The sequence below is a fragment of the Rhinopithecus roxellana genome, chromosome 9 (genome assembly GCF_007565055.1).
Source record: "Rhinopithecus roxellana isolate Shanxi Qingling chromosome 9, ASM756505v1, whole genome shotgun sequence".
Taxonomy (NCBI): Eukaryota; Metazoa; Chordata; class Mammalia; order Primates; family Cercopithecidae; genus Rhinopithecus; species Rhinopithecus roxellana.
The window spans coordinates 116,362,469-116,506,647 of NC_044557.1; the positions used below are offsets into that span (position 1 = coordinate 116,362,469).

Here is a 144,179-nt window from a genome sequence, read left to right on the forward strand (position 1 = left end):
CATCTTGAATTGTAGTTCCCATAATCCCCATGTATGGTGGGAGGGACCTGGTGGAACGTGCTTGAATCATGGCGGCAGTTTCTCCCATGCAATTCTCACGATGGTGAGTTAGTTCTCATGAGATCTGATGGTTTTCTAAGGGGCTTCCCCCTTTGCTTGGCTCTCATTCTTCTCTCTCCTGTGGCCCATGTTAAGAAGGACGTGTTTGCCTCCCCTTCTGCCATGATTGTACGTTTCCTGAGGCCTCCCCAGTCATGCTAAACTGAGTCAATTAAACCTTTTTCCTTTATAAATCACCCAGTCTTAGGTATATCTTTATTAGCAGCGTGAAAAATAACTAATACAGTAAATTGGTACTGGGAGTAGTGTGGTGCTGCTGTAAAGATACCCGAAAATGTGAGTGACTTTGGAACTGGGTAACAGGCAGAGGTCGGAATAGTTTGGAGGGCCCAGAAGAAGCCAGGAAAATGTAGGAAAGTTTGGAACTTCCTAGAGACTTGTTTGATGGCTTTCACCAAAATGCTGATAGTGACATGGACAATGAAGTCCAGGCTGTAGGTGGTCTCAGATGGAAATGAGAGACTTTTTGGGACCTGGAGTAAAGGTGACCCTTGCTATGCAAAGAGACTGGCAGCATTTTGCCCCTGCCCTAGAGATCTGTGGAACTTTAAACTTCAGAGAGATGATTTAGGATATCTGGTGGAAGAAATTTGTCAGCAGCAAAGCATTCAAGAAGAAGCTGAGTATAAAAGTTTAGAAAATGTGCAGCCTGATGATGCCACAGAAAGAAAAACCTATTTTCTGGGGAGAAATTCAAGCCAGCTGCAGAAATTTGCATAAGTAACAAGGAGCCAAATGCTGATGAGACAATGGGGAAAATGTCTCCAGGACATGTCAGAGACCTTTACCGTAGCCCTTCCCATCACAGGCTCAGAGGCCTGGGAAGGAAAAATGGTTTCCTGGGTCAGGTCCATGGCTCCCCTGCTCTGTGCAACCTGCAGACTTTGTGCCCTGTATCCTAGTCACTCCAGCTCCAGCTGTGGCTAAAAGAGGCCAAAGTACAGCTCAGACCATTGCTTCAGAGGGTGCAAGCCCCAAGCCTTGGCAGCTTCCATGTGGTGTTGGTCCTGCTTGTGGGCAGAAGACAAGACTTGAGGTCTGGGAACCTTTGCCTAGATTTCAGACGATGCATGGAAACATCTGTATGTCCAGGCAGGAGTCTTCTGCACAGACAGAGCCCTCATGGAGAACCTCTGCTAGGGAAGTACAGAAAGGAAATGTGGGGTTGGAGCTCCCAGAGTCTCCACTGGAGCACTTCCTAGTGGAGCTGTGAGAAGAGGGCCACCATCCTCTAGACCCCAGAATGATAGATCTACCAATAGCTTGCTCTGTGCACCTGGAAAAGCTGCAAACACTCAATGCCAACCCGTGAAAGCAACAGGGAGGGGGGCTGTACCCTGCAAAGCTATAGGGGCAGAGCTGCTCAAGGCTATGGGAGCCCAGCTCTTGCATCAGCATGAGTTGGATGTGAGACATGGAGTCAACAGGGATTATTTTGGAACATTAAGATTTGATGGCCGGGCGCGGTGGCTCAAGCCTGTAATCCCAGCACTTTGGGAGGCCGAGACGGGCGGATCACAAGGTCAGGAGATCGAGACCATCCTGGCTAACACGGTGAAACCCTGTCTCTACTAAAAAATACAAAAAACTAGCCGGGCCTGGTGGCAGCGCCTGTAGTCCCAGCTACTCGGGAGGCTGAGGCAGGAGAATGGTGGGAACCCGGGAGGCGGAGCTTGCAATGAGCTGAGATCTGGCCACTGCACTCCAGCCTGGGTGACAGAGCGAGACTCCGTCTCAAAAAAAAAAAAAAAAAAAAAAAAGATTTGATGACTGCCCTATTGGATTTTGGACTTACCATAACCCCTTTGTTTTGGCCAATTTCTCCCATTTTAGGATAGGTATGTTTACCCAATGCCTGTACCCCCATGGTGTCTAGGAAGTAACTAACTTGCTTTTGATTTTATAGGTTCCTAGGCAAAGGGACTTGCCTTGTCTCAGATGAGACTTTGGACTTGGACTTCTGGATTAATACTGCAATGAGTTAAGACTTTGAGGGACTGTTGGAAAGGCATGATTGTGTTTTGAAATGTGAGGATGTGAGATTTGGGAGGGGCCAGGGGTCCAATGACATGGTTTGGCTGTGTCCCCACCCAAATCTCATATTGAATTGTAGCTCTCATAATCCCCATATGTGGTAGACCCTTCAATTACCAGTGTGAGGTAATTGAATCATGGGGGCAGTTCCCTCAGTACTAATCTTGGGATCATAAGTTCTCATGAGATCTGTTGGTTTTATAAGGGGTTCCACCTTTGCTTGCCTCTCATTCTTCTCTCTTCTGCTGCCATATTAAGAAGGAAGTGTTTGCTTCCCCTTCTACCATGATTGTAAGTTCCCTGAGGCCTCCCTAGCCATGCAAAACTGTGAGTCAATTAAATCTCTTTCCTTTATAAATTACCCAGTCTCAGGTATTTCTTCATAGCAGCATGAGAACAGACTAATACACAGGGTCTCACTCTAGCACCCAGGCTGGAGTGCAGTGGTGTGTTCATGGCTCACTGTAGCCTCAAACTCCTGGGCTCAGGTGATCCTCCCACCTCAGTCACTCAAGTAGCTAGGATTACAAGCATACACCACCACACCCAGCTAACTGTTTTTTTGTTGTTGTTGTTTTTGTTTTTTTTTTTTTTTTTTTTTTTGGAGAAATGGGATCTTGCTGGTCTTGAGCTCCTGGCCTCAACAGATCTTCCTGCTTGGCTTCCCAAAGCACTGAGATTATAGGCATGAGCCATCGTGCCCAGTCAAAAGACAATTCTTATGGAAAGAAAGGATTTTAAAAACTGAAATGTTTAGTCAGAGAGCTATTTTATGGCTATTAGGAGTTCCAGAAAAAGAGAACAGAAAAAAAATGGAGAGAAAGAAATTACCAGAAATAACATAATTTATCGACATATGAGATTGAATAAATAATACGATTTTCCAGATTTAAAATAACCACCAAGGGTCCAGTACAGTAAATAAAAATAAAACCACATGAGAGAACAGTATCATGACATTTCAGATGACTAGAGATAAAGGGAAAATTGTAAAACCTCCCAGACAGGTAAAAAAAAAAAAAAAAAAAAAAAAAAAAAAAAAAAAAAAAAGCTTCCAAGCAAATGATTAAAAACTATAAATGCATCAGATCTCTCTATAGTATTCTGGAAGTTAAAAGACAAAAAGCAGTATCTTCCAGCAATTTCCACTTGTGCATACTGTACTCAAACTATCATTTCAATGGGAAGGGAGAATTATTGCATTTTTAGGCAAGAATAGTTACCTCCCATATGGAGAGTCAGACCCTGGAGAAAAAGGCACTGTTGGTTGCCTTTTTCTGCCTCAGTTCTCCTGCAGGCCAAAGCCTGATATCCACCCCCAGTATCTACAGCCATATGCTTCAGGAGACTCTGAACTCCCCCAGCTCCAGCTCCAGAGGTAAATCATGATTGGTCTCTTTCTTTTCTTTCTTTTTTTTTTTTTTTAAAGACAGGGCTCACTGTGTAATCCCAGCTACTCGGGAGGCTAGGCAGGAGAATTGCTTGAACCCCGGAGGCAGAGGTTGCAGTGAGCCAAGATCACACCACTGCACTCCAGCCTGGGAAACAAGAGCGAAACTCTGTCTCTAAATAAATAAATAAAATAAAAATAAATTAAATTAAATCCCAAAGACAGGGCTCACTATATCGACCAAGCCAGTCTGGAACTCCTGGCCTCAAGCAATCCTCCCACCTCGGCCTCCCAAAGTGCTAGGACTATAGATGTGAGCCACCACACCTAGCCCGTGATTATGCTCTAAGTCAACCTTGGTGATCCCATTCCCCTTGAGGTAGAGTTGGCTAAGGCATAAGCATGTGACCCTCTTCTGGTCAATGAGAGGTAGAGGAAGTTGGCTGGGGTCTCCTGGGAGAATTTCTTTTCAAATTAAAGGTATGTGGCTTAGGTCGGGTTTAACACCAAGATGGGAATTTGTGTGCAAATAATTTATCATGGAAATGGTCCCAGATGTGACAAGAGAGGGAATGTAGGAAGCAGGACAGCAAAGGGGAGGAGACCAAGCAAAGGTGACTCTCCCTGATTCCACAGAAGTCTGAAAGTGTACATTTCACCACAGAACTGTCCCATGAAGGCAAAGGAGCTAGACTTCATACTCCTGCCCCACCGGTCATTGGTCAGGGGCCTCCCGGGGGAAGACAATGCCCAAGCATATCTTCTGTGCTCTTGCTAGCTAAGAAGCTCCAGTAGCCCAAGGGTAGTTCTAATAGCAATAGGAGTTGATTATCAGAAGCAAAAAGGAGGAACAGCTACACAAATAGTTGAAAAGAAGAAAAGAAAGAAAAAGATTCAAGGGGTCCTGGGTGGAATGCCAATATTTTCTTCTACAGCAGTGGTCCCCAGCCTTTTAGCACCAGAGAGTGGTTTCATGGAAGACAATTTTTCCACAGACTGGTGTGGTGGGGAATGGTTTCAGGATGATTCAAGCACATTACATTTATTGTGCACTTTATTTCTGTTATTATTACATTGTAATATATAATGAAATAATTATACAACTCAGCATAATGTAAAATCAGTGGAATCCCTGACCTCTTTTTCCTGCAACTAGATGGTCCCTTCTAGGGGTGATGAGAGACAGTGACAACCATCAGGTATTAGATTCTCATGAGGAGCACAAAACCTAGATGCTCTGCATGTGAAGTTCACAACAGGGTTCACACTTATGATGGTTGAGTGTCAACTTGATTGTATTGAAAGATGCAAACTATTGTTCCTGGGTGTCTATGAGGGTGTTGCCAAAGGAGATTAACATTTGAGTCAGTGGACTGGGAGAGGCAGACTCACCCTCAATGTGAGAGAGCACAATCTAGTCAACTGCCAGCTCAGCTAGAGCAAAGCAGACGTGCTGAGTCTTCCGGCCTTCATTTTTCTCCCATGCTGGATGCTTCTTGCCCTCAAACAACTTCAGCTTTTGGACTCTTGGACTTACACCAGTGATTTGCCAGCATCTCTCGGGCCTTTGGCCACAGACAAAGGCTGCATTTTTTACTTCCTACTTTTGAGGTTTTGGGACTCAGACAGGCTTCCTTGCTCCTCAGCTTGCAGATGGCCTATTGTGGGACTTCATCTTGCGATTGAGTGAGTCAATACTCCTTAATAAACTCCCCTTCATATATACTCTGTGTGTGTGTGTGTGTGTGTGTGTGTGTATGTGTGTGTGTGTGTGTGTGTGTGTGTGTATATCTATCTATCTATCTATCTATCTATCTATCTATCTATCTCGAGTCTATCCTATTAGTTCTGTCCCTCTAGAGGATGCTGACTAATATAGCACTTCTATGAGAATCTAATGCCACACTGATCTGACAGGAGGTGGAGCTCAGGTGGTAATCAAGTGATGGGGAGTGGCTGTAAATACAGATGAAGCTTTGCTCACTCATCTCCTGCTGTTCAGGCCCCATTCCTAATAGGCCACAGACCTGTACTAGTCCATAGCCTGGGGGTTGAGAACTCCTGTTCTATAGGATGCAAGAGGAGTTCTCTCTGGCCAATCTCCTTATACCATGAATGGGGGGCATTCAAAAAGAAGGCAGGAATGCACTGAGTAGGGTAGAGTGGAGAGATGAAAAAACCCTGGGTCTTTGATGATGTTGCTGAGCCAATGATTGACCTACATTGGCGGTGACCCACACCCAGCCTTCTTGTTATACAGTATAATACATTCTCCTTGTGATTTGAGTTATTGTAAATGAGGTTTTCTGCTATTTTCAACCAAAATCATGCTAAATGATCCAAGGAGAGAGGTAAATTATCTATGATAGAAGAGAGAATAGTCATAAGTAAAAATAGAAGCAGTCCTGATGCAGAGTGAGCATTGAAAGGATCCTTCTGGGAGGTGGAGAATACTAGTCGGGTATGGGGTGCCAGTTGGTACCACCTTGGCCTTTTCCACCAAGGCACCCTCTGAAAGGGTGGCTCCGTGCTCCTTAGCTCCCTCTGATAGACTTAGTTCCAACAGATTCCACATTGGTGCTCTGTGGAGAGCAAATAGAGAAAACTGAGAGTTTGAAATTAGCAGAAATTTTTAAGGCCAGAAAAGCAAACATAATATGCCACGGTCACAAATGTTACTTGTATTTTCACAGTAGCTTTCAAATCTTCAGGTTCAAACCTTCAGGCTTCAGGGATCTCAGGCCTCCACCCCGTTTTGTGTTTAGCCCTTTGGCATATTGGGGTTACATGTGGACTTGTAAGAAAGAATTTTACAGATTAAAGAAAAAGAAAGATTGAAAAATCTTTGCATTATACTATGTAGTCTATTGTTTAATGAAATATTTCATTGCATGATGACCTCTACTGGCAGAATAAATGCATCACCACAGCTGACAAAATAAGACAATTTAGTCTGTTTAGTCAAGGAATTGGCTAATATGGAAAGACAATGCTAGCCAAATATGTTACTGAGAATTGTTAAGGCCCAGGTGTACTCTCAATACGTTTATTTTCAAAAAGATTTTGTAAAATATTTCAAACATATGAGATATAGAGGATAATATAATAAATACATACCTGCCACCTAAACTTAACAAGTCTTAACATTCTGTCTTATTTATCCAGAGTTTTAAAATTAGTTAATTATTTATTTATTTTAGAGACAGGGTCTCATTCTGTCACCCAGGCTGGACTGCAGTGGTGTGATCATAACCCACTGTAACCCAGAACTCCTGAGGTCAAGCAATCCTCCTGCCTCAGCCTCCCAAGTAGATAGGACCAACATCTTTTTTATTTTTTATTTATTTATTTATTTATTTTTTGAGACAGAGTCTCACTCTGTCACCCAGGCTGGAGTGCAGTGGTGCGATCTCTGCTCACTGCAACCTCCACCTCCCAGGTTCAAGGGATTCTCCTGTCTCAGCCTCCCGAGTAGCTGGGACTACAGGCACCTGCCACCATGCCCGGCTGCTAATTTTTGTATTTTTAGTAGAAATGGGGTTTCACCATAGTGGCCAGGCTGGTCTCAAACTCCTGACCTTGTGATCTGCCCACCTTGGCCTCTCAAAGTGCTGGTATTACAGGCGTGAGCCACCACGCCCAGCCTCCAACATCTTTTTAAAAAAATAAGACAGTTACATATATGTTAAGCCCTTATACCCTGACTTCCTGAAAAGGGCCCCTTTATCACCTCTCCTAGGTCATTGCTTAGCTGGGTGGGGTGACTCACGCCTGTAATCCCAGCACTTTGGGAGGCTGAGGTTGGAGGATCACTTGAGCTCAGGAGTTCAAGGCCAACCTGGGCAACATAGTAAGAAATCATCTCTACGAAATAATAATAATAATTAGCTGGGCATAGTGGTGTGCATCTATAGTCCCAGCTGCTTGGGAGGCTGAGACAGGAGGATTACTTGAGCCAGGAAGTGGAGGCTGCAGTGAGCTATGATCATGCCACTGCACTCCAGCCTGGGCAACAGAGCAAGACCCTGTCTCAAAAAAAAAAAAAAAGAAAGAAAGAAAAACAAAAAACAAAAAAACAGGCAGCACTGCTTGTTGTTCATCTTTCCCATGAATCTTTTCCCAAGCTTCTCCTTCATATGTATTCATACAGAATATAGGATATTGTGTTGCAAGCTTTAAGTTTTTATATAAATGAAATAACATATATATAATTACAAATTTTACAATTTTTTGCTGGTTGAATAGGCCCATTATTGAGACCATGTTCCCCTTCCCCAGGGCAAAAAACAAAACCCTGAGATTTAAACTGATGGGGAGTGCTGGGCCTGTTGGCTCACACCTGTAATACCAGTCCTTTGGGAGTCAGAACGGGGAGGATTGCTTGAGTCTAGTTCAAGACCAGCACAGGCAACATGACGAGACCCTGTCTCTTAAAATAAATAAATAATAAACAGCTAGGGAAAATATGTCCCTTCATAATAGAGGTAGGGGCCGGGCGCAGTGGCTCATGCCTGTAATCCCAACACTTGGGGAGGCTGAGGCAGGCAGATCACTTGAGGTCAGGAGTTTGAGACCAATCTAGTCAACATGGTGAAACCCTGCCCCTCTACTTAAAAAAATACAAAAATTAGCCAGGCATGATGGCAGGTGCCTGTGATCTCATCTACTCAGGAGGATGAGGCAGGAGAATCACTTGAATCTGGGAGATGGAGGTTGCAGTGAGCCGAGATCGCCAAGACTGTGCCACTGTGCTCCAGCTTGGGTGACAGAGTGAGACTCCGTCTCAAAAAAACAAAACAAAACAAACAAACAAAAAAGCAACAACAACAACAAAAAAACCATAATAGAAGTAAGTAAGATAAAGTTATCAAAAGAGATCAGGTACAAAAATATTTGAAAACCAGGACAATGAAAACTAGCAGTAGCTGATGTTGAGCACTTATAAGTGCTTTCTTTAAATCACTGAATCCTCCCAGCAACTCTATACAATATCTTCTATCATGACCTTCATTTTACAAAGAAGGAAACCAAAGCAAAGAGGATGCTAGCTTGTCTAAGGTCACATATCTGAGTAGCGGGACCTGCGGTCTGACTCCCTCCTCTGAATGTGATGTGATATGTAGATGAAGCCCCGTGAAGAATTCTAAGCACCACAAGAAGCACGCCTATAAACCAATCACTTACTGCTGCTGATGCACTTGAACTCTACAATGCCCCTTCCTTGTGGCTTTCTAAGACCCCTAGCCAGGCTCTTGAGGGGGCTGAGAGTGGTCCTCTTGTCTCTTTTCAGAGATTTAACTGGCAAGAACTTGAGCATTCTCTTACACACAAAACGTCGTTGTCCCTTGGCATCAGAAGCTATTAATAAGATTTGTTCCTGATTCCAACAACTGTGACCTGAGACAAGTTAAAAATATTTTTTCTGGATCGTGAACCTTCTCTAAAATAAGACAAAATATTATCCTTTTCCATCTGAAATAATCTTGTTGTGATGAAGAATAATTTATCATGCTGTGACATCCTAAGTCATTAAATGGGAGGATCTGGCAGCCCTGCTTCATACACCCACGCACTTATCTGCAAAAGTTTATATGCATGAGAGCTTCTGGCTTTAAGACTTTAGCAGAAAGAGGAGATGGATCTCCAGGCCTAAGGAACAGAGATGAGGAACATGAACTCTGGCTAATGTCTACTCCCCTTGGGGAGACCTTACTGGGAGAGAAGAGAATAATGTGGAACATGAGTGTCTGGTTTCAAGTTGTGGGCCCCTAACTTACTAACTAGCTTTCTCACTTTCCAACCTCAGGTGATTTAATAACCTTCTCTGTGCTGCAGGTTCATCCTCTACAAAATTATAAGATAATATTAACATCTACCTAATAAACTTGCTATGAAGATTAAATGAGTTAATACATATGGCACAGTTAGAAAGTTGCTGGCACCTGGCGGGGTGCGGTGGCTCACGCCTGTAATCCCGGCACTTTGGGAGGCCGAGGTGGGAGGATAACCTGAGGTTGGGAGTTTGAGACCAGCCTGACCAACATAGAGAAATCCCATCTTTACTAAAAATACAAAATTAGCCAGGCGTGGTGGCACATGCCTGTAATCCCAGCTACTTGGGAACCTAAGGCAGGAGAATCACTTGAACCTGGGAGGTGGAGATTGTGGTGAGCCAAGAAGGTGCCATTGCACTCCAGCCTGGGTAACAAGAGTGAAACTCTGTCTCAAAAAAAAAAAAAAGAAAAAAGAGAGAGAGAGAAAGTTGCTGGCACCTATTACAAATGCAATAAATGTTAAGTATGTGGTATGGTCTGAATTGTGGTGTCCCCTCAAATTCATATTTTGGAACAGAATATCCAACGTGATATATTAAGAGTTAGGGCCATGGTTCAGGCTTGTAATCTCAGCACTTTGGGAGGCCAAAGCAGGTGGATCACGAGGTCAGGAGATCGAGACCATCCTGGCTAACATGGTGAAATCCCATCCCTACTAAAAATACAAAAATATCAGCCGGGCATGGTGGTGGGCTCCTGTAGTCCCAACAACTCGGGAGGCTGAGGCAGGAGAACGGCGTGAACCTGGGAGGCGGAGCTTGCAGTGAGCCGAGACTGTGCCACTGCGCTCCAGCCTGGGCGACAGAGCAAGACTCCGTCTCAAAAAAAAAAAAAAAAAAAAAAAGAGTTAGGGCCTTTTGGGAACTGATTAAGTTATGAGAACATCACCCCAGTGTATGGAATTAGTGACCTTATAAAAGAGGTTGGGCTGGTTACAGTGGCTTATGCCTATAATCCCAGCTATTGGGAAGGCTGAGGAAGTAGGATTACTTGAGCCCAGGAGTTTGTGACCAGTCTAGGAAACATAGAAAGACCCTGTTCTATTTTTAAAAAAGAAAAAAAAAAAAAAGATTGAAGGGAACTGCCTTGCCCCTTTTGCCAATTAAAAACACAAAAAGAAAGCACCATCTTGGAAAAACAGAACAGGCTGTCACCAGACACCTCAACAATCAGTGCCTTGATCTTAGACTTTCCAGCCTCCAGAACTCTGAACAATACATTTTTGTTGTTTATGAATGGCCTAGTCTGTGGCATTTTGTTATAGCAGTTCAATTAGACTGAAACAGTGTGGTTGATACTATCATTATCATTATCATCATTAGTATCTGGCTCAGGTGACTTGGTCTGCCCTCCTACTGAGAAAGGGGGCAAAGATAGAAACTGAACGGTCTGTTTTTTTGTGGATAAACAGCAAATCTGAGAGTACTGTTGAGTTCTTTTTTTTTTTTTTTTTTTTTTTTTTTTTGAGGCGGAGTCTCACTCTGTCGCCCGGGCTGGAGTGCAGTGGCCGGATCTCAGCTCACTGCAAGCTCCGCCTCCCGGATTTACGCCATTCTCCTGCCTCAGCCTCCCGAGTAGCTGGGACTACAGGCGCCCGCCACCTGGCCCGGCTAGTTTTTGTATTTTTAGTAGAGACAAGGTTTCACCGTGTTAGCCAAGATGGTCTCGATCTCCTGACCTCGTGATCCGCCCTTCTCGGCCTCCCAAAGTGCTGGGATTACAGGCTTGAGCCACCGCGCCCGGTCCTGTTGAGTTCTTAATAGCTGATGTTTTCAAATCTATAAGGAATTTCACTGATAAAAATGTTTTCTACTCTTTGAGTATCAATTTTCTTCTAGTCATGTCTAAGAAGAATGTAACATAGATTCATTCAATATCAACTGAATGTCTACCACATGATAAGCAATATTCTAGCCATGGGGATACAGTAGTGGACAACATAGACAAAATGCCTTCCTTAGCGTATCTTGTTCTTTAATGAGACTGACAAAGAGACAACTAAAATACCATCAGTTAGTGAAACATGCTACATAGAGTACTGCAGATAGAAAATATTTAAACAGAGTAGTCAAAGAAATTATCTCTGAAGATAGGTGATATTTGAATGAAATGGGTTGGCAGGGAGCAATACAAATATTTGAGAAAACAACCAAGTCAAAGCAAGTGCAACAACCCTGGAACAGGAACAAGCTTAACCTATTTAAGGAAGAGCAAGAAGGCCAGAATAGCTATAGCAGTGGTGGCAACAGACAGAATTTTTAATAGATATGGTTAAAAACTAGGTAGGGAAAATATCATGTAAGGCCTTGTAGTCTTTAATAAAGAGTTTGGGTTTTATTCTAAAAATGATCACATATCATGGTAGGTTTCGAGGAGGCGAATGACAAGTTGTGATTTACATTTTAGAAAGGCCATTCAGATTATTGTGTAAAAAATCGCTGGGTACAGTGACTCATGCCTATAATCCTAGCACTTTGGAAGGCTGAGGCAGGTGGATCACCTGAGGTCAGGAGTTCGAGAACAGCCTGGCCAACATGGTTAAATCCCCATCTCTACTAAAAATACAAAAATTAGCCAGGTGTGGTGGCAGGTGCCTGTAATCCCAGCTACTCGGGAGACTGAAGCTGGAGAATTGCTTGAACCCAGGTTGCAGTGAGCCGACATTGTGCCACTGCACTACAGCCTGTGTGACAGAGTGAGACTCTGGCTCAAAAAGAAAATAAAAATCAACCATGGCAGGGCAAGAGTGGAAGCAAGGAGAGCCATTGTGAGGCTACTATGTGGGCCACATGAGACATGAGGGTCACTTGGCTGAGGGTGGAGTTGCAGATCATGGTAAATAGTCAGATTATAGACCTATTTTGAAGGTAGAGCTGACCAAAGCTGTTGAAGGACTAGATCTGATGTGTGAGATTAAAAAAAAAGAATCAAAGATGAAATTTGTGTCTTTGACCCAATTAATTGGCTAAGTGAATGGCGGTGCCATTGACTGAGATGGGAAAGATGAAGTAAGGTCTAGTTCAGTGGTGTCCAATCATTTTGCTTCCCTGGGCCACACTGGAAGAAATGTCTTGGGCCACACATAAAATACAATAACACTAACAATAGCTGATAAGCTTTAAAAAACACAAAATAATCTCATATGTTTTAACAAGGTTTATGAATTTGTGTTGGGCCGCACTCAAAACTGTCCTGGGCTGCATGCCACCCACAGGCTGCGGGTTGGACAAGCTTGGTCTAGTTTGATGCAGTATGGGTTATATCTGGACTTGTCAATTTTAGATGCACAATAATCCAAGCAGTGATGTGGGGGTGCTCAGCAGAAATTTTAGAGAGGGAGGTTTATGTTTGGGACTCAACAGGATCTACCTGATATTAAACACAGACAGTAGATAAGATCAACTAGAGAATGAAGTTCAAAGGCTGAGGTTAAGGACACTACAACATTTAGAGTTTAGCAAGAAGAGGTATAGTCAGCAAGGAATACTAAGAAGTTGCTAGTGAGGTATGAAGAATACCAGCAAAGGATGTTATCCTGTAAGTCAAATAAAGAAAACGCATCCAGGAGGAGGGCATGATCAAATGGGTCAAGTGATCTGAGTCTTCTATAATCTTTAAATATCATGGAATAAACTTAATAACTGTTATCTGCATATATTTGCCTAGTAGTTTACAGCAGCATTTCTCAAAGTGTGTTTGTTGATATTGAAGGAAATCAAAATATTTTACCCCAAAATATATTTCTTTGACATATTTTGAAATGGCTACCACCTGGGCAGCAAATAGAACTGGCCTTGCAAAACTCTTTTGTGGGGAAAATATGCATCTGTAGAGAATTTCCATTAACGACTCCATGCCCCCTCCCCTTTCTATGCCTTTCTTGAATTCAGGAGAGGTTGAGTGTCTGACCCTTTTAAAAGTCTGAAAAGAAACATTTACCATCTATTCTCTCCAAGGGAGGCTTCATCTACATAACAAGGCCACCTTTGCTAGCCAAGCTTGTTACTTTCTCCCTCATCACCCGCTGATTTATCAACATAACCTGTTTCTGGCCACCCTCTGAGTCTGCATTCTTTACTGTGGCTCAGGATGTTGTGTCTTAAGGCTCCCATGTACACACATTAAATAAATTTGTATGCCTTTTCTTCTGTTAATCAATCTGCCTTATGTCAGTTTTTCAGTGAAGCTTTGAGTGATCAAGAACTTATGGTTCCCAGAGTATGATAATTATATAAGACGTTCTGAAAAAAAAAAAAAAAAAAGGAGTGCAGTGATCAATTATGGGACATGTTTCATTCAGAAATTCATGATCCACATTAGTGTATTTAAAGCTCTGAGAAGTCCATAAAAAAGAAAACTTCTACCTTTTAAAAACAGGAATTCCCCAAATTGTTTTTTCCTAAAAATCAGATTGAGGATAACCTACAAGCAGGAAAATCCAAAGATTTTAGGTGTATAATTCTGAGTTTTTACACAATCTGGTTTTTACACAAAAAACCACCACTGCAATCCCAATTGTTTTTAAGTCACAAATCATGTCATCTGTCAATGGCTCTAGTTCCACTTTAAAAATGCTGCCAGTTTACAGAGCACTTTCCGATGTATTTTTCCATTTAACTCTGATGTCAACTCTCTGAGTGTGGAACTATTATTTCCAATAAGACAGATAAAGAAAGAGGCATAGAGAGGTAAAGAATCATTCCCACTGTCATGTGCGTCCATGTGAAGAGACCACCAAACAGGTTTTGTGTGAGCAATAAAGTTTTTTAATCACCTGGGTGCAGGCGGGCTGAGTCCAAAAAGAGAGTCAGCGAAGGGAGATAAGGGTGGGGCTGTTTTATAGGATTTGGGTAGGTAAAGAAAAATTACAGTCAAAGGGGGGTTGTTCTCTGGCGGGCAGGAGTGGGAGTCACAAGGTGCTCAGTGGGGGAGCATTTTGAGCCAGGATGAGCCAGACACAAGATAATGTCATCACTTAAGGCAAAGACTGGCCATTTTCACTTCTTTTGTGGTGGAATGTCATCAGTTAAGGCAGGGCAGGGTATTTTCACTTCTTTTGTGATTCTTCAGTTACTTCAGGCCATCTGGGCATATACGTGCAAGTCACAGGGGATGCGGATGTGCCAAGTCACAGGCGTATATGTGCAAGTCACAGGGGATGCAATGGCTTGGCTTGGGCTCAGAGGCCTGACATCCACAAACACACAAAGCCACGCAGTGAAAGAGGTAGATTAAATGCAAACATTCAGATGAGTTAGATTTTCACTTGGTATAGTGGAAAGACAACACTGGATAAGACTATCAACAACCACAACTATTTATTGAGTCCTTCAACCATCAAACACCTCTTTAAAGTAGGTGTTGTTATTCTTACCTTACAAATGAGAACATAGGGGTAAAGTGTCCAATGAATTTCCTCAAGGATAAAGAGAAATTGGTGGAGAAAGAATTCAAACTTAGGCCAGGCACAGTGGCTCATGCCTGTAATCCCAGCACTTTGGGAGGCTGAGGCAGGAGGATCACTTGAGGTCAGGAGTTCGAGACCAGCTTGGTCAACACGGTGAAACCCCCTCTCTACTAAAAATATAAAAATCAGCTGGGCGTGGTGGGGGGAGCCTATAATCCCAGCTACTTGGGAGGCCAAGGCAGGAGAATCAGTTGAACCGGGAGGTGGAGGTTGCAGTGAGACAAGATGGCATCACTGCACTCCAATCTGGGCAATAGACCAAGACCTAGTCAAGAAAGAAAGAAAAGAGAAGAGAAGAGAAAAGAAGAGAAAAAAAAGAGAGAGGGGGAAGGAAGGAAGGAAGGGAGGGAGGGAGGGAGGGGAGAAAGAAAGAAAGGAAAGAAAGGAAAAAGGAAGGAAAGAGAAAAAAGAAAGAAAGAAAAAGAAAGAAAGAAAAAGAAGAAAGAAAGAAGAAAGAAAGAAAGACCGAAAAGACAAAAGAAAGAAAAACAAGAAAGGAAAAGAAAGAAGAAAACGGAAAGAAAGAGAAATCCCTAAAAACTAATCCCCTCAAGAAAAAAGAAGAAAGCACCCGAAGAAAAAAAAGAAAGAACCAAAAGATAAAAAGAAAGAAAGAAAGAAAGAAAGAAAAGAAAGAAAGAAAGAAAGAAAGAAAGAAAGAAAGAAAGAAAGAAAGAGATTGATTCAAACCTAGAACTCTGACTCCAGAGCCTGAAATCCTAACTGCATGGGACTGTGCTGTCCAGTATGATAGCCACTAGTCATACTTGGCTATTTGAGCACTCCAAATGTGGCTACTCCAATCTGATACATGTGTAAGTGTAAAATACACACAGGATTTTAAAAACTGTTTTTTTAAGTGAAATATCCAAGTTTTAAAATTACATGTTGAAATAATAGTTTGGATATATTTATAATATTAAAATTAATTTCACCTTTTTCTTTCTATGCTTTTTAATGTGGCTCCCAGAAAATTAAAAATTACATATATGTGGCTCGTATGCTGCTTTAAAAAGTAGAGGCTGTTCATGGTTTTCTTTCTTAGTGCTGTCAAGGTCAAGGTGCTTCCTGTTATTTCTCTATTCAAGGGTAGAAAACATCACCAGGGTGCACTGTTTTATTGGGCATTGATTTATTTCCAGGGGGTGGAAACGGGATTCTTCCCCTAGGTCCCCAGCTGTTTGTATTCATATTCTTTTACTCACACACAATGTTATTGCTTTTGCTTTTGGAATATGTGTTTTATTAAAAATATTGGCTAACCAAGGACTTGATAATGGCATACACTGGAAGGTTTTTTGTTTTCTGTTTGTTTGTTTGTTTGCTTTTTGAGATGGAGTTTCGCTCTGGTTACCCAGGCTGGAGAGCAATGGTGCAATCTCAGCTCACCCCAACCTCCGCCTCCCAGATTCAAGAGATTCTCCTGCCTCAGTCTCCCGGGTAGCTGTGATTACAGACAGGCGCCACCACACCCAGCTAATTTTGTAGTTTTAGTAAAGACGGGGTTTCTCCATGTTAGTCAGGCTGGTCTTGAATTCCCGACCTCAGGTGATCTGCCCACCCTGGCCTCCCAAAGCGCTGGGATTATAGGCGTTAGCCATCGCACCTGGCCTTGTTTTTTTTGTTTGTTTGTTTGTTTGTTTGTTTTTTTTACAAAACAACCAAACAAAATGACCATGGAGACTCAGTCCTGGGTTCCAGTTTTCAACGAATTGCATTTTCTTGCAGAGTGAGCCCGCACCACCACAGTGCCTATATTCTGTCAGACTCAGGCTACACGCGGATCCTGTAATGCATGAAACAACTTAAAAAAATCTCAAGGGGTCACAAAGATCTTTTAAATATGTTAAAAGCTCTAAATGATTAGAACTGCCTAAAATAATGTTTCTCTTCCTGAAACCTGCTTTGTTTTAAACTCAAAACATTCCTTCAGTCCTTGGGCATTACTTTATTGATTCCGAAAAGGGAGGAAGTCTTCACGAGTAGGAGTGTGTTTCTTTATCATTATTATTGTATTATGTCCACTACCTCAAAATGGGGTGGTTCATTTTATTTGTATGGTTTGGTAGCTAGCAACCCTGGTTCTATATTGGGATCACCTAGAGATACTTTGAAAAACACATATGCTTGAGCCTTGCCCTTAGAAATTCTGACTTAGTGAATACGAAGTATAACTCAGCCAACTGAGAACATGTAACGTGTGGTCGAGGTTGAGAACTATTTATGAGGATAGCAAAACTAGTGTTTTAGGCCCTGTAAAATTTACTTTAAAAAAATCAGTTTATACCCAGGTATCTCCCCTCTGCATCTCTGTTCAAACCTTTTTAATGAAATCCCTCTGGCTTAGACATTCTCCCTGTGAAACCGCCTTTGCAAAAATCATAACTGAGAAATTACAGTGAAAGAGGTCTGACCTAACCGACACCACCTTGCTTCTAACATTCAAGCTGTTCATTCCTAGGTGTAGGCCAAACTAACTTTGGGAGGAACTTAGTTTATAGTTTAGCTTTGAAACAAAGAATATAACAGCACTTTCCCCCAAATAAACCCCCTTCCTGTCTGGGGACTAGACTGCCTTTGCAGGACTAACAAATTAGCTACAAGATTAGAAGTTATGGTTTAGCAGTGATGCAACTGGAAGCTGCAAGATTCTAAACCTCCCCAAATGGCTCCTGGGAATGAAATCACTATTGTGAAACCCAAGATCAGTGCTTGAGATATTTAGCAGACCCTGCACTCGATGGATCAGCTGGCACCACCCAGATCAATATACAGGCTCATCTAGTCTTATGGCCCCCACCCAGGAAGTGGCTCAGTACTATAGGACAGTTTTGACTCCCTACGATTTCATCTCTGACCTGACCAATTATCACTCCTGACTCACTGGTCCCCTACCCACCAAATTATCCTTAAAAACACCAATCCTCAAGTTTTCGGGGAGATTGATTTGAGTAATAATAAAACTCTGGTCTCCCACACAGCTGGCTCTGCATGAATTACTCTTTCTCTATTGCAATTCCCCTGTCTTGATAAATCAGCCTGTTTGGCAGTGGGCAAGGTGAACCCATTGGTAGGTTGCACCTCCACCAAACTCCTATTAGGGTTACTGTTAGCATCACTCATTAGTCTGATGTTTATGTACAATGTGTGTGTGTTGCTTGTCTTCCCAACTGGTGTATAATTCTTTATGGAGAGAAGTAGTATCTTTATATTAAGGGAGGAGACCACCCCTCATATTGTCTTATGCCCGATTTCTGTCTCTAAAGAAAGAAAAAGTAAAAACTAAAAGGCAGAAATGAAATCCACAAGCAGACAGCCCGGCACCACACCCTGGGCCTGGTAAAGATCGACCCCTGACCTAATCGGTTCTGCTATCTACAGATTACAAACATTATATAGAAAAGCACTGTGAAAATCCCTATCCTGTTTTGTTCTGATCTAATTACTGGTGCATGCAGCCCCAGTCACATACCCCCTGCTTGCTCAATTGATCACGACCCTCTCACGCTCATCTCCTTAGAGTTGTGAGCCCTTAAAAGGAACACGAATTGCTCACACAAGAGCTCAGCTCTTGAGACAGGAGTCTTGCCAATGCCTCTGGCCGAATAACCTCCTTCCTTGTTTAACTCGATGTCTGAGGAGTTTTGTCTGCGGCTCGTCCTGCTACAATATTTACCCTGCATCATCCTAGCGCAGTACATTTCACATAATAGATACTCAATAAAGGATGTTTCATAAGTACATATGTAGTTTGGATATTGATGAGATACTTATAAATGCAAAAATAAAGCAATGTATATAATTCATAATGAGACCATTAGTTTATATTAGCAATGGGATAGACTAAAATATGGGTTAAAACACAATTATTTAATATGGTAGACATAAGAATTTAGGAAACTTACAGATTTCAAAGTGTTGTTTAGGAAATAGTCCAAATCAAAAACAGTCTTGGGAAATGCAACAGCATGGGGAATGTCATCTAGGTTTTATAGGAATCTTCCCACAGTATCTCTGCCTACTGGCATCCAGAATCATAGATGTGTACTTACCTGGCAGGGGAGATACCATGATCACAGGATCATCAATGATTCCAATGGTGAGAAATCAGTACCTGGCAGTAGAAATTGGCACTTGACTGTGGGAAAGCCTGAATGGTTAGGAACCATGTGGGATATGAAGTCAAATCTGCTACCCCAAACCTTCCATCTTTGGTTTCAGGCGGTGCTCTTAGGATCATCACAAAACAGATTGAATCTCTCCCCTCATAACAGTCCCATTAAATGATGTAAAGTCAACTATACTTGTAACTTACTCCATGAACTCAGGTTTGCAAGAAATACAATTTTACTCAAGGGATGACTTTTAAATCACCGAAATCACACAGGATTCTCTTTCCTAATCCACTCCAGCCCAAAGGCACTACCTCCTAATACCATCTCACTGGCGGTTAGGGCTTCAGCATGCAAATCTGGAAGAAAACAAATATGCAGTCCATAATACTAGGTTCATAATGTGCCGTAGCCCTTATTCCCTTAGCCTCTATCCCCATTCCACTGTATTATTTCAAAACAGAACTTACTTCCCATGGGACCATTAGAGCCTGAAGAAGAGATCTCTTCTGATGCATCATCATTTTTCCCGGCAGCACAAATATTCTGCTCTTCCTGCTAACACTAACACTAATTGAGCACTTACTATTTCCCTGGCTCTTTTTTTTTTTCTGGTAGAGATGAGATCTCACTATGTTGCCCAGGCTGGCCTTAAACTCCTGGGCTCCAGTGATCCTCCCACCTTGGCCTCCCAAAGTGCTGGGATTACAAAGTGAGCCACTGCGCCTGGCTGAGGTTTTGTTTTAAACTCTTTACATTTACCAAGCCCTTTAATCGTGCAGGTATTATTATTATTCACATTATACAGACAAGAAAACTGAGACATAATTTACCCAAGGTCACACAGCTAGTAAGTAACTGGTAGGGAATATTCCAACCTAAGCAGTCTTTTTTTTTTTTTTTTTTTTACATTAAAATGTATATTTCTTTTATTACTGCATAGCAAAATAGCTTTAAGACCAAAAACCTAGTTATTTACATAATACTGTCTTGTCTACTTTCTTTCTTTCTTTTTTTTTTTTTTTTATTCTTCTTTAAGTTCTAGGGTACATGTGCATAACGTGCATAGGTTTGTTACATATGTATACTTATGCCATGTTGGTGTGCTGCACCCATCAACTCGTCAGCACCCATCAATTCATCATTCATATCAGGTATAACTCCCCAAAGCAATCCCTCCCTCCTCCCCGCTCCCCATGATAGGCCCCAGTGTGTGATGTTCCCCTTCCCGAGTCCAAGTGATCTCATTGTTCAGTTCCCACCTATGAGTGAGAACTTGCGGTGTTTGGTTTTCTGTTCTTGTGATAGTTTGCTAAGAATGATGGTTTCCAGCTGCATCCATGTCCCTACAAAGGACGCAAACTCATCCTTTTTGATGGCTGCATAGTATTCCATGGTGTATATGTGCCACATTTTCTTAATCCAGACTGTCACAGATGGACATTTGGGTTGATTCCAAGTCTTTGCTATTGTGAATAGTGCCACAATAAACATACGTGTGCATGTGTCTTTGTAGTAGACTAATTTATAATCCTTTGGGTATATACCCAGTAGTGGGATGGCTGGGTCATATGGTACATCTAGTTCTAGATCCTTGAGGAATTGCCATACTGTTTTCCATAATGGTTGAACTAGTTTACAATCCCACCAACAGTGTAAAAGTGTTCCTATTTCTCCACATCCTCTCAGCAGTCTTAATACTAGAATACAGTGCCTTAGTTACTCAACACTTAAAGTGTACCACCTTAAAGACAACAACAAGAAGTGTGTGAAAATGTGGAAAGGCTTTGATGATGTTGGATGTGTTATAAACAGAAAAGCTTTTAAATTAAACTTTTTAGTCAGTTATGACACACATACTGAAAAGTGCATAAACGATGTTCAGTGAATTTTCATAATGTGAACACACTGATGTAACCATTATCCACATCAAGGAACAGAAAACGGAGCCGGGTGTGGTGGCTCAGGCCTGTAAACCCAGCACTTTGCCAGGAGGATAACTTGAGGCCAGGAGTTGGAGATCAGCCTGAGCAACAGAACGAAATCCTGTCTCAAAGGAAAAAACAACAACAACAACAATAACCAGACCACCCATCCCCACTTAGAATTTCCTTTTGTGCTGTTTCAAAATTCAAAATAAGCATTCGCTTATTATTTTCTACAAACTGCATTCTATAGTCGTCTCAAACCTTGATTCAGATACATTTCCATTAGTAGTATAGTCTTTCTAAAGCAGTGATTTCAAAATGTGGTGCCCAGACAAGTAGCATTAGACTTTCAAATTCAAGGACCCCAAGCTAGACCAGCAGAACAGGAATTCTGGGAGTGGAGCCCAGCAATTTGTGTTTTAGCAAGCCCCCAGGCTGATTCTGATGCAGCTTGAGGTTGGAGAAGCACAGATGTTAGTCAGTTGGAATAGCTGTGGCTCGTTGATCAAGTAGTAACAGATGAATACTAAGGTTTAAAAGTGTTATGCTTGGCCGGGCACGGTGGCTCAAGCCTGTAATCCCAGCACTTTGGGAGGCCGAGACGGGCGGATCACGAGGTCAGGAGATCCAGACCATCCTGGCTAACATGGTGAAACCCCGTCTCTACTAAAAAAAAATACAAAAATCTAGCCGGGCGAGGTGGCGGGCGCCTGTAGTCCCAGCTACTCAGGAGGCTGAGGCAGGAGAATGGTGGGTACCCGGGAGGCTGAGCTTGCAGTGAGCTGAGATCCGGCCACTGCACTCCAGCCTGGGCGATAGAGCGAGACTCCGTCTCAAAAAAAAAAAAAAAGTGTTATACTTGACTAACAGTGACAAGTTCTCATTACCCATCTCTTTCTGAAATAGGCTACAGGCAAATGCGTTTTCATTTTAAATAACCGTGTTGTTGCTCCAGTCAAGGTTGCATTTTACAAGGAATAAGGAAGATAAAGCTGCCTCCCCCTATCCTAGTCTCACTCCTCGCTTAGCACGGAGTCCACCAGTTTACTTACAAAGCCCTTCCCTAGACTGGCGGAAAATTCAACGCACAGAGGCAGGAACAGGTCTCGGCCAATCAGAAGCCAGGCTTGAGCCTCTCGCCCATCTCCCGCCGGCGGAAGAGACTCTCCGCGGCCACGCCCCGTGCCCTCGAGTGCGAGCCAATCGTTGCTCGGCGCCCGAAGGGGCAGTAGCCGCGCGAGCCATTGAACATGGCGGAGGACGCCTCCTCAGCGGCACCAAGCCCGCGGGGCTGTGCGGATGGTAGGGATGCCGACACTACCGAGGAGCAGATGGCAGAAACGGAGACAAACGACGAGGAGCAGTTCGAGTGTCAGGAACTGCTCGAGTGCCAGGTGCAGGTGGGGGCCCCCGAGGAGGAGGAGGAGGACGCGGGCCTGGTGACCGAGGCCGAGGCCGTGGCTGCCGGCTGGATGCTCGATTTCCTCTGCCTCTCTCTTTGCCGAGCTTTCCGCGACGGCCGGTCAGAGGACTTCCGCCGGACCCGCAACAGCGCCGAGGGTGAGGACGGATCGCGTCTGGGCTGGGGACTATGCGGGGGCCGGATGCGGGCCCCGTGGCGCGCGGTAGAGGCCTGGTTCCCAACGTCGCCGAGGGAGGTCGGGAGAGGGGCTGCTGCGGCCGATTAGCTGAGAGTCCGAGGCTCCGGCCTGAACTTTGTTCGATTCCCGGTTCCGCCCCTTGTCAGCATCTGAGTTTTTCTCAGATTGTTTTCCTATTCGATAAAATGAAAATAAGACCCTGTTTAGGTTTGATGCAAGCATTAAATGATTTAAAATGTATACAGATCCACTCAACCCAGTACCTTTGTCTCTTTTGGCGCTTTCTCAGCCAAAATACTCAGGTATTCCTGTGGTAATATTCAGCAGTCACTGTGGCCTCCAGTGACCGCCCCCCCCCCCCCCCCCCCGCATCAGTGTTATATGTTAATTTGTGAGCTGTTAAACCTCATTTGGCCTGCTGGCTGTACAGCAGTTACTTTGTGTATAGTCTCCAAATTAAATGCTGGCCACATGCCTGTAAGTCCCAGCTACTTGGGAGGCTGAGCGGGGAGGATCGCTTGAACCCAAAAAGCAGAGGTTGCAGATCGTGCCACTACAGTCCTGCCTGGGTGACAGAGTGAGACCCCGTATCAATAAATAAATGAATGAATGAAACCGTTCATGATATCTGCTGCTTAGACAGCCTATAAGTGATGGACAAAGACATAGATCCATAGAAAAAACCAGCATAGTTTTTTCAGTCTAAGGTTCTCCCAACTCAGATGTTTGAGTTGGTTAGCGGGGCCTCCCCGATCCCACGCCTGTCCCAAGATGGGGTTTCACTGTCTCCCAGGCTGGAGTGTAGTGGCGCCATCACAGCTCACTGCAGCCTCAGCCTCCTCAGGCTCAGGTATCCTCCCGCTTCAGCTTCTGGAGTAGCTGGGTCTGCAGGCGTGCACCACCACCCGCAGGTGTAAGATTACAGGCGTGAGCCACCGCGCTTGGCCTAGTGTAGCTTTTTGAAAAATAACAGAAAGGGCCGGGCGCGGTGGCTCAAGCCTGTAATCCTAGCACTTTGGGAGGCCGAGACGGACGGATCACGAAGTCAGGAGTTCGAGACCATCCTGGCTAATACGGTGAAACCCCGTCTCTACTAAAAAATACAAAAATCTAGCCGGGCGAGGTGGTGGGCGCCTGTAGTCCCAGCTACTTGGGAGGCCGAGGCGGGAGAATGGCGTAAACCCGGGGGACGGAGCTTGCAGTGAGCTGAGATCCGGCCACTGCACTCCAGCCTGGGCTACAGGGCGAGACTCCGTCTCAAAAAAAAAAAAGAAAAATAACAGAAAGATGTTCTGGTACTTCATTCATAGTTGGTGCTAAAATTACTGTGCAAGTATATGTTTATAATACTATAATTATGCTATTTAATAGAATTCTCAGAAAGACATATTGACATTTCATCTTCACCATAATCCTGTGAGTCAGGCAAATAATCTTAGTTTTAAGGTACTGATAGGTTAAAAGGGAGTGTTTCAGCTCCATGCTTTACTTCCAGTTCAAGGATCTTTCCTCTATATTGCAGTTAACTCTGGAGCCAAGGATACTTAACATTAAGTAGAAAATTAAATCCTGGAATGAAGCTAGTTCCTCAGAATTATTAAAAAGTTCTCTTAGAGTTGGAGACATCAGTATGAACTGGTTAGTTCATGTAGGTATAGATGACTTAGAAATATTTACATATGCATGTGTAGACATAGGTTACTATACACACATGTATTTCCTTGCTCTGTCAGATAAAAGGGCACAGAAGCAACCTAACTTTGAGTACACCTAGCATCCCAATCTTGGTTTCTACTACCATTCTCCAATAAAAGGAACCAGGGCTGTTTGGAGAAGTGACTGATTCTGGAACTAGGACAGGAAATATACAAAGTAAACCTGGAGCATCTTGTAGTGCCAGAAAGTAAGGAAGTGCAAAAAAAAACCAAACAGACAAACACCTCAGTGGTGGGGTTAGAAAGGGACACAGAAGCCATCTGCAAGACCTCCCAGTGGCCACAGCTGAACCACTAGTGCAAGAATGTAAAGTGGTATTAGTGTATAAGCTTAAAGTATAAAATAAATATCCATGAGTCCATACTGATGTGAATAAATAATTGAATAAATGGGAGAAGAGGCAAATCTTGCATGCAGTATTCCAAGTATTAATAATTTGATGTCGCTACTTCATCCTCAGGGAGGTGGAACATAACTCCTTGAGTGTGGTTTGCACACAGTGACTTTCTTCCAAAGAGTACGGTATGGAAAGGGGGCAAGAGAGAGTTAAGTTCACAGTGGAGAAACCTGACAAACACTACCTCATCTAGGTGAACAGGGCCAACATCAGCAGTAATAGTTAGTCACTTGTAATGAAAATAGAACTTTATCATTATGGTCTTATTCCCAAAAACCCATCACTTCAGTCTTATTGTGAGAAAAGCATCAGACAAATCCCAGAAGGACATTCTACAAAATGCCTGACCAGTACTCAAAATGTCATCATCAGAACCAAGGAAAGTCTGAGAAACTCTTATAGACAACAGGCTCCTAAAGAGATAAGACTAAAACTAATATAGTGTCCTGAATGGGATCCTGCCACAGAAAAAGGACATTAAGTAATAAAAACTAAGGAAATCTGAATAAAGCATGGATTTAGTTAATAATAATGTGTCAACACTGATTCATTAATGTAACACAACATACTAATGTAAAATGTTAAAAAAAAAAAAAGGAGAAATTGCTTCAGGGTATATGGAACCTATCTACCATTTTTACCGTAATTATGTGAGTTTAAAACTGTTCTAGAAAATAGTTGATTTTTTTTAAAGAAAAAAAAAAAACCCTGTTCATAAAAACATCCCAGAGCCAAGGTTAAAAACAAATTAACAACAAAAACCCAACTTCAGAGTTGTAGCTCAAGACTGGAGGAATAATCTAGGCTACTCTCATTATTTTAAAGTTAAGGACACAGAAACCAAAGAGAATCAGCTATTTTTCAAGTTGCACTGCTAATCAGTGGCCAATAAGCAAATTGTGAACAGTGTTATTTTTGGGTTCCCATTTTTAATATTTAAGGACTTTTAATTTCTTATTTTATTGAATCTCAGTTTTCAAAATTGTAAAAATATACAATTCTTGATGCTTTCTAGAAAATTCTTAATTCTTTTATTTAGACTCAGAATTACTCTCATATCTCACAGATCTCAGATAAAACCTTTTATAGACTGTTTTGTTTTTTTTTTTTTTTTTTTTTTTTTTTTTTTTTTTGAGACGGAGTCTCGCTCTGTCCCCCAGGCTGGAGTGCAGTGGCCGGATCTCAGCTCACTGCAAGCTCCGCCTCCCGGGTTTAAGCCATTCTCCTGCCTCAGCCTCCCGAGTAGCTGGGGCTACAGGCGCCCGCCACCTCGCCCGGCTAGTTTTTTGTATTTTTTAGTAGAGACGGGGTTTCACCGTGTTAGCCAGGAGGGTCTCGATCTCCTGACCTCGTGATCCGCCCGTCTCGGCCTCCCAAAGTGCTGGGATTACAGGCTTGAGCCACCGCGCCCGGCCCCTTTATAGACTGTTAACCCTACCGTGGGAAGCAGTGTAGTATAACAATTAAGAACATGCACTCTGGAGTAAACCGTCCCAGTTTGATTCCTGGCCCTGCTACTTTTTAGCTTTAACCCTGTCAAAAGAAAAAAAATTACAACTAAGTTTAGTTTAAAGACCTCACTTGGCTTTATTGTGATTCTGGATTCAGGTAATACTTTATTCCATAAAATAAGTGCTCAATGAATTGAGCAGTTGGGGGTTGACTTTATAGACAGTTAGGACTTAAGGAAGCTGAAACAGAACAAAAAGAAGGTTGGTTGTTTCACAATTACTTGTAAGGCTGGGACAGGGAGACAGAACAATAGATCCGTGGGATGCAGAATGGATGTTGTGTTAACAGGCATGAAAGCAACAGTAATTTGCTTGTACGTATGTCTCCATCAGAGCTCTTGACTGGTTAGGCGCATTATCAATGAGCAATGGTATTTTGAAAGGAATCTTTTCCAAGCAGTAGATCTCAATAATGGGTTTAAAATATTGAGTAAACCATGGTGCAAACAGAGTCACTGTCATCTAATCTTGTTCCATTTCTAGAGCACAAGCTGAGTTGATATAGCATAATTTTTTTTTTTTTTTTTTTTTTTTTTTTTTTTTTTTTTTTTTTTTAGACGGAGTCTCGCTGTGTCGCCCAGGCTGGAGTGCAGTGGCGCGATCTCAGCTCACTGCAAGCTCCGCCTCCCGGGTTTCCGCCATTCTCCCGCCTCAGCCTCCGAGTAGCTGGGACTACAGGCGCCCGCCACCGCGCCCGGCTAGTTTTTTGTATTTTTAGTAGAGACGGGGTTTCACCGTGTTAGCCAGGAGGGTCTCGATCTCCTGACCTCGTGATCCACCCGCCTCGGCCTCCCAAAGTGCTGGGATTACAGGCTTGAGCCACCGCGCCCGGCCGATATAGCATAATTTTTAAGGACCGTTAGATTTTCAGAATAAGAAATGGGCAATCGGTTTAACTTAAAGTCACTAGCAGCATTAATCCCTAACAAGAGAGTCAGCCTGTCCTTTGAAATTTTGAAGTTAGGCATTGACTTCTCTCTGGCTATGAAAGTTCTCTAGAACATCTTCTAATATGAGGCTGTTTCATCTACAATGAAAATCTGTTGTTGGCTGGATGCAGTGGCTCACACCTGTAATCCCAGCACTTTGGGAAGCCAAGGCGGTTGGATCACTTGAGGTCAGGAGTTTGACACCAGCCTGGCCAACATGGCGAAACCCCATCTCTACTAAAAATACAAAAATTAGCTGGGCATCGTGGCATACACCTGTAATACCAGCTACTCAGGAGGCTGAGGCACGAGAATCTATCACTTGAACCTGGGAGGTGGAGGCTGCAGTGAGCCGAGGTCACGCCACTGCACTCCAACCTGGGTGACACAGCGAGACTCTGTCCCAAAAAAAAAAAAAAGAAAAATCAGTTTAGTGTAACCACCTTCATTTGTGATCGTAGCTAGATCTTCTCAATAACTTATAGCTTTTACTTCAGCATTTGCTGCTTCACCTTGAACTTTTATGTCATAGAGATGGCTTCTTAAACTTCATGAACCAACAACCTCTGCTAGCTTCCAACTGTTCTTTTGCAGTTTTCTCACCTCTTTCAGCCGCCTTAGACTTGCTCTGTATTAGGCTGTGGCTTAAAGGAACGTTGTGGCTAGTCTGATTTTTTTCTATCCAAGTCAAACTTTCTCCATATGAGCAATAAGGCTCTTTTACTTTCTTATATTTATGTGTTCAGTGGATTAGAACTTTTAATTTCCTTTGAGAACTTTTCCTTTGTATTAACAACTTGGCTGTTAGGCACAAGAGGCCTATGTTTCAGCCTATTGTGGCATTTGACATCCTTTCCTCACTAAGCTTAATCATTTCTAGCTTTTGATTTAAAGTGAGAGACATGCACTTCCTTTCACTGAAACACTTGGAGGGCACGTAGAATTACTCATTGGTCTAATTTCAATATTGTTGTGTTTCAGTAAATAAGGAGGCCTGAAGAGAGGGAGAAAGGGGAGGAGCTGGTCAGTGGAGCAGTTAGAACACACACAATATTTATGGAATAAGTTTGTGTCTTATATGGCCATGATTTGTGGTACTCCAGAACCTTTACAATAGTAACATCAGAGACTATTGATCACAGACCACCATACAGATACAATAATAGTGAAAAAGTTTGAAATATTGCAAGAATTATCAAAATGTGACAGGTACAGGTACTGTTAGAAAAATGGGCCGGGCACAGTGGCTCACACCTGTAATCCCAGCTACTCGGGAGGCTGAGGCAGCAGAATGGCGTGAACGTGGGAGGCAGAGCTTGCAGTGAGCGGAGATGAGCCCCTGCACTCCAGCCTGGGCAACAGCAAGACTCCGTCTCAAAAAAAAAAAACATGGTGCCATTAGACTTGTCTCAAGCTGGGCTGCTGTAAACTTTCATTTTATAAAAAACATGCTATCTGCAAAGCACAATAAAATGAGGTATGCCTGCACCTATCCTTGGTGGTACTCATTAAAATTTTAATTAGTTACTTAACATAACTTTGTGTTTAATTTGTGTCGTCTCAGATTAAAATCTTCATGGGGGCAGAGACTGGCTGTCTTAAGTCATCACCTCCTAACACAGGCTGGCAGTAGATGTTCAGTAAATATTGAATGGCTTGTGTTTAAATTCTATATAAATTTTGTGCTCTCTTAAAATCCTGTTAAATTCTATTATGACTGTGTATGGTCCAGATAATCTCTGGTATAGCATAAGATTATGTTAGAATTGAGGGAGGAAATTGGGTAAAAATATATTTGTCTTATATGCCTAATTGCTAAAGAACTGCTTTTCAGTTTGCTAGTTTTTTAAGCTTTTTATATACACCAGCCAAGCCCTGAGTTAAGTGTAATGGTAGTAGTGGCACCTTCAGGTCTTAGGTTAGACATTATTTCCTCAGAGAAGCCTTCCCTAACACCTCCTCTGTGCAGAAGATACTTAAACACATAGATTTCTTGTTATATGCTTCCAGAGCATTCTGTACTTGTCTTTTTAAAGTTTTCGCCACATTTTTACTTCAGTAGTTCAATCGCTTGTCTCTCATTGCTACATGGTAAAAAGCTCACTGTGGTCCATGAATATGGCTTACTTGGTATTGTATGTAGTCACTGCCTGACTCAACATCTGGGTGGGCATTCAAGTTTTGGTGAGGTTAATATTAATATGTTTTAAAATACAGCTTTGTAAGCTAAGCAGACTCACTTAATTGAAACATTGATAAAAATAATATAAAATATTTTCTGTTATATGACATGTTTCTAGGTATAAGTTTCCAACCAGTGATTTTACAGATTTTACAATTTGTATCTAAATCTTTTTTGTTAATGTAGACTGCTACTTGTGAAAGAATTTTCAACAATTTTTATTCTGCATGTGAAAGTTATATTTTGTAAGAAATGTCTTCATTGCTATTCTTTTTTTTGTTCTGATTTTTAATCAGAACTTAAATGTACAACTCTATGATAATTTTTACAACATGTTTGTAGCCTATTACTGAACAAACCACACAGTGGCACTACTGGATCAAGTTTGATTTTAATAAAATTTACTTTTTTTCTTTTTTAGCTATTATTCATGGACTATCCAGTCTAACAGCTTACCAGTTGAGAACGATATACATATGTCAGTTTTTGACAAGAATTGCAGCAGGAAAAACCCTTGGTAAATATGTGTTTTTATTTTATATTGGAAATATTTCAATCTGTGTCTAAATGTAAGACAATGAGAAGAAACAGATTTTTGGTGGGGGGGGGAGTTTGCTTACAAGTGTCTGGTGCATAGGAGTGTGAGGTGTGTGTGTGTGTGTGTACACACATACAGTCATATCTAAAGCAAGTAAAAGAAATGTAGTCCCTGTCATCTTAGAACATTGGTTCTCAAACTTCAGCCTGCTCCAGAATTACTTAAAGGACTTATTAAAAAAAAAACATAGTGCTGAGTCTCCCTACCTCCCATGAGTTTCAGATTCAGTAGGATGGGTATGGGGCTCTGCAATGTACATTTCTAATAAATTCCCAGGTGATTCTGATGCTACTATTGGGGAAGTGTGTTTCATTGACTCTATTTGGTAACTTTGTGGTGACTCCAATCATACACACTCTGTTTTTTACTGGCAACTATTATATTTGAAACCTTTTATTTGAACTTGATGCCAGCACTTATTTATATAAGAAGTACAGTTTATAGCTATAATCTCTCTCCCTTGTCTCTGTAGTTCATTTTAGATTGTAATGGGCAAGCCTGATTCAGTTTATCAGCAATGGCTGGTATTTACAACATGGTCATTTTAAAAGGCTATTTGATGCAAATAATTTTATATTTAGATTGGTTTTTATACAAAATACTTTTCCAACAATCCTGAGTAGCGGACAGTACTTACATAAAACTGCTTGCTTATTGAAGTGTTGTCTTACGTAAAATCCCAGTGTATTAGCACCACTGTCAAGGCCCCCACTAAAGTAGCTCTGGCTGATGTAGTCAGCTTTGTTTGGGGCATGAGGGTAGGTCTGGAGTTGGTGCCAGTACCATAAATGGACAGAACTGGATAGAGGCAGAATCTTTGTGAAAGAGACAGAGCTATAGGTAGGCCTGGGCCAGTTGCTGGAGAAGTAGCAGGTTGGAGCAAAATTCCAGACCATGCATACTCTAAGTTGACACTGTTGTTACAGGGTTGTTTTCCAAATTAAGGTGGAAAAGTATTCTAAAGTGCCTGGCAGTGCTTTACACATAGCAGTTGTTCAGCACATCTTAGTTGCTTCCTGGATAACTTTTTCTCCAAAAAAGGCGTGGGGAATCCAGATTTTATGTGTGATCTCATGGTTTAATCTTGGAATTTACCAGGATACTCTTTTGGATATATCCTAGATATAATGGGCAAGGGTCAGCTATCAAGAATCAATGTATTTCACCATAATACACTCAACTGAGGCAGCATTTAAAATTTTATGTGTTGAATTTTCAGCTATACATAACCCTTTTTTTTTGTTCGTTTTGCTCTATAGTGGCACTGCATAATAGAGATATGTGAGCCACATGTCTAATTTAAAATTTTGTAATAGCTATGTTAAGAAAAGTAGGCCAGGCATAGTGACTCACACCTGTAATCCCAGTGCTTTGGGAGACCTAGGCAGGAGGATCGCTTGAGCCCAAGAATTTGACACCAGCCTAGGCAACATAGCGAGACCCTGTCTCTACAAAAAATTTAAAAAATTAACCATGTGTGGTGCTCAGGAGACCGAGGTGGGAGGATCGTTTGAGCCCAGGAGGTTGAGGCTGTGGTGAGCTGAGATTGTGCCACTTCACTTCAGCCTGAGTGACAGAATGAAACTCTGTCATGAAATTTAGAAATTCCCATTCCAGCAGGTGTAGCTAAAAAAAAAATAAAATAGATGGAATTAATTTTGATAATCTTATTTAACTCAATATTTCTCAAACACTATGTCAACAAGTAATCAGTGTAAAAAATGTTGGTAAGGCCAGGCACGTGGCTCACACCTGTAATCCCAGCTCTGGAAGGCTGAGGTGGGTGGATCACTTGAGCCTAGGAGTTTGAGGCTGCAGTGAGCTATGATCACACCACTGTACCCCAACCTGGGCAGCACATCAAGACCCCCATCTCTTAAAAAAAAAAAAGAAATATTTACCTTTTTTGGAGTAAGTCTTTGAAATCTCATGTGTATTTTATACTTAAGGTACATCTCAATTCAAACTAGTCATATTTTAGCTGTTTAGTAATTATGTATGGCTAGTAGCTACCATATTGGGTTTAGTCTCCTACCCCACATAGCTTAGACAAGATTGGACATGTTTGGGGTGGTATGGCCTTAGACCCCCACGTAGCTGCAAAATACAGCAGATATCTTAAAGGGGAAATGCTTGTCATCCTCCTCTCATGGAACTTTAAGCTTTTTTTTTTTTTTTTTTTTTTTTTTAGACAGGGTGTCTCTCTGGCCCAGGCTGGAATGCAGTGGTGCCGTCATAGCTTATTGCAGACTCAAACTCTTGAGCTCGAGTGATCCTCCCACCTCAGTCTCCTGAGTAGCTAGGACTACAGGTGCACCATCAGGCCCAGCTAATTTTTAAATATTTTGTAGAGACGAGGTCTCATGTTGTCCAGGCTGGTCTTGAACTCCTGGCCTCAAGTGACCCTCCCACCTCGGCCTCCCAAAACTCTGGGAGACGTAATGTACCTTTTCACCACAGCCTATTGCATTGCCCTGGAACTCAGCACATGTCCTGTGAAGAAAAACCAATCATGTTTGCAGTTCCTCTAGTTTCCAGTCGACTGTGCCAGTCCCAAGGAAACCACCAAAAGCTCTTCTTTTTGTCTTTCCCCAGTAAAGTCGCTCTGGCTGGAGTACACTGGATCCTCAACCTTATCCAGAATCAGCGAATCAGCATCTCACCTCAGAAGGGATTCTCTCTGGAATTTTAGTTCATCTCATTTTCATTGCTTTCCATGTCTATGCCATGTCTTTAGCAACATGATTTTGGAGTTTAACTGTTTTCTAGTTGTAGTGTGAGTGTTTTGTTTACTGCAGTATACTACATCCCACCTGGAAGTAAATGTCTATACTGTAAATATTTTGAAGCTAAGAGCTAACATACATTTTTCTATATGTCACATTTATAAGAAGGAAGGCAGATAAGTGAGAAGGGTTAAGTAATGTCAGTCAAGAAATACTTATTTGAAAATGTGTGTTGAAATTAGTTTCTGAAAGAAAGCAAGCAGATGAGAAATGAGGAAGAAAAATTAGGCAGTCTACCTTTGCATCTTCATTTTACTACTTTTGAGACACAGTAAGTGATTTTTAAGTGTCTTGGTGGCTGCTTCTACTACTTGCTAGGTGTGTGACCTCTCTAGCTCTCAGATCTTACTGTATAAAACAAGTGCCACAGTGCCTGACACTCAGTGTTAGTTATTAGCATGAATATCTTTTGTATACCTTTCTTACCTTATGCTGCTCCATTTTTCTGAAGTGTTCTCCTTCCCATCCTTGGTACTCTACACTTAGTTTATCTGTTTATCCTTAATGCCCCAATTTGGATGACTTCTGTTTCATGAAGGATTCACTTCTAGTATTCCTACTTAGAATGAATACCCTGTTCCTCAAATACATTAGATTCTGCTTGAGAATTTAATCTCTGGGAGATGGGTGTAGGCATCAATAATTTTTTTTCTTTTTTTTTTTTTTTTTTGAGACGGAGTCTCGCTCCGTCGCCAGGCTGGAGTACAGTGGCACCATCTTGGCTCACTGCAACCTCCACCTCCTGGGTTCAAGCGATTCTCCTGCCTCAGCCTCCTGAGTAGCTGGGACTACAGGTGTGCACCACCATGCCTGGCTAATTTTTCTATTATTAGTAGAGACAGAGTTTTACCATGTTGCCAGGATGGTCTCGGTTTCTTGATCGGTGGATCACAAGATCCGCCTCCCAAAGTGCTGGGATTACAGGCATGAGCCACTGTGCCTGGCCACGCATCAGTATTTTTCAAAAGCTCTTCAGATGTTTCTGAGGTACAGCAAACATGGAGAACCATTGGCATAATGCGCAATTCCATTAAAGTACCAGTTATATTGGTTTGTCTGCATGTCTTCCTCCATAGCTAGGATGTGAATTCCACAAGGTCGGGAACTTTCTTCTTCATGTTTGTATCTTAAGTACCTGACACAACCTGGAATATAAAGAGACTTAGTATGTGAATGAATGTATTTTTATTTTTTTTATTATTTATTTATTTATTTATTTATTTTTTGAGACGGAGTCTCACTCTGTCACCCAGGCTGGAGTGCTGTGGCCAGATCTCAGGTCACTGCAAGCTCCGCGTCCCAGGTTCACACCATTCTCCTGCCTCAGCCTCCCGGGTAGCTGGGACTACAGGCGTTGCCACCTCGCCCGGCTAGTTTTTTGTAGTTTTTAGTAGAGACGGGGTTTCACTGTGTTAGCCAGGATGGTCTCGATCTCCTGACCTTGTGATCTGCCCGTCTCGGCCTCCCAAAGTGCTGGGATTACAGGCTTGAGCCACCACGCCCGGCCGTGAATGAATATATTTTTATATTTAAAATGTTGGAAAAACAATTTGGAGAGGACAACAGGAAATAAAGTAAAAATATTTGAAACTACAAATATTTAAACTGCCTGCTCACTCTGGTTTTTAAAGGAAAAAAGGATGTGCTATTTAAAATTCTCTTTATTCGGTTAGACTCGGTAGCTCACGCCTGTAATCCCAGCACTTTTGGAGGCCGAGGTGGGTGGATCACCTGAGGTCAGGAGTTCGAGACCAGCCTGGCCAACATGGCGAAACCCCATCTCTACTAAAAGTACAAAAATTATCCAGGCGTGGTGGTGGGCACCAGCTACTTGGGAGGCTGAGAGAGGAGAATTGCTTGAACCCAGGGGGCAGAGGTTGCAGTAAGCCGAGATTGCGTCACTTCACTCTAGCCTGGTCAAAAGAACGAAACACCATCTCAAAAAATGAATAAAAATAAAAAATTCTCTTTATTATGCTTATTTGTTGCATACTTGCTATGGGACTACAACTGTGCTAGGATTACAGGGGTTTAGAAAAATACACTAAGTGGCTCCTGCCCCCTAAAATTTGAAATATTATGCATGATAGAGTATGAAGTTTTTGTCTTCAAGACACTTAAAATCTAATAGGGTTGTGGAGGTAAGTATAAAGTACTGCAAGGCATTAAAAAAGGAATAATGATACAAGAGTTTCTTTTTAATTAATGGAACACTTCATGGATTTTTGTGTCATCCTTGTTGAGGGGCCATGCTAATCTCTGCATTCTTCCAATTTTTATATATGTGCTGCCAAAGCAAGCACATACAGGAGATTTAGAGAAAGGACATTTCCTAGTCTCTTAGCTGCTGGGGTAAGGACAGCATTCAATAAAGAGGTGGAGTTTGCACTATGCCTGTAAGAATTGCTAGATTTTGTCAGAAAGAAAGTATAAAAACGGTAGTCTATCCACATCCTCAGATGTGGTGTGGGGGTGGGGGGGAATATAGTCTAGACAAAATGAAAACATTAGCATCATTTTGAAAATAAATTGTAGTTTACCTGGATAGTAGAACTCTTGATTTCCATATACAACTTCATAAACTTGGTCCTCACCCAGGCTTCCTATGATAGTAAATGTTAGCACCATTTATCCAATTATTAAAACCCAAGAATCCTCCATTTTTTCCTCATACTCTACATGCAATCCATTAACAGGTTCTATTCTATATTCAAAATAAGTTCCAGAACTGATTAACTACTTGCCTCTTCCATCATCTTTCTAAGAGCGTGCATCCAGCTTGCCCACTGACCTTCCTCCTGCCCTTTGTGTTTGTTTTTTCAAGACAGGGTCTCACTCTGTCACCCATACTGGAGTGCTGTGGTGTCATCTTCACTCACTGAACCTTAGACTCCTGGCTCAAGCAGTCCTCCCACCTCAGCCTCCCGAGTAACTGAGACTACAGGCACATGCCCCCACCTGGCTCTTCCTGCCCTTTGAACATCAAACTCCTCCTCAGGATCTTTGCACTTGCCATTCCCTCTGGAATGTTTTTCTTCCAGATCTTTGGGTGATTGTTCCTTCTGCTTCACATTATGCTGTTCTCAGCTCCACTGTCACTTCTTCAGAGAGGTCTTTAACCTGTCTGAAAGAGCTTCCCCCTCCCCTACCATTCTTCATTTCCAGTACCTTTTTTATTTTTTCTAGCCCTTACTACTCTGAAACTGTATTTCTCATTAGCATGTGAGCATCATTAAAGTGGGGATTTTGTCTTTTTTTTTTTTTTTTTTTGAGACGGAGTCTCGATCTGCCGCCCAGGCTGGAGTGCAGTGGCCGGATCTCAGCTCACTGCAAGCTCCGCCTCCCGGGTTCCCACCATTCTCCTGCCTCAGCCTCCCGAGTAGCTGGGACTACAGGCGCCCGCCAGGTCGCCCGGCTAGTTTTTTGTATTTTTAGTAGAGACGGGGTTTCACCATGTTAGCCAGGATGGTCTCGATCTCCTGACCTCGTGATCCGCCCGTCTCGGCCTCCCAAAGTGCTGGGATTACAGGCTTGAGCCACCGCGCCCGGCCGGGATTTTGTCTTATTCACTGAGACATTCCAAGTTTTCAGGCAAGTGCCTATATATAGTGAGTGATCAATAAATATTTATTAAATGAATTGTAGACTGTAGATGCTAGACATATAAGACATTATAGTGAAGGCTCTTGAATGTCCGAATGGGTTGTTGCTGTGTAATTTGCTAATTAGTTATCAGTTGTTGTGAGTCTTTGTTCTGAATAACTTGATCACAATTCTTTTAGGAAAGCTTAATAATAGTACAACTATTATCTCATTATATAGTCACATAAATTCTGTGAGATAGTATTTATTGTCACCATTTTATAAGTGAGAAAACTGGCCTGTCTTGAGGTTTGTTATAGTGCATTAGACTTAGGAACCACTTAAGAATTCTGTTGCTATGACATGTTATGTAAAATAGTTTAGTTCTTAAAATTCATATTTTTGTAAAGAAATCTTCAAATGTCTGTAATCTCATCAACCTTTTTCCATTTGAAATTGATCTTAATGAGAAAATTAACTTAGAAAATAAAATCACTTCTCTAAACTGGTATAAATGAGGAGCACCTAGCACATAGTATATACTCAATAAATATTTAAAGGATTGTGTTATTAAAAACTGACAAAGTTCTACTTAGGTTTCTGAGTTACTTATTTGTGTTCTGTTTTTAAAAGATGCACAGTTTGAAAATGATGAACGAATTACACCCTTGGAATCAGCCCTGATGATTTGGGGTTCAATTGAAAAGGAGCATGACAAACTTCACGAAGAAATACAGAATTTAATTAAAATTCAGGTATGAATAAATAACTTATGCTTATAATTATTATATTTCTAGAAAATAAGAACATTTAACATTTAAAAGAAATTAAGAGAAACCTAGTAGAGGTTGAGCAATAGTAAAATTTAATGTGTTTGTTTCTCTTCAGAAATTTGACCTTTGGTTTATAGCCTTAACATGATCACTGGGGGCTGGAACTTAATGTTCCATACTTAAGTATATCTTGCCCCCATGTTGTGGAAAATTTTAAAACCAGGGATTTGTGCTCTTCCAATTGATATTTAAAGATTATGGAAAAAGTAGATAATATTTTTAATTAATGGTAAATTTTAGATTTTCCTAATCAAGAGTATATAAAATTTTAACCATGTAGGGAGAATTTCAGTAGACAGTGAGTAGTCCAAAAAAGTCATTCAAAGATACAGTAGCTAGCATTCAGAGCAAATACTAGGTACTTTCTTTTCTTTTCTTTTTTTTTGAGACGGAGTCTCGCTCTATCACCTGGGCTGGAGTGCAGTGCCCGGATCTCAGCTCACTGCAAGCTCCGCCTTCCGGGTTTACGCCCTTCTCCTGCCTTAGCCTCCGGAGAAGCTGGGACTACAGGCGCCCGCCACCTCGCCCCGGCTAGTTCTTTTGTATTTTTTAGTAGAGACGGGGTTTCACCGCATTAGCCGGTATGGTCTCGATCTCCTGACCTTGTGATCCGCCCGTCTCGGCCTCCCAAAGTGCTGGGATTACAGGCTTGAGCCACCGCGCCCGGCCGGTACTTTCTTAGTTAAATAAACTTTTTCTCTTTTGAGAATTTTAAAAATTTATTTTCAGGTTGAATAGAAAAGAAAAGCCAGGTCATTCCCCACCTTCCCAAGAATTAGTGTGGTGATAGTCAAGTAGAATTAGGACCTGAAGAAAAGAAAATGGGCAGAAAAACGACTGCTTCCTTTATGAATTCAACCCAGAGCAAAGAGATTTGTCATGTTATTGCAATCTTTTAGACTGCTAGAGAAAGCAAGTCTTTCTTTTTTTGAGACGGAGTCTCGCTCTGCCGCCCAGGCTGGAGTGCAGTGGCCGGATCTCAGCTCACTGCAAGCTCCGCCTCCCGGGTTTACGCCATTCTCCTGCCTCAGCCTCCGGAGTAGCTGGGACTACAGGCGCCCGCCACCTCGCCCGGCTAGTTTTTTTTTTGTATTTTTAGTAGAGACGGGGTTTCACCATGTTAGCCAGGATGGTCTCGATCTCCTGACCTCGTGATCCGCCCGTCTCGGCCTCCCAAAGTGCTGGGATTACAGGCTTGAGCCACCGCGCCCGGCCCGAAAGCAAGTCTTTCTTAATACACTACGGTAAAGTCAAATGGATGACAAAGTTTATAGCAGACATTTAATATATTCCCTACTATTTGCCAGGCACTGTTCTAAACTCTTTCACATAAAACTCTTAACGTCCTCATAACAATCTGATGAAATAGGTACTATTGTTTCCACCATTTTACATATAAGGTAACTGGGGCACCAAGAGGCTAAGTAGCTTACCAAGTTTACATAGCTACCCAGATGGTAATAGTGGTCCTGTCGTACCCTGTTACCAAAAATGTCAATTTGTGAAAAAAATGATCATTCAAAAACATCTAGCTTCTTAGGTTTGTGTTAGATATTTTCCAGAGATTCTGACTAGCAAATTTTATGTATCCTAATCATCACAAACATCATCTACCTCCTCTTATTTCCCTTTTACTCAAAATTAATATTTAGGTGGGTCCTAAATGTCCATGGTATGGCTTCTAATTTATTTACTAATACATGCTTTTGATTTGGTCTAAATTAGAGATAGAATGCTGGGCATTTATGAGTAAATGTGCATGGGACCAGTGCAAATTTTTCATGTCATTTCAAGCGACACTTATTTTGTCTTTGAAAAAGTATTTTATATCTTTTATCAAATTAAAATTATTAAACTACATAAAAATGTTTTCAACAGAGGATTTCAGACTTACCTGAGTTATCTTAATAATTAAATAACTATTAGGTATTTTTAAATGCAGTCTAAGGTTGGTATTTTTCATCTTTTAGGCTATAGCTGTTTGTATGGAAAATGGCAACTTTAAAGAAGCAGAAGAAGTCTTTGAAAGAATATTTGGTGATCCAAATTCTTATATGGTAATTATTTAAATTAAAACCATAGAATTTTAGAACTGTTTATGTAGAATGAGGAAAACTGAAAGAAAATTGGAGGAGAAAATAAGTGCTTTATCTTTTAAACAGTATAGAATAATACTGTGCAATAGAAAAACTATGCAAGTCACATATGTGATTTAAAATTTTCTAATAAGCTGGATGCAGTGGCTTACACCTATAATTCCAACACTTTGGGAGACTGAGGTGGGATGATCCCTTGAGCTCAGACATTTGAGACAGCCTGGGCATCATGGGGAGATCCTCATCTCTCCAAAAAAAAGAAATAATAAATAATGAAAAATAAATAAAATGTTCCAGTAGTCATATTAAAAAAGTAAAAAGAGGCTGGGTGCAATATCTCATGCCTATAATACCAGTACTTTAGGAGGCTGAGGCAGTAGGACCATTTGAGGTCAGTAGTTCAAGAGCAGCCTGTGTAAAACAGCGAGACCCTGTTCTCTACGAAAAAATTAAAAATCAGCGAGGTGTGGTGGCGCAATACTATAGTCCTGAGGTGGGTGGATTGCTTCAGCCCAGGAAGTCAAGGCTGCAGTGAGCTATAATGCTGCTGCTGTGCTCCAGCCTAAGCAACAGAGAGAGAGACCCTGTCTCTAAAAGTAAATAAATAATAAAATAGTATAGTATTTGCATATAACATATGTACATCCTCCTGTATACTTTAAATCATCTCTAGATTATAGTAACTAATACAATGTAAATAGTTGTACTGTTTAGGAACAAAAAGATACAAAAAAGTCTGTATGTGTTCAGTACAGGTGCAATTTTTTTCCCCCATACATTTTGTGGAAGAAATATCTGCATTTCTTTTGGGTTTATATGAAGAGTAGAACTGATGAGTCATAAGGTGTGTACATACTCAGTTTTAGTAGATACTGCCAAACTGTTTTCCAAAGTAGTTATGTCAATTCCTGTGTGTAAAAGAATTCTAGTGGCTCCACAGATCTTACATCTGGGTTTTCATTTTAGTCATTCAGGCAAATATGTAGTGCTGTCCCGTTGGATTTTAATTTGTTTCCCTGATGAATAATCAGATTGAGCACCTTTTGATAACGTTAGTAGAAAGAGTTGGAGAGTGACTACCTTAATCCAATAAGGAACCTGGGCCTAGTTGAGAGTAGGTTGGGCAGTTTTGGCAGAGCTTTGTCTATCTCTCATATAACCCTGTCCCTGGGGTATAGTCCTCCAGAAATTTCAGCCAATAGCATGATATGTCTTTTGGGTTTCCTACCCTTTTTTTTTTTTTTTTTTTTTTTTGAGACGGAGTCTTGCTCTGCCACCCAGGCTGGAGTGCAGTGGCCGGATCTCAGCTCACTGCAAGCTCCGCCTCCCGGGTTTACGCCATTCTCCTGCCTCAGCCTCCCGAGTAGCTGGGACTACAGGCGCCCGCCTCGTCGCCCAGCTAGTTTTTTGTATTTTTAAGTAGAGACAGGGTTTCACCGTATTAGCCAGGATGATCTCGATCTCCTGACCTCGTGATCCGCCCGTCTCGGCCTCCCAAAGTGCTGGGATTACAGGCTTGAGCCACCGCGCCCGGCCTGGGTTTCCTACCCTTATATTTTCTCCATAGCACTATGAGACTACTGAAAATTCTACTTGCCTCATACCTCCCAGAAGAGGAAAACTGACGGTCAGGAAATATTAAGAGGTTAAGATAAGTACTTAACCTCACTAGTATTAATGTTGCCTCATTAGAGCAATATTAAGTACTATATTGAAACACTACTTCCCATCCCTTAGACTGGCATCAATTAAAATGTCTTAGAATGCCAATAGTTGTCTCAACAAATTGAGAAATGATTGTACTGCCTGCCATAACTTCTTTTCAAGACTGTATATTGGTACTTCTTTGGGAGATCATTTTAGCAAAATCTTTTAAGCATGCATTCCAGCAATTCCACTTCTAGACAATACCCTAGAATAGCTGGTTTCATTTTTAACTGCATAGTTTAAAAGCCATAAAGCTTTAAAGACAACAAAAAACCAAGGCCTTCCTGAGACAGTTGCTCTGAGATTGAGCCTAAGAATTTTTTTAAAGTTCTACAGCTTTTATTGTGCAGCCAGCATTGAAAGAGCTACTGTCCAAGAAAAACACATACAATGCACAGAAGATAATGTAGAAACATGTTGAAGAGCAATACAGTAATTGCAAGTAGCCTAAATCCCTCAGTAGGTTTGAAGAATGGATGAATAAGTGGTGTTTTTGATCAGTGTAGTACTGATGGCAAAAATAACTACTTCTAGGAATATCAAATCAGCATGGATAAATGTTGTAAACATAGAGTTGACTAAAATGTAGCAAGTTTCAAAAGAATACAGATCTTACAACACCATTTGTAGAGTTAAAACCATGCTAAGCAATGCTACGTGCTATTTGTGGATACATACGTAGTGCAAGTAAAGGAATTCATGGGAATGGTGAATTCTAAATTCAGGGTAATGGTTACAGTGAGGAGAGAAAAGGGGATACAATCAGATTATGGTAGTAAACAGGGATTTTAACCATATCAATTATGTTTTATTTCTTAAACTGGGTAGTGGGTACTCTGGTTTATAATATGTATCTTTTTGCATCTGTCTAAAATATGAAATATTTTTTTAAATGAGGAGAGGCCAGAAGAAGTAAGAAAAAAGTACATTGGCATGCCATTTAAAACTTCATTTTAAAAGTATCTGTGTCTCTGAGTTTATAAAGTGATTTCTTTCCAATTAAATAATATATGACAAAAATCCTTGTATCTGTAACTTTGTGTGATTTATGTTAATTCATTTCTTCTGTTTTCTTTAGCCTTTCAAAAGCAAATTGCTTATGATAATCTCTCAGAAAGATACATTTCATTCCTTTTTTCAACACTTCAGCTACAACCACATGATGGAGAAAATTAAGAGTTATGTGAATTATGTGCTAAGTGAAAAATCGTCAACCTTTCTAATGAAGGTATACATATTATTCAAGAGTGAGTCTAATAATAGACTTAAAGGAAATGTTGTAATAAAGGAGAATACTTGAAATAGAAATCCTTTAAAACTAATGGGAATTTTTTGTTGTGGTCTTGTAGAAAGGTGTGGTAAAATGTTACATTTTGTGGACCTCCTATGAGTGATCTTTGTAGTACTTTTGTAACTTTTCAAAATTAGTTTAGGAAAATTTTCAAAAGAAAAAGTTGAAGGGAAAACTTAGAATTAATTAAAAATAAGAAATAGGCAAAAGCAAATATTCATTGTAATTTAAGTAAATTTTAAAGACTTTTTTTTTTTTTTTTTTTTTTTTTTTTTTTTTGAGACGGAGTCTTGCTCTGTCACCCAGGCTGGAGTGCAGTGGCTGGATCTCCGCTCACTGCAAGCTCCGCCTCCCGGGTTTACGCCATTCTCCTGCCTCAGCCTCCCGAGTAGCTGGGACTACAGGCGCCCACCACCTCGCCCGGCTAGTTTTTTGTATTTTTTAGTAGAGACGGGGTTTCACCGGGTTAGCCAGAATGGTCTCGATCTCCTGACCTTGTGATCCGCCCGTCTCGGCCTCCCAAAGTGCTGGGATTACAGGCTTGAGCCACCGCGCCCGGCTTAAAGACGTTTTTAAACACATTTTTGGGGAAAAGTGGAATTGCATTAAAGAAGGGCCTTTTAAAATTTTTCTAGGCCAGGTGCAGTGGCTCATGCCTATAATCCTAGCACTTTGGGAGGCCAAGTTTCAGGAGTTCGAGACTAGCCTGGGCGACATGGTGAAACCCCTTGTCTACAAAAAAGTTAGCTGGGCCGGCGCGGTGGCTTGCGCCTGTAATCCCAGCACTTTGGGAGGCCTAGGCGGGTGGATCACGTGGTCAGGTGATCGAGACCATCCTGGCTAACACGGTGAAACTCCGTCTCTACTAAAAAAATACAAAAAAATTAGCCGGGCGTAGTGGCAGGCACCTGTAGTCCCAGCTACTCCGGAGGCTGAGGCTCGGAGAATGGCATGAACCTGGGAGGCAGAGCTTGCAGTGAGCCAGAGATGGCGCCTCTGCACTCCAGCCTGGGGGACAGAGCAAGAGTCTGTCTCAAAAAAAAAATAATAATTATAGGTGGGCATGGTGGCATGCACCTATAGTCCCAGCTACTTTGTGGGAGTTGAGGCTGTAGTGACCTGAAATTGAGCCACTGCACTCCAGCCAGGGTGACAAAACGAGACCGTGTCTTTAAAAAAAAGACATTTCTGGTCAGGCACAGCGTCTCATGCCTGTAGTCCCAGCACTTTGGGAGGCTGAAATGGATAGATCGCTTGAGCCCAGGAGTTTGAGACCTTGAGACCAGCCTGGGCAACATGGCAAAACCCCGTCTCTACAAAAAAAATAAAAAATTTAACCAGGCGTAGTGGCGCACGCCTGTAGTTCCAGCTACCTGGGAGGCTGAGGTGGGAGATCACCTGAGCCCAGGAGGTTGAGGCTGCAGTGAGCTGTGATTGTGCCACCGCACTCCAGCCTGGGTGACAAGAGTGAGACCCTGTCTCAAAACAAACAACAATAAAATTTTTCTAATAACATTTTATTCTCTGTCTTGACCTCAGAAGTTTTAAGTTGACAGTGTTATAGTGGAACATCTTGATTGAGATAATTTTTATTTCAAAATATATAGAATTTATATTTTTTTCATGCAGCCTTTTCTCTTAAAATTGCCTAGAGAGCATTTTGTCTGTCAAATATATTTACAAGGAAAGACCACCTTCGTAATGCTGTTAAACCAAGCAGATAGCTAATGTAGCTGCTGGCAGTGTCATAATTATTGGTGAAAATAACAACACAGTGCCCTTTATTGGCCTGTGAACAGATATATTGACTATGACTATCAAAGAATTACAAGGCTTAATTTAATGCTATTTGTTTAAAATGGCTTAATGCATTTCTTCCCATCCTCCTACCTCCACACACACCATTTTTTAAGGCAGCAGCAAAAGTAGTAGAAAGTAAAAGAACAAGAACAATAACTTCTCAAGATAAACCTAATGGTAATGATGTTGAAATGGAAACTGAAGCTAATTTGGATACAAGAAAAAGGTTTGTAATTTAATCAATTTGTATATTCTTTGTTTTATGAATGTTCTGTCTTTATGTAAAATTGATGCGAGTCTTTTTGTTAAAAATAATTATTGAGTAGCATGTTATCTTGCTGATGATTAACATTTAGGTATTTGGAGTACTGTAGAGTTATTTCATGACCTGTGCAAACTACATATGCCAAGCAAAAGTAGAGAATAAGAAAATATTACAGTTTAAATAATGTGGATAGTTTACCATTCTTACTGAGGGTATGCTTAGGAACAAAGGTGAGGTTGGACTCCTGTGCCCCTTAGTTGTTTTTAGATTCTACATGTTCTCATTACGTGATTCATGTTTCACTGTACTAAGAGTCTAGTATATTAAGATATTATTCGTATATCTTCTCTAAGGGTAAGCTCACTGCTTCATCTGGTGCTTGACTGAAGAAATAGTGATTTGCTTTAATACTGGAGGAAAACAAGCTGTGTCAGTCCTGTATATTGAGAGATATGTTAAGTCTCCAAAATTATTTTTTCTTTAGGGATTTTCAGGGGTGATTTTGTCTTTTGTTTTAGAAGCTTAATTATCTTCCCCTATTGAGGAAGCTATAACTCTGATATTATAAAGATCTTCTTTCCTATTGAACCCATGGTCTGTTTTCTCTGTTCTTCTACCTTAAACCAAGGCCAGATAATCAAATTTCTGTGGTCTCTGGATGGGTATATTTGGAAATGGATGTAATATTACTTTCTTCTTGGGACCAAGACTTAAGTGTTGCAGGGACCCCATCTTAACTACTTATTTAGTGGTAGAGATTGGGGTTCAAGTTGGATCTACACTGCACTTGTCATATCTTAGGACTGAGGCTCTGTCATCTTATAGTGGTCCCTCCTATTGTTCCTGCCTGTCAAAGCATGACCTGTTCCTTTCATCTCTCCAAAGGCTGTACTAAAGTCTTATTTCACATTGATGTACTTTTTTCTAAAACCCAGTTTAAGAAGTAGAGATTCCATATTTATTGGCCCAATTACTTCATTTTGTTTCAAAAATCAAAGTTTAATGATACTAATACCCAATACATTCTTGTGGGCAAGCCATCCTGCTCATGATTATACTGCTAATACCATGGTTCTTACAGATAATGACAAGCACACTTCCTATGGACTCTCCTTATATATGGACTCCACTTATTTCAGATGCTTTCCTAGACACAAACACGGTGCAATCCATGTGTACCAAACAGAACTCTTCATGTTCTCATTTGCCTCTCTACACCCTGCCTCTCTTCTTTAACCTCACACATCCAGCTGTCTCTCCAAGTATTAAGAACCCCACCTCAGAAATGCTTCTCCAGTCTATTTTTATCTATATAGCTTTGTACCATTCAAATCCATCCTTGACATAACTTACAGAGTTAGCTTCCAAAAAAATAAAAATAAATCTCTTTAGATCACTCCCAGCTTAAAAACTTTTTGGCTCCTATTTCCTACTAGATGAGTCAGAATTTATTGCCATGGCTTATAAAGCCTTATGTAGACCCATTCTATTTTTTTTATTATTCAGTCTTATCCCTAAGCATGAACCCCTCCCTGTCCACGTACATCGTACTTTCTAGCAGCACAGAACTTCTCCCTGATCTTAAAATGTTAGAAGTTTTCATACCTCTGCCCTTGCTTTGTTCCTTCTATTTCAATTCCTATCATTTTATTTTCTCCAGGGCAAACTCTTACTTGCTATTCAATCTATCTCAGAGATCACCTGGATGAAGTCTTTCCCAGCTCTATAATCAGAGTTGTTACTTCTGTGCTTTCATAGCATACATCTCTATAAAAGGACTTATCTTCGTTAGTAACTTATCTGTTTACCTGATTCTTTCACTAGATTGAGAATTATTTGAAGGTTCTTACTTAGCTTTGAAGCATCTTAATTAGCTTGGTATCCTTGTTGCCTAATTCATTACCAGGCATACATTAGAACTTGCTGTACACTAATTACAGGAAATAAAACTAAAACTAGAAACAGGGTAAAGATCAAGAATTGAGCAAATACCAAAACCATCCTGGAAGCAGAACCAGGGCAAATAAAGCATTAAATCACCAGTGTCAGGACAGTTACCAATAAGGGTTCAAGTAAAGCAAGTATAGAATCAGAAGTGTGATTGTGAGGTCAGACAAGTCCTAGAAAAATTGAAACCCCCATGTTATGAAGACTAGATGAAATAAATATTTTGCTCTGATAAAGCTTATACAGTTGTTCGTTGGTGTTTGAAGGGGATTCGTCCTAGGACATCCACCCTCCGTGAATACCAAAATCCACAGATACTCAAGTGTCTTAAATAGCCAGGAACAGTGGCTCACACCTGTAATCCCAGCACTTTGAAAGGCTGAGGCAGGAGGATCATTTGAGCCCAAGAGTTTGAGACCAGCTTACGCAACATGGCAGAACCTTGTCTTTACAAAAATTAACCAGTCTTGGTGGTGCATGCCTGTAGTGCCAACTACTTGAGAGGCTTAGGTGAGAGGATCGCTTGAGACTGGGAGGTCTGCAGTAAGCTGTGTTTGTGCCACTGCACTCCAGCCTGGCTGACCCTCTGCAAGACCCTGTCTCCAAAAAAAAAAAAAAAAAGTGTAATATTTGCATATTACCTACACACATCCTCCCATATACTTTAAGTCATCTCTAGATTACTTAAAATATCTAACACAGTGCTGAAATAGTTGAGATGGACAGCTTCATGGAGATACTAACCTTGAGCAGGGGCTTTTGTAGGATGGATAAGATTTTTACAGATGGATAGAAGAGGAAATACCATTTTAGGAGAGAGGAATAGTACCAATGAAAGCATGGAGGTGTAAATAGTCATGTTGTGTGTGTGGAAACCATTTTAACTATAGCAAATGGGAACTTAATCAATTCCCAAAAGTTCACTTGGAGACTGGTGGGGAGAACCATAAATTAAAATTGAGCCCATCAAATTGTATACTTTAAACATGTGCCGTGCTTTTTATGTATCAGTTATACCTTAATAAAGCAGTTTTTAAAACTTGAATTCATGGAAATAAAGTGCCATGGAAGAGTTTTTGAAAGAGTGTTATTATAAATGCTTGACTACAGCATTAATTATGCTTATGTCTGGAGAAGCTTGATTTGATACCTCTTATAAGTATAAGCATGTCTGGACAAAAATTAGCCATGTTGTAACGGACTGTGTATGTCCCAATGTTACCGAGGTTTCTTTCCAAAGTTATTTTTTGTAAATTGAAATATGTCTTGACTATGTGGAAAGTACTACCCTTATGAAAAGTTTCTTTTGTTTACATTCTTACAAGTTTTTTCTTCTTTTAAAGTGTTAGTGACAAACAGTCTGCGGTAACTGAATCCTCAGAGGGTACAGTATCCTTATTGAGGTGAAGTAAATTGACATTTTTCTTCTTTGTCTTTCAAATCTTTGATTGAAGCAATTCATGCAGACCTAATATAACTACTACATAAATGGTACAATTGAAAGAATATCTCAGGGTCCTACTTAGCCCAACAGATATTCGACGACTCTGAGACATCTTGCAATTCCAAACTGTAGAGACCTGCTTCTGAGACTGGGTTGTTTCACATTGTTTCTACAAAGCCCTTATTGGAATACACATATAGGGAGTTCTTGAGCTTAAAACAGATGTTTAGTAAGCACTTATCTGTCATAAAAACAAAGATACGATACTGGGGCAGGAAGGGGATGGGGATTACATTTTTAATGAATGCCCCAATGCCAGTATTATCAAAGTTACTTGAAAAACTTTATTCGATCTAATAGAATCACTGTGACAGACAATATAACCTGTCCGGAGGGCAGAAAGTCTGCATGAATGATTTATAAGATAGAGCAGTTGGGATCACAAGTGGAACCGTGGGAGGAGGTGGCTGACTTCATGTGGAAGAGGTGATTGGACATGAGGAATTGAGAGGCCAAGATGGCATATGAATTGTCCGTGAGAATACTGAAATAATTCATAATAGCAGCACTTAGGTGTAGAGAAAGATCTGTGAATGATGAAGAAGTGCTTGGAAGGATGGTGAATGGCTGTGAAGAATGATGGAAGGTGATATATCTCAGTGGCATGAATCCTCAAGGCTGAAGTTTCTATGGAAGCAGGATCTTGAAAGTGGCATTCATTAGGAAGTGGAAACTGCTGTCTGTGGCGTCCTGTAGTTTATGGAGGGTGGAAGATGAAGCCAATCTCTACTTGAGAAGGCTACTAAGGAGAGAAACATTGTCCCCAGGGGAAAGCTAGATTTTTTAGACAAGGCAAAGAGCAGGGAGGGATGGTTGAAGAGATTGAGAATGACATTCCAGAAAGGACAATAGAAAGTCTTGGGAAGGAGGGAGAGAGGGGAAGAGAGAAAGGATAGCTGGTCACATAGAGTATCTATAGGGATAAAAGTATAGCTAAAAGAACCTACATTTTAGGTGTAGGTAATAACAGCTGCCTAAGCTTAAGTGAACTGCTTTTTGAATCTTAGTTTGCTCCTTCATAAAATTGGATTAATATAATACCAATTTGGCAGGGTTTTTTAAAAAAATGATGCCACATCCTGTGTTTCCAAACAGCCTTACCTTTCAAAACTCTTTTTGGAAGCTGTAAAGATAATCAAGTGATACCTGCCATTATGTAAAGCAATTTTGAAATCCATCTTTGGGGAAATAAAAGCCTTAAGAGAGAATGAAAGCTAATACTTTGTAGTTTTAGGATTTTTTTTCCTTGATGTATCTAATTGGAAAGCCAAAAGAGTCTTGTCTTTTTTTCTTTTTTTTTTTTTGCCTGCTTCTTCTGAGACGTCAAAAAACATCTTGATTTCTGCTAAGTAGATGAGATAGAGAAAGATGAGAGAGGCAACAGAAATCTTAAGAGGCCACAGGTTAAGATGGGGCACTAAGCAGGGAGACCACCAAAGGAAGTAGGCCAAAGTATTAATAGAAGATCCTAGAACAGATTAAGGCAAATGCTTTACCTTTTTTCCATTGCTTTACTAATCTTTTTGGAACCAATTACAAACTTCGTGTTTTATTTTAGGTCTCACAAGAATCTTTTCTTATCTAAGTTGCAACATGGAACCCAGCAACAAGACTTTAATAATAAGAAAGAAAGAAGAATAGGAACTCTTCAAAGTGAGTACTGTTATAACAGTTTTAGAGGGGGAGAATTTATGTGTCCTCAGACAACCCAGCTGTTGACTTTACTACTATAACAAAAAAACACACACTTCAGAAAACTGAAGCACAAAGTCTTGACTTCATAGAGTTAATTGAAGTAGTGTTTAATTGCGAAAGTTAGCTATTTTGACTGTCTAGCTTAGAGTTCTTTTGGTACACTGCTTTTCTACCTTGACTGTGTTTAGCAACTTCAAATATACTCATATGCCACATCATGACATTTCAGTCAAAGACAGACTGTATTGCATGTAGGATGGTGACCCTGTAATAATGTAATGGAGCATATATAGAAACTTGATAATGTGGCACTTGATATTGGCATTGCATATCAAGTAGGGGAAATGATTGATAATTAGCAATGGTACTGGGAACCGTGGATTTTCTATATGAATATATATATATGTATGTATGTTTGTGTAAGTGTACTCTTAATGTTCACATAAGGACAAAATAACCCAGCGACCCATTTCTCAGAACATATCCCCCTTGTAAAGCAATGCATGACTGTAGTTACTTTTCAGAAACATTAAGTACAGTTGATTCTTGTTATTCACAGTAGTTATGTTTTATAAAGTCTGAGAGTGTTGAATTAGCAAATTACAAGTTTCTTTTTGGTATGTATTCATTTAACAAATGTTTATTGACCCCACATTAATATTTTAGGTACTGAACTGATACTGAGATTTTTAATATGGATCTAAATATAAATACTTATTGATAAAAATAATAGACATAATGAAATTAGGTTTATTTCTCCATGCTCATAAGGTACCATCTTGATGTCAGGCAAATGATAGGCCTGCAGTAAATATTATAGAATAAATTTGTTTATAACTGATGGCTGATGACATGGCAACCATTAGCAAATATTTGTAAATAGAGCTCTAAAATATTTACATTCATAGATATCATTCCCGTTTTAAAGATGAGAAAATGGAAACTCAGTAGTTATGTGCTTAATGTTGGTGGAGTTCCAAGATTGATTTTCTACACTTAATGCTGCAAGAGAGCTGGGAATCATTTTAAATGAGAATAATATGAGCATTTTCCTAGACACTTAATTTCATAGTGCGAAATTCAAAGAAAAGGAAATGTAGGCCAGCTGCAGTGGCTCACACCTATAATCCTAGCACTTTGGGACGGTGAGGCAGATGGGTTGCCTGAAGAGCTTAGGAGTTTGAGACCAGCCTAGGCAACATGGCGAAACCCCGTTTCTACTAAAAATAGAAAAAATTTGCCAGGCGTGGTGGTGCCTGCCTGTAATCCCAGCTACTCGGGAGGCTGAGGCACAAGAATCTAGTTTGAACCCGGGAGGTGGAGGTTGCACTGCAGCCTGTGTGACAGAGCGAGACTGTCTCAAAAGAGATAAAACATGGTTTATCAGCAAATTTGAAGACTATAAACTCATTGCAGACTGGCTTGACAGTGACTGTGGCTATTGAGTCTATAAGGTCTTTGAGTTTTAGCACATTTTATTAGGTGTCAGTAATGTTTTCTTAAAAAAAATCCGGTGTACTTCAGTGGTACCCAGGTACCCCCTCTTTATAGTTCAAGGATAATAATTTTGTTTGTGCTAAACCTTTTTTTCTCTTCTTTATCTGTTTTTGGAGACAGAGTCTTACTTTGTCGCCTAGGCTGGAATGCAGTGGAGTGGTGAGATCTTGGCTCACTGTAGCGTCTACCTTCCTGGGCTGAGTTGATCCTCCCACCTCAGCTTCCCAAGTAGCTGGGACCACAGGCACATGCCACCCCTGCTATTTTTTGTTTTTTCGTTTGTTTGGTTGTTTGTTTTGAGATGGGGTCTTGCCCTGTCACTCTGGCTGGAGTGCGGTGGCTTGATCTCGGCTCACTGCAACCTCGGTCTCCAGGTTTCAAGCAATTCTCCTGCCTCAGCCTCCTGAGTAGCTAGGATTACAGGAGTGTGCCACCACACCCAGCAGATTTTTGTATTTTTAGTAGAGAGGGGGTTTCGCCATGTTGGCCAGGCTGGTCTGGAACTCCTAACCTCAGGCAATCTGCCCACCTTGGACTCCCAAAGTGCTGGGATTATAGGCGTGAGCCACCACAGCCAGCCTTTTTGTATTTTTTGTAGAGATAGGGTTTTGCCATGTTGCCCTGGCTGGTCTGTAACTCCTGAACTCAAGCAATCTGCTTACTGTAATTGTGCCGAGATTACAGGCAGCCACTGCTCCTAGCCCTAACCTTTTTTTCAAAAACTAAGTTTTGTGTTGTACAGTTGACATGTGCTTAGGGAAAAAAAATCAAGTTAATTCAGAAAAGTTGAAAGAAAAAGCCAAATCATCCAGATTTCATCAGTGCAGAAAAACTCACGAGCATTGAGTGAAATTATTAATATTTGAGTTGAAAACTTTCTATAGGTAAATGCATTCAATCCTCAAAACAACCTTATGAGATTAGTGCTTTTTTTTTTTTATCATCTCCATTATACAGATGAGGAAGCTGAGATTTAAAAAGGTAAATAAAATGCCTTTGGTTTTAGTGTATAAATAGAACAGGAGCCACAATTTGAAATCAGACAGTCTGACTCCAGAGCCCAGGCCTCTAATTGCTTAGATGGACTGCCTCAATAGAAGAATGGATAGATTAAGAGCAAATAAAATTTTAGAAAATTGTGATAAAGTTACATATGTTACTTTAAAATATATTTACATTTAATTTTTAAGATGTAAAACAAGGATTCAGTACTTCAGATGAAGGTGGTTTCACAAGAAATCTATCAGTAACCTTTATGATCTGTATAACATAAAGAATATGAAATGCTTTAATAGGTCAACTTTAGTCTTGTTGATTGACCGTAGCAAAAGTTTCTTCCACCAATCCCCAATTTTTCTTGGTTATATTCTATGTAATCAATATTTGTAGCATTGTTTGCCCATGTTGGATTTTCAGTTCAAAATATTTTTTCATTTTCTTAGAGACTTCTTTACTGACCTATGAGGGAAGTTGTTTAATTTCCAAATATCTTTCTGTTACTGATTTTTAGTTTAATTCTATTTCAGTCTGTGAATATGCTTCATAGTTTTTTGTTTTTGTTTTTTAAGATTTGTTTTATGGCCCACAGTATGGTTTATTTTGGTCTATTTGGATGTGCCCAGAGAAGAACGTGAATTCTGGCATTGTTGTATGAAGTGTTTTAAAATGTCAATTAGGTCAAGTTTTTAATAATGCTGTTCAGGTATCTATATATATACTCATTTCCTCCCTACTTGTTCTGTCAATTAGAAAAGTGATAAAATCTCCCAGCTATAATTATGAATTTGTCTTTACATTTATGTGATTATTTCCTTTTTTCTATTTTAGTCCTCTAACACCTGTTTAAACATTTCTCCTAATGCTAAAATCTCTCCATCAGAGCTAGTGTGGTTTCCATTTTCCTGACTGGAACCCACCCAATATATATGTCAGAATCCCATGTATGTTTAGGTCTCTTGGTCTCCTCTTGCAACAATACCATATTGTTTCAGTTACTGTAGTTTTATAATAGCTCAGTTTGTAGTAGGGTAATCTTATTGTTTTTCAAGAGTATCTTGACTATTCTGGTGTTTTGGTCTTCCATATTTTCAGGGAATAAACCTAGCCATAGGGCTTTATAAGCAGTAAACCTGCTGCTACTTTATAGGTACAAAAGGGAGACAACAAGACTTAGCGACTTAATGAGTTAGAGTAAGACAGATTATTATAGCAAACAACATGGCATTGATGTAGTTGTTCAGATTTCCCTACCCCAAGTCCCGTGGACTATGCAGCAGGCCTAAATGGATGCTGTGAAGGCAGTAAGCTATATTTCAGCTGAGGAAAACTCAGAGCCAAGGGCCCAGTGCTTTTTGAGTAAGCAACAAAACATTGTAACAAATAGCAAACAAGCCAGTACCCTCTCCCAGGAGAGAGCAGTTGGCCTGGTCATCATGTGGTTTCCTTGACCTGCTTAATTGCCTATCTGACTGGCTATAGAAAATGCACTATTTCAGGAGATGAATAAGGCTTTTGTACATGCAACAAGAATTGCAGGGGTGCTCAGAGCCGATGGTGGACTACCTCTCTTAACACATAATTTTAGAATAAACTTGTTAAATTACACAAAGAACCCTGTTGAGATTTTTATGTGAAATTGCATTGTTAACAATAGATGATTTTGCAGAAAACTGACACTATTACATTGTTTTCCTATGCATGAACAAAAAATATTTCTCTAACAGTTTTTATATATACAATCATCCCTTGGTTTTCTTTTTTTTTTTTTTTGAGACGGAGTCTCACTGTATCGCCCAGGCTGGAGTGCAGTGGCTGGATCTCAGCTCACTGCAAGCTCCGCCTCCCGGGTTTACGCCATTCTCCTGCCTCAGCCTCCCGAGTAGCTGGGACTACAGGCGCCTGCCACCTCGCCCGGCTAGTTTTTTGTATTTTTTTTTTTTTTTAGTAGAGACTTGGTTTCACCGTGTTAGCCAGGATGGTTTCGATCTCCTGACCTCGTGATCCGCCCGTCTCGGCCTCCCAAAGTGCTGGGATTACAGGCTTGAGCCACCGCGCATGGCCCATCCTTTGGTTTTCACAGGGGGTTGGTTCCAGGACCCATCCCCCTGCCCGCCCAACAGGGATACCAGAATTCTCAAATGCTCAAGTCCCTTACATAAAATGGCATAGTCTTTGCATATAGACCTGTGCACCCGCCTACCACATGCTTTAACTCATCCCCAAATTACTTATAGTAACTAAAACAATGTAAATGATAAATAACTAAATTGTAGTAAATAATTATTAGACTGTATTTTTTATTTGTATCATTTTTTATTGTATTTATATATATATATTTATATATATAAATATATATATTTATATATATATATATATTGTGTGTGTATATATATATATATATATATATAACTCCCCCCCGAATGTTTTATTCCAAGGTTGGTTCAATCCACAGATGTGGAACCTGCTAATATAGAGGGCCAATAGTAGGTAGGTGGGTAGGTAGGTAGGTAGGTAGGTAAGTAGATAGGTAGGTAGATAGATAAAACTTCTCATAACATGTTTTATATACATAGTAAAGCTTTATAATTTACTACATACAGATGTTGTATCATTTTTGCTAAAGTTATCTAAGGGGCCATGACATGATGGCTCACACCTGTAATTCCAGCACTTTTGGGAGGCCGAGGCAGGAGGATCACTTGAGCCCAGGAATTAAGAGACCAGCCTGAGCAATATAGTGAAACCATGTCTTTACAAAAAAATTTTTAGGCCGGGCGCGGTGGCTCAAGCCTGTAATCCCAGCACTTTGGGAGGCCGAGACGGGTGGATCACGAGGTCAGGAGATCGAGACCATCCTGGCTAATACGGTGAAACCCCGTCTCTACTAAAAAATACAAAAACTAGCCGGGCGAGGTGGCGGGCGCCTGTAGTCCCAGCTACTGGGGAGGCTGAGGCAGGAGAATGGCGTGAACCCGGGAGGCAGAGCTTGCAGTGAGCTGAGATCCGGCCACAGTACTCCAGCCCGGGTGACAGAGCGAGACTCCGCCTCAAAAAAAAAAAAAAAAAAATTTTAAAAATTAGTCGGGCATGGCAGCAGGTGCCTCTAGTCCCAGCTACTCAGGAGGCTGAGGTGAGGGAAGGATAAGGAAGAAGTATCACTTGAGCCCAAGAGCTATGATCATACCACTGCACTTCAGCCTAGGCGAAAAAGAGAGACCCTATCTCTTAAAAAAAAAAAAAAGTGATCTCTAAGAATGTTAGATTTTTTGTGGCTATTGTAAATAGTATCTTTCTATTGTTTTAATTAAATTATTTTAACTCTTTGCTGCTAATGACTAGAAATCCTATTGCTAATGAATGAAATCCTTTTTGTATATTGATCTTACTGATCTTTTAATTCTATTTGTAGATTCTCTTAGATTTTCTGCCCAAACAATTCTTTTTTTTTTTTTTTTTTTTGAGACGGAGTCTCGCTCTGTCGCCCAGGCTGGAGTGCAGTGGCCGGCGGATCTCAGCTCACTGCAAACTCCCCCTCCCGGGTTCACGCCATTCTCCTGCCTCAGCCTCCCGAGTAGCTGGGACTACAGGCGCCCGCCACCTCGCCCGGCTAATTTTTTGTATTTTTTAGTAGAGACGGGGTTTCACCGTGTTAGCCAGGATGGTCTCGATCTCCTGACCTCGTGATCCGCCCGTCTCGGCCTCCCAAAGTGCTGGGATTACAGGCTTGAGCCACCGCGCCCGGCAACAATTCATTTTTCAATAATTACAGTTCTGTTTCTTTTCAGTTAAGTATATTTCTTGTCTTATCAAACTATGAGTAAGAAAGGAGTTAGGAAAGGATTATGCTTCTTAGTACTCCTAAAACATTATCGTAAGAAAATTTCAACGATCCTATGCAATAAATATTTTTCCTTTTTTTTAAACAGATGATGAAAAGACAGGTTCAGGGATGTGAAATGATTTATTTAAAGACATATAAAAGAATCAAGTCTCAAAACACTCCCCATCTGATTTCAAAGACTGATCTTTGTACTATACCATACTGCTTCCAGATTTGAAGGAAAAAAATCAAACATGTAGAGTACTTTTTCTTAGAATAGCTTAAAAGAATTTCATGATAATCGTTAAAAATATAATTGTTCTTTTTTCTTTAATGTGAAACAATATTTATGACATTATTTTTCTACTTTTAGGTACAAAAAAGAAAAAAGAAAGCAGAAGAGCCACTGAAAGCAGAATACCTGTTTCAAAGGGTCAACCGGTAACACCTGAAAAACATCGAGCTAGAAAAAAACAGGTATTTGGTTTTTTTTATATTTGAATAACACTTATGGACATTAAAGTTATAACTTGAATAATTGTGATTATTTCTGTTCAACCTCCCAAAAATTTTGAGTATAAAATATTTACGCTTTGCCATCTTTTATTTTGCCATCTTAGATTAGGTGACTGATCAGCCTATTCAAAATGAAGTACTTCACCCACATTAAAAAGTCTTAAGTTGGGTGTTAGTACTGACATCTATTTGGAATTATTGTGATATATCATAAAATCTGTTTATTAGATGTAAGGGTGGGACTTAACTCCATATTATAAGCTTTGATATTTAAATTTCCTAACAGGGATCCAGTTTAAATAAGATTTTTCTTTACTTAAAAACAAAGAAAAGATACCATTTGATCACAACATTTTATTAAGGTGGATCAATTTAGGGCTTGATTCCTTTGTTTCCACTTTCAGTCACTGTAGTTTTGTGCCATCTGTCCAGTGTCTGAAACCATTATTTTGTATATTTTTTGATTGTCTAGTTGTTCACAGCAGATGGATAAATCTGGTCATTGTTTTTGTGGTTGTGTGTGTGTGTTTTCCCCTTTTTTTGTAGAGATGGTGTCTCACAATGTTGCCTAGGCTGGTCTTGAATTCCTGGGCTCAAGTGATCCTCCCACCTTGCAGTCCAGAAGTGCTGGGACTATAGCATGAGCTACTGCACCCAGTCAGGCCCTTGTTTTCTTTTGTGGCTGGAACCATTTTCTTACTTGAAGGTGTCTTTTTTTTTTGACAAGCTAATTGCAAATAGCTCATACTGAGGTGTTGCGGTTAGTGTCAAGTTGCAGGCTACTAGGAATATCTTCTGTGACTTAAGGTTATGTTACCCTTCATTTCTCCTCCAGTGAACATAGCAAGCAACTTCTACTTTTGATTTGCTTCCTACACATATTACTTGCCTTTGTGATTCCCTTTTTTAGCCTTGCCATCTCTGGCCTTTAGTAGGTTGAGGGGAGCTTCTGCTGTTGCTGACCAGAGATTTAGGGGGTGTACCTCAGGGTATTTTCATTAGAAAAGTATACACCACATGTTTCCTGAGATCTATAGACAAAGTTGCTTTTTCATACACCTAAGTTACACTGATTATGTATACCCTTTCTACCTACATTATGGTTCAGTTTGTAAATGTCTCTTAGTTTTTTCAGAGTTTTATTTCAGGATTTTATTTCTTGTTGCTTTTGGGTGAATTCCCAAAGGAGAAGAGGGAAATGCTAAACTTATGCTACCATGTGCGACCACAGTCATGCATACGTTTTGTACTGAATTTGTTTTGCAGTTTGAATATGATGTACATGTGTATAGTTTGTTTATTTATCCTGCTTGGTGTTTTCTGAGCTTCCTGAATCTGTAGTTTGGTGTCTATCTTTAGTTTTGGAAAATTCTCAGCCATTATTACTTCAAATCTTTCTTTTGTTCCTTTCCTTCTTCTGGTGTTCCCATTATGATTCCAAATGTTACACCTTTTAAAGTTGTCCCACAGTTCTTAGGTATTCCTTTATCTTTTTTCATTCTTTTTTCTCTTTACTTTTCAGTTTGAGAACTTTCTATTAATATATCTTCAAATGTACTGATTCTTTCTTCAGCTGTGTTTAATCTGCTTATGACCCCATCAGAGGCATTGTTCATTTCTGTTACCATGTTGTTGATTTCTGGCATTTCCCTTTGGTTTTTCTTAGAGTTTTCATCTTTCCATTTACATTTACCCATCTGTTCTTGCATGTTGTCCACTTTTTCCATTAAATCCTTTGACATATTGATCATAATCATTTTAAATTCCAAGTCTGACAATTTCAAAATCTGTGCCATATCTGAGTGTGGTCCTGGTGCTTCCTTTGTCTCTTCAGACTGTGTTTTTTGCTTGTTAGCATGCTTATAATATTTTGCTGATAGCTAGATATATCAGGTAAAAGGAAATGAGATAAATGATCCTTTAATATGAGGTGTTTTTTTTTTTTTTTTTGAGACGGAGTCTCGCTCTGTCGCCCAGGCTGGAGTGCAGTGGCCAGATCTCAGGTCACTGCAAGCTCCGCCTCCCAGGTTTATGCCATTCTCCTGCCTCAGCCTCCCGAGTAGCTGGGACTACAAGCGCCCGCCACCTCACCCGGCTAGTTTTTTGTATTTTTTTTTTTTTTTAGTAGAGACGGGGTTTCACCGTGTTAGCCAGGATGGTCTCGATCTCCTGACCTCGTGATCCGCCCGTCTCGGCCTCCCAAAGTGCTGGGATTACAGGCTTGAGCCACCGCGCCCGGCCAACATTCACAAAGCCTATTTGGAGATTTGGAGGATAATAAATACAACTATTAACAATTGTAGAAGAGCATTTTAAGAGACAATGTGGGCTTAAAGTCAGACAAATTGAGTTGACGTGTAGCGCTGTCACTTTCTAGCTATCTGATCTTGGGCAGCTGAGCTTAGATAAAATGAATGGTAATAATAATGACCCCTATAAATGTTATGATAAATGTAAAATCTTATAAAAAATCTAAGAAATGTTTAGAGAAATCTTCCATCTTTAAGAAACTAAGCATTATTTTGATTTTTTTAAACTGGCATTTATAGTAGGTATTTTCTTTTTGAATAATTGTTTCTGTAAATAACTGTTTTGCTTTTTATCAAAAGGCATGGCTTTGGGAAGAAGACAAGAATTTGAGATCTGGCGTGAGGAAATATGGAGAGGGAAACTGGTCTAAAATACTACTGCATTATAAATTCAACAACCGGACAAGTGTCATGTTAAAAGACAGATGGAGGACCATGAAGAAACTAAAACTGATTTGCTCAGACAGTGAAGACTGATTGTGTTTGTAAAAACTTGATGAAAGGACAGTTAAGTATTTTGATCACTGCATTTTGTTTGAAACTTGCGTCATTTATGTATTTTAAAACTTTTGTTTAAAGCATTACAGTATTTTTCTGTGACCAATTATTATGAGGGTTTGTGCTACAAGAGTTAAAGCATATGCTATCATTGTATTCTTTAAGAACCTTATTTTGATAAAATGTAAATTTGTTGAACTCTGCCACATTTAGTATCCCCACCCCCAAATCCTGTTCCAATGAAAAAACTAAAACATGATCCAAAAAAAAAAAAATTTCAGTTAACCTATTTTGTGTCTCTAGGCTGACTTCAGCCCTGTAACATAACCCATTAAAATGAATTTTCTTTTTTTTTTTTTAAGACAGAGTCTCTGTCGCCCAGGCTGGAGTGCAATGGCGTAATTTCAGCTCACTGCAACCTCTGCCTCCCAGATTCAAATGATTCTCCTGCCTCAGCCTCCTGAGTAGCTGGGATTACAGGCACACACCACCACGCCCAGCTAATTTTTGTATTTTTAGTAGAGACAGGGTTTCACCATGCTAGTCAGGATGGTCTTCAACTCCTGACTTCATGATCTGCTCACCTCAGCCTCCCAAAGTGCTGAGATTACAGACGTGAGCCACTGTGTCCTGCCTAAAATGAATTTTCTAGATGATTGAATAACAATAGCCCTTTGATATGAGATAATGACTTGTTTTATGGCCTTAATATACTACTTAATTACTTAAGATGTTTATTAATAGAATGATAAATGTACAAAGTAACCTATAAACATGACATACTTTTGCTTTCAGTAGTTTCATGTAAATAAAAAAACTTGAAAATAGTAATACCTGAGGACCCATGGGAACAGTAGACACTGGAGAGGTAGGGTGGGGAGCGGGAGGAAAAGCTGAAAAACTACCTACTGGGTACTCTGCTCACTACCTGGGTGACAGGATCATCTGTACCCCAAACCTCAGCATTACACAGTATACCCAGCTAACAAACCTGCCCATGTGTTCCCTGAATCTAAAAGAAAAATCGAAATGATTTTTTTAAAAAAGAAAAAGACAATAATATTACCCATGGTACAAAATTTGTACTATTAGCAAGATCATTTTGTGTCGCATTTAGAAACAATTTGACTTTTGCTCAGTGTTTAAACTTTGACAAAAATGGTTTTGAATAGATCTTTATAACCTAATGCCATAAATACAAGAATCTCTGATACCTTCATTTAATATATCAATATTGGGCCTAAAACAGTATTCCGCAAAGCTTAAATTGGTATTAACTATGATCATCTTGATGTCTATGATAGATAATAAACAATGTCATATATACCTAACTAAGCAATTTTAGTTTTTTGCCATTTTATTCTTTAAAAGATTTAGACTAACAGAATTATTTAGCATTTTGAGTTATGTGCTTTATTTAGCAAGTAAGTAAAAATATTGGAATATTGAAGTATTTGCATAAAAAATCAAATGGTAGTGTTTCGTAATCTCTATTGTATTTCCTATTAAGGTTTCATATATTACTTTCCCATTGTTCCTGAATTTGTTATCCTATATATAAACAGAAACATGGATGAGTACCATATGCTTCCTGACTACTTTCTCCTTTATCTTGTTACACCAAGAGATACTGCCACAAGAGATACTGTTTACTGGAGACATTTTGTTGATTAGTGCCAAGGCTGGCATCATGAGTCAAAATAGACTTAAGTCAACCTCATTCCAAACACCTGCCATAAATCATCAAATCTAAGTTGCCATTAATTGTAAGATGCCCTGTTATTTCACATACAACTAGAAGAGAAGATCGGAATCAATTATAGTATGGTGCTTTCTTATTTTGAATTTTACTTATTAGAAGAACTAGTTTAGATTTATTTAAACATAAGATTTTTATCACATAACTTGTGGATACTAAAAAAGAGAAATGATAAGCAAAATAAGTTGGGTAATATATTCCTAAAACCTCATCTTCTCCAGTTTGAATCTTTTTTGAATCCTTGTTTTGGTTTTGAGACAGGGTCTCACTTAATTGCCCAGCCTGGAGTGCAGTGGCACAATCACAGCTCACTGCAGCCTCTATTTCCTAGGCTCAGGTGATTCTCCTACCTCGGCCTCCCAAGTAGCTGGGACTACAGGCATGTGCCGCCACGCCCAGCTAATTTTTGTATTTCTTTGTAGAAATGGGGCTTCTCCATATTGCCCAGGTTGGTCACAAACTCCTGGGCTCAACAGATCGTCCACCTCAACCCGCCGAGGTGCTGGGATCACAGGCATGAGCCCCTGAGCCTGGCCCCTGAATTCTTTTTAGTCAGAATTTTTGTTGAGATCATGTAAATTCACATGCAATTGTAAGACATAATACAGAGATCTCTTGTACACTTGGCCCTGTTTCCCCAAATATTAATATTTTGTAAAACTATAGTGTATCACCACCAGGATATTGATATTGATACAATCCATTCATCTTATTTCCCCAGTTTTGTATTCTGTGTATTTAGATCTAAACAGTATTATCACTTGTGTTCATATATCTATCACCATGAGGATCCCTCACATTGCTCTTTTGTAAGCATACATACCTCTTTCCTGCATCCTTCCCCCAAATCCTGACAGCCACTAACCTATCCTCTATTTATAAAAGTTAATCATTTTAAAATCTTATATAGTGACATCACCAAAAATAGCAAAAGAGGGAGCTCCAAAGATCTGTCCCTCCACTGAAACAACCACTGCTAGCAAAAACTTCAGATCAGTTTTTGGATCTCTACTATCTAATAACAACAACAGCCAGAGGCATGCTTAATGAAGAGGCTATTTAACTTTGGTAAAAGGGTTTTTGTGGTTTTGCTTACGTACCTACCATGCCCTGTCTCCCAGCCAGGCAACAGCTGAGAGGACAGTGTCCTATGTTCCTAGTGCATCTTGATGGTGCCAGAGTAGGCAATACAGATCTTGCTCTCACAGAAATGTGGGTGTGCTTTGACCTGCCTGCCAGTTCCTGAAGGTTCAGCTCAGAGGTTTGCCTTTGTTTTGCCCCCTCCACCCTAGAACAGCCTCACAGTGCTTATCAGAAGCATTACCTGCAGCCATCTGGGGTTGGGGACAGCAAATAGGGCAGGCAGCAAACACCAAAAAGCTCGGGAAGGAAGTAACTGGGAGGAAGATATGTGGGAGAGAGAAGGCTCAGAAAGGCCTTTGTCTGTACTAAGTAGTCTGGAAGGCCACACACATGCCTAGCACTGGGCACAGTTTTGGAAAAGACCTGAGAGGACTCTAGGCCTTCACCTCTGACTGATCGTTAGGCTCCACAGAAGCAGAAGGTGGAAGCTAAAGCAGAATTTAGGTGGCCTGGCTAAGCGCTGAAGGAATGCCCAAGTCAGAACCAATCTGCAAAGCCTGGGAGAATTATCATTTTTAATGTTTTATTTTATTTTATTTTTTTAAATACAGACATGGTCTTGCTTTGTTGCCTGGGCTTGTCTTTAACTCCTGGCCTCAAGAAATCCTCCTGCCTCAACCTTTCAAAGTGAAAGAGTACCTTTTGTTCTTTTGAACTCATGACAGTTAAGGAAATTAAGTGAAATGCTGTACATATTCTTTGCCATCTTTCACTCAGCATGTTTGTACAATTCAAATTGTAGCTGTAGCCTGTTTATTTTTATTTCTACACTAATCCACTACATGATTCTATCAATTTACACCGTTGGTGAGCACTTGAACTAAAAATGAAGACCAAACATGTGAAAAACAGACTTTTTATTCAGAGCTTGCTGTGGCAAAGGAATTAGCCACAATATCTTGTGTTTGGCAGACTCAAAGGCAGGTAGGTTTATAGTGGGGGGAAAAGGGGCAAGGTTCAGGAATGCTCTGCTTGGAGGGTGTTGGCATGAGGAAGCTGGAGGCTGACCAGCTAGCCGCAGCTGTCTTACAGGATTGTTTCAGGGAACCTATTTGGCTTTCTCTGATTGGTCCCAGGTTGGAAGAGGGAGCAAAATGTTGGGATGATGACAGTAACTGAGTAAGTCTTGACCATTCTGAATGGATCACTGTGGAGATTGTGGTTTGGCTTCCAGGACTGGTTGCTGCAGAAGGCGTGGGTGAGAGTTCTATTGTCACAGAAGCTTGTCCATCGTCCTTGTATGTGCCTAGTCTCAGAGTTGTTTCCAGTTTCTGACTGCTAGGCTTTTACATTTCACATGAAGTATGATTTTAGAAATAATATGAACTCTTGCCTGCCAGAACAAGGTCCAGTGAATTTTAAAGGAAGGAAACACAATCTAGAACTCGACAGCAAGGGTCAACTGTGAAAAGTTAGGTATGAATATTATAATTCCTAGAGCAAGCATTTTTTCAAAAATACAGACAGCCAATAGAATACTAAATTACTCTATTTGGAATACTAATGAACCAGAAACAAAAAGTAGTGAAACAAAATCACAGGGACAAACAGAAGAAATAAAATGGTACACCTAAATCCAACCACATCAATAGTTATATCAAATGATAACGGTCTAAGCCAGAAGGCGCATGGCAAACTTTTTCTGTAAAGAGCCAGATATAGGCTTTGCGGGCCATACAGTCTGTGTACTCTGCCTCGAATTAGCCATAGGCAATATATAAATGAGTGAGTATGGCTGTGTTCCAACAAAACCATATTTACAACAACAAACAGGCTGGATTTAGCCACAGGTTATAGTTTCCTGACCTTTGCTGTGGAATTCTAGAGTGTGTTTACTTCCTTTCAAATTCGTTGGACCTTGTTCTGGCAGGCAGTTAAGTTACTTCTGAATCTGGGAACTTCTTTTAATTCTCTTGGTTTTTTTTCTAGTTTTGGAAATTTCCAAGTTTGGAACCACTTATAAATTAACAGGTTGGTTTTCCAAGATCAGCCTGGTGATGAGAATTTGGGCTTCAGATAGATAAGATAGCTGACTGCCAGTGACCTCTTAGTCCCATTCAATGCTCGCACAGTTCCTCGAGCCTTAAGGGAGGGTTTGAAGTGACTTCTGGTTCAATCTCCCCCGAAGAATATAGTCTTTCAGTGTCCTCATTTAATTATTCCCACCTCAATGTATCCTTAAGGCTTTGACTTCTGGCCCCCTTGCTGAGGAAGAGAAGACAATAATGGAAGTAAGAAGTGTAGAAGGACCCCCTTTCCTTGAAGGCTAACAGACCTCTTCAAAGAGGACCTTCCTACCCCTGGACCACAGCCCGCATTGGGGAAGAAACTGGCCAGAGGGCACAGGGGGTGCTAACCTGGAACAACAGCCCATTGAAACTGGAGGGTGTGGCCGGGTGGAAAGGTGGCCTGAGGGTGCAACTGGAACTCATCCATATAGCTCCACCCCCGCCCCACCCCCAATAATAATGACAAGAGGAGGACTAGAAGGGAATGGTTTTCCTGTCACTTTCACTCCAGAGACCCTCCAAAGCCCTCTGTTGGTAAAGCTTAATGGTCATTGTGTCAACAGATGTTTAGAGTCCAGCCCATGTCCATCTATCACAAAGCAGGGCAAAGAAGGGTGGATTTGGAGCTGAGAGCCATTATATTGATAACTGGCACATAAAGTGCTTTAATTTTTTTCAACTTAGTCCCCCCAACACACACACACACACCCCTTCATATGTCAAAATGACACTAAGTTTTCATTGAAATTTATCCTATATTGAAAGAGCAAAAAAAAAAAAAAAAAAAAAATGGCAGTTTTACTCAAGAAATGCAATGGTTTATATGACCTACAACTCTCAAAGGAAAAGTGTAATAATTTTGCAATGTTTTGATGGTATCTACAAGTCATAATTTAAAGAGATACATATTAATTTTTCCCTTTCCATGTAAGTCCTCAAGGAACTCACATCTATTTTAGCCCAGATTTGTATAGTGTTTTGCTTTGCATGGATTATATCATTTAATTCTTGCAAAACCTTGATGAATGGTATTATTAATTAGCAGAATGGTAGTAGTAACAGGGAGAGTGGTATTACTAATTGCATGTAATAGATAAGGAATCAAGCTTCAGTTATTTTGACTTGCCCGAAATTGATTTGGTAAGTGACAGAACTTTATTTGCTGATACTCCACAATTAAAACTTTTCATTATTCAGGTAGATTTATTTTCCCTTTTATTCTATACATGTTGATATGCTTGTTATAAATAAGCCCAGGCCTGTGATCTCGACACCCGTGGAGCTCTGCAGCTGCAGCAGATAGTAGAATGTATGGGAATTCACCCAAATGCACCTACAGTAGAAGTGTATTTTTCATTATTTCAGAGATGCTTTTCCTCTGTGTCTGGTTATAGATCCGTTGGCATGGCATCAAGCAGATTGATGTTCCTCTTATCCCAAGCCCCAAGCCTTTCTTTTCTTTTTTTGTTTTTGTTTTTTTGAGACAGAGTCTCATGCTGTCACCCAGGCTGGAGTGCAGTGGCACAATCTCTGCTCACTGCAACCTCTGACTCCTGGATTCAAGTGATTCTCCTCCTCAGCCTCCCAAGTAATTGAGACCACAGGTGCTTGCCACCACGCCCAGCTAATTTTTTTGTATTTTTGGTGGAGACGGGATCTTGCCATGTTGCCCAGGCTGGTCTTGAACTCCTGGCCTCAAGCCATCGTCTAAGCTCAGCCTCCCAAAGTGCTGGGATTACAGGCATGAGCCACCACACCCAGCCATCCCAGCCCTTTTTACTTCTACCAAGTGGTTACAACAACTTTGATGAGCTGTTATTCAAAGGAATCCTGTGATGAGCAATTTTGAAAATAAAAATGATCTCTGTATTATATATTTGGAATTTTGAATAGGAAGTAGGTTAAACATGTGTTTAACACTTACCACATCCCAGGGGCATCTCTCATGGCACAGTGTGACCCCTATATGCTATATGTGTATGAAGCACAGAAGCACAGAGGCAAAATACACCTCAGTCGACTTCCCTTGACTTCCCTTTTAAAGAGTCTTTTCTATATTTCTGGATTATTTCTTTCTCTTTTTTCTGTTTTTGTTTTTGTTTTGTTTTGTTTTGAGAGAGGGTCTTGCTCTGTCATCCAGGTTGGAGTGCAGTGGTGCAGTGACTCACTGCAACCTCTGTCTCCTGGACTCAAGCAATCCACCCACCTTGACCTCCGTGAGTGCTGGGATTACAGGTGTGAGCCACCATGCCCAGCTTTCTTATTTTTATTTTTATTTTGAAACCTATTACAGTAACTCCCTGAGAAGAAGATGAGACATTTAGCTTCCTCACACTCACTCATTCTCCTTCCCCATGCACCTCCCATGCTTTGTTCAATGCTATTCTCCTTTTACTTGCTTAAGGTACTCTTTCTTATGCCATCGACTTTAGACAGAATTCCTTGGCTTTACTACGTAAGATGGGGAAAAGCAATCCCCAATGTTACACTCACTCATTTTGTTAGCTATGACTATTTCGTTGTCAAGTGGTTGGTTGGTTGGTTTGGTTTTGGTTTCACCATTCAAACAGTCTGTCCACTAATTATAATTAAATATTTTGTACTTTATGTGTGGGTAGATTCTAAAAAATCGGAAACCAATAAACCTGTATTACGATTATGTAGTATATTATTCACATTAGTTCCTAGAAGTGTGGTTGACTCATTAAAAATGTAATCCTGTATCACAAAATTCATACAACTAAAGTGTCAAAATGTTCTCTATTTCCCCCTCAATAGCTCAAAATCATGCCACATTTAAGCTTCATATTTTGATATTTTTATTTGCAATTTCATCCTGAAACTTTTATTTCCAGTTTTATGAAAGTAGTACATGTTCACAATTTTAAAACTGAAATGGTTCTCCATGGCTTAAAATGTAAAACACTCTTCCCTTTCACTACCCTTTGGTACTTCCTATAAGCCACCATTCTCAACTCTTTTAGCTCTTCTCTTAGTTATTGATTTTTATATTCGTTAAAAACGTGCTCTTACTGCTGTTTGTTGTTTTTCAGTTTATTATTATTATTAGAGACAGGGTCTTGCTCTGTTGCCCAGGCTGGAGTGCAGTGGTGCAATCTCAGCTCACTGCAACCTCTGCCTCCCCAACTCAAGCAATTCTCCCACCTCATCCTCCTGAGTAGCTGGGACCACAGTCGTGCATCATCATGACTGGTTTTTTTGTTTTGTTTTGTTTTGTTTTTAAGGAGATAGGGTTTCGCCATGTTGCCCAGACTGGTCTCCAACTCCTGGACTCAAGCGATCCACCTACGTCAGCCTCCCAAAGTGGTGGGATTACAAGTGTGAGTTACCGTGCCTGGCCAGAGATAATATCTTATTGACTTCTTCTATATGGGATGCTGTGGCTGGCCACACCTCACATACACACATTGCACTCACACATGTGCTTCTCCTCCCCAGTTCCTTCAGCACATTTATGCCAGTTTTTGTTGAATCAATTTTAAGTGTTCATATTATATTAACTCTGTAATTGTTCTTTACACCTGAGCTGTGCAGTTTCTATGTACATGTCACTTATTCATCTCCAAATTCTCCAACCAAATTGAAAATCTCAGAACATAATGAAAGATGTAGGCCCTCCTTCGGATTGCATTGTTTTTTTTGGAATAGTCCCTGCCCCTGCTCCCAGGTAGTCTGGCTGCTCTGCAAGCCTGCTGCAAGCTGTCATGCTTACATTGCCCTTCGTCTGCACTCTGGGGATCCTCATTTCTCTCCCAGGTTGTGTTCCTTATTACCTGGACCCTCTTGCTTGGTTTACATTCCTGTTTAGATAGAGCACCTCCTCCCATACCTTCACAGAAAAAGCACAGAGAATGGAAAACTCCTATCTTGCATGTCTGAAAATATCCTTATTCTGCCTTACATTTGAATAATTTATAGGATATAGAATTTTAGTTTGGAAAACACTTTCCTTCTGAATTTTAAAGGCATTGCTCTGTTTTATAGTTTCAAATGTTGCTTTACATAAATATTCTGATACAATTCTAATTACTGATTACCTACTTTTTTCTCTCTGGAATATTTTAGATTCTTGGGTGTCTGATAATCTGGAATTTCATGGTAAGATGCCTTGGGGTGAACCTTTTTTTTTTTTTTTTTTTTTGGGATAAGTTCTTGTGCTGTCACCTAGGCTGGAGTGCAGTGATGTAATCATGGTTCACTGCAGTCTTGACCTCTTGGGCTCAAGTGATCCTCCTGCCTCAGCCTCCAAAGTAGCTGGGACCACAAGCATGCACCACCACACACAGCTAATTTTTTAAACTTTTGGTCCATTCCAAGATGGCCGAATAGAACAGCTCTGGTCTGCAGTTCCCAGCATGAATGACGCAGAAGACGGGTGATTTCTGCATTTCCAACTAAGGTACCTGGTTCATTTCATTGGGACTGGTTGGACAGTGGGTGCAGCCCACAGAGGGTGAGCTGAAGCAGCATGGGGCATCACCTCACCCAGGAAGTGCAAGGGGTTGGGGGATTTCTGTGACAGACTGTGACAGACTGTACCTGGGAAATCAGGACACTGCTGCCCAAGTACTGGGCTTTTCCAAAGGTCTTAGCAAACAGCACACCAAGACATTATATCCCGTACCAGGCTCAGTCAGTCCCACACCCATGGAGCCTTGCATACTGCTAGCACAGCAGTCCCATATCAAACTGCGAGGTGGCAACCTGGCTGGGGGAGGGGCGTCTGCCATTGCTGAGGCTTGAGTAGGTAAACAAAGTGGCTGGGAAGCTCGAACTGGGTGGAGCCCACTGCAGCTCACCAAGGCCTGCCTGCCTATGTAGACTCCACCACTGGGGGCAGGGCATAGCTGAACAAAAGGCAGCAGAAACCTCTGCAGTCTTTTTTTTTTTTTTCTTTTTTTTGAGACAGAGTCTCATTCTGTCACCCAGGCTGGATGCAGTGGAGCAATCTCGACTCACTGCCAGCTCCGCCTCCGGGGTTCACACCATTCTCCTGCATCAGCCTCCCAAGTAGCTGGGACTACAGGTGCCTGCCACCATGCCTGGCTAATTTTTTGCATTTTTACTAGAGACAGGGTTTCTTTTTTTTTTTTTTTTTTTTTTTTTGAGACGGAGTCTCGCTCTGTCGCCCAGGCTGGAGTGCAGTGGCCGGATCTCAGCTCACTGCAAGCTCCGCCTCCCGGGTTTACGCCATTCTCCTGTCTCAGCCTCCTGAGTAGCTGGGACTACAGGCGCCCGCCACCTCGCCCGGCTAGATTTTCGTATTTTTTAGTAGAGACGGGGTTTCACTGTGTTAGCCAGGATGGTCTCGATCTCATGACCTCGTGATCCGCCCGTCTCGGCCTCCCAAAGTGCTGGGATTACAGGCTTGAGCCACTGCGCCCGGCCTAGAGACAGGGTTTCATTGTGTTAGCCAGGATGGTCTCGATCTCCTGACCTCATGATCTGCCCACCTTGACCTAAACCTCTGCAGTCTTAAACATCCCTGTCTGACAGCTCTGAAGAGAGCAGTGGTTCTCTCAGCATGGTGTTTCAGCTCTGAGAACTGGACAGACCGCCTCCTCAAGTGGGTCCCTGACTGCCATGTAGCCTAACTGGGAGACACCTCCCAGTAGGGGCCAACTGACACCTCATACAGGTGGGTGCCTCTCTAGGACAAAGCTTCCAGAGGAAGGATCAGGCAGCAATATCTGCTGTTGTGCAATATTTGCTGTTCTGCAGCCTCTGCTGGTAATACCCAGGCAAACAGAGTCTGGAGTGGACCTCCAGCAAACTCCAGTAGACCTGCAGCTGAGGGACCTGACTGTTAGAAGGAAAACTAACAAACAGAAAGGAATAGCATCAACATCAACAAAAAGGACATCCACACCAAAACCCCATCTGTAGGTCACCAACATCAAAGATCAAAGGCAGATAAAACCATAAAGATGGGGAGAAACCAGAGCAGAAAAGTCAAAAATTCTAAAAACCAGAGCGCTTCATCTCCTCCAAAGGATCACAGCTCCTCACCAGCAATGGAACAAAGCTGGACAGAGAATGACTTTGAAAAGTTGACAGAAGTAGGCTTCAGAAGTTCGGTAATAACAAACTTCTCTGAGCTAAAGGAGGATGTTTGAACCCATCGCAAGGAAGCTAAAAACCTTGAAAAAAAGATGAGACGAATGGCAAGCTAGAATAAACAGCATAGAGAAGACCTTAAATGACCTGATGGAGCTGAAAACCACAGCACAAGAACTACGTGACACATGCACAAGCTTCAATAGCCAATTCGAGCAAGTAGAAGAAAGGGTATCAGTGATTGAAGATCAAACTAATGAAATATAGCAAGAAGTTTAGAGAAAAAATGTAAAAAGAAATGAACAAAGCCTCCAAGAAATATGGGACTATGTGAAAAGACCAAATCTACGTTTGATTGATGTACCTGAAAGTGACAGGGAGAATGGAACCAAGTTGGAAAACACTCTTCAGGATATTATTTAGGAGAACTTCCCCAACCTAGCAAGGCAGGCCAACATTCAAATTTGGAAATACAGAGAACACCATAAAGATACTCCGCGAGAAGAGCAACCCCAAGACACATAATGGTCAGATTCACCAAGATTGAAATGAAGGAAAAAATGTTAAGGGCAGCCAGAGAGAAAGGTTGGGTTACCCAAAAAGGGTAACATCAGACTAATAGCAGATCTTGTGGCAGAAACTCTACAAGCCATAAGAGTGTGGGGGCCAATATTCAACATTCTTAAAAGAATTTTCTTTTTTTTTTTTCTTTTTGAGATGGAGTCTCGCTCTGTCACCAGGGTTGGAGTGCAGTGACACAATCTTGGCTCACTGCAAGCTCCGCCTCTCAGGTTCACGCCATTTTCCTGCCTCAGCCTCCTGAGTAGCTGGGACTACAGGCACCCACCACCACGCCCGGCTAATTTTTTGTATTTTTAGGAGAGACGGGGTTTCACCATGTTAGCCAGGATGGTCTCAATCTCCTGACCTCGTGATCTGCCCACCTTGGCCTCCCAAAGTGCTGGGATTATAGACGTGAGTCACTGCACCCGGCCAGAAAAGAATTTTCAACCCAGAATTTCATATCCAGCCAAACTAAGCTTCAAAAGTGAAGGAGAAATAGAATCCTTTACAGACAAGCAAATGCTGAGAGATTTTGTCACCACCAGATCTGCCTTACAAGAGCTCCTGAAGGAAGCACTAAACATGGAAAGGAACAACTGGTACCAGCCACTGCAAAAAAATGCCAAATTATAAAAACCATCGATGCTAGGAAGAAACTGCATCAACTAATGGGCAAAATAACCAGCTAACATCAAAATGACAGGATCAAATTCACACATAACAATACTAACCTTAAATGTAAATGGGTTAAATGCCCCAATTAAAAGACACAGACTGGCAAATTGGATAAAGAGTCAAGACCCATCAGTGTGCTGTATTCAGGAGACCCATCTCACATGCAAAGACACACATAGGCTCAAAATAAAGGGATGAAGGAAGATCTACCAAGCAAATGGAAAGCAATAAAAAAGCAGGGGTTACAGTCCTACTCTCTGATAAAACAGACTTTAAACCAACAAAGATCAAAAGAGATAAAGAAGGCCATTACATAAAGGTAAAGGGATCAATTCAACAAGAAGAGCTAACTATCCTAAATATATATGCATCCAATACAGGAGCACCCAGATTCATAAAGCAACTTCCCAGAGACCTACAAAGAGACTTAGACTCCCACACAATAATAGGAGACTTTAACACCCCACTGTCAATATTAGATGCACGAGACAGAAAGTTAACAAGGATATCCAGGACTTGAACTCAGCTCTGCACCAAGCAGACCTAATAGACATCTACAGAACTCTCCACCCCAAATCAATAGAACGTACATTCTTCTCGCCACCACATCACACTTATTCCAAAATTGATCACGTAGTTGGAAGTAAAGCACTCCTCAGCAAATGTAAAAGAACAGAAATCACAACAAACTGTCTCTCAGACCACAGTGCAATCAAACTAGAACTCAGGATTAAGAAACTCACTCAAAACTGCACAACTACATGGAAACTGAACAACCTGCTCCTGAATGACAATTGGGTAAATAACTAAATGAAGGCAGAAATAAAGATGTTCTTCGAAACCAATGAGAACAAAGACACAATGTACCAGAATCTCTGGGACACATTTAAAGCAGTGTGTAGAGGGAAATTTATAGCACTAAATGCCCACAAGAGAAAGCTGAAAAGATCTAAAATCGGCACCCTAACATCACAATTAAAAGAACTAGAGAAGCAAGAGCAAATAAATTCAAAAGCTAGGAGAAGGCAAGAAATAACTAAGATCAGAGCAGAACTGAAGGAGATAGAGACACAAAAACCCTTCAAAAAATCAATGAATCCAGGAGCTGGTTTTTTGAAAAGATCAACAAAATTGATAGACCGCTAGCAAGACTAATAAAGAAGAAAAGAGAGAAGAATCAAATAGATGCAATAAAAAATGATAAAGGAGATATCACCACCGAACCCACAGAAACACAAACTACCATTGGAGAATACTATAAACACCTCTACACAAATGAACTAGAAAATCTAGAAGAAATGGATAAATTCCTGGACACATACACCCTCCCAAGACTAAACCAGGAAGAAGTTGAATCCCTGAATAGACCAATAACAGGCTCTGAAATTGAGGCAATAATTAATAGCCTACCAACCAAAAAAAGTCCAGGACCAGATGGATTCACAGCCGAATTCTACCAGAGGTACAAAGAGGAGCTGGTACCATTCCTTCTGAAACTATTCCAATCAACAGAAAAAGAGGGAATGCTCTCTAATTTATTTTATGAGGCTAGCATCATCCTCATACCAAAGCCGAGCAGAGACACAACAAAAAAAGAGAATTTTAGACCAGTATCCCTGATGAACATCAATGCAAAAATCCTCAGTAAAATACTGGCAAAGCGAATCCAGCAGCACATCAAAAAGCTTATCCACCACGATCAAGTGGGCTTCATCCCTGGGATGCAAGACTGGTTCAACATACACAAATCAATAAACATAATCCATTACATAAACAGAACCAAAGACAAAAACCACTTGATTATCTCAATAGATGCAGAAAAGGCCTTCGACAACATTCAACAGCCCTTCATGCCAAAAACTCTCAATAAACTAGGTATTGATGGTAAGTATCTCAAAATAATAAGAGCTCTTTATGACAAATCCACAGCCAATATCATACTGAATGGGCAAAATCTGGAAGCATTCCCTTTGAAAACTGGCACAAGACAGGGATGCCCTCTCTCACCACTCCTATTCAACATACTGTTGGAAGTCCTGGCCAGGGCAATCAGGCAAGAGAAAGAAATAAAGGGTATTCAGTTAGGAATAGAAGAAGTCAAATTGTCCCTGTTTGCAGATGACATGATTGTATATTTAGAAAACCCCATCGTCTCAGGCCAAAATCTCCTTAAGCTAATGAGCAACTTCAGCCAAGTCTCAGGATACGAAATCAATGTGCAAAAATCACAAGCATCCCTATACACCAGGAACAGACAAACAGAGAGCCAAATCATGAGTGAACTCCCATTCACAATCGCAACAAAGAGAATAAAATACCTAGGAATACAACTTACAAGGGATGTGAAGGGCCTCTTCAAGGGGAAACTCAAACTACTGCTCAAGAAATAAAAGAGGACACAAACAAATGGAAGAACATTCCATGCTCATGGATAGAAAGAATCAATATTGTGAAAATGGCCATACTGCCCAAGGTAATTTATAGATTCAGTGCCATCCACATCAAGCTACCAATGGCTTTCTTCACAGAATTGGAAAAAACTAAAGTTCATATGGAACCAAAAAAGAGCCCGCATTGCCAAGAAAATCCTAAGTCAAAAGAACAAAGCTGGAGGCATCAAGCTACCTGACTTCAAACTATACTACAAGGCTACATTAAACAAAACAGCATGGTAGTGGTACCAAAACGGAGATACAGATCAATGGAACAGAACAGAGGCCTCAGAAATAATACCACACATCTACAACCATCTGATCTGTGACAAATCTGACAAAAGCAATGGGGAAAGGATTGCCTATTTAATAAATGGTGCTGGGAAAACTGGCTAGCCATATGTAGAAAGCTGAAACTGGATCCCTTCATTACACCTTATACAAAAATTAATTCAAAATGGATTATGACTTAAATGTTAGATCTAAAACCATAAAAACCCTAGAAGAAAACCTAGGCAATACCATTCAGGTCATAGGCATGAGCAAGGACTTCATGAATAAAACACCAAAAGCAATGGCAACAAGAGCCAAAATAGACAAATGGGATCTAATTAAACTAAAGAGCTTCTGCACAGCAAAAGAAACTACCATCAGAGTGAACAGGCAACCTACAGAATAGGAGAAAATTTTTGCAATCTACCCATCTGACAAAGGGCTAATATCCAGAATCTACAAAGGACTTAAACAAGTTTACCAAAAAAAAAAAAAAAAAAAAAAAAAAATCAAACAACCCATCAAAAAGTGGGCAAAGGATATGAACAGGCACTTCCCAAAAGAAGACATTTTTGCAGCCAACAGACACATGAAAAATGCTCATCATCACTGGTCATCAGAAATGCTAATCAAAACCACAATGAGATAGCATCTCACACCAGTTAGAATGGCAATCATTAAAAAGTCAGGAAACAACAGATGCTGGAGAGGATGTGGAGAAATAGGAACACTTTTGCACTGTTGGTGGGAATGTGAACTAGTTCAACCATTGTGGAAGACAGTGTGGCGATTCCTCAAGGATCTAAAACTAGAAATACCATTTGACCCAGCCATCCCACTACTGGGTATATACCCAAAGGATTACAAATCATGCTACTATAAAGACACATGCACACGTATGTTTATTGCAGCACTATTCACAATAGCAAAGACTTGGAACCAACCCAGATGTCCATCAATGATAGACTGGATTAAAGAAAATGTGGCACATATTCACCATGGAATACTATGCAGCCATAAAAAAGGATGACTTCATGTCCTTTGTAGGAACATGGATGAAGCTGGAAACCATCATTCTGAGCAAACTGTCCCAAGGACAGTAAACCAAACACCACATGTTCTCACTCATAGGTGGGAACTGAACAATGAGAACACTTGTACCCAAGTTGGGGAACATCACACACCAGGGCCTGTTGTGGGGTGAGGTGGTTGGGGAGGGATAGCATTAGGAAAAATACCTAATGTAAATGACGAGTTAATGGGTGCAGCAAATCACCATGGCACATGTATACATATGTAACAAATCTGCGTGTTGTGTACATGTACCCTAGAACTTAAAGTATAATAAAAATGAAAAAATTAAAAAAATATTTTAAGAAACAGGCCTCGCCATGTTGCCCAGGCTGGTCTCAAATTCCTGGACTCAAGTGATCCACCCACTTTGGCCTCCCAATGTGCTGGGATTATAGGTGTGAGCCACTGTACTGGGCCAGCCTTTCTTTGTAAAGTAAGGAGCCTGTCACTCAGTAGACTTTGACATGCTCCCATTATTCAGGTGTTATATCTCTTTGACTGATTCTCAAATGTCCTCATATTTTATCTCCTAATTTCTGTGTCTGTAATTTGTTTGTTTACTTTCTGGGGAAAATGGCATTAAGCTTTATGTTATAAATTTTCATAACATTTATATATGACTATTAAACTTTTTAATCTTCAAGAGCTTTAAATATTCCTTTTTTAGAGCATCCTGTCCTTATTCTATGATTTATCATGTCATCTCTTCGTTCCTGGTAGTGATCAGTGATTTATTTACTCTGAGTTTTGTTATATTGCTTGTTTCTTCATGTTTAATTTTGGTTGCTCTTGTTAGTGGTTTTTCTGAAATGTCTGGTTGTCCTGTGCTGTCCATTTATATTTATGGACAAGAACAAAAAAGTTGATTGAAGCCAGATGAGGTGATTCATGTCTATAATCCAGTGACTCAGGAGGCTGAGGTGGGGGGATCACTTGAGTCCAGGAGTTTCAGACCAGTCTGGACAACATAGCAAGTTACCATCTCTAAATAAATAAATAATACTTTTTAAAAAGTTAAAAAGCTGATTCAAGTTCTGTGAGCACTGATGGGACATGTCAAATGTTATGGACTGCATGGTTGTGTCCCCGCAAAATTCATATGTTCAAACCTTTATCCCAAATATGATGGAACTTGGAGATGGGCATTTGGGAGGTAATGAAGTCATGAGGATAGAGCCCTGATGATAAAATTAGTGCCCTTATAAGAAGGGACATGAAAAAGCTTTCCCCGCTTACTCTCCTCTTTCTCTCTCCTCCTGTCCCATCTCTCTCTCTTCTCTCTCCTCTCTCTTTCTCTTTCTTTTTCTCTCCCTCTGTCTCTCTCCATGCTATCTGAAGACAGCGAGAAGGCATCCATCTCCAAACCAAGGAGAGGGCCCTCACCAGATATCAGATCTACTGGTACCTTCATCTTGGCCTTTCCTGCCTCCAGAGCTGTGAGAAATAAATGTTTGTTGTTTAAACCACCCAATCTATGGTATTTTTTTTTTTTTTTTAATATATAGCAGCCTGAACAAAGACATCCAGGTAGCAATATGCCTGTGTAGTGATTAGACAGGGACATGGCTCCTTCATTAGGGGACCCTCAACTGTCAACACCTGTTGTCATTTCTCTTGGATAATCCACTTCCTCAGAGAGGAATCTAACAAACTGGTGTGTAGGGATGAGAATGGCAGTGAGGGAGTGAAGGAGGGGCATATCTATCCCTGCTTGCAATATTCTCAGACCACATGGAAAAGGGAACCGGGGGTCACCAGTCAGAATAGACTTTCACTCAGGCTTCATTCTCAGTCTTTGTGGCTGGTGTTTCCAATCCAAACTCCTCCATAGACTGAACCTTCTGTCAGGCTGTTGACCTGCAGCATTGGGAAAGGAATCTAAGGCTTTGACTTTTTAGACCAACCATCAGCCATTCATTCCATTGAAGGAAATACCTGGAACCTTCAGTGCTAGAAATTACCTTGCTTACTCAAATTCACCGGTAGATCTAGGTGTTTGGCTTTCTCCTCCAATTTTAATAGCCATCTTTTCTGGTCCTGAAATGTTGTGGCCATCTCTTCTGCTTTTTCTCTCTTGACCTCCTCATTATATATGGGCTTCGTTGTTGTTTTGGTGGGGGGATGGCTTTGAAAATCCCTTAACTGTAATTTTATTGGGAATTGGCACATAAATACATGTGTCCAACCTGCCATGTTTAACCGGAAAAAAGAATGTCCTGCTTAGGACATTTTAATAAAGCTTCCGATCCTTGTGCCTTTAAAAGTCTGCATGTTACTTTCACACTTTATTAGTGATAGCTGCTATCAAATGTTAGTTTCACATTCATTTTCCCTCAGAGCTTGGAGGCTTTCTTCTGTTAGATGTTAAGCATGCACTGATGCTGATGAGAAGAGTGCTGTCTTCATGGGGACTCCTGTTCCTTTACAGGTAATCTGATGTTCTCTCTCTGGAAGGTTTTATGGTCTTTTCTTTATCCTTCATTTTCAGTTTCACAAATTTGTCTCTAGGGCAGAGAGTCTTTTTATTCATCCTTTGGTGCTTAGTGGGACCGCCCCACCAAGGATGGCTCTCACCTCTGATTCCAGCTTCTTGTGTACCCGTGTTAAAGGGTATGGCCCCTTTATTCTGGTTCATCTATTAGTAGGTTCTCATTTGCTTTCAATTTTCAAAAAAATTATTCAAAATCTGTGGGCTGATTCTGCCCACCTCACTTCTCATCTGCTATGGACTTACTCTCTTCTGTGAACCCTGTCTCTTCAGTGGGATCTGAGGAAGGAGAAAGGGTAAACATGTGTCTGCCACCCTGACCTAGAGTGTGACCTTCTCCCTCATGGTGCTCTTTGTCTGATCGCCTGGACCTCAGAAGGCCCAGGGCTTTGTTTTCTAAGCCAACCTGTGGTTGTTTGTATGAACCTTCACTAGAATATTCTTAGAGGGCAGGAACAGAATATCATTTTTGTGCATATCTAGAAAAGATAGCTAACTGAAATGTTTATGCCAGATGAGAACCTAACACTTTAAATTATTGCTGTTATGGTTTATGCTTAATTGTAACATTCTCAAATAAAAACCAAAGCAAAACTCTAAAAAGAATACCATGATTATAGTTCACCTTATTCCTTTTTCTGTTCTTTTTTTCTTTCACTTGTTTTTAACTTTTCAAAAGTGGCCCTTATCCCTTGCTTCTTTCCGCTTCTTTCCTGGTGGCTGTATTTATTTTTGTTCAAATTCTTTTCCACGAGCACTTTTGAAAATCAATCTAATAAGGGATTCTAGAGTTCATAAATCTTTTTAGAGTGCCTGGGGATAGGGCCCTAAGACTAAGGTACTTATTAAAAAAGAGTGCTAAGAGGTCTTATATACTTTGATTTTTAACTTTGAAAATAAAAACTTTTGGTTTTTCATTCATCACTTGGACTGCATGTTTCAGTTCTGAACTATTTCCCTTGGGCTTTGCTAAAATTAATAACAAGCTTTTCAAAACTGTTAGTTAACATTAAGTTAACTCCTCTAGCCCATAAAATTTTCTCAAGAATAGAAATAGGCCGGGCGCGGTGGCTCAAGCCTGTAATCCCAGCACTTTGGGAGGCCGAGACGGGCGGATCACGAGGTCAGGAGATCGAGACCATCCTGGCTAACACGGTGAAACCCCGTCTCTACTAAAACATACAAAAAATTAGCCGGGCGAGATGGCGGGCGCCTGTAGTCCCAGCTACTCGGGAGGCTGAGGCAGGAGAATGGCGTAAACCCGGGAGGCGGAGCTTGCAGTGAGCTGAGATCCGGCCACTGCACTCCAGCCCGGGAGACAGAGCGAGACTCCGTCTCAAAAAAAAAAAAAAAAAAAAAAAAAAAAAAAAAAAGAATAGAAATAACAAAAATTTAACTTCAATAAGAAAGCAATTACTGGTCATCCACCAAAAATTAAAGGCATAAGGTAAAAAATTTATTTTATACAATTCAATTATGTTAAATGTTATAACACATATCGGAACTGTAAATGCACCATTGCTTCATTGCTATTAGTAGTTGCTGTACCTATACCTATCAATTCTGAAGGATTTTTTGTTGTGTTTTTGGTGAAATTTTATCATTCTCTGACTAGTCCAGAAAATTTGGGTTATTTTCTAGTCAAACGAGTATAGAGCTTCTATAAATGTGGACAGACAGTTTATTTACTAGTATAAAAATTTTAAGTAACATTGGAAATTACCTGGACATAGCCTCAAAAATCTAGCTTTATAAATGTTAGAAACAGCATGAAAATGTTAATACTGACTTAAAGTTGCTAGCCTTGATGAGACTCACATATTTTATTATTAATTTCTGAAGAATTTAATTTTCCACAAAAACAACTTTGAGAATTAAATGAAAATATAGTCAGAAATATTGCCACTCTCGGTGTTATTAATTATTGGGGAAATTTCCATCCCTGTTGCTGTTGTCAATCTGTCATTACATGATAAGGACCAAGAAATATGTATTTTAGTAAATCATTTGTTAGTGAATATTATTCCATTGAAACCAAAGGAATTTCATATAGTTTACATCTCAAAACTCAATTATCTAAACCAAATATCTTTTTTTTTTTTTTTTTTTTGAGACGGAGTCTGGCTCTGTCGCCCAGGCTGGAGTGCGGTGGCCGGATCTCAGCTCACTGCAAGCTCCGCCTCCCAGGTTTACTCCATTCTCCTGCCTCCGCCTCCCAAGTAGCTGGGACTACAGGCGCCCGCCTCGTCGCCCGGCTAGTTTTTTGTATTCTTTAGTAGAGACGGGGTTTCACCGTATTAGCCAGGGTGGTCTCGATCTCCTGACCTTGTGATCCGCCCGTCTCGGCCTCCCAAAGTGCTGGGATTACAGGCTTGAGCCACCGCGCCCGGCCTAAACTAAATATCTTGAATTTAAAATTTACTTCAAAAATGAAAGGGGCTTAGCTTTTCCAGTACAGTGTTTGGCAAAGTCAGGCTTTTCATGGAGTCCTGGATGAGGAGTCCAAATTTGGCTCTTTGGCTGACTGCAGAATGACTTGTCATCCCAGATCCTTAAACATGCCATTTTGCCTCTAGGTCATTGATTTCCCAATCATAAAATAAGGAGACTAACATTTCCTTGTGTATGTGTGAGATCATAGCATCTGTAATGACGTCTATGCCTTCCATAACCGACATGCCATCCACCCCAAACATTAGAAAATGCATGCAGTAGGAAAAGAATAGTGAGCTTACATCAACTAAACTTGAAGTTGGACTCTGAAAGATTATTTTATTCAGCTTCAGGCTTTAAGCCTTGGAAATAATCTTAGATGCAAATGGTGGTAGAATTTTCGGAATGAAAGCAATTGTTTCATTCACTGGTACCAACATTTCTCTTCATGAAAATTATAACATTTAAAAGAACTCCCATTGACCTAGAATGAGCGTTTGATCCTTTCACTTACACGAAAAAAAAAATTATTCTTCTTCAAAAAATGTTTTTAGTATAGCTGTTGGTTTTTCATTACAGAATGCTTACTAAAATTTTAAATAATTTGCCCTGTGGAAAAATTATTTGTGATAATTTCCTTGAAATTATTTCAGAATTTATGGAATATTAAATATATGGAAATATATGTGTAGAGTGTGCATTCTTGTATACATTTTTTAAAGGGAGAAGCTTTTAAAAGATTATAAAATAGAAAGAAAGACTGCAAGATTCAAAACATAGATCCCGTTAAATGACACTTCCGTCACCAATAATTGGACTGAGTTACAGTAATTTTACTTCAGCAAACAGACATGTATTCTATGTCTCACAAGCCACCTGCTGAATGAGAGGACTCCAGATGAAAGGTCAAGAACATAAAACCACAGGAGCTTTTTGAGTGGGTCTTCAACTTAGTTAAAATAAAAATAAAGGACCTGTGTTCCTTGAGAACTGGCCCCTAAATTTTCTTTCTCTACTTCAGAGTGTGGCAATGATGTGTTTGGGGACTTTGGCCAAAATTGGAGGTTTAGGAAACATTGAACATGACTTGAGAATATTTAGCACGTTTACAAATGCATTTGGAAATATTTATATCACCATCTATATAAAAATGAAACTGTGAACAGCTGGACAAGAACACTGGTCTACTCGCCGAACTTTTTTCCAAGTTCCTTGACATCGAGGATTACCAATTGCTTGCCAATGGAGAGTCTGATTTCTGAAACGATATTTTGAAAATGTTAGTTATACTAAAAGCATACCAAAGAAAAGTCTAATTTACAAAATTAAAACTCGAAGTTAAAAAACACTGATCACAGTCTGAGCAATACAGTGAGACCCTGTCTCTACAAAAAAACCTATATATATATTTACATATATAATATATATTATATATAATATATATAATAATTATATATATTATTATATATAGTATATAATTTATATATATATATTTTTTAATTAGCCAGACATGGTGGCACATGCCTATGGTCTTGGGAGGCTGGGGTAGGAAGATTGCTTGAGCCCAGGAGTTGGAGGCCATGATCTCACTGCTGCACTTCAGCCTGGGTGACAGAGTGAAACCCTGTCTCAAAAAAGAAAAAAAAAAAAATTATTTGGAATGCACTTGAAAACTCTGTGTTACCTCCTTCCTTCCTTCCTTTTTTTTTTTTTTTTTTTTGAGACAGGGTATCCCTCTGCCACTTAGGCTGCAGTGCAGTGGTACAATCATGGCTCACTGCAGCCTCGAACTCTTGGCCTCAAGCAGTCCTCCCACCCCAGCCTCCAAGGTGACTGGGTCCACAGGTGCATGCCACCACGTCTGGCTAATTTTATAAAGAAAAATTATTTGTAGAGATGGAGTTTAACTGTTGCCAAGCTGGTCCCAAACTCCTGGGTGCAATGGATCCTCCTGCCTTGGCCTCCTGGCTCACGCTGGGATTAGAAACATGACCCACTGCACCCAGTTCCCCAATTTTTTTTTTTAAATGATCACAGAGTTTCCCTTGTTTAGTTTCTCTGAAAGCAAGTTTTAATTAATTGCTACTTTAGGACACCCTTATGTTGACAGTAACTTGGGGTTACTGTATTTGCTTTTCCTGCTCTATTTGAGTACAAGTGCTGCATAAAGGAAAATGGCTGACTGTTCCATGTGTATTTACACTGGGGGGTCTGAACTAAATGATCTCTTTTAATGCTTTCCAACTCTTTGATTTCATAATGAAAAAACAATGAGAGAGCTGAAAAGAGCAAAGCCAGATGATTAAAATTATTATTTTTATTCTTTTTTTTTTTTTTTTTTTTTTTTTTGAGACGGAGTCTCGCTGTGTGGCCCAGGCTGGAGTGCAGTGGCCGGATCTCAGCTCACTGCAAGCTCCACCTCCCGGGTTTATGCCATTCTCCTGCCTCAGCCTCCCGAGTAGCTGGGACTACAGGCACCCGCCACTTCGCCAGGGTAGTTTTTTGTATTTTTTAGTAGAGACAGGGTTTCACCGTGTTAGCCAGGATGGTCTCGATCTCCTGACCTCGTGATCTGCCCGTCTCGGCCTCCCAAAGTGCTGGGATTACAGGCTTGAGCCACTGTGCCCAGCAAAATTATTATTTTTAAAGTCACTGCTACCTCAGCCAGGTGTAAATACTTTATGGGTACAAAATACATTATAAATTCATTTAAAATCAAAACATGGATGAGGTATTCAGAAAAATATTATGTAAATATTTTCTATTTGATATAAATTCCTTGCCCACTTTATTGTTCATATGGTATGCTCAATGGGGGCCATGAGGCTCTAGTGACTAATAAACATAAATACAAGTTATTAAATATGAAAACATTCTACAGGAATAATAATTGACTGGAAAGGCCCATATTTTACATTTTAATCTGTATTTCTACCAGTTTCACCTGACATACTGAAAACCATAATCTGTGTGTGACCTAAATTAGTCTTTGCCCAATAGTTGCCCAGCACGAAGTTGACTCTTCTTTTAGTTTTGAATAGTGTTATCAAATTTAAACACTAAATAAGTGCAGAACTGGGATACAGGTGCATGACGGTAAAACGTTTTTGGAGTCAATTCTTTCAGAGAAACCTACAGATTTATATAAGATTATTATACTGCAGAAATGACCCCACCACTGTCTCAGTCAGGGTTTTATGAAGAAGCCCCACCACGCAACAGTTCTGAAACTTCACCGCGGGTATGAATTACCTGGGCAGGGGTCCCCAAATTAGGACCCTGTAGAGGCCAAAGCCAGCCTACCCCTTCTTTGTGTCTGGCCTGTGAGTTAATAATTTTTATGTTTTAAAGTGTTAAAATCAAAACAATAATGATATTTTGTGACACATGAAAATTATATGAAATTCAAATTTTAGGGTCCATAAATAAAGTTTTGTTAGCACAAATCCAAGGTTCGCATAGTGTCTGTGACTGCTTTCCTGCTACAAAGTCAGTTGAGGAGTTGTCACGGAGACCACACAAAGCCAAAAATATCTACTCTCTGCCCCTTTACAGAAAACATTTTCTGGATCCTGACCTAAGACATTATTAAAAAATCCACCTCCAAAGAGTGATTCAGTTAGTAGGAAATGAGGTTCAGGAATCTGCACATTTTACATCTCCATCTCACGAGATTCTGATTCTAGTGATCTTCAGAACACCACTTTGGAGTTGGAGTGATCAGGTTTTTGGTGATCGTTTGGGAATGTGATCTAAACTCCAATATCCTTTTTTTTTTTTTTTTTGGAGACGGAGTCTGGCTCTATCACCCATGCCAGAGTGCAGTGGTGCGATCTCAAATCGCTGCAATCCCCACCTCCCGGGGCTCATGTGATCCTCCCGGCTCAGCCTCCCCAGTAGCTGAGACTACAGACATGCACCACCATGCCGGGCTAATTTTTAATTTTTTGTAGACATGGGGTTTTACCATGTCGCCCAGGCTGGTCCCAACTCCTGAGCTCAAGCTCGTCCTCCCGAAGTGCTGTCGCCCGCCTCATCCTCCCAAAGTGCTGGGATTACAGGCATGAGCCACCACTCCCAGCCCCCAGTATCCAAATGGATCCATATTCATTGCTGGTGTATAGGGCCTGTGGGTTCCATAGTGGGAACTGGAGCCCTGGCCCCTAGCAGTGCCAGAAAGATGGTCCTCCTCACCTACTGTTTTGACTTCCCAGTCATCCCTTGATATGTTACATACTGGTCAACTGTCCGGACACGGAGAGGACAGGTTTCTCAGAATGAGTGACAAGAAAAGTACTTCAGTTAATTTCCCTCCTTACCCATCAGAGTCCAGGCCATCTCCAGAACAACGAAGGCTCACAGAGTTCATAGCTGGAGGCTGACAATCCACACACACCGTGTATCCCTCTCGGAGATACTGCATCCATCTAGTCAAGGGCCGGTTTTCCAGAGCACAGTGAGGAGTCAAGGACTCTGTCTTAAACTCCATACAGTATCTACAGCAAAAGAAGTAAAAATGACACTTGCTGTAATGAGCAGTGGCCTAACGCTGTAGAAAGTCTTAGGAAGCCTGTCACCTCCGAGGGCATTTGGCCGACTGGAGCAGGTAGTGAGTGCATCTTCACAAGTTACGTGTCAATCACCTTTAAGGTTTCTCATTCCCTGAACCATGGTGAAACACTACTGATAATCACAAAGAACCTTTCTGCCCTTTTTCAGTCCATCACTGAGCTCTCTGCGCAACATAAATGTGCAGAAGTTTGGATATCCTGCACCCTGTCTAATCAGATCACTAAATTGTGCACAGAAGGCCAGGTTTTTGTAGAAACCCAGCCCTTGATAATTTTGCTGATCTTTTTTTTTTGTTTTTTTGTTTTTTTTTTTTTGAGACGGAGTCTCGCTCTGTTACCCAGGCTGGAGTGCGGTGGTGTGATCTTGGCTCACTGCAAGCTCCGCTGCCTCCCAGGTTCACACCATTCTCCTGCCTCAGCCTCCCGAGAAGCTGGGACGACAGGCGCCCGCCACCACGCCTGGCTAAATTTTTTTTTTTTTTGTATTTTTAGTAGAGATGGGGTTTCACTGTGTTTGCCAGGATAGTCTCGATCTCCTGACCTCGTGATCCGCCCGCCTCGGCCTCCCAAAGTGCTGGGATTACAGGCGTGAGCCACCGCGCCTGGCCAATTTTGCTGATCTTAAGGAATTCTATAAATTGAACAAGCACTTGCTTGAGCCTGAGAACCCTAAAACGTGAGCCCAGGAGGGCTAGTCCTTAACACCTAGGCCAGTACCTCTGCTGTTCTGCTCCACGAAAGTACCCGGGATATTCCTCACCCTCTCCACCCACCTCACGTGCATGGTCTGGAGTAATGATGATGAGTTTTGACTTGAAGTCAATCATCACAGTTACATTGGACATCACAGGTGAAAGCAGAAGTGGGAGGCTGAGACATAGTTTTCTGACAGAAGTTAGTGTCACCTTAAACTGAGCTGTGGAAATCTCTAACATTATATGTGACTAGACACTGAATGCCCAGGGGAGCATCCAGATATGTGGAATATTTTAGAAATCTGTACTTCAACACAGTTTTCCAATTCTTCAGGGAAACAAGGCATAGTAAAAACTCTGAGTATTGTAGCAGAAACTTGTTGCATTGTCAGTTCCATGGGCTAATTTCTTACCCTGTGAGTTACAATAGGTTGAATGGGAAGCGTTTGGAGAATCTGTTTTAAAGACCTCTAATAATGATAGGTACAGCTAATTAGTAACTAAAGGTAACAGTATCTTTAGTTATTGAGATAAGAAATTCTACAATGTGGCTTCAATCAATTTCAGACAGCTAACCCGAGACATCTCTTTTTTTTATTATTTATTTTTCATAGAGATGCGGTTTTCACTGTGTTGCCCTGGCTGGTCTCAAACTCCTGGGCTCAAGCAATCCTCCTGCCCCAGCCTCCCAAAGCACTGGGATTATAGGTATGAGCCACCAGGCCCAGCCTCAGGCATCTCTTCAATGCTATTTTCTCATTAAACGCTCATACCAACCTCATGTGGTAGGTTATTAACAGTCATTTTTTAGGAAGAAAAAACTGAGGTGGAAAAAGTTGTTCAAGGTCTTATGCTAGTGAGGGCAGTGTGGGGACCTAAGCATGCAGCTGTCTGGTATTCCTTATCTGATGGCAGAAGAATGGATTTCAGTTGAGCGTGAAGGTGACTTCCAGCCTGTACCAATAGGTTTCCATAAGAAACCTCTGACTTGAAGTGTGTGTCACTTTCAAATTCACCAAACAGAGGTGGTGCTGAAGTCTAAGGTCCCATAAAGACTGCAAGAGAAGCATCCTTAGTAGATTGATAAAATAAGCTCGTAAAATAATCTCATTTGTATACTGTTTGTTTCTTGTTGGAGATTGGACCTGAGAGGTAGATACTTCTTTATAGCCCCACAAAAACCAGGAGGGGACAAGTATTTTCCCAACCCTGATGAAGAGTCCATATTTTAGCCAAAGTCAAAGAGCAAGTAGCAGAAGAAAACATAAACCAAGTTGACCCTCTTGCATTGACTTGACTATATAATTGGAAAAACATGATTAAAAAAAAAAAAAACACGAAATTACCCAGCATCCTCTGTGTGCGTAGACCAGTGTGGAGACGTAGCTTGTCGTGTTCTCTCCTTGTTGAATGCAGAGGTAGTTATAAAGGCAGGAACTGGAAAAGGGAGATTTCTGTTGAATTCAGGGAGCCAAAGTACTCAGAGCATCGTTTCCCAATCTTGGTTTTGTACCTGTCTAAAGGTCTCCACTCCTAAACTCACAGGGCTACAGCACACCATCAAGGTGTGAAATGAGGCCAACTTACAAATTCGATAAAGATGTGTGTGCACACAGATGAGTAGGGAGGGGGCCTGCGGACCTTTGAAAAGCACATTTGTCTGCAGTAATACAACTGTGTGAGGAAGGAGAGGGGCCAGAAGGAAAAACTAAAAGGAAAGGAAAATGGGGGTGAGAAGGGGAACAAGGGAAAAAGTGAGATAATAGAGATTATGAAGAGAAGAGGGGGTTTTTAAAAATGAAAGGAAGAGAAAGAAAGAAAGGGAAAAATAAGATAATAAAAGAATAGAAAGGAAACAAAGAAAGAAGAAATGAGAAAGAGAAGACAAAAGAGAGTAAAGGGGGACAGAAGGAGAGAAAACAGACAACCAAAGGGAGAAAAAAATGAGAAAGGAAAAAAGCAGCCAGCGCCTTGGTTCATGCCTGTAATCCCAGCACTGTGGGAGGCCATGGTGGGTGGATCACCTGAAGTCAGGGGTTCAAGATCAGCCTGGCCAACAGGACAAATCCCTGTGTCTACTAAAAATAAAAAAATTAGTTGGGAGTGGTGGTGAGTGCCTGTAACCCCAGCTACTCGGGAGGCTGAGGCAGGAGAATCACTTGAACCCGGGAGGCGGAGGTTGCAGTGAGCTGAGATTGCGCTCCTGCACTCCAGCCTGAGCAAAAGAGTGAAACTCCCTCTCAAAAAAAAAAAAAAAAGGCAGAAGAAGCAGAGGAGGAAAGAAGGTGAGTCTTCCCCAAGCCTCAGGTAACCACGGTGGGAAAAGTTCGTGGAAGCTCTGCCCACCACATAGTACCAATGTGGCTGCCAGTGCCAGCCTGCACAGCATTGTCCCCACACCAGCTCAGGGAAAGGAAATCTTCAGTGGTCCCCTTCTTCTCCCTCTTCCTCCCCACAACTCTACCCCAACTCTGATGCTCTGGGTCAGAGAAAAAATAAAAGAATCCTTCCTCCTGCCTCTGCTCACTTTTGATTCTATTGTGTTTGTGTGTCTCCTCTCTACCTCATCACTAAGTCTAGGGAGGCATTTGTTGCTATAATAACACCTATAGGTTCCAGTCTCCTGGATTGACTCTGTTGTCATCTTGAGGAAGGAAGAGTTTTGCCTTGTCCATCACTATAGCTTCACACATTTACACACTCGATAAATATTTGTGCAAGGAATAAATGAACCAGTGAGTGAATGAATGAGGTCATGGGCTTGCAGCCAAGACACACAGGCCCTACTTCTCTGTAGTCTTCTGTACCTATACTGAGCCTTGCAGCCAAGAGGGCTCAACAGTCCTCCCTACCTCTGTTTCAGAAACTGGGCAATTCCAGGAAGGGTAGATACAAGCTGATATCAACTTGTGAAATGCCAAAGTCATCATCAACATGAGTTCAACAATGTGAGGATACTGGTTGCAAAACAGATGCTTCAAGCCTACATGTTGATTTTACCTGTCTCTTTACTATCCCAAGATGACAAACCTTAACTCTTCTTGAGCTTTTCTTAATGAGGAGTTATTTTTGTACTACTAGGGAATTTAAGACAAGAGGCCAGGCACAGTGGCTCATGCCTGTAATCCCAGCACTTTGGGAGGCCAAGGCAGGCAGATCACTTGAGGCCAGGAGATCAAGACCAGTCTGGCCAACATGGTGAAACCCGGTCTCTACTAAAAAATTATACAAATTGAGCCAGTCTACTAAAAATTATACAAAAATGAGCCGGATGTTGTGGCATTCGGCCGTAGACCCTTCTGTTCAGGAGGCTGGGAAAATCGCTTGAACCCAGGAGGCGGGGACTGCAGTGAGCCAAGATCACACCACTGCACTGCAGCCTGGGCAACACAGTGAGACTGTCTCAAAAAAAAAAAAAAAAAAAGACAAGAGCAGCTGCCTAATACCAGGTAGCCACTTGCTCCTGTGTAGCTTTTTTTTTTTTGCTGCACTGACATGTTTAATTGTTTTCTAAATGTGACCGTAGCGTTTGCATTTCTAAGATCTGCAGACAGAATTAGAAAGAACAAGTGAGTGCGCGTATATCAGAATCCCTCTCTGTTTCTCTCAGACCTAATTATCAGAAACACAAACAGCTAAAGGATTTTAGTTCTCCCATATATTTGCATTACTGTTCTTCAGACACATGTATATGTTTCTTCACTAAGTGAAGAATAAATTTACTGCTAAATCCATGCAGCATTACACAAGTCCACCTGTAATTTTTGGGGGATTCTTTAGCTCAGATATTTATGTAATCGAGTTTGTGCAGCATATATCATTACAAAAGTTCAAAGGCAAGGTTCTTAATGTATAGCTCAGAAAAAAAGGTTATGAAGTGGAAGGAAAACATAAATATATGACTCTAGTTTCTGATACAAAATTCTTGGAAAAGGTTCTCTAATAATAAAAATAAAAGCTAACAATTACACATTTCTGAGTTTCCAGGGACAACTCTAAGTCGCTTTTCATGTATTAATTCTCACAAGCCTCTTGAGATAGATCCTATTATTTCCCCATTTCACAGATGAGAAAACTGTGGCACAGAGAGGTTAAGAAATCTGTTTAAGGCTCATATCTAAATATAGCCCAGCCAGGCAATGTCTCCGAAATGAAACTCCTCAGGGCGGCACACCACTGCCTCTATAATAACACAGATGACAAAGTTCCAGTACTGTATGCAGCATCTTTCCCATGAATTATTTAAATGTGGCTTTATTTTCCCTTTCTGTCACTAATCATTGTGTTCTATGTGAAGTCAGATTTAAGAACGGAAAAGAGAAACTTTTAGCCCCTTTATCTGGAGTGCCCTCAGGCCATGAGGTAGGGGAGCCAGGGAGGGCACGCAGTGGACGCAGGATCACCCCCTGGGTACCATGGTGCCTGGTATGTGTATGGCCTTCTCATTTACAAAGTAATTTCACATCATATGTTACTAACCTTCACCAAAACTTTGTAAAGTGGTGTTATACCAATTTCATTCATCAGAAAACTGGGGCTCACCGAGGTTAAATGAAGGGAAGATAAATAGTACGTGACTAAGCAAGAACCCAGCACAGAAGTTATCTTCTGAGGACTTGGGGGTTTTCATTTTTGTTTTCTATTTTCTGTTTGTGGTAGAGATAGGGTCTCACTCTGTTGCCCAGGCTGGTCTTCTGGGGCCCAAGCAATCCTTCTGCCTTGGCCTCGCAAAGTGCTAGGATTACAGGCATGTGCCACCAACCTTGGCCCATCTGTTTTTTAGGACTTTCTATCAAGCTTGGTTTCATGCTCTTGGGATTAGGATGCATCCTAAGAGCAAGCCAGGGCTGCTCCCCTCCATGTCCTGCCCCCAGGCCTTGGGCTTGGTGGTGGCACATTCTATTGCCAAGGTCCCTCTCCTCACATGAGCCAGACTGCCTGGAGGTCCCAGAACTAGCACCACTTTTTAATACACCCCCCAGATTCAACTTGCATTACTTAAGTAATGAAATAACTTAGAAATTGTTTTTACCTCCCGCCCCACTTCTGCTAATGTGCGGAAGCACGTAACCCAGCATCCCCGGGACAAAGGCCCCCAATAAATCTAAGTTCCCCTTCCTGGCAACAGTATTCAAGTGCAATATATTCTTTGTTCATAGGCGATTTGCCAATGTTTCTGGCGTTCTATCAGCCTACCATTGTTTGGTTTTACAACAACTTCCACTTCTAAAAGCAGGGCATTGCATATACTTACTTTGAACATGAAAGTAAATTAAATTTGCTTTGAGAATTTCATAACGCCCTCTGACACAATGGGGTGTCACAAAAGCAGGCCTGGGATCACTGGTCTGTAGATATGGTGCAGAAGAGAGTAAAATGAAAAATTAACAAATAATATCTACCTAGAGGCATATGGTTTATCATATTGCACTATTGGTCTCCTTTTAGGAGGAAAACACATATATATAAACAATTGTCATTGATGTGCAACACATTCAGTAACGTGGCTTTTTAAATTTGTTTTTATGATAAAAATATAATCATGGTATGCATTAAATGAAACAGGAAAACGGAAATAGCTACTTGATCATTAATAAGAGAGCTTCGGGGATCATGTTTCCTTCACTGGCTTCACGGGCCTTTATATTTCTACTTAGTTACAAGAATCTGTAATTACAATTTTAGCTGTAATGATGACAGTTAATAGCAAAACACATTGAGGTGGGAAAATCCCACAGGATTTAGAGCCAGGAGATCCAGGTTTAAGTTCCAGTAATCCTTCACACGTGCTGTCACCTCTTGGAACTCCAATGTCCTCAGGTGTAAACCAAGGATAATGACTCTGTCCTACCTCTCTGTGGAGGCAGAACTGTGACCCCTAAGGATGTCCGTGTCCTGATCCCCAGAACCTGTGAATATGTTATATTACATGGGAACAAGGAATTAAGGTTACAGGTGGAATTAAGGTTGCTGATCAGCTGACCTTAAAATAGGAAGCATAGCCTGGGTTTTCCAGGTGGACCCAATGTAATCACAGGAGCCTTAGAAAGAGTTGGTCAGAACCTGGCCAGCATTGCGAAACCCCATTTGTACTAAAAATACAAAAATTTTCCGGGTGTGTTGGCGCACGCCTGTAATCCCAGCTACTTGGGAGGCTGTGGCAGGTGAATCACTTGAACCTGGGAGGCAGAGGTTGCAGTGAGCCATGATTGCACCACTGCACTCCAGCCTGGGCAACAGGGCAAGACTCCATCTTATATGAAAAGAAGAAAAAGAAAAACAAAGATGTGGCAACAGAAGAAAGGGACAGAGAAATGCACTGTTGCTGGCTATGAGGATAGAGGGCGGTGGCAGTGAGGAAAGGATGCGGGCAGCTTCTGGAAGGTGGAAAAAGCAAGGAAGAGGAGTCTCCCCTAGAGCCTCCAGAAAGGTCTGTAGCCCGGCTGACACCTTCATTTTTGCCCAAAGAAACCCATGTCAGACTCTGATCTTCAGAAATGTAAGATAATAAATCTGTTTTGTTTTTTCGATACAGAGTTTCACTCTTGTTGCCCAGGCTGGAGTGAAATGGCTGAATCTTGGCTCACTGCAACCTCCGCCTCCTGGGTTCAAGCAATTCTCCTGCCTCAGCCTCCGAAGTAGCTGAGATTACAGGCATATGCCACCACACCCTGCTAATTTTTTATTTTTAGTGGAGACGGGGTTTCACCATGTTGGTCAGGCTGGTCTTGAACTCCTGACCTCAGGTGATACCTTTGCCTCGGCCTCCCAAAGTGCTGGGATTACAGGCATGAGCCATGACACCCCGCCTAATCTGTGTTGTTTTAAGCCACTAAATTTGGGGTAATTTGTAGCAGCAGCCATAGAAAATAAATACACTCCTTCACGGGGTTGCTACGAAGGCTGAACCAATGATGTCTGTAAGATCTCTCTGCTCTGCAAACATTAGGGATTCATGTGTCGCACCACAAAGGTGCCTGATCTGTGAACAGGAAGTCCGGTGGGGGTGGGAGGCAGTAACAGGGACACAGGTGACCATGCAGCAGGATGAAAGCCTCCAGGTTGAGTGCAGGCTGCTTCTCCACGCTCCCACGCCAACCTGTGTTTCCTTCTATCCCAGAGCTCACCACCGTGAGTTCTATTTAGCTGTGATATGCTTGTTAATCAAGTTTGGATCTCTAAAACCTAGCACAGTACTGGCACACATAGGAGGTGCTCAGTGAGTGTTAAGTTAATGAAACACATAAGTGAATGCATAGTGCCTGGAGTGAAACAGGGCCTGGGGCCCATGGAGAATCCACCAAATTGGATGTTCACGTGATTGCCTCTCATGTCCCTTTTGTTTTCCTCTAGTAAACCACCATTTTCCAAAGAGCATTCCACACCACATGAATGATTTTAGTGGGATGCTCCATAGAAAAGGAGGTCATATAATCAAATTAAGTGGGAAAATACTGCAAATCCCCCCTCTCTCTCTTATAGAATGAAAATGCAGATCCACATAATAAAGGCTCTGAAAAGTTCTTTGGTAGAGAAAACTGTCTGATTTACCCCATATTGTCCTACTAATCCCTTTTCTTGCACAACTATTTTTTTTTTTTTTTTTTGAGACGGAGTCTCGCTCTGTCGCCCAGGCTGGGGTGCAGTGGCCGGATCTCAGCTCACTGCAAGCTCTGCCTCCCGGGTTCACGCCATTCTCCTGCCTCAGCCTCCCGAGTAGCTGGGACTACAGGTGTCTGCCACCTCGCCCGGCTGTTTTTTTTGTATTTTTTATTAGAGACGGGGTTTCACCATGTTAGCCAGGATGGTCTCAATCTCCTGACCTCGTGATCCGCCCGTCTCGGCCTCCCAAAGTGCTGGGATTACAGGCTTGAGCCACCGCGCCCGGCCTTGCACAACTATTCTAATAAAAGAGGATACGCTTTGGGAACTTCCGCCTTCAGGAAAGTGCTACTTAGGTGACCCAGCTATGACAGGGGGGTGTCTGTCACACTTGGGCTACAGCAGTGGCTCTCAAACTCCAGTGAGCATCCGAAGCCCCTGGAAGCCTTGCTAGAATGCAGAGTGCTGGGCCCACATGCAGGGATTATGATCTCATGGGTCTGGGTGGGTGGGGCTGAGGAAGCAGATCCTGATGCTGCTGGTCCAGGACCACCTGTTAGGAATCACCAGACAGGGTTGTTGGAGGGGTCCTGTCTTCCCCAACTAGCTTGTGACAGGAGTAACCATCACCAAGACATCTCCAACAGGAGGGGAATGCTGGGGACCAAAGTCAGGACTGCAAATGCCAGCTGCCCTACCTCAAGTAGAGATTTCTCCTCTCTTCCCAAGCTGACATCTTTTATTTTATGATAGTAGGGAAGGAGGCTGTTCAGTACAGATATGCTAAGACATAGTCGCTAACAACTTCCTGCATTGTCCTGGGTAGAGACCCAGGGCTGGGAAGGGGAGCGCGACAGCCTGGTGTCCCATCGAAGAGCCCGATGTGCTGAAGGAACCCTCTAGCAGTCAGGCGTAGTCAGGAGTAGGTGGGCTGCTTTTCCTGATAAGTTGGCGCTGGCTTTTAAGAACCACCAAAAACATCCATAATGTCCTACAGCATCTTCCTCCCCGAGCCGTTTGTGTAGTGTCTCTGAAAGTGACTGGGCGTATGTCTGTGAGCAACCACGTCTGAAGCGCTCAGTGACCTCCCTGTGACCTTAATATGACCTCCGCATCAATGGGGGACAACACTCTGGCCCCTCCACTTGCCACTCCACTACCAGAGTGATCTTCTCCCCTGCAAAGAACACCCCAATGGCTCTTAAGATAAAGCCCAGAATCCCAAATACGGTGTTCTCTGTGTGCCCCACATGCCAACCTTCCTTTGCCAATCGCATGCGGGCCTTGCACTCCCCCATGTTACATAAAAGAGCCAAAGATGCTTATTCCTGACCCTAGGCTTAGACCCTTTAGCTCACAAACATGCTGGCACAAAATTCAAATCTTTTACACATGCAACTGTTTTTTTTTTTTTTTTTTTTTTTTTTTTTTTTTTTTTTTTTTTTTTTTTTTTTTTTTTTGAGACGGAGTCTCGCTCTGTCACCCAGGCTGGAGTGCAGTGGCCAGATCTCAGCTCACTGCAAGCTCTGCCTCCCGGGTTTACGCCATTCTCCTGCCTCCCGAGTAGCTGGGACTACAGGCGCCACCACCTCGCCCGGCTAGTTTTTTGTATTTTTAGTAGAGACGGGGTTTCACCGTGTTATCCAGATGGTCTCGATCTCCTGACCTCGTGATCCGCCCGTCTCGGCCTCCCAAAGTGCTGGGATTACAGGCTTGAGCCACCGCGCCCGGCCGCAACTGTTTTTAAATAGCCAAATAGGCAGATTTTTAGCCACTTAGGCCTGCCTGCCTGTACACCTGTGAAACTATACCCAGCATCTGTTGGCCACTGATAGGCCTTGTGTTATCAGACCCCAAGATGCTGCTGCCCTTCTGAGGTCTCTGACCAACAGACTCTCCACTGTGCTGCTGGGTGACCTCACCTTGACATTTAAGGCCGCTTTCCAGTCTCCCTCTCCCCCAGGAGTTGCTGTGCCCTTCTCCTCAGCCCACCATAAGCCTCTGAAAAGACTCATGCTGTGAGGGCGGCCCCTCTCATGCAGCCCTGTCCAAGCACTGCCCAGTAAAGCTTGCTGTGCCACTGCCTCTCGTGGATACAGCTTTTCCCTTGATCAGCTTCCAAATCCCTCAAACCCTCTACACCTGGCCATCAGGTTTAACCGCACTAGTCTGCCTGCCTGGGCAGTCTACATACCTCAGCCCCATCTCCAGGGAAGCCCCTCCTCCTCCTTTTCCCTCAAGACCAAGGGGAATCACCTGATTACACCCGCTGAGCGCTCCTTGCACCTCTCACTTGTTTTCTACAAGTTGCACCAATTACTGCAGCTGTAATCCATTAATTCCCTGGATTATCTGATGATTGCACCCCTCTCACTAGGCTATGATCTACCTGACAGCAGGCTCCACATCAACTTCTCTCACCATTGTGACCCCAGCGCCCAGCCCAGCACCTGGCATCAAGTAGACTCTCAATAAATATTCGTGTGTGGAAAAAAAGAAGGAACAAAATGGCTTTACAAGGATTGTGTTGACATGAAATTTCCACGTTCCTATGAGAAACATATGGTTTTTGCTATCCTGAGAAGTCAGTGTTTGCCCTATTGGATTCAATGCAGATCAACACATTAACTTTTTCATTTATTTCTCTGTGAGCCTTGTATAGTCTCTGGCTCATTAATGAGCCGATTCCTGGCCCCTCCATTGGCCACTCCAAAACCAGAGTGATCTTTTCAAATTACTTTAGCCCCAATCCAGTCTTGAGAGGAGAGGCAGGTAAAAGGAATCATTTAAAAACAATAATAAAAGGCCGCGCGCAGTGGCTCATGCCTGTAATCCCAGCACTTTGGGAGGCTGAGGCGGGTGGATCATGAGGTCAGGCGATCGAGACCATCCTAGCTAACACGGTGAAACCCTGTCTCTACTAAAAACTACAAAAAATTAGCCAGGTGTGGTGGCGGGCGCCTGTAGTCCCAGCTACTTGGGAGGCTGAGGGAGAAGAATGGCATGAACCCAGAAGGCAGAAGTTGCAGTGAGTCAAGATAATGCTACTACCCTTCAGCCCAGGTGACAGAGCGAGACTCCATCCCAAAAATAGTAATAAATAATAATAATAATAAAACAATCATTTTATCATTGTTTAGAATTCTGTGATTTTTCCACGATTTTCCCACATGTGTGAGTGTGCATAATGAAACAGGAATTGCAGTGGAAGGTGAAATAGCGTTATCCTTCCTGGACACTTACTGTGCTGTGTGAAATGTCATCTTCCTATCTAAAGTCCTTCATGACTAGCTTGACTGAGTTCACTCAAAACCACAAGCATGCGGTTTATTTCATTACCGAGTCCATGCACAATGAGAATGGGCCATCGGATTATAAAACACACGAAGGGAAGTGAGGGAAAGGCAGGCGTTTGCACAGCTGGCCATAATTCCTTTATTAAGCATTTCCTGAGCTTCCTATCTACTTTGGGCAGCCTGGCCCATCCCACTCCCTGTGGTGGATGGAACTTTCCCTGGCACAGCATATGGCCTTTTATGGGATGAAGTGGTCAAAAAGTCATCACAGATAACAAAGGCAGCAACCATGAAAACATCAGTACCATAGGAGTGCCCGCAGTTCTGGCCCTGCGGGGTGGAGTACTCCAGGCAGCCGGCTCTCTCTTCCAGGGGTGGGCAGGGAGCCCCGCCGTTCTGAGGCTCCTGCTGCACAGAGCGCCTCCGCACACGGGTTGTAGGCTTGCACTGGTCTGCACAACCACTCCAGGCGCTCCATTCCCCCACGAAGCATGGGCGAGCTGAAAAACAGCACAAAAGGACGCTCACCTGAGTAAATCTCGCCAGGTTGTCAGACTGTTCCGCCAACACAAACAGCTGAGTTTAGCCCCATGTAAACTTCGCCTGGCCCCAGGCCCTGTATCAGAAGATGCACACAAAGCCTCAGCAGGTCCCAGTTGACACTGACTCCACCTGCCCACCCTGATGGTGAATTGATAACCTGGTAGCCCTTAGAAGCAGCTGGATACCCCGGGATCCTAAATGTGGGTCTGACCCAGGGAAACACAACCAAGCAGAAGAGACAGATGCTTTCAGGGGAATTTCTCATACTCCCTGGGCCGAGATCGGATATTTGCTTTTGCTTTTCCTTGATATTAACTTTATTTGCCCCTGCCCACAACATTTTTATTATAACAAGACATTCTCATCATAGACAGCAAACCAAAAAAAAGGTATAAAAAAGAAAATGTACTTCACCCACCAACAATCCTATCACCTACCCAGGTCAGTTCTTCTCAGCAAATGTGTCTTCATAAGAAACAGGGCTTAGGGCCATGTATAGGGACCCCTATACTTTAAGTTTCTCCTGTTTACTCTATTTTCTTTCTCCATGGCTTGTAGACTTGTAAACTATGAGGGTTGGAGTTTAGAGATGAGCCACCAGGGCCCAGAGAGGTAAAGAGTATTCACGGTCACGCATGAAGAGGCAGAGTCAGGCCAAGAATCTAGCCCTGGAGTCTTTGTGCTGTTGGTCTATGCTTTTCCACACAATTTGGTCGGCGTGGGGCTCAGCTGGTTTCTCAGCAGCCAGCCATGCACTGGGCTGCTCCCTGGAGTCCAGCAATACGTATTAGGATTCCCCTGATGGACAACTAAAGCCATTCTCCTTCCTTGATTCTGAAGTCCACTTACCAAATCTGTAAGATGTAATGTAAAAATGCCATTTCCTCACCATGACCATAAAATCAATATGGCGTCACATTTAACTTTCTCATTCAAAGTTCTAATGTGTCTCAGACTGTAATCAGCTTTTAAATTGAATTATTTCAGGATTTAAAATTAAATATAAGAAAAGGAAAGAACCAGAAGACAGAAGACGTGCCCGTGACCTAGATGCCAAACCTTTTTTTCCCTTGAAGTGTGATCCACTTTCCTATCATCCTCATACTTTCCAATTCATAGTGTTTCCCACAAGAATTAGCACTCTGACTTCTTTGAAAGCTTGATTTGAACTTCTGCATTTATGGTTTTCGGAGGACATGTGATTTGGCAGCACATAGCTAACCCTGACATAAAAAGGGTCCCAAGCAACACAAACGTGTCAGTATTTTTAAAATTTCCAAACTAGTTTAAAACATGCTTTCATTCATCAACTAAATACCTATAGGTATCACATGTCGACTACCTGAAGAAGCCAGAATGAGCCACATTAGAGTTCATTCCCAATATCCGCCATGCATACCTACATCTTTCAGAAAACCACTAACAGGTCACTTCCTGCTTTTGTTGGCTCTTGTTAGCCCTTCCCTTTTTATTTTCATGATTTCATAATTTCATTGGCCCATCGAAGCAAAAGGCATTTAAAGAGATCCCTTAGGCTGCGAGCTGATTGAGAAGGATTCCTTCTATCCTTCATTATTTCAATACCTCTTTTCTTCCACCTTCAGCCTTGAGTCTAGCTAGTCCTGCTGTGATGTGTTAGGCTTGAACAATACTTAATAAGGCATACAAAAGAATGCACTTGTTTCAAAGATTAACATTTGGACATCACTATAAAATACAATTTTGCCATAGCATTAACTCAGAACTTAGTAATATGGCCTTGAGTTAGACTCAGTTCTTATGGTAAAAGATGACACTGGGGAGGGTTTTCTGACTGAACTTAGCCTCCCAGGATTCCATCATCATATGTGTCTCTTGTCTAGTATTTGTTTCTTGCATTTGGTTTGGTCTCACAGTTGAAGTCCTCAAAATTACAGAATCAATCACTGCATCAAGTTGTTCCTGTTGGTTACAGTTTGTCCTTAGCAAAACGCTATATCCTGTTTTTCCAATCCATGATTTTAAAAGCTCCACAAAAAGAATCAGAAAGTTGTAGGGTCCAGAACAATGACATCTCAATAGCTTCATTATGAGACAAAATAAAAAACACTCACTCAGAATTACAGGAATAAAAAGGTGTTTCACAAAATACTTTGTGTCAGAAGATGAAATAAATTAAGAAGTATTTATTCCTATACTGCCCCAAAGATTCTATTCTTGGTTAGCTTGTGAACTTTTGATTATTTGGATTGCAAGCCATTATAGATCACAAGAGATCTTTGGTCATGGAGGTTAGGGGAAGTACGGAAACTTCTGACAGATTTATTACAAGTCATTTATTACAGCTGCCTGACGCAGATTTCCTTCTGGACGATTCCAATAGTATTCGTGTCCCCTTTCCCACTAGCTTATCTAATTCACATCTGTTCACAGCATATCAAAATATTCTTTTTACAATCTGACCTTCTCAATCTTCACTTGAGTTTCACCAGCTGTTAATGGAGCCGATAGACTGTGGCACCTAGGAGTGGCATGGTGGCCTTTGACTCCAAGTTTGTCATAGCTTCTCAGTTGCTTCAGAGTTAGGATTTGATGACATCACCCACCCCTTTTAGGAGAAGAAAGCCTAGATTTAATGGGTGCCAAGAAGCTCGGTAAGCTTGCTCTTTTCTTCTTTGTTTAAACTCAAGTTAATATTCGGGTTGGGTCTCCCCAGAAGCAGCCTGTGGGACACGGATTTAAATGCAAGCAATTTATTTGTGAGGTGATCTCAAGCACCATACAGGAGTGGAGAACAGAGTCAGAGAAGCAGACAGAAGAGAGCACAGACAGAAAATAGACACCTAAAAGCTCTGCTGAAGGCCTGGCAGGCACCTCTGGCGCTCAGCTCATTGGAGAGTGAGATAATGGATGTAGATTCAGAGTGCAAGGAATTATCAAGTCCTCGCCCATTTACCAACTGGTCCCCCTTTCTCAAGACCTTTCCAGTTATCAGAGATTCCTACCACAGCCAAAGGAGAATAAGTGATATATCTCAGTAATGAATCACACACAAGAGCAGCACATTTTCACAGTCCTAATGGAGATAGCCAGTCACGTCCAAGTACAATTACTTTAAAAGATGGCTCACTAATTTTTTAAAAGAATAAATGACTTGGCCGGGCGCGGTGGCTCAAGCCTGTAATCCCAGCACTTTGGGAGGCCGAGACGGGTGGATCACGAGGTCAGGAGATCGAGACCATCGTGGCTAACATGGTGAAACCCCGTTTCTACTAAAAAATACAAAAGACTACCCGGGCGAGGTGGTGGGCGCCTGTAGTCCCAGCTACTCGGGAGGCTGAGGCAGGAGAATGGCGTGAACCTGGGAGGCGGAGCTTGCAGTGAGCTGAGATCCGACCACTGCACTCCAGCCCGGGAGATAGAGCAAGACTCCGTCTCAAAAAAAAAAAAAAAGAATAAATGACTTAAACTCCCGCATTTCATTTGGATTTCATCTGACATCCGAACTCCCTGCTGTGACCTACAAGCTTCCATTCCTGCGTAACCTGGCCTCTGCCTGACATTCCACTTCCACCTGCACTTCACCGCCCATCTCTGCTCCAAGTTCAGCCACATGGGTCTCTTTACCCCTTGAACACACCAAGCTCTTTCCCACCCTGGGACCCTTGTACACATTTTTACTCTGCTGGGAATATTCTCCCCACACGGCATAGCTGGGTCCCACTCACCCTTTAATTCCCAGACTAACTATTTCCTCTTCAGGGAGTCTTTTTCTGGCCAGCTTTTTCTGCTCTTCGCCCCGCCCCACAACACAGACACACACGCACACACACACACTTATTTCCTCTCAGAGCTTGGTGTTCCTTGCCTTGTAGCATTGCCATAATTCATAATTACATATTCATTTGTTGTGTTTATTGTTGATGCCCCTGAGGATCATGATAGTTTTTTATTTCATTCCTGGCGCTTGGCACATGGTAGGTGCTTAATCACATTCATTGAACGAATGAATGAATGAATGAATGAAATGGCATTGGGCATGTTTCCCCTCCTCCGCAGATAATGTTCTACATTGAAACAGACTCTGATCTGTTCATATCATTTGTTAGAAACCAAAGCACTGATGGAGGCTCCAGCAAAGGAAGGAAGTAGGGTGGAAAGACACAAACAAATCAGAAGCCCCCACAGCCAAACCCATGGGAATTCCTAGTCTGGCCTAGAGTTTGGGCTCTCCTGGCAGCAATGGCCCCAAGGGTGTCCATTGGAAGGAGCACTGTTTTCTGTGCCTAAAGATCAGGTAGGTCCAAGCTTCTCCTGGCAGCTGCGAGTCCTTTAGATCCATTCTGATCTATGTATATCTCCTGCCAGGACCACATTTTGAAAGTAACAAGCTTCTTTACTTTTATTATCTGTGCCATAACATGGCATTTCCTTTCATCTGATCCAAATTTCCCTCACTCAAGAATTTCAGAATATGTTTAAAAAAAGTAATAATCCATGCTTACTTTTTCTGTACCACTCATGGTCTGACGTGGTCTGTGCCACTCATGGTTTGGGGAGGTCTCCTTTCCTCCCAGCCAGACTCTTTAAGGTCATGTCTTCCACTTTTGGACCCATCTTTCTAGGCAATTCTCATCTCAGAGTTACCACTGGACTTTCTCTAGGTCTGTTCACAGCTCAGGAAGTTGTGCCAGCCAGAGCAAGACACCCTATTCTCAGCCTTTAGGTACCAAAGGGTCATTTAAAAATACATATATTTTTTCAAATGCTTTTCTAGGCAATGCCAAATACATGCACACAGAGAGCAACAAAATGAGCCGAGAGCCAGAGCCATTCATTTTATAAAGAGAGTTTGGACTATTTCTTCTTCGATGTGAGGCGTTGTTCTTGTTTTCATGTAACGGTGTCTCCTTGGTTAATCACAGAGACTCAAGCACTCTCCTTTGTAATCTAGCCCTGCCTATTGGCTCTTTGCCATCTAAAAGTTTAAGACCACCCACAAACAAGTGCTTTCTCCCTCACATTGTGAAGTTCAAATAGTCCTAATCATTCCTAAGGAAATGTTCTTACACCATACTCACAGCAGTACCCGTTTATGCATAGCTATTGTTTCTTCACATTCTGTGGAAGAAAAAAATCCCCCAACACCCACACATGCATACCTCATAGTGACAAAAATTTAAATATATGTCATCTCCCTTTTCTTTCTTTCTTTTTTTTTTTTTGTGGAGACAGACTCTTGCTCTGTCACTCAGGCTAGAGTGCAGTGGCGCGATCTCAACTCACTGCAACCTCCGCCTCCTGAGTTCAAGCGATTTTCATGCTTCAGCCTCCCGAGTAGTTGGGATTATAGGAGCGCACCTCCACGCTTGGCTAATTTTTTGTATTTTTAGTAGAGACGGGGTTTTGCCATGTTGGCCAGGCTGGTCTCGAACTCCTGACTTGAGGTGAGCCGCCCACCTCGGCCTCCCAAAGTGCTGGGATTACAGGCATGAGCCATCGTGCCTGGCCATCATCTTCCTTTCTCTTTCTCCATGTGTATTCCTCTTTCTGTAGAACCTTGTCAAAGCTTCTCTGAAAGCCAAATGAGACTGCATTCCCCAAGTGCCTATTACTCCATCAGAAAGCTCAAAAAAATAATCAAGACTTTTTTTCCCTCTTGCCGAAACCATGCTATTTGGCCCCCAAAGGGTGTTTTTTTTTTTTTTTTTTTTTTTTTTTCTCTTGAGACATTTACTGTACTAGTTCCTGAAGTACTAGCAAGATGATATGGGCTGCGTCATTTGATAAATAGAATTTTATACACTATGTAACCCAGGGGAAAAAAAGATATGAATAAAAAGGAAAATAGTACTTTTTTTTTTTTTTTTTCTGGGTAACAGGTTTCCAGGTGAGTTGTTTTCTTGTTTTGTGCTTTTCTGTATTTTCCAAATTTTCTGCAACAAACATATATTTTGTATACAAAATATATATACAAAATATATACAAAGGAAGGAAAATCTTTTATAAAGGAAATGTGGCAACACCCTAGATGGCAGTGTCATCTGAAGCCATGGACAACATCTCCTGGTGGGGATGGGTGGGACGACTGCTCACATTCTTTTGACAAACATTATGAAGTAGCATCTTGATAGCCATTGGGGTTTATGAAGACAAGCAAGATGCACTCTGCCCTCGAGGGGCCCCGAGTAGATGGAGGGAGAAGGCTTGCTCACTCTACTGGTGTTTATGTGGGGCCTACCCCGCAAAGCACACTGCTTCTCATAAGATCTCACTTCTCTGAGGCAGAAAAACATCATGTTTTGATATGTGGGCTCTGGATCCAGAGGACCTGGCTTCAAATCTCACTACACCCCTTATTAGCGCTGTGACTTTGGACAAGTTACCGAACCTGTCCGTGCCTTGTTTACCTCGTATGTCAAATGAGACCAAAACGAGGAATAGCTTCAGTGGGTTGTGGGATCAAGTAAGTTAATAACTGTGAAGTGCTTGGGAGAGTGCCTGGTATGGAGTAAATGTTAAGTGTTAACAACTTGACCCTCCTTCACTGCTCACCCAGGGCTGCAGCCAAATTCTACTAAGTCAAGTCTATTTGAATACTGGCTCCAGGCAGGCCCCGCTCATTTTTTTTCTTTAAAGCCAAAGGCGACGTCTCTCAGACCGTTCTGGCTCCTATAAAGCCTCAACTCTCTAAATCATCGTAGACTCTGGCATCTTTCCTTTGGGTGAGTTTGGAGCCTATATTTTCAAGCATGGTGCCTCTTTCCCTCCAGATATGATGTCATCAGACTTTGGCTAGTGTGTTTCCCAGACTCTCCATAAATCTAGGAGAAGACACCAGCCCGTATAGGCTATTCAATGTTTGTCCTGCTTCACTTGGGTTAATTATTACCCTCTCCTTAAGCTGCCAATCAATGATCTAATGCAACTACTGTTCTATGATCTTAGAAAATGCAAACCCTAGGAACCCAGTTGGAGAATTAGAGATTGGGGGTGTTATCCACCTCATTAGCAAATCTTCCAAGAAGTTATTCCAGGGCAGGATCTGTTCCCCTACTCTACTTTTCTCCATCCCTGGTAAGGCGCAGCCAGTGGAGAATTTTCCATCCCTTTTTTAGTGGAGGTGGGAAGGGAGCTGTGATGCTCCCTTGGTGTTGAAACTCATGCCATTGTCCTAATGAGATTTCCTGAGATCATTCCCGAACAGATGTCTTTGACAGTTTAGTAATTGTATAGATTCAATAACATTTTAGTTTTTACATGAGAAAAAAAGTCTTTTTACTTAGAAAAAGAAATGCCAGTATTCATCTCTTAGCCACATAATAATAATAATAATAATGTATTTAGCAAGATGAAAAAATCAGAAGGAATAGAAGTAAAGCATGCTTAGTTACACTGACTCAGTTACATTTTCCATTCACGTTGAATGTAATATCAGTCAAAAAAGGCTTTAGGTAGCAACAATAGGTAATATAATGGGTAAGCAGGAAAAGAGGGCCAGGCGCCATGGCTCACACCTGTAATCCCAGCATGTTGGGAGGCCAAGGCAGGCAGATTGTTTGAGCCTAGGAATTGGAGACCAGCTTGGGCAGCATGGTGAAACTTCATCTCCACAAAATATAGCCAGGCTTGGCAGCACACATGTCTGTAGTCCCAGCTACTCAGGGAACCGAGGTGGGAAGATGGACTTGAGCTTGTGAAGCAGAGGTGTGGAGGTTGCAATGAGCTGAGATCATGCCACTGCACTCCAGCCTAGGTGACAGAATCAGATCCTGTCTCAAAAAGAAAAAAAGAGAGAGAGAGAGAAGAGATTCTAAGAGGCAGAAGGGTTCTATGGGCATAGAGTAACTGAGGGTTCTGAGATGCTGAAACCTGATTTATCTAGGAATAAATAATAGCCATAAATTGGCATAAATATATGTGGCAACTGGCAGTCTGAAATCAGGCACTTCAGATCTCAGCTCTGCTCATTGGTGTTAACTTGAGTGATGGAAACTCTTGGAAAGCCTTCACTGTTCTGTCTATAAAAATGCTAGTATAGGTCACCAGGTTCTTTTCCCAAATGCTTGAGGCAGTTGAGTCTCAGAACTCAGGACTTCCCGGATCTTAGAAAGGGAATACAGTCTATGTACCTTATTTGGAGTGTCCCCCTCTCCTTAGCAGGGTCTGGAGCAGTTCCTTGAAAAATATATTAATATTTTTGAGGCAAAATATAAACAACGATTATCAATATCCTTCTATCAGTGCAAGTCAGGTGAGATTTTTGCCACCAAATGAGTTATGAAAAAGCTTTAAAATGTTAGCACTTTTTAGATTGGGATTGTCATATGGGTTTGTGGACCTGACCTGTCGTTCTTAAGAATTGTTGGGATGGCTGGGCGTGGTAGCTCACACCTGTAATTCCAGCACTTTGGGAGGCCAAGGCAGGTGGATCACTTGAGGTTAGGAGACTGAAACCAGCCTGGTCAACATGGTGAAACCTTGTTTCCAGTAAAATTACAAAAAAAGTAGCCGGGCATGGTGGCGGGTGCCTGTAATCCCAGCTACTCAGGAAGCTGAGGCAAGAGAATCACTTGAACCTGGAAGGCGGGGGTTACAATGAGCCAAGATCACGCCACTGTACTCCAGGCTGGGTGATAGAGTAAATAAGACTCCTTCTCAAAAAAAAAAAAAATTGTTGGGAGGATTAAATGAGACAAAGTATTAAGTATCTGGCACATGGTGTGAGTTGAATATAATGTATTTATGATTTAATATTAACGAATACAAATTATAGCAATATGTTGTCAGAAAATTACGATGTAAATATTTAATCAAATAAAATATTCTCCACTGTCCACTAGTGCTAAGAGCCAACCAACAGTACATTTGCTACCTAAATGTCTACCACAAGCCAGGTGCAGTGTAGCCTCCTTCTTTCAACTCCACAGTCCCACACAGTGGTTTCATCTCCCCTGCCCTCACTTTTTTTTTGAGACAGAGTTTTACTCTGTGGCCCAGGATAGAGTGCAGTGGCGTGATCGCAACTCACTGCAGTCTCTACCTCCTGGGCTCAGGTGATCCTCCCACCTCAGCCTTCTGGGTGGTCTGTAGTTCACCTGTAGTTCAGACTACAGGTGCACTAACACACCCAGCTAATTTTTATCTTTTTAGAAGAAAGAGGGTTTCTCCATGTTGGCCAGGCTGGTCTCAAACTCCTGAGCTCAGACAATCCATCTGCCTTGGCCTCCCACTGTGCTGGGATTATAGGCATGAGTCACTGCTGCCTGGCAGTATCATTCCCCTTTAATGAGGTGCTTTAGGCCCCATGAGGGTGACTTTTCCAAAGTCACAAAGCCAAACGGCACCAGGGTAAAGGCTGAACCCAGGATTCTGACTTTAGAGGCAAAATTGAGGCATTCAGGTTACTTCTGGGATTAAAAAAAAAAATCACAAATAAAAAACAAATATTTGAGACTTAGACTCTGTGAGAGGGAAGGCTGCATTCCAGGAGTTGCCCCAAACCAGCTTCCGGCTGCCAGATCAGCTCTGGGTCCAGGAGGCCAGGAGCCACGGTCCACATGGTTGTGGCGTGGGTCCAGGGCTAAGCAGGCCGGGCCTCTCGGCTCCTGGCCCTCTGCTCTCACCCTCGAAGGAGCAGACTCAGTCCCACCAAGTGGCCACCTTCCAACCGTCTTTATTTTCCTCCTCCCTTTGCAAGAAACTTCAGACACAGAGAATTTCTCAACACAGAGCTTTTCAGTCCCACACCTGCTTCCTTCTAGGCCTGCAAGGTCCTCTATTGACTCTGCTACAGGGTATTGAGGGCTTCAGAATATGCGCCTTTTAAAATTCAATCTGACACCATCTCCTTTTTCCCAACTCACAGCTATTCTCCGGGGTGCACACTTACAGTGATTTCTGAGAGCTTCAAAAGACAGCAGGCCATCTCACCGCTTCCATACTTAGCCACTAAATCCCCACTCCAAAACCATAAGCTCTTTGTCACACTATTCTACCGCCTAGACCGAAAATAAGCAATTTTTTTTTTTTGACCAAATAAAGACTGAGGGTTTTGAAATTCCTGGGAGCACTGTTAGGTCTCACTAGAAAGCAAGTTCTTCTCGAGACATTCGCCTTGTCTCTCCTCATCCCTCTTATGTGCCTGCATCTCTCCAGATCTGGCTGCCTCCAGCATCTGTCCTGTTCACCATTTTGGCCTCAAGACCTAGCACAGGGCCTGGCATAAGCAGGTGACGTCCGCAGTAACTGCTGGACTGTGACATTGGGCTTCCCTCCTACAGCCTGCCTCGGCCTCTTCCTCATTCTCCTGGTCCAGGCTCACCCATTACTTCCTCATGGGAGTCTTCCTTGAATTCCTTAGGTCTTTTAAGTGCTCCCTTCCAGGTCAGCTCCTGGATCACCTATTTCAGTGCTAAGTCTGTCTAACAGGGGTTTGCACAGGTTTCCCGGCCAGAGTAGAAAGTCCTAGAGAGCAGAGACTGCATCTTCATCACTTCTCTATCCCTGCGCTTACCACAGATCGGGGGACACTAACTGGGCCACAGGAATTCCATCATTACCTTTCAAACATAGGCAAGCCCCTCATGAGAGAGAGGCTTTGCTTGAGTTATACAGGGAAATGAGGCCCACAGTTTAGGATGCTGGGAGCAGGGGCTGGAGACACCTGGCTTAAGGGCGCTGCATTTCCTAAATAGCGGACTCTTCCATCTTACTTTAGTAGTAAAATACTTTGGCCTTGCAGCCAGAAAGGGAAAGAAGCTTATCAAAAAACTTTATCAAAAAGAATATCAATATTCACAGGTAAATCATTAGCTTTCAACCAGGGTCAAAAAATTTTAATGCTTTCAAGTGTGTTCTTTCAGCATCCGGCCTGGCGGTGGGCTGAAGCCCTCTTCAAACAGTGCAGAGGCAGGAGGGGTGCCCCCCGCCACTGGGTATCTGGTTGCCCAGGGAATGGCATAGCCCCAGAAAGTGCTGAGGATCCGACACTCCGGGATCCTTCAGCTCGAACCCTCACATCTGTGTGGCTTTGGGGATGATGTGATTAACAGGAGCAGGGCGACTTCCACTTCCATGGCTGGCTTCTCTCAGGTACACCTTGTTCCTCAGGGCTGTACTCATCATTTGTTCCTTTATCTTTTAATTCAATTAAACCGGTTTTTATTGAGCCCTTACAGGGACAAGGAACTGTGAGATACTGTGGGAAATCTAAAGTTGAAAAAGACTGACCCTAAAGGAAAACCAGCAAGATTACAACATAATAGGGACCTCAAGATACAATCCTTGTCATGCTGTACAGAGAAAATTGCATTCCAAGAACATACTGTACACCTCCTAGGAAAAAGAGCCAGTGCTACATTTTGGGGTCCAGAGATGAGGACACCTTCAGTTTTTTAAGACCTTGCCCTTCAGAAGAAAGTATCAATACCTTCCCAGAGCACGCCCTTGGCACAAAGTGGGAAGATTACACAATCCTGCCCTCATCACCCCTCAGCAGCCCCAAAGATCCCCGAGGGTTAACAGAATGAAGGTGGTGGAGCCTGGCCCGGGGCATGCCGGTTATCTGTCAGTGCCATCTCTGCCGGCCAGAGGTGGCCCTATCCAAATGGAGTTCCTGAGTCGGAGATTTCGTCACCCGGCTCCCCTCCAGGAGAACAGCGGGATCCATCCCTTCCATCCAGGCTCTGCTCTGTCTGGGGTTGTGGGGAGGACACTTCGCTGTCTAGGAGGGGACTGGGAGACTCTAGGATGAATGGAGCCGGGCGTACCTGGATGGCAGTGCTGGGGATGGGGGGGATAGAGGGGCTGGCACGCCAGGAGGGAAGGGGCTGAGGTCCTTGGCACAGCGCCTGCCCTGTGCCCGCTGGTTGCAGGCGAACGACCGGCGCCCCACCCTCGGCCTGGCCACCCACCTGGGCACGCCCTGTCGTAGTCGAAGCAGCAGTCCCCGGTGAGGCGACAGGCTTGGTCGCAGAAACACGTCCCGTAGACCCTGTCCAGCCTCCAGCCGCGGGCGAAGCAGGCGGGGTCCCGGCCGGGACAGCAGCGCCCGGCCTCGGCGCAGCCGGCCTGGGCCCCGGGCCACAGCCGCGCCAACGCGCACAGCGCCATCCACAGGGTCCTCATGGCCAGGGTTCCGGCGGCGCCTGCGACGCGGCAGACCCCCGGGGCAAGCGCTCTGCTCCTCCGCTGGCCGCGGCCCGGGAGTTGCCCGAACGGCCGGCGAGGCACAGCTGGGCCCTGCCCCGCTCCCGGCCCCCGCCCTCCGCGCCGCCCCTCCCCAGCCCTGGCGGTGAGCCAGTCGAGGCCCAGGCGGGTGGCGGGGCTGCCCCTGCCCAGGTGGGGAGGGCGCTGCAGTTCCCGGGACGCGCCCGCAATCGACGGTCCCGGCGCCACCCACTCCCCGCTGCCAGCCCGTACCCCAGCTCCCGCACGGGGACCTACGGGGCGCGGGAGCGGAAAAGCAGGTGCTGGTTGGCGGGGGGGCGGTTGGGGTGGGGTGCCGGGGCGTAGCCAGGAGCCCGGCCGGGGAGGCCACATTTCCTGGCTCTAAACTGTACTTCTAACGCCTGGGGACACATTAGCAAGCGGGTATTTTCACTCTAAAGCCTTGAGACCAAGAGTACTCGAAGTGCACCAAACCCGTCTCTGCAGCACTCTGCGCGGGCCACCCGCCTTCGCCTGGGAAAGCTCATTCAAATACAGAGTGGACAGCAGCTCGCCCACCCTCTCAGTCCTCGCAGGCCGCAGAGAAGCCAGGAGATAAGTCCAAAGAGCATCCTTTCTTTCTGCTGCATTTTATAATGAGACTCTTCTGCACCAGGAAAATGCCACTTCGCTTCACGAGGAGGCAATTCATGAATGGTGGGAAGAATAAATAAAATAACGGGGCTCTGCTTTCTGATAAAGCCAATTTCTCCCCCTGAAAACTGTGTACTGATATTTTAGAACTTGCACTTTAATAAAATGCTTGCCTAACTTTTTATATATATATTTTCTTCTCCCTTTCTCTCCAAATGTGTTACGTTTTCTGCACCACTCTTTTTGTTCACCAAAATTTATTCTGGAATTTTCATTTTATGTTCTTAAATCATTTAATCTAATATGGTTTTTATATGAAGCCAAGAATATAACGTTTTTTGCATCTGTGAACCTAAGAAATCAAATTTATTTCATAGACTTTCTTCCTTTCTCATAAAAGGATTTTTAGAAGAATTTTCTTTACTTATCAGAGAGAAAAGTTGACAAAAGTAGAAATGAAAAGCTTGACTACAAAAGTAGTAAAACAATACAGTAATGAACCATAAAAAACACATTGTGAAATGAAAAAGATTTAATACATTATAAGAATTTTATCTTATAAACTCTAACCGCAAAATTTGACCAGTGGGGACTAATCTTATTTCATCTTCCAAGAAAAACACACTCGAAAGTCAAAAAGAAATTTTTTCTTTGTGAGCTTATACAAATAAATTCTCAACATTGAGATTATTTTTTCTTCTTTAGATAAGTCTCTCTTACTTTTGTAGTCTAAAGAAATAACATATACGTATATACTTACGTGTGTGTGTGAGTGTGGGTGTGGGTGTGTATCTTTAGCTTTTGTAGCTGGAACTAAATAACTTTGCCAGCAAATTATACCCTCTGCTTTTTCCCATGTTATAGGTTTTATTAGCAGTTTTGTATTAACTTATTCATGTAATTTATACCCACGCCTTCTCTAAGACTGTCTGCTTTATAGAACGCCTTTAGGCAGATACTTTTTTTGTAATGCCATAAGAATCTGGAACAATTCCAGAAAGATGTAAAGGAAAATGATTTGCTGACAATTCACTTTCAGGAATAAAACATGAAACGAAGTGATAACAGAAAGGAGAAGAAGAGGTCTAGTTTAAGAGAATTAAAAGTATAATGCCAAAAGCCTGCTCAAATACCATTCTTTTCAGCCCCTTCCCCACCCCCACCAGCCCTTTTCCTTATAGAAAAAAACAAAATTGAAAATCAAAAACAAAAAGTTAGGAGGTCTGTGCTCACAAGATTTAGGTTCCAGAATTACAAAATTTGGGTCTAGTTCTAATTCTGTGATTTCTGACAAATCTCAGTGCCCCTAACTCAAACATAGAACACTAAATCTTTTTTTGTTGTGAGATGCGCATAGAGATGAGGCGATGTTAGTGGGAACTAAATATCTCTATTAATGTCCTAATGTCCACCCCACTCCCACTCCATAATTTAAGGCTAAATCATGTAAAGATGAGTGCAGTTTTGGTTGTGTGCAAAATTGGGGAAAGCAGAAAGGTTTTGTTGCTTAAAAAAAGAAAGAAAGAAAAAGAAAACCACAAATGATTACTATTTAAACAGCATAAAAAGGAGCTTGTCTCTGGTAACATTAAAAGAAACAATTTCAAGTTAAAGCTTGTACTGTCTTGAAAATATCAAGATAAGTCTCCCGTAGCAGGCTCTAGCAAAGGGAGCTGTTCCTGCAGGAGTGGGCAAAGTCAGAGGACCCTGACATTTAAAGCAATGGAGTTGACATCCTTACTGGAAACTGGATGCAGTCAACTGTAACAATTAGTGGCTTTGTTTTCCTTGCCCTGGAGATGTTTGGAGAGCAGAAATCATCCCAGTGATCAGGTGGATGACTACAGGAAGTAATAAAATGTACCTTAGAAGACACTCTTTCTTCTGAAGTGTTGTCTTTGGAAGCTGTCCAGGATTGGTAAAATTATGGAGGCAGGCGGGGGGGGGGGGGGGCGAGGCAGAGGGGAGAATGGAGATCTACCTATTCATCATTCTAGAACATAGTAATTTATTTATTTATTTATTTATTTATTTGAGACAGGGTCTTGCTGTGTCACCCAGGCTGGAGTGCGCTGGCACAGTCATAGCTCACTGCAGCATCAAACTCCTGGACTCAAGCGATCCTCCCACCTCAGCCTCCCAAGTAGCTAGGACTACAGGCACATGCTGCCACACCCAGCTAATTACTTTTTGGAGACACTGGGTCTTGCTATGTTGCCCAGGCTAGTCTCAAACTCTTGATCTCAAGCAGATCACCTGTCTTGGTTTCCCAAAGCACTGAAATCACAGGTGTGAGCCATCACCTGGCCAGAATGTAGTAATTAAAAAAAAAAATCCACGTATATGATTTTATTTGATGCTGCATAATTGTGAGGAAAATATTAGCATCCTCATTTTGCAGATGACAGAGAGATTAGACATGTAGCTAATTAGTGACAAAACAGAACTAGAACTGAAATTATTCTTTCCAAAACACCGCAACATTCTTCCCCTTACATAAAGCTTTTTATGAGGAGTTGGGAAAGATTGGAATAGAAAGTAAAGACAAATAAGATTAAGTACTGTACTAAATTCTGTAACTATAAAAGTATGTGTAAATCAAAATACAAATACTTTCCAGAAAGGTTTGGGTACATTTAAAATGTAAGTTTTACTTTTTTTTTTTTTTTGAGACAGAGTCTCACTCTGTCACCCAGGCTGGAGTGCAGTGGCTGGATCTCAGTGCATCCTCCCCTCCTGGGTTCAAGCTATTCTTGTGCCTTAGCCTCCAGAGTAGCTGGGATTATAGGCACGCACCACCAGGCCCAGCTAATTTTTGTATTTTTAGTAGAGATGGTATTTCACCATGTTGGCCAGGCTGGCCTCTAACACCTGACCTCAGGTGATCTGCCTGCCTCAGCCTCTCAATGTGCTGGGATTACAGGTGTGAGCCACTGCACCTAGCCTATGTTTTACATTTTTATCTGTGTAAGATGAATAAAAAGTTTTTAAAAGCAACCGGAATGCTATGAGGGCTGTAGAGGGAACCTTTTGAGGTTGACAAATAAGGTAGTTGATTGTTACACAGTTTGGGGACATTTGTCAGAGGCAGAATACTGTATGGATAGAGAGAGAGAATATTGGATATTAGCCACTTTTGCTTATAAGATGCACCAGTAGGCCGGGTGCAGTGGCTCACGCCTGTAATCCCAGCACTTTGGGAGGCCGAGGCGGGCGGATCACGAGGTCAGGAGATCGAGACCATCCTGACTAACACGGTGAAACCCCGTCTCTACTAAAATTACAAAAAAAAAAAAAAAAAAAAATTAGCCGGGCGTGGTGGTGGGCGCCTGTAGTCCCAGCTACTCGGGAGGCTGAGGCAGGAGAATGGCGTGAACCCAGGAGGCGGAGCTTGCAGTGAGCTGAGATAGCGCCACTGCACTCCAGCCTGGCAGCCTGGGCGACAGAGTGAGACTCTGTCTCAGAAAAAAAAAAAAAAAAAAAAAAAAAAAAAAAAAAAAAGCCCTGTCTGCCAATTACACTGTGATGCATACTTATAGGTGATTGTAGGACAGATTTCAGTTTCAGAGATGTTTAAATTTGGAAGCATGTGCATCCCTGAACCAATGAAAAAATGGAACAAGATATCATTTTCATTGTTTTACATTTTATAACATGCTTGTTTTGCTGAAGGGGAGGTTAAAAGGAGCTAAATGACCTGGGCAGTGTCCCAAGGGGTCAAGCCCAGCCCTCTCTGGAGAGCTAGCACTGTTCATGTGGTTGCATGCATTCTCTTTCTGAGGGTGTGATGTCATTCCACGTTGAGGCTCAAAGGTGGGTAAAAATGGTTCTTCCCTAAGAAGACCAAAATCCAGTAGAGGAGGTGGACATGTAAGCAGTCACTGCAGCAGGTGGTGGTAAGTGTTACCATTAAAGGGAAGGGGAAGGGATGTCTGAGATACTGACACTGGATCCGGGCAGACAAGGAGGATTTTGAATTTGGGTTATGAAGATCAGGATTCATCCCTTTACGTTCTCCCTGGAAAATGCGGATTCAGCCACCAGGAAAGCTCCAATAACTTTTGGAAAGGTACTGCCTGTGTAGGCTAGTACCTGCATTTATTTAATAATGCCAAAATGTGCAGACTAGTATCCAAAGATGCTTGTTTAAGGTGGTAAGCATAACTCACTTTGAGTAATTCTTCTCCTATCACCTTATAGAAAGCAGTCAAGTACATCACCAGTAAGGTTTATGCTGCCATTTCTATGCCCTTGACCCTGTCAATGAATTTATTTTACCACTTCCATATCCAGTTTACTTTTTTTCATTGACAGAGAAAAGAAGGGAAAAAATGATGACCCTGTCAATGAAAAAAAAAAAATGTAAACTGGATATGGAAGTGGTAAAGATAAAGTCAATCAATTTTTCCCTTCTTTTTCTAACAGACTTTTTAGATTTTCCTTTCTAGAGAAAGCACCTCTTCCCTCCATTACTAGACTGCACCCCTAGTTCTAGGGATGAGCTTTGAGGATTAATCTTATCCTCAGTCTATGAACCCATCACTCAGAGGCTGGTCCAATCAGAGCCCCAGGGATCAGGGACATTTGTTCAATGGATGACTTGGTTTCATCTCTTCACATACTAGGGGAGAATGGGGACGCCTTTGGCCATGTGAAGTCAGCCTGAGATCTTAGGCAACAAGCCAGGGGAGAGAGAGCCAGGAAATCACAGGGGCTTTGCTTGACATTAGAAGTCAAACTTCCCCCTTCTCAGTCCTCTGCCCTATTAAATCCTTTTTATAATTTATGCCATTTCAATTGCAGTTTCCGTGGCTTTAAACAAAAGCACTCAACAGAGGGGATATGGAAAGTGAAAAGAGCTCAAGTTTTAAAGAGAAAAGTGGTGGCCGGGCGCGGTGGCTCAAGCCTGTAATCCCAGCACTTTGGGAGGCCGAGACGGACGGATCACGAAGTCAGGAGTTCGAGACCATCCTGGCTAATACGGTGAAACCCCGTCTCTACTAAAAAATACAAAAAGCTAGCCGGGCGAGGTGGTGGGCGCCTGTAGTCCCAGCTACTCGGGAGGCTGAGGCAGGAGAATGGCGTAAACCCGGGAGGCGGAGCTTGCAGTGAGCTGAGATCCGGCCACTGCACTCCAGCCCCGGCGATAGAGTGAAACTCTGTCTCAAAAAAAAAAAAAAAAGAGAAAAGTGGATTTGAACTGTGGCTTTATCGCTTATTATGCAACATGAAATAAATTATTGTAAACTCAAGTCTCAGCTTCTTGATCTGTAAAAATGGAGATGAATAAGAAAAGCATTTAATTATATAATTTACACATGTCTAGTATACTTCCTGCTTCATAAAAATGAGCTGGTAATTAATAATTATTGTATGTTAGCCCTGGATGTTAACACAAAAGACATGCTTTAATGATGACTAATTTTTGTTTCCATTAACTAGTGTGTCAGGCTACATGGTGCAATCGGAAGAGCTCCGTAGTGGGAGTCTAAAACCCTGGCTTTGATCCTGCCAATGAGTGATCTTGGACAGTTCATTTAGCCTCTCTGGGCCGCAATTTCCCTTATATAATTTGATAATGGGAGCCAAGAAAATCTCCAAGAACCCTGTTAGTTCAAAAATTGTAATATTCAATTTAAGTAACAGTGTAAGCCACAAGGCAGTGGTCTCACGTGTGATCTCTTTGACCTTAATAGTAGGATGCAAGTAACACAACTGCAGAAGTGACTTTGCAAAGTCTCTCCAAGTAGAGCTAATTTGGAGACAGACATTTATGTCGACAGGTTAATTACAAGTTCATCATAGATGATTTCCCGGATGTGCGTAAGTCATGGTGATTATTGAAGCAATTACATGGTAGAAAGAAATTTGGATTTAAGAATCAGTAGATGGATATTGTAGTTTTGTGTCTATAACTCACTAGCTGTATGACCTTAGGGAAAGTATGGAATTTCTCTGTGCTCAGAATCCCAGCTATAAAAAGAAAGGCTTTGAGAGGCTTTATGAGATCTCCTACAAATCCAACATTGATTCTATGAATATAATCTTCTAATTCGGGGTAGGCAAATTATGCCTATTTGTATGGCCTGTAAGCTAATTTTTTTTTACATTTTTTTAAATGATGGGCAAAAATAAAAAAAATATATTATTCTGTGTCATGTGAAATTTAAACGAAATTCAAATTTCAATGTCCATAAGTAAAGTTTTATTGGAACACAACCATGCCCATTTGTTTCCATATTGTCTATGGCTGTTTTTATGCTAGAAGGGCAGAGCTGAGTAGTTGCAGCAGACAGAAACTGTAAGACCTGCAAAGCCTAAAATATTTACTACCTGGCCTTTATAGAAATGTCTGCCAATGCCTACTGAATGTGTCCAGCTCTAAAATTCCATGAACTAAAACATAGAGCTGGGCCGGGCACACTGTCTTACGCCTGTAATCTCAGAACTTCGGGAAGCTGAGGCAGGTGGATCACTTGAGGCCAGGAGTTCGAGACCAGCCCGGCCAACATGGTGAAACTCCGTCTCTTCCACAAATACAAAAATTATCCTCATGCGATGGAGCACACCTGTAATCCCAGGTATTCGGGAGGCTCAGGCAGGAGAACCGCTTGAACCCAGGAGGCGGAGGTCACAGTGAGCTGAGATTACACCACTGCACTCCAGCCTGGGCAACAAAGCGAGACTCTGTCTCAAAAATAAATAAATAAATAATAATAAAATTTAGAACTGAACACCTTCAGTAGGCAAGGTGACATTAAACACTTTGTAAACTACACAGCATTAATCCATATATAAGGGGTTTAGATAAAATGGAATTCTGAAATTAAAAAGGCGCAGCCGGAACACTCACGCCCAGCAAACATTGTTTATGATGGTAAAACTACGGATAATGCCAAGGTTAATCCTGTGCTGCTGGAAAATGCTGTGGAATTATAAGAGGGCTTACAAAAATGAAAAGGAGAAAATCATCTGGATGACATTAAAGAAGTCATCTAATTTTGCTCCTTTTTAGTAAATAGCCTTCTCTGATCCACAGTAGAGATCTTTATGGCAAATTGTTCTTTCTTCCGACATGCAAAACTCTCCTTGTGTCAGCGAAGGGCAGAGAGTCCTAGGAAGCCTGCCACACGACAAATCAGAGAGAAATGTGCCCCTTCAAGGGAAAGGAATGTTCTACCCCATTTAGTTCTAACAAGTAAGTGGGAAGTAAGTGCACTCACTGGCCAGCAGCAGCCCTGTGTGGGTGTGAATGCAGCTCATGGGTGCGTATCATGGTTTTGACCTTGATCCTAGACATTTGCTTGAGGGAAAACATGTTCTTTGCACACTAAGCCTCCAAATACTCTCTTATTCACAATACATTTATTAAGGCCTATTTAGTACCAGGAACTATATTAAATATTTAATGTATTTTATCTTGTTGGAGCTTATAAGGCAGGTGTTACCATTTATCTTTCACAGTTGAAAAAAATTGAAGTTTGAAGATGTAAAATAACGTGCCCAAATTAGAGATATTCAAACCAGTTCTGCAATTTCCAGAGTCACATTTTTTTCTACTTAGAAAATGAATTGTACAGTTAGCAATTGGATTTCTATTAAGATTTCATAGACTTTTTATGATAAATATCTTGAAGACAAAAAAGGCATAGTTAGACTGTTAAAAAAAACCTAAGACCTTAAACCTTGTGGTATTATTTTCTGTTAAGTTTCTTAAATTTTAAAATATTTAATTAATGATAAAGATTATTGAATTGGAGATGGAAAAAACGAGGTTCTAAAGGTTTATTTATTTATTTATTTATTTATTTATTTATTTATGACAGGGTCTCACTCTGTAGCCCAGGCTGAAGTACAGTTGCCCAGGCTGGAGTGCGGTGGCACGATCTCAGCTCACTGCAACCTCCACCTCTCGGGCTCAAGGGATCCTTCCACCTCAGTTTCCCAAGAGGCTGGGACTACATATGTGCACCACCACACCCAGCTAATTTTTGCATTTTTTGTAGAGACAGGGTTTTGCCATGTTGCCCAGGGTGGTTTTGAACTCCTGGGCTCAAGTGATCCTCCAGCCTTGGCCTCCCAAAGTACTGGGATTACAGGCATGAGCCACTGAAACTAGCCAAGGTTCTAGTTTTGTTTTTGCTACTCTCTACCTGTGTGATTACATTTACTTAAACTCTACAAGTCTATTTTCTTCATCTGTAAGGGAGGGACAGCAAGATCTACTTTGACAATCCCACAGGGATCTTGTGAGGATCAAATAAAATAGTATATGTGAAAGTGCTTTGAAAACACTCACTATTATTTCTTGGTTACTGTTGGGTTCCATTTTTTATATTGCAGTTTTTTATATTAAAATGTTTATATTCTAAGAAGTAAACAGAAGCATGTCTCAAAGATTTCAGTAGATGTAAATGCAGACTTTGTACATACTATTGGCTTAAAAATATAACTTTCAAAAGTATTTCTCCTTTCACCAAGCTTAAAAGGATAAAATTATTATCACAAAGAGAAGCTATCTTCTAACTTTGCATAAGATGTTATGCCAAGAGAGTGGTACAGCCACAGTTACAAACCCTCTAGGAGTTTGCATTAAAATGCAATGTCAGATGTGGCAAAAGTTTAAATTCCATGCCCACACACCACGCAGCACACATGTGCACCCACCTAGATTATAGCCACCAGTATTATTTCCCACAAATTCCTGCTTTTACAGCCTTCCAAGAGTCACAGAGGATGCAGGGCCACAGATTAGCAGTAGTCGGCCAGTCCGGCAATTTCCACTCTGTGGCTACATGGCCACTCCACTTTCAAATATCTGACAAATTGGAAAGACCCACCGAGTACAAACATCTCTCCTCCTCCTACAGAGAGGCTGTTCCAATCAGCAGCCCATCTGCAGGCTAGTGCCAGGAACAGAGTCAATATCTTCTCACCTTTTTTCCTCCTCTGAACTGTCTAACACCAGCTGTCCTCCTCAGACCTGCTATTTCACAGCCCACGATTCAATTAATTCTATCTCAGTAAATCATTCTTTGACATGTACACACACATTCTCTGTCATTCCTGCATTAGTTTGCTAGGGCTGCCATAGTGAAGTACCACAAACGGGTGACTTAAACAGAGATTTACTGCCTCACAGTAGCACAGGGAGTCTGAGATCAAGATGTTGGCAGGTCGATTCCTTCCAAGGGCTGTGAGGGAAGAATCTGTTCCATGCTTCTCTCCTTGGCTTATAGAAGGTTGTCTTCATGTTCACACGGCAGTCTTCCTGTGTACGTGTTTCCGTATTCAAATATTCCCTTTTTATGAAGACAATAGTCATATTGGATTGGAGCCCTCCCAAATTTTAACTTAACCGATTACGTCTGCAACAAACTTGTTTCCACATAAGGTCACATGCTGAAATACTGGGCTTAACACCCAGTATTTCAACATATGAATTTGATGGTGGGGAGAGACACAATTCAACGCGTAACTGTTCCCCATCTTCTTTTCTCTTCCAATTTGCTCAGACCCCTCAAGGCAGTCTTTTATTTTCAATCTCTCTTCTATATGCTCTCTACCTACCCTTCAGCCTACAAAGTATCACATATGGAATGGGAACACATAAGAATGGGCATGTCTAGGAAAAAGAAGGCCATGTGCTTTGAAATTTAACTAGACCTGGGTAGAGTGTGAGCAACTCCTAAAATCACTCAGGAGGTGTGGATTATTTTCCGAAGGTCTTTCTTCACCGTCCTTTATTTAAACCAGTTTATTTTCTTTCCCTCCAGCACCATTGTTCTAGATAAATATTTCCCACACAGCATTTTCATGTTTCAATCGTTAATATTCAACTTCTATTGCAATGTGATATATTTACATTGTCAATGTGTAGTATTTTAAGTGGCACAAAATAAATTGAAATAAAATTCCTGGCTAAGAACAGTGGCTTACGCCTATAATCCCAGAACTTTGGGAGGCTGAGGCAGGAGGTTTGCTTGAGCTCAGAAATTCAAGACCAGCCTGGGCAACATAACAAGATCCCGTCTTTACAAAAAATATATATAATAATTTTTAAAAAATTAGCTGGGTCTGGTGGCATGCACCTGTGGTCCCAGCTACTCACGAGGCTGAGCCCAGGAGTTTGAGGCTGTAGTGAGCCGTGATCATGCCACTGCACTCCAGCCTGGTAAAAGAGCAAGACCCTGTCCCTAGGAAAAAAACACTTGAAAACAAAAGTCCTTATGAGATAGTAACTATCTCTTCTCCCCTTCCCACTCGCGTCCCTGCAAGACATCGTTACAATTTTTTCTCTAAGTATTTATTGCGACCCAGTTATGTGCTGGGCACTGTGGTAGATGTGGGAGATACAGAAGTGACGCATGATGTCTGCTGTAACGAGAAGGCAGACAGACATAATCAATGCTCCAAGCCTCGTAATCATGGTATTTGTAAGATGACACGGCAGCACACAAAATGCAGAGATTAAGTAAGCATCAGGTATCAGAAGTCATCAGTCCCTATCTATGCAATAAAGGACAGCATTCTCGGTGAATATAAAATCTGTTAGTAGGTTGAGCCTAAGAAACCAAGCCTAGCCTGCAGAAGAGAGAGGCATTTTAGCACACTGCGGGAAGCCTGGGAGGTGGCTTGGAAGTGCAAGTGGGATATGAGGTGAAAGGGTCTTTGAGCAGTGTTTCATCCAACCACGACCTCAGTCTACTGCTGTGGATTAGTTTGAATTTGTTAAGGACTTGGGTACACTGAAGTGATGGATGCTGTCTTTGACCTCAGGGACACGCACATTGCTCAGTGGAAATGAATGAAGCATTTCTGAACTTGCTTTAAAAATTGCAATTCAAGCCTCTTCATCAATTTACAGGTATCATTATAATCATCCAACCAATGAATTGTTGACACACTATTTCATCTACCCTACAGATGACTATTATGAGCTGCAATGTGGCCAGTCATCCATAGAAACTTTTGATTTTCTCTTGGTAGTTAGTTTCACATCATTTCCACTTGCACCAATTCTTGCAGTTTGTTTAGGATTGAATTATTTCAGCATTTGCTATATACTCAGCAAGCTAAAATCTGGATGCACTAGCAAGTCAGCTTTAGAATTATCCTTTTTGAAAGAATAGTCTCAGAACCACAATTTTCACTTAAATCATTTGATTGTGTCATCAGAAGCCAGAAAAAGTCTGCATGTTTATTGTCTACAAAGCCAAGGTTTGGTTAGGATCTTGTACACAGAGTCCTTCATTACCACTGATTTTTTAGTTTTACATCTCAGTAATTAATAAGAGGTGAATGTATTCATGACCCATGTTGCACCAACCAAATCCTACCTTGCCCTGGAATGGATTTCTTTCCCCCAGATTGTGGCACAGGACCAAGAAATGTCAGAAAGGTAAAGCTGAGATAGTTAGAGATCATCTTATCTGTCTTTGTAAATTATATATATATATATATATATATATTTTTTTTTTTTTTTAAATAGGGTCTTGCTCTGTCAGCCTGGCTGGAGTGCAGTGCAGTGGCGCAATCATAGCTCACTGCAATCTTGAACTCCTGGGCTCAGTTGATCCTCTCACTTCAGCCTCCTGAGTAGCTGGGACTACAGGCATGCACCACCATGCCCAGCTAATTTTTTAAACATTTTGCAGAGACAGGTTGCCCAAGCTGGTCTAGAACTCCTGGGGTTAAGCGATCTTCCTGCCTTGGCCTCCCAAAGTGCTGGAATTATAAGCTTAAGCCACTGTGCTTGGCCCACCTACATACTTTTATAGTGAAGAAACTGAGGCCAGAGAAGTTGCAAGACTGACAAGATTTTGCAGACTCCAAACCATAATTCAGATCTCCAGACTCCAGTTTTGCTTTTAATGTTTCCCATTCTATTTTTTAAATTGTATTTATTTTATTCCTTTTTTTTTTTTTTTTTTTGAAGAGATGGAGTCTCTCTGTGTTGCCCAGGCTGGTCTCAAATTCCTGGCCTCAAGCAATCCTCCTGCCTCGGCCATATTCCCTCCATCCCCGGCTGTATTTTTTAAATGGACAAATAATAATTGTATATATCTGTGGGGTACATGGTGATGTTTTAAAATATATAATGGATAGTGATCAGACCTGGCTAAGTAGCATGTCCATTATCTCAAACATAATTTCTTTGTGTTGGGAACATTCGATATCCTCCCAGCTGTTTGAAACTGTATAGGATATTTTTGTTAACTAGTCATCCTAGAGTGCCACAGAACACTAGAACTTAATTCTTCTATTTAGTTATTTTTTCCCTCTGTTCCTGCCTTCATCTTTCTTTCCCTGTGAACCACATTAAGAATTCTGATCCTTATCTAAGAAGATTGCTAATCAACCAAAGGATTTGAAGCTGGCTGAGCATGATGTGATTTCTACATATTTTTTTTAAACTCCCTAGTGACAAGTAGAGAGTGAATTGAAGGGAGCACTGAAGGGTTTGCCCTGGCCGCAGCCCTAAAGTGGCCCCATGTGTCTCTGGAAGCCCCTCCACCCCAAACATAGTTCAGTGTCCTTGGATGGTCACTTGACCTAAGGGCAACCAACCAGCAGCTATGACAAAGTCTGCCCAGCTGGACCCTAGAAATCTAGATCTTTAGAAATTGCCCCAACTGATGTAAATAACAAGCCAGTCTTGGGAGCCACTACTCTAGTAAATTTGCATTAAAAGATACAGAAACAGTTCTCAACAGTGGTGGGTACTGGAAGAGTGTTGTTGTAATATCAGGGCTTGAGACCATTTTAGGCTAAGTGCCAAGTGAGTGATTAGAAGGTGTTGTTTGGAGGATAGAGGAACTGAAGAGAAAGAGGCAGAAAAGGAAGAGAGGAGCTCTTTCTGAATTTCCAACTGCCAAGGACTGGCTCTACTTTATTTCATGTCCCCACAGCTTCTAAGAATATTGGATCTTTACAGGAATCCTTCCTCCCTCCCTCTCTGTGTGTGTGTATGAGTGTGCACTAAGTCGAGTGGGTTTTTGGTCGTTGCTATTGAACACTTATCAAATTGGAGAAACTGTATAATGTCAGAATCTTTCCTCATCTTTCCTGCCCCTTAACTCTGCATTCTTCTTAATTCTCCTCCAACCCAACCCACACCTTTGTCAAGGTCTTTTTCTCTTCGCAGGAACTGATGATCTAATCCAAGTCAGAGTGTTCTTCAGTGCCATCACACCAATGACAAGGCTTTGGTGTGATATCTACAAGCAAGCACATTTTCATTTGCAAATCCTCCCAGAATTTCTGTAGTACAAAGAACACTGGGTTCTTGGAATGTGTAGGGGCCAGAGTTAGCTGAGGAGGAGGGCAGTTGGTGAGGGACTTGTTGAGGGGCTGCTTTACTTCACACTTTTCAATCACACCTTGTTGGTCAAGATCAGAAAAGCCTACTCAAAGAAAAAGCTCTGATTTCAGCATCTATTCACACCCCTGAAAGTTTAACCCCAAGTCACCATCAGGAACAAAAACTTTAGACTGACCTTCTCAAGTAACTGTGACCTAAAAATCACATTGGATTACATGGTCTAAGAGTTAGCTCTTTGTAGGTAAAACTTAAGTGTCTCTACTGAGGAAAACAAGAAGAAGCTTCTATTTAGAATTGGGTCAAATTGAGAAAAATGAAAGTCGTTACCCTCAAGACACTTTATTTCTAGTACAGTCACCTACACATACACACACACACACAAACACACAAACAGAGTGAAAGAGAAAGAGAGAAAGGAGAGAGAGAGAGAGGTAGATGAAAATCCTGGAAGAAATTTTACTAGAATGTTAACTGAGTAACTTTGGATAAAGCAATTCATGTTTTTATTTTGATTTGTTTTGGTTTTGCTTATTTGTATTTTCTTAATGTTTTATAATAAACATCATATTTACAGTACTATTGCATTAGTATTATAAGAAATTATTTTAAGAAAGGAAGAAAAGAAAATAACCCCCCCCCCCAAAAAAAAGGAAAAAAAGAAAAAGAAAAGAGGAGAGAGGAATGGAGAGAGTAAGGTCGGAAGGGATAAAGAGAGGCTTGGGAAAAGGTATTGTCAATGTTCAGACCCCGCAGTCAGTCCTGGTGTGTGTTTTGTTGTCTTGTTCTGCAGAGTGATGTTTCCAAACTTGATGTGTGAAATGTGGGGGCTAAATGCACCACCAGGAAGAGGAGAACAGAGGGAAACCATCTGCATGCAGAGAATCTCTTCTAACAGAGGATTTACTCAATAGCAAAAACACTTTGTTCCTGTTTCAAGTTTAAATTATAGCCACAGCAATATTGAAAACCCGATGAAAGGATCGTTCAGGTCAACTTCAAAGAGGAGCTGAGATGTAGGATCTGTCAGGGGAGAGCATGCCACACCTCCACCTCCACACTGGGACCCACCCGGGGCTGGGACTACAGATGTGCAGGGCTCGCTTTGTTTACTCTCCAGGGATTTAACTGATGGAATCAGGATGAGGGCACTTTTCACAAGCTGCGTTTTTCTGTTTTTCTTTTCCCCTCTTCTCTCCCTTGCTTATTTCCTTATATCTGTGTACTCTTGAAAGACATTCTTTTTCCTTCCCTCTCTCCCTCTTTCCCTCTCTCCCTCCTTCCCTCACTCCTTTCCCTCCCTTCCCATCTTTCCTCTCCTCTAAGGGCCTTGAATGAGAAGCTCCTAAGACCAGAAGCTGCCTGGTTGTGTGATTCGGTGATTCGCAGCTTCACTCCTGGTTGACTAGTTGGTGATACACCTTCCCTGGCTTCCAGGTCCTGGCTGGGGACTGACCCAGAGCTAACTTCTCACTCACGTGGTCACTGAATCTTTTAGGATTATTAGGAATTCTTTTAATTTTAAGATTACTTCGCCGGGCGCGGTGGCTCAAGCCTGTAATCCCAGCACTTTGGGAGGCCGAGACGGGCGGATCACGAGGACAGGAGATCGAGACCATCCTGGCTAACACGGTGAAACCCCGTCTCTACTAAAAACTACAAAAAAAAACTAGCCGGGCGAGGTGGCGGCGCCTGTAGTCCCAGCTACCCGGGAGGCTGAGGCAGGAGAATGGCGTGAACCCGGGAGGCGGAGCTTGCAGTGAGCTGAGATTCGGCCACAGCACTCCAGCCTGGGTGACAGAGCGAGACTCCGTCTCAAAAAAAAAAAAAAAAAAAAAAAAAGATTACTTCAAGGATGATTAAGATCCTTATGTTTTTCTTTAGAAAAATAAATGTACTTTAATATCTTGGACACAGATAAGGCTAAAGCAATACCAAAGAGGTCAGATTAAACTGCAGTGTAAATTCCAGACCTCTGATGCCAAATTTCAGAAAGAACATTTCCCTCTTACCCAAAACAGTGACTAACAATAGTATTTTTGTTTTTAATGCTTACAAAGCACTTTTGCGTTATATTGAGTGAAGCTTTCTACAACTCTGAGGAAAACAGGGCACATGTTGTATTAACCCCAGTTTACAAGAATAGGAAACAGAGACTAAAAGAAGTCAAGTGGCCTGTGGAAGAAGGTAGCCACCTGGGAAAGAACTGAGGTGCAGCTGTTTGGCCTACATCTGGGGCTCCTCCACACCAGCCACCACTTACTTCCATTCCCAAAGAGAAAGAAGCTGCTTTCCCAGAACTTGCTGCACTGTTCCTGACAGCACCATGGGCGGGACAGGACTGGAGGGAAAAGTTGGAGGCTCCCTAAAATAAACTTCCAACAAACTTTTATTTTTCATGTTTTAATAAATAATTTTTTGTTGGAAAAATTATTTATTAAAAATTTAAATACATATGTGTACATTTTGAGGCAGAGCCTCACTCTGTCGCCAGGCTGGAATGCAGTGGTGTGATCTCAGCTCACTGCAACCTCTGCCTCCCTGGTTCAAGCAATTCTCCTGCCTCAGCTACCCGAGTAGCTGGGATTACAGGCATCCACCATCATGCCCAGCTAATATTTTTATTTTTAGTAGAGACAGGGTTTCCCCATGTTGGCCAGGCTGGTCTCAAACTCCTGACATCAAGTGATCTAACTGCCTTGGCCTCCCAAAGTGCTGGAATTACAGGCATGAGCCACCACACCCGGCCCCAAAAACCCTTTTATTTATTTTTTTTTTTTTAAAGCGACAGGGTCTCTCTCTGTTGCCCAGGCTAGTGCAGTGGCATGATCACAATTCATAGCAGCCTTCAACTCCTGTGCTCAAGCAATCCTCCCACATTAGCCTCCCAAGTAGTTAGGACTGCAGGCACTCACCACCATGCCCAGCTAGTTTAAAAAATTTTTTGTAGTGACAGAGGTCTCACTATATTGCACAGGTTGATCTTACCTCCTGGCCTAAAGTGATCCTCTCACCTCAGCCTCCTAAGTGCTGGGATTACAGGCATAAGCCACTTTACCTGGCCCTAAAAACACTTGATAACTCACTCCAGAATGCATTTTTAAAAAAATACTTACGGTCTTAGAGACATAGGAAATCAAAACATTTACATTTACATGAGGTATTTTTATTGTAGGAAATTATGATAGGGTGGTTAGCAAAAACTTTTAAGCAGAACAAGATAAGGGGATAAAATTCTGTGGGAGAAGTGGAATGGAAATACAAGTCCAAGGAGGCAAAGAAGCACTGCAAACTTTCCCACCATTAGGGGAGAACTTTCCCATGTATTACAAATGCATGACAGTGGTTATAAAATGACTACCATATCTGTAGCATAGTGGGTTTATTTAAGAGTAATTATAGTAGTGTTATTTATAAGTGCCAATATTTACAATACAATAAAAATTACAGCTTTTGCATCAAAATAAAAAAAAACTTAGATGTCACATTTTTTAAAGTATGGGGATACAAAGTTTTTCAACATTCCTTTGGTGGGGAGTATAAACAAATATTTTGCTGACCACTGCATTAGAGAGCTCGTGGCCTCATCTGAGGGTGGGAGGAGCCGTGAAATGTGCTTCTCTTAATAAACTATTTAGTGGGAGAGAGAAAGTTTCAATGAAATAATACAGGTCAATTGCCAAATTGGATATGACTTCATTTTAAATTAGACAGGATCCTACTTTTTAAAAGCCACAAGGGATCAGAAAGCTGTGGATGAGGGATTTGACAGAGTACTTTAAAAAGCAATGATTGAATAAAAAAGATTGGACTATTTTTTATGTGATCAACTAAATTCTGACTTTTCAATAAGCCTTTTATGCAATATCTTTCCACTAAACACAAAGGCCTTTTTCTTTAATTAATTCAGCTGAGCAGTGTCAATGTGCTAAGGAGAACCATAGAAGATTGTCTACACATTGGGGTAGCCCACCAGTCGGTCTGCACGTCCAGGAAAGGGGGCCGGAAGTAAGGGCGTCTCTAAGTTCGTAGAACTGTCAAGAAGGGACCCCGGTAGTGAGAGGCCCTAGGGTGTTGGAGGGGGTGTGTCCTGAAATATGTCTCTTAATGAGTTAGCTGGAATTTAAAAAAAAAATCTTTCATGTATCCATGGACAAATACATATTTATTGCTACAATGAGCTGAAGTTAGTATAAATTTACAAGAATGGAAGGTGTTTTGTCATAGCAAAGCCCCTCAGCCCCTTGAACATCATCTGAGTATTCTATAATCCAAATTATTTTTAATAATCAGCTTACAGCTCAAAAAGGACTTCCTTCAATTGTATTGAGAGCAAATATTTGACAACGAACTGAACTGCAAAAACATGTTACCTGATCATTAGAATCACTCACCTTCTCAAGACCAGTGTCAAAACCATCTGCCAGGCTGAGAACAATGGCTCACGCCTGTAATCCCAGCACTTTGGGAGGCCAAGGTAGGGGGGATCCCTTGAGGTTGGGAGTTTGAGACCAACCTGGCCAATGTTGTGAAACCCTGTCTCTATTAAAAATACAAAAAAAAATTAGCCAGGTGTGGTGGCCCACCCCTGCAGTCCCAGCTACTCAAGGGGCTGAGGCAGGAGAATCACTTGAAATCGGAAGGCAGAGGTTGCAGTGAGCCGAGATCGCACCACTGCACTCCAGCCTGGATGACAGAGCGAGACTCCGTCTCAAAACAAACTAACAAACAAAAAAACCCATTTGCCAAATTGTCCCTTTATTAGGCACCCCAGAGGTTTGTCAGACACAGGACAGTGCAGTATGGTAAGATTAGAGATAGGTTGTATCTTCCTCTTGTAAAATGGAAGTGGAATGATCATAAAAGGACAGGTGGGAAATGAGGGTCTCATAATAATAAAGGTATTCTGCAGTCAATTTTATCCCCATTTTATACAGGAGGAAACAGGGAACACAAGGGATGAGACAGTTTGCCTGAAGACTACTTGCGTAACTGGAAAAGCTTGACTTAAAACCCACACTGTTCTGATTCCCAAATCTGTAGTCTTCACTATTATGTCTCCCAGGAGCAACTACATGGAAAGTGACCATTTGTAGCCCATCTTAATCCCTAGGATGGCTAGCAGGGGTGCTCCCTGAATCTCCGTCCTTTTAGTGCCTTTGCCTTGCTGTGTCCTGCACACCCATCACACTCATCCACTCTCCTTGATCCTCCTCTTTTTGTTCTTCCCATTTTTCTTTAGGTTTAGCAATGTCTTAAGACTTCTCTGAAGGCACCCGCATGCACTGCATCATTCCTCTCGGGGTTAAAATCTCTGTGCAGCCTGTCTTGTGGGAAGAATATTCAGGATTTAGACCTGTTTGTTTTCCAAGGTCACATTCCATTCCTGGACCATATTTTTTCCACTGAAGCCCACACAAAATAATTAATATCAAATAGTAAGACAAGGTCTTCAATAATTAACACCGGGAAAGAAGCCAGCCAACTGACATTAAAGCCAGACTCCATGTAATTTGGTATCATGAGCTGGACAAATAATGAAGAAAAGAACATGTAGTCACCACTCGAGTATTTGGGCTGTAGCAGTGCAATAAAAGCTGGACGACAAGCAGAGATAGGACATAGGAAATTGGAGATGGAGTGGCAGTGTGGACAGGGGTAGCTAAACTGAAGTGACACATGAGTTGGAGATGGGACATCCTGGAAAATATGTGGCCTGCAGGCAGTGGCTGGCTTTATATGGTTAAAACCACAGATTTCACTGAGCTCACCTAGGTTCTAAGCTGGCAGTGAAAAAGCAGCACTTGGTATAGCCACACAATTGTTCTGAATTCAGTTCTATTCCATTTGGGCTGGCTGTAGCCAGGGGCATGAGGAGTGATGGCATACTTGGTATGAAATGGGCAGAAAGCCCCACTTTCATAAATACCATCCCCTGTATCTACTGCCTCGTTACGGGGCTTCAAATTTCCCTGACTAGTCACCCTTCTGGATTAAAGCACTGGACGTGTCTGCTGGAATGTGTACGTTGAGAGCATGTTGGAAAATTCTGACAACAGAGACACTCATTTTTTTTTTAACTGAGGTTAGCAATTTTCCCTTGTCTGGTTAGATTTTCCTCTTCCACCAACCAAGCTGTTTCATGGCACCTGCATTACTGGGGAGCAGGCCATGCCCACCTGCCCGGCGAGCCACAGCGGCCCAGGACATAAACGCAGTGAGGCTTGAACAGCGAGAGGGATACATACTCCACCACAGTGTGGAAGATGCAGCTTCACACGAAAGCAATTTAAAGTTCCGAGTTCATTACCAGTTTTGTTGGGGTTTTGACTTTTCTTTCTCTCTCTCTCCCTTTCTTTTCCTTCTTTCTTTCATTCGTTCATTCGTTCTTTCATTCTTTCTTTCTGTTTTTTCTTTTTCTCTCTTTGTTTTCTTTATTTTCTTCCTTCCTTTCTTTCTTCCTTTTTTCTTTCTTTCTCCTTCCTTTCTCTTTTCTTTTCTTTCTTTCTTCCTCCCTTCCCTCCCTCCCTCCCCCACATCCCTCCCTCCCCCACCTCCCTCCCTCCCCCACCTCCCTCCTTCTTCCTTTATTTCTTCTTTCTTTCTTTCTTTCTTTCTTTCTTTCTTTCTTTCTTTCTTTCTTTCTTTCTTTCTTTCTTTCTTTCTTTTCTTTTTCTTTCTTTCTTTTTCTTTCTTTCTTTCTTTTTTCTTTCTTTCTTTCTTTCTCTCTCTCTCTCTCTTTCTTCATTCGTTCGTTCATGTTTTGAAACAGGTTCTCTCTCTGTTGCCCAGGCTGCAGTACAATTGCTCACTGCAACGTCCACCTGCTGGGTTCAAGTGATTCTCCCACCTCAGCCTCCTGAGTAGCTGGGACTACAGGGTGCATGCCACCACACCTGGCTAATTTTTGTATTTTTTTGTAGAGACGATGTTTCACCATGTGGCTCAGGCTGATCTCAAACTCCTGAGCAGATGATCCACCAGCCTCAGCCTCCCAAAGTGTTGGGATTACAGGCGTGAACCACCATGACTGGCATTTTTTGTTTTCAAAGAAAGTATTTCCTCAGAATTTTCTTAGGTGTACTGAAGTATCCAAGAGAATGCATAGATAATATACCTTCTATTTCAATGAAGTATTAAATTCTCACTGGCAAATGAGTGATTCACTTCTGCTTTGTGTTTTAATTAAGGTGAAATTCACATAACATAAAATTAATCATTTTAATATGAATGATTCAGCCAACTGGCATCAAAGCCAAACTCAGTGCAATTTGGTTTCATTGAGCTGGACAGATAATGAAGAAAATGAACAACACTTAGTTGCCCCTGGAGTACTGTGGGTTGTAGTGGAGTAATAAAAACTGGACAATAGTGCTATTTAGTACATTCACAATGTTGTGCAACCATCACCTTTATCTAGTTCCAAAACATTCTCATCACCTCAAAAGGAAACCCTGTGTCTATTAAGCAGGTATTCCTGATTCTCCCCTTTCCCCAGGCCCTGGCGAACACCAGGCTGTGTTCTGTCTCTATGGATAAACTCATCCTGGTTATTTCATATAAATAGGATCATATGATATGTGACTTGTTGCATCTAGCTTCTTTCACTTAGCATAATTTTTTTCAAGGTTGATCCGTGTTGTAGTATACATCCGTAGTTCATCCCTTTTTTGGCTGAATAATACTCCATTGCATGGATGTACCACATTTTATTTTTCTATCCATCCGTTGATGAACATTTGTGTTGTTTTCACCTTCTGGCTATTGTGACTAGCACTGCTATAAACATGTGTGCACATGTGTGTGTTTGAATACCTGTTTTCAGTTCTTTGGGGTATATACCTAGGTGTGGGATTATACAATCATATAGTAGTTCTATGTTTAAATTTTTGAGGAACTGCCAAACTGTTTTCTACAACAGCTGTACCTTTTTATATTCCCACCAGCAATATGCACTTTTTATTTTTACACCAGGCTGGGGGCACTGCGGGGTGATATGGCCCCAGCTTCCAGGTGGTCAGTGTGCACATTTTTAAAAATGATAGCCATCCTGTTGAGGATGCAGTGGTATCTTATCATGGTCTTGATTTGCATTTCCTTAATGACTAGTGATGTTGAGCATCTTTTCATGCACTCACTGGCCACTTGTATATCTTCTTTAAAGAAATGTCTATTCAAGTCATTTGCCCATTTTTTAATTGAGTGATTCACTTTATCTTTATTTTTTATTTTATTTATTTATTGTTAATTTTTTTTTTGACATGGAGTCCCATTCTGTCGCCAGGCTGGGGTGCAGTGGCATAATCTCGGCTCACTGCAACCTCTACCTCCCAGGTTCAAGCAATTCTCCTGCCTCAGCCTCCTGAGTAGCTGGGATTACAAGCGCCTGCCAGTATGCCCAGCTAATTTTTGTATTTTTAGTAGAGATGGGGTTTCACCATGTTGGCCAGGCTGGTCTCAAACTCCTGACTTCAGGTGATCCACCCACTTTGGCCTCCCAAATTGCTGGGATTGCAGGCATGAGCCACAATGCCAGGCCAGGTAATTCACTTTAAAATTGATGTTTATTGCCTCACAAAACCATTCATAGTTGGTATTTTCTAACTTTTAGAGTAATGATCTGTATCTTGCCTTGTTCCTGTTAGAGCTCTCATTCTGATTCCATTCCAAGAGAAATGTTAAGAACTTTCTTTTGATATTCTTCTCTGATCACAATTTCCATAATAATAGGGCTAACATCTATTGAGTTCTTACTGTGTGCTAGGCACTGTTTGAAGTGCTTTCAGTTATTAATTCATCTAATCTTCATGACAATCCTATGAAATACATTTCACAGAGGAAAAAACTGACACATCTTGCTCCAAACGCACAGTTAGAAAATGGTGAAGTGGGGATTTAAACCCCGTTTGGATAGGCATCAGTGTAGGTAAAATAAGGGTGGATTGAGGTAGTCCTCAGCTAAAATTTCGGCCTTGTTAATAAATTCTAAAGGGTAGTTTTCAGTTCAGTTTATATTTCAGGTTCTATAAAGCTGTTAGGACAGGAAGATGAGCTTCTATGGCAGAACTGAAATGCGGTCAGGAGAGCAACAAGCATGCTGAGAGTCTTAAAAAATTACCTATGCAAATAGAAAAGAAGCGGACAAAAATAAGCACCTGTAGGGATGAAATGGATAAACTTCAGTGAAAAACTATGAGTTTCTACTAATGAATGGGATCAATGATGCAGGAAATGTGAGGAATAGGAGTGCTAGTCTTACCAGTGCTAAGACCAAGATCTCAATCAAGGGAACCCAGAGACTGTACTGTTCATTCTCTCTCTCTCTCTCTCTCTAATAGAGACGGGGTCTTGCTATTTTGCCCAGGCTGGTTTCAAACTCCTGGGTTTAACTGACCCTCCTGCCTTGGTCTCCCAAGATGCTGGGATTACTGATGTGAGTCACTGTGCTGGCCTCTACTTAGTTTCTCGTCAGGAAAATGGGTGAACATGCTCACAGCTTATGAATACATCGCTGGATAAACTTAATGAAAACCAGAACACGAAGAACTGCACAGCAGGGAATTTTTGTAAAACATAAAAGCTCAGTAGTCTATTTTATATTTTAACACAGAAGAAAAAGCCATTCTTATTACACTGATGAAGACATTTCTGGTAACTGGATTCATTAAGCACAGCATATGCCCAAACCTTTCCTGAAAGTATCCTAAGTAGCCTTTGATAATGCTATTGGCTCAATGAAATGCAAGAATAAACATAAAAACATTAATATGTTTTAACATAAATGTGTCCTGAACATGAGATACAGCACAATCCTCAAAGCCTTTATTTCCCTACCCACTGTTATCTCTTTATTCACTTAACTTTAAGTCTTTTTCCCTCACTAAAAATTACTTCTAACTTTACAGCCAGAACTGAAGTATAGGAGAAAGTGTTATAAACTGGAGAGCTAAATGCCAGAAAAAAAGGGGGGGAGTTTGGAAAACAAAATTGATTTGAATCAGAGAGCAAAATCGGCAAGAACAAGACAAGAACGAACTGCCCAAGGGTACAGGCTTGATTGTGTGTTCACGTCTGATAGTCAGTGGACTTTGTAAATAGCCAATCATCTACTGTTTAGGCATTCATTTTTCAACTGTCAGTAGATATAGAACACACAGATGTTTGATCAAGATAAATATGAGAGACAGTTTTGAAATTCACCACAACTGCTGTGTGAAAGCAGCTCAGGAATGGCGGTCGAGAGCAGTGAAGTGTTTCCATGCATTTAATAAAATCCCCTGGGCATGTTATCAAACGATGCTTTTCTCAGAATCTGTCCACCAAGGGGTAGATAGATATCTTCATGGGAAAGTTGTTGGAGGGAAGAGAGATTAACAGACAGAGAGTGTGGAAAGATGTCCCTGTGGAGTAGGGTTTGGAAAAAGTTCTGCTAGGAAAAGATGGGGTGATGGGCAGGAAGGAGGTGGGAGGCTGCTTCAGCTGGGGTGGCAGTGGGGAACACAGACGTCCAGAAGAACAAGAAAGAGGTCAACAGGATGTCCCCTTGGACAAAATGAGAAACAGGAACCCAGCAAGGTGCACGGGATGAGATTGCCACAGTGTCCTGGCACACAAGTGCAGAGGAGGGAGCTGACTTGGGAGGCAGAAAGGAGTTGCGGTGGGTCAGAAAACCTGGAGGGGGAGATTGTTTCGGAAGGAGCATTTTGAACGCAAAAAGCAAGAGAGCTTTGCTGGTAAGAGCAGAAGTGAAAGGCTGCAGATAACATTGGCAAGGTCTGTCCTTAGAAGCAGGTTTTTTTGTGTTTTTTTGTTTACTCTGGTTCGACGGGTCGGGCAAAAGACCACGGTGCTATCTCTACAGAATGTTGGAAACCTTTCATGTAACATTAATCCCCATGGGCTCAGTCATCCCCAACCCCGTGTTTTATTTAGTTGGCAACAAGAGGTGTAAAATGCCAATGTATAGAGCGTGGTTCTCAGATGGGGGTGATTTTGCCCAGGGGACATTTGGCAATGTCTGGAAACATTTTTGGTTGTCACAACTTGGCAGGGGATTGGGGGGTATGGGCACTACTAGCATCTGGTGGGTAGAGGACGGGGTGCTGCCGAGCACCCTTCAATGCTCAGCACTTCTGTTTCTCAAGAGTGTTGGGCAGCCCTTCAAAGTCATAACTCTAAACAAACACTGGGTTTTGGTTACTTCAAGCGTAGTGCTTGGCCAGTGGCTTCAGTAGAGAGGAGGAGAGTTGTGGTATTTGTCAGAAGAGAATTTGATGGAGACACACACTTTCTCTGAATATTTATATATTTTGAATTTTTTTATTCTTAAAATTTAAAATAGACTAAATGTTAAACACTTAACATTTTTTATTATGCATGCTTATATACTATAATTTTAAATGAAAATTAGTTTAAAATCCAATAAAACAGAAGACAGTTGCTCACAACAAAAAATTATCTAGTTCAAAATGTCAATCGCGCTGAGGTTGGTAAACCCTGGTATAGACCAATCCATCGTTTCCCTTTTTTTATACTCCATGCCCAGGACACACACACACACACACACATGAATGCACACACATGTGCGCACCCAAGGGTGAATGCAGGAATCTGGGTCTGGGTCTGAGTCCCAGGTGCCAAGGCTTTGGGCTGTCACTTAGAGGCTAGGGTGACTGAATAACAGCAGTAAGAGCTGCTGATCTTAACTACTTTGTGTCAGGTACCGTGCTTTTCTCACAGCTCATTGAATCCCTGCAGCAGCCCTGGAAGTGAAGCCCTCACAGTCTAACTTCACAGAGGAAGAAACTGAGGCTCAGTTAGGTGATGTATGTGTCCAGCGTCCTACACCCAGCCCCTCCGAAGGCTTAGACAGGTTTCAGAGCCACCTCTGCAGACTCCAAAGCCATGAGATGGCTTTAACATACATTGTAATGCCACATCCAGGAACATTTCCCTGAGGCGGAAAAAGGGTATTTAATAAACTCTCAGCTTTTTTGTTTAACCGATGGCATTTTGGTCTGTTCCTGACTTCTTTGAGTGCCAGAGAGTGGATGAAACTGAGTGAGGCTCAGGGGTGGGCTGAGGGACACAGGCTTCCAGGTATCTGTCACTTCAGGTTTTATGAGGTAATGAAAATAAAGCAACGTTCCATCAGCCTGCCTGTGGCCTTTCTCCGGCGCCATGCTGCCACATTTCTTCCATCGTGTGTCATCTTGTGTGTGGTGTGTGTGTGGGCAGCCTGCTTTTGTTTTCATATATAACAAAATGTTCTCTCTTCCTGACTACTCCCAACCCTTCCCCACGCTCTCTCAGCACCATGTACATTATCAGCCCAACGCCACACCCTCAGCAAGCATTTCATAAATGTTAGCCGTTATCACTATTATCTCTTCATTCCAGTGCATATTACAATGTGAGGCTGTACGGTCCATTCATCCATCTCCTCTCCAGAACTAGAACCTGTAAGCCAGGGACTATATCTTACTCATCAGTGAAATCCAGCTCCTGGTGGGTGGCTAACAATACATATCTGTTGAGTGACTACTCCATTGGAAAGTAGATCTCAAACACAAAGTTGTGATGGCTCACAATGCCTGGATGGTGTCTTTGCTCAACACTTCTGTTTCTCAAGGAGGTTGGGCAGTCCTTCAAGTTATTTCTCTATAACTCCGAAGAAATATTGGGTTTTGGTTACTTCAAGCATGGTGCTTGGCCAGTGGCTTCAGTAGAGAAAAGGAGGGTTGTGGTATTTGTCAGAAGAGAACTTGATGGAGATACACACTTTCTCTCACACGTTCTCACACAAATGTTTGAGGGCATGAATGTGTGTGTGCGAGTATCTGTCTGCAATTCCAATTGGCGTGCAATTTCAAGAGGTTCACAGACCCCATGAAGCACACCCAAGAATATTTATATATTTCGAATTTTTTTATTCTTAAAATTTAAAATAGCCTAGATGTTAAACACTTAACATTTTTTATTATGCATGCTTATATACTATAGTTTTTAAATGAAAGTTAATTTAAAATCCAGTAAAAAAGAAGACAGGGAGAAGATAGGAGAAAGAAAGGAGGTGTAGTTCTAATTGTACTATCACCTCACTGTTCTAAAAAAAAATGAATGGTTAAGAAGTTGATCTTAGAGTTGAAAAACAAACAATATATTCTTGAGTCAGTAAATAAAGCTTTTTTATTTTGCATTGATTTGTAAATTAAAGTGTTTTTGTAGTTCTTGACTTGATAATCACTCTGGAAAATGGTTTTGGAATGTTAGTGATAGCAAGAAATTGTTTATTCCATTACTTTTACTCTGACCAAGCCCACATCTTTTTCTAAAGTATGTCTTATTTTTAGAGTTTATAAATCAAATGTATTGTAGGGCTGGAATGCAGTATGCAACGCACTCACAAACAAAAATCCAGCCTTCTTCAGCAGTCTTCACACAGTATCAACAGAAGTGTAGCCACTAAGCCTTTTTGCTACATGAAGGCCTTTTTTTGAGATATTTAACATGTGTTCTTATTAAAAAATATTAGAAATCTACCTTCAAAGAAAATTTGACTTCTTGATCAAATATATGGTAGGAGAGACAAAAACCAGCACTTAATTCTTACTCATTCTAACATTTCAGAGCACAAGTTTTAAATATTTAAACCTACTGGAAACCTGTAAATATTTAAAAGGAGCATAAAGATGAGACAAAGTAGAAGGAAACAATTCATTAACATATGATCACTCCATCTCTAAAGAAAAGGGGTGTACACCTAGCAAATGGCTTGCCCTTACCCGGGCCCCAGGTCCCTTGCCTGAGAGATGAACATGTTGGATCACGTATGTTCAGGTCCCTTCCTGGCCTCCTATGCCACGATTCCCTCCTTCTCACTTCCGAGTCCAAAATCATCACTTTGTAAGTCATCTATATTTTGATAACACTGACCCCCAGCCGTTTGAAGGGGTTTTGTTTAGACACGAGGCCTCTGGAGGTCTTTAATTCTGGTTAGTAATGGATCAAGCTTCCCGGAGGAGTCAGAAGCTCAGAGAAGGGCCAGTCGGCTGCAATTTACCACTGAAAACTTTTGCGTACCTTTGCAAAGGTGGTATCCCACTGCCTAAAGAACCTCTGCCCCTGACTCCCTACCAGGGATCCCAACCACAGGGGACCGTCACCTGCCACAGCCATCCCAACTTTCTCACTTTCTCACTTTGGCTCACCCCTGCAGATTTGTTTTCTGGCCCTGGTTATAGCTCATTAACATACATCCTTTAAAACACATCATGTGGTTTTCCTATAGGCCCTTGTGACATTACTCCTTGGAAAGCTTTTTTTCCTAGTGACTCACTGGTTGTTTGGAAATGACAGAACAACTGGTTTCTAAACATAGCCCTCCCTATTATTAAAATAAAACAAAACAAAAAAATCCTGTGGGTCTCATTGTGCTGTAACCTACTCATCTGAAAGAATGAGAAACATTCACAGCCTTTGCATCCTCACCCAGACACTGTTAAGGATAAAGTGATATATGTCTGTGTAAAAGAGGTCTGAAAATTATTTTTAGGTATGATACCAATATAAAGTAATATTGCACATTGAAATTAACATCAGGACAATCTCCAAAAAATATTTTCAGATGTATGTGATGCCTCTTTACATTGGGTGCCTGATAAATTATGGCTTTTAGATTCAAGTTAATAGAGCAGTGGGAAAGAATCCTTCCTCTCCCCATGCCTCCCACCCCATCTTTTCTCCTTGCCTGAAACATCTGGCGGTCCTTTGTAGTTCTGGATGATTTGATTTGGAATTCATTAGTAATAATTGATGTGCTTTCTGGAATTTGTTTAAACAGTGCATCGTGTGGTGAGTAGCTAAGCCAAAAAGGATTGTGCAAATGGAGGCTGCCAACCTGGTAGAGCTGAGGAGGGCAATTACTCAGCACTTGGTGCCAGAGGCTTGAGAAAGCGGCTTGCACCCCTCACCCCCCTCACCCAGTTTGGGTGGAAGGGAGCTTGTCTGTCCTGGTGGAAGCTTGGTTGGCCCATAGTGTGTGTTTTCAGAGCTGCCTTTTGGCAAAGTGATGAGGAGAGCAGCCAACTAAAGACCTGTAGCGGGGCATAGAGCTAGAAATTAGCATTTGAAGCATTTGAAAACTAGAAAAAATTAAAGCGTCTGCACAGGCAGCTCTAAGCAGTGTGGGGAGGACTACTCTAAGGCAACTCTAGGGAAAGGGTTCTTTATCATTTTGGATGTTGTGGACCTCTACAAGAATCTGATGACAGCTGTTGGCAAATGTGTGTGAGGGCATGGATGTGTGTGTGAGAGTATCTGTCTGCAATTCCATTTGGCATGCAATTTCAAGAGGTTCACAGACCCCATGAAGCACACCCAAGAATCCAGGCTATGAAGCCCAGAAAATAGGGATGGTAAAATAAGAAATATCATATCACTTAGGAATCTTTCTGTTATGAGTAACAGGAAAACCCCATTTTAAGCCTCATTTAAAAATTATTAGATTCAATGGGGATAAAATTACTCTGTTGAATTTCTATAAGAGTTTCTAAATGTGTACTCTCGACTTTCATGTTTATCTTCTCGAGGACCAGTAGCAAGCACTTTACAGGCTGCCAAGGGTCCCTGGACCACTCTGAGTAGCTGGCCCTGTGCTAGATCACAGCTCTTCCTGCCTGCTCAGAGACATGACTCCAGAAATTCTCCCCTCTCTCTCTACTAGATAACCACTATCAACATTCAAACATACTGTTAAGAAAACGCAATTCAAACTGACTTACGAAGGCATTAAGGGATTATTGATACTTATATCCACATGAAAACCTTTTGAGGTATTTTAAAGGCTATTTTACCCTAATAGTTAAGTACATCTTTCTAAAAATTAAGGTCAGCTTCTTACATAACCACTATGCTAACGTAACACCCAAGAAGTGCAACAGTAATTCCTTAATATCATCTAATGTTCTGATTTCCCCAACTATTTCCCCAATGTTGATTTGTTTTCATCAGGATCCAAACATAAGGTCCACACGTTGTTTGCCCCATGTCCTTTGTCTCCTGATCTTCAACAGTCTCTGCCCTATCAGCACACATGCCATTTTTTTCCTGCCATTGACCTGTTGGGAGATGTCAGGTATGTTATAGAAGTTCTCACATTCTGAATTTCTCTACTGACTTCCTCGTGGTGTTGTTGAAACAGATCTTCTATCCACTGTGCTTCCTATAAACTGGAAGTTAGATCTAAATGCTTGAGTTTGCATTCTAACTTTCTGGGAAGAATACTTGATAATGATGCAATGTCCTCATAATGTGTGATATTGGAGACATAATGTCTTATTCTCTCACTTTTAGTGAGACAAAAACTGATCAGTGGGTTCAGGAGATGACAGCTTCATCCCTTCTTTGTGAAGACTCACTTCCCCATTTATGATCAGCAAATAATCTACGGGTTGATATAAAATGCTATCAAATATGAAAGAAGCCTACTTCTGCAATGACTGTCAAAGCCTGAGACTGTATAATTTCTTAGGTGGAATGTTACTGTTTTCCTTTGGGAACTTCCTTTCCCAAACATTCATGTAAGTGATATTTCTGCACAGATTCAAGCCTCCATCCCCTCGGCAACTATAATAGATAACAGAAATTCCTGGACAATTCGGGGCAGTTTTTGGTTTGGTACGAATCAAGTTTCTGCACCATGCTGGGAGCCTTCTTATCAAGTTCCTTACTCTCTTCCTCAAGAACATAAAACCTGGCAAATCTTGCAGGGATTGGTGACAATGGAGGTTGAGTTTTTTGTTTTACATGAAGCTTGTTTTGTTTTATGTGAAGCTTGCTTATAGTTGTTAGAAGTAAAATATTCTTCAATTTTTAAAATTTCATAGTTATGATATTTGTTCCTTTTCTTTCTCTTTCCTTCAGCTATAGAACTTCGAGCTATTTTTTTTACAACCAAACATTATCACCACGGGAAACCATTTATTAAGCCTTGTTGCTCTCCCAGAGCTTTCAGATTGATGGATGGTTTTATGGAAATATTTGAAAGACCCAAGTTTTGATCCTTTTTACTACTTTCCTTGGGCAGAGGCAATTTATGTTTTGCTGGTATTTGCTCCATTTGAAGTAGTTAACTTTCTTTTGCAATTCTAAAAACATACCCTTTCAGTTTTGTAAAATAATATAGTATGACAATAGTAAGTGTTCTCAGACTCTTGGTTTCCAATTCTGTTATAGAAATGGAATACAAGTAAATGAGAATATTAAAAACTTGAAACTTACGCTAAAGACAAATTATGGTGCATTTATAAACCTCTGACAAAAACACACCGTAAATCTTTAATACAATTCCTTTCTGTATTAGTCGGGGTTCTCTATAGGGACACAGCTAATAGGATAGATGTATATATGAAGGGGAGTTTATCAGGAGTATGGATCCATGCAATCACAAGGTGAAGTCCCACAATAGGCCATCTGCAAGCTGAGGCGCCAGGAAGCCAGTCTGAGTCCTAAAACCTCAAAAGTAGGGAAGCCGACAGAACAGCCTTCAGTCTGTGGCTGAAGGCCTGAGAGCTCCTGGCAAATCACTGGTGTAAGTCCAAGAGTCCAAAAGCTGAAGAACTTGGAGTCTGATGTTTGAGGGCGGGAAGCATCCAGCATGGGAGAAAGATGTCGGCTGGGAGACTAAGTCAGCCTAGCGTTTCCATGTTCTTCCACTGCCGAGACCAGCTCGGTCGTGGAGACCCTAATCCAGCAGCACTAGAAGAATTAAAGACACAGACACAAAAATAGAATGCAGAGTGGCATCAGGGGACTGACGGCCTTCAGAGTTGAGAGCCACAAACAGAGTCTGACCCACATATTTATTGACAGTAAGCCAATGATAAGCATAGTTTCTATAGATTATAGATTAGCTAAAGGCATTCCTTACGGGAAACAAAGCATTCTTAGCGAGGAGGAGAGAAACAGGCTCTGGCTGATTATTTGCAGCAAAAGCATGTTGTTGAGGCACAGGCCGCTCCTGCTATTGTTTGTGGTTTGAGCAGTTTTCCGCTCCGGGCAGGCCAGGTTTTCCTTGCCACGCTCCAGTAAGCCAATAACTTTCAGCAGTGTGCATTATAGTCATCATGAACATGTCACATTGCTGCAGAAATCCTGTTTATGGTCAGTTTCTTTAAGGCCTGTTTATGACAGGCTTAGGGCTTGTTCACAGCATCCCACCTGCTTTTATTCTGGCCATGCTGGCAGTTGATTAGATGGTGCCCCCCCAGATTGAGGGTGGGTCTGCCTTTCCCTGTCCACTAACTCAAAGTTAATCTCCTTTGGCAACACCTTCACAGACACCCTGAGGAACAATACTTTGTATCCTTCAATCCAATCAAGTTGACACTCAGTATTAACCATCACACCTTCAGATGCAGATATTGGCATTTCTGAACTTTTCTAAATACATAAGAATTGTGAACTCTCAGGGTTTGGAAGAATGGTAGAGTCATGGAGCCTAACCATCGGTCTTATGCATGACTCCCACACTCCTGCCAAATGACAGGCCCAGCAATCTCTGCCTGAGTTCTTTCCACAAGCAGTGCCTCTCTGTCTCCAATATCCCCCTACTCATTCATTAAGCACCTGCAGTGTGCCAGGTGCTATGCCAGGATCCTGACTACTCAAGAAACACCTATGTAGGTACAGAGAATAGGATGAGAGAATACAGATGAGGAATAAGAAAGAGATCCTTGAAAAAAGTGAGATGGTTCTGGATACTAAGAGTCAAAACAAAATCCAGCGCATCCTCTAACATTTGACAGGCATTTCCTCTTTGCCATCTCCCCATCCCCCAACCTGGACATACTGACAGTTGTTAAAGCATACTTACATAAGGGATATAGTGTTTCCATTCTAGATTCTAAAAATATTTCACCATTTTGAGCAGTGTTACATTGACTCTTATTCACTGTCAAAAGTTTTCATAATCTAAATCTTATAGTAGTCAAGATGACACCTAAAAAGAACAGCAAGGGTTGTTTGTCCAGTTTCTGTTCCAGAAATCACTCTGGGTGCCCTGTGATGCTAACAGCATGGGACTGAAGCCAAGTGATAGGCAGCATGTTTGTGTCATTGTCCAGTCCTCACTTTGCCCCACGAGGACCCTGAGATCAGCCTGTAAACAGCACAAGGTGACCTGCAGACAGGTAACCTCTCTACACAGCTCTCTCAGACCCCAGCAGTGAGGGAGAAGAAAGTGGGGAGGAGGCAAGAGAAGCTGAGCCATCACTCAAGGGCAGGGCAAGGAGCCAAGGGAAAAGGAAGTGACAACTGTTATCTGTAATTAATCACTGTGACACCCACCACTTCTCTAGGGGTTATGATGGTGTTTTGTCACCATCCCAAGGAAATTAGATTATGATTCCTGTTCAAGTACATGGAAGATGATGGCTTCCAATGGTCCTTTAGGGCGTTCAGGGTCTATTTTCTTTCTTCTTTCTTTCTCTTTTCCTCCTTTGCTTATCCTTCCCTGTTTGGGGGCTACCTTCATCTTCTCCACTTTTTTGTTCTTTCTTCCTCTCTGCCTCTGTCTCTCTGCCTCTGTCAGTTTCTCTCTTTCTTTCCTTCCCTGTCTCTACCTCTGTCTGTCTCTCTTTATTTCTCTCTTTCTTTCTCCCCGCCTACCCCATAGGCTATGTTTCCCCTATAGATGGAACAACGTCCTGGGCATTGATCTAGAGACTGAGATAAGTGTTTCAGGAGCACGAAGCAGATAGAACATGAGGCTAAGATCCAGGAAACCTGGATTCTCTTCCTGGCTTTGTCATTAATATCTGTGACAGATAGGATGAGATGAAAGACATGAATGTGCTTTGAAAAATAATACAGAGTACCATTGTATACTCTTCCAAAGATACTACTTGCAAAGTGACGTCGAGGAGGCCCAGCAAGAATACAAAATCTATTGTGACCCTGCTGTTGTGCCTGGCATTGGGTCAGACAGTCCATTCAGCATATAGAACTCATTTTGAGCTTAAAAAGGCCTATTTAGAGCTAAAAAAAAAAAAAAAAGAAAAGAAAAAGAAAAAGAAAAAAAAGAAAAAAAAACCTGAAGAATTTGTGCAATATCAGGCATGCAGTGAAACCTGAGAACACAGAAATTCCTGAGCTCAGTTTAAAATCAAGATCAATGTTGTCATTCTGAAGTCACTGCTCCATTTAGCTCCATGCCAAGGATTACTACCATGCTGAGTGATGAGAGCCATTGGATCCAGCTCCGTACCATGGAAAACATAGCACACTCAGATGCTCTTATCTCTAATTACATTCTTGAATGGGCCGCTGCTGATCTCTCTGACGTGAGCCTATCCCCATTCGTGTGCTACAGGGAATAAGAATGACTTTTACAAACTTCTCTGTGCACGCTTAGGGTGCTAATTGCTTTCTAACACCCATCCTTTCAAGTCCTCTTTTCACTTTTGAATTTCTCAAGCCAAAGGATACAAAGTATTGTTAAATAAATAACACGGAACACTTCAGAAGCTGAGCGACCTGCCACAGTTTAGGCCTTAAAGGAGAAAAGCAGGATTTCTCCAAGTGTGGTCCCCAGTTCAGCAGCATCAGTTTCTCCTGAGAACTTGTTAGAAATGCATGTTTTCAGGCCCCATCCCAAGATCTACTGAGTCAGAAACTTTGGGGAAACAATCTGTATTGTGATAAGCCTTCCAAGTGTTTCTGATAAACACTAAATGTATTTTGTTTTCAATCACTGCTATAACAAATTACCATAAACATGGTGGCTTAGAACAACACTAATGTGTTATCTCCAGTCTGTAGATCAGAAGTCTGCCAAGGATTGCATGGGGCTGAAATGAAGGTGTTATCAGGGCTGAGTTCCTTTCTGGATGCTCTAGAAGAGAATCTGTTTCCTTGCCTTTTCCAGTTTCCATAGGCTGCCTTCATTCCTGGACTCATGGCCCCTTCCCCCATTTCCGAAGCCAGCAACAGGGAGCCCAGTCCCTTTCACCCACCATCTCTGAGCCTCTGATTCTTCTTCCACTTTTAAAGACTCATATGAATAAAGTGGTCCCACTGAGATCATCTAGACTAATCTCCCCATCTTAAGTGAGCTAATTAGCAAACCTAGTTACATCGGCAACCTTCTTGCAGGTTGCAGGGAAAAGTCATTCTTATTCCCTGTAGCACACGAATGGGGATGGGCTCACGTCAGAGAGATCAGCAGCGGCCCATTCAACCTTTCACCATGCCACATGACATACTCACAGGTTCCAGGTATTGGGGTGTGGGCATCTTGGGTGGCTACACATTATTCTGCCTAGGACAGTCCACCCTCCGGCACTGAAAGATTCATGTTTGCCCCACATGCAAAATACATTAACCCCATCCCAGTGCACCCAGAGTCTCAACCCATTATAGCACAGACTCAAAGTCCCAAATCTCATTGTCTAAATCATCTGAATAAGGTATGAGTC

General features: G+C 41.7%; 2 protein-coding genes and 1 non-coding gene across 4 annotated transcripts; 1 reads left to right on the top strand and 2 right to left on the bottom strand.

Moving 5' to 3' along the window:
• The first annotated feature begins 22,059 nt into the window (after nt 1-22,059).
• TERF1 (telomeric repeat binding factor 1) lies at nt 22,060-60,544 on the top strand. 2 transcript variants are annotated; one of them, XM_010363511.2, is made up of 10 exons: nt 22,060-22,445; nt 29,643-29,738; nt 36,821-36,942; nt 38,991-39,077; nt 41,902-42,051; nt 44,028-44,140; nt 47,470-47,529; nt 49,189-49,283; nt 56,015-56,118; nt 58,767-60,544. In XM_010363511.2, exons 1-10 carry the CDS (start codon nt 22,136-22,138, stop codon nt 58,941-58,943), a joined length of 1,314 nt encoding a protein of 437 aa, XP_010361813.1. In that variant the 5' UTR covers nt 22,060-22,135; the 3' UTR covers nt 58,944-60,544. The 2 variants fall into 2 exon arrangements, with proteins under 2 accessions (XP_010361813.1, XP_010361814.1); XM_010363512.2 differs by lacking the exon at nt 47,470-47,529 and having other exon boundaries at nt 22,119-22,445.
• On the bottom strand, nt 34,805-34,908 carry LOC115899758. Its single transcript, XR_004059369.1, has one exon. It is a non-coding gene; the product is annotated as a U6 spliceosomal RNA (small nuclear RNA).
• A 19,667-nt stretch (nt 60,545-80,211) lies between the features above and the next one.
• On the bottom strand, nt 80,212-108,906 carry SBSPON (somatomedin B and thrombospondin type 1 domain containing). Its single transcript, XM_010363510.2, has 5 exons — nt 108,494-108,906; nt 96,362-96,556; nt 86,505-86,595; nt 84,212-84,388; nt 80,212-81,150 (listed from the first exon to the last, which is right to left on the bottom strand). Exons 1-5 carry the CDS (start codon nt 108,705-108,707, stop codon nt 81,033-81,035), a joined length of 795 nt encoding a protein of 264 aa, XP_010361812.1. The 5' UTR covers nt 108,708-108,906; the 3' UTR covers nt 80,212-81,032.
• Between the last annotated feature and the right edge of the window lie 35,273 nt (nt 108,907-144,179).

Excerpts from the sequence above, each read along its gene's own strand:
- TERF1 (XM_010363511.2), top strand. The coding sequence starts at position 22,136 with ATGGCGGAGGACGCCTCCTCAGCGGCACCAAGCCCGCGGGGCTGTGCG. Across the intron at positions 22,446-29,642 it reads GACCCGCAACAGCGCCGAGG|CTATTATTCATGGACTATCC; the intron begins GTGAGGACGGAT and ends TTTCTTTTTTAG. Across the intron at positions 44,141-47,469 it reads AATTTGGATACAAGAAAAAG|TGTTAGTGACAAACAGTCTG; the intron begins GTTTGTAATTTA and ends CTTCTTTTAAAG.
- SBSPON (XM_010363510.2), bottom strand. The coding sequence starts at position 108,707 with ATGAGGACCCTGTGGATGGCGCTGTGCGCGTTGGCGCGGCTGTGGCCC. Across the intron at positions 96,557-108,493 it reads CTACGACAGGGCGTGCCCAG|CTCGCCCATGCTTCGTGGGG; the intron begins GTGGGTGGCCAG and ends GCTGTTTTTCAG. Across the intron at positions 81,151-84,211 it reads GATGGCCTGGACTCTGATGG|AAATCAGACTCTCCATTGGC; the intron begins GTAAGGAGGGAA and ends ATATCGTTTCAG.